Below are 135,000 nucleotides of genomic sequence, written 5' to 3' on the forward strand. Positions count from 1 at the left end.
ATACCGTGCTTGTGTGGCCGTGGCGGTTGCTCCTCTGATAGGGAGCAAGCTGAACTTTCACCCTTTCGTGTTCAGTTTAAGGTAGATTGACGGGAGAGCAACAGCCCGCCACCGTCTGCCACTTCTCCCTTTCACCTCGTTGTCCTGTCTGAGGGAGGGACCGAGACACTATTTGTCTGTCACACCGAGTCTCCTTGTTAGAGAGACAGCAGGGGCTAATAAGATCGGGAACAAATGATCTGCCTCAGATCCCCTCGGAGAATGAACTTTGACCCTTGCATGCCCTGTGGACACGGGAGCCCACTTACCTGCTTCCTGTGGCATACAGACAGTAACAAAACACGTGACAGCGTACATCAGAGAACTCCATGCCCATTTTAACAAGATCCACACAAATGTATCCTCTTTTCTTTTTGGGTTGGTCCCCGGTGCGTGGGAGAATTGTGTAGGATAAAGGCATCAGTACACTGTCAATCAGTCACTAATGGTGTGGAGCAGCGGGAGACCAGGACACCTGCTTCTGCTGGCTGATAATGAATATGATGAAGATGGATAATACTTTGCCCCGTCTGAACCCTGCTTCCAGCTAGGGAGTGATTACTGCAGTAATTGGGATCCATGGTGGCTGCCGCTTGCAGAGGCACTCGTGATGAGTCTGTCTTGGCAGAAATGTAGATAACATTGACATTACTCATCTCCCCACTGGACCCGAGAGCTGGAACTTCACAAATCACCTCTGACAACTTCATAATCAAAGCTGTGAACCCTGCCTCTGGTTTGGAAGTCTTACACTGTATTCACAGTATGGCGCGGTGTGATTATTTTTTACAGACCTTGTCGTGTGCTTTGTGTGTTTTACAGAGACTGCACATAGAAATGATAAGCTGTCAGACACTGGGTTTAGGGTTAAGATGCAGTACAAGACTTCATAGTTCAGGCTTAAAAGTTAAGATGATGATGATCCCACCTCGCCTGGTAAACCACCCGGTAGCGGAATTCAATTTCATTTTCATTCAGCACCAGGCTGCTGCATGAAAATGAAATTGAATTCCGCTACCGGGTGGTTTACCAGGCTAGATCCCACCATGACTTGTGTAGGCTAACCTCACCTCATCAACAGGCCCTGTACGACTGTCAGAATGTCCACTGGCCACTTTTCATTTGTTACTGGCACGCCGGTCAGAGGACAGAGAGACAGAAGGACATGTGGGACATGCAAGGAGAAAATAGGAACGTGAAGGGCATAGACAACAGGAAGTGACAAATAGTTAAGGTGATATTTTGTTATCTGTCGTATTGACTGCACCCTGTGACCGTTAGTGAACACATAAAAATGATGAACTATTGATTCATATGCCACACAAGATGTCTTCAGACTTGATGTCATTGTTTTGGAAGCAGTGACATCAGAGGGCTGAAGTGGAAGAGGTCCATACCTCTGTCACTTTGTTCAGTTGAACTGAGACAATGATGTAGCATTGGAGGAGCGATGGGCGTCCTCTAGGTAGTGTCCTGGTGCAGGGAGGGTTCTGGGAATGTGGCGCGGGGGGGGGGCGCCTCTTAACGACCATCTGCTCAAAGAGGAACGAGCATCACCTTTTTAATGAAGATGGATGTTGGATGGGTCCGACCAGGAGGCTCTAAGCAGGGGTCTAATGACACACTCTCCAATGTGTGGACCTCCTAGGTTGCCCCACGTCTATGAACACCCTCATCGGCCCACGCTACCACATCGACATCTACATCAAAGCTGCCATCAAAGCCCACACACTTACACATGGGAGTCAAACCACTTACCTATAGATGTTAATGATAATATAATTGTATATCACATCAAGCTTTTATTTTGGGGAGTTTAGCCAACATTCTGGACATCAACTGATTCTACTTGACATAACAAGGTGTTATAATGACATGTCATGAAATACAAGATTCATCCTTCTTTACCCACTTAAACCCTATATACTTTGTCCCCCAGGGGTGTATACTAGGCCCCCTCTTGTCTCCCTCTACACTAAATAGCTTCACTGAAAATAGCCAGTCTACAAGCTCACAACGAGTCGCGTTGCGTTCTACTCGTCCTCATTATGCCTCAATGGCCTAAAATGCTAGTGGTCGAACCCTTCAGATTTGATGATTCGAAGTTAGAGTAGAAGGACAGTTCAGATGAGCCCATGTTGATATCACACCCTTGTTCACAGAAGCTTTTTCTTTGGATTACATGTAAGGGAATACTATACTGTACAGTAGGTCTTAGCTGGACAGCGGTCTTGGTCTGTCAGCACTTCATCAACACTCAGTATACTGCAGATCCCAGGTCAGGATAGAAAACAAGAGAGTGAAACCTGATGGCGGATGAGTGATCCATGCATGCAGTGAACTGGACACCTAATTGGTAACACTTTCTATGAAGCCCATGTCTATAATACAGTAAAACCATACTTATAATGCATTATACTTATAATAGCAGTATTACAAATATGACAATTATAATACAATTATGATCCTTGCCAAAGTCTATGAGTGTCCAGCAATTATAAAATTCTATTCAATGTTTATTTCAGACCCAGGGAGATCCATATCACAATTATACATCACAGCACAATAAAATAACAAAAATAAAACATTTTATGCAAATAGCCCAGAGAAGTTAACCTGAGAGAACTGCATGTGGGGTCCGTTATGACAGCGATGAATGAACTGTTGACCCTATAAGTCATCATAAAATTCTTTATAATGTGTTGTGATTATTTTTATAGCATTATGAGAATTTATGAGTGCTTATAATTATACTGTGTTATAATCAGATTATAATGCATTACACCTATGTTTAATGAATTGTAGACACGGGTTTCCTAGGACGAGTTCCTGGACTTTTGATCTGTGACTTATGATCTTCGACTCTATTCTGTATTCTCCCTTTGTATTGAAGCACTGTAAAGTGTTTCTGCAGATTGGCAGACTTACATGCGATGCCGTTGTGTGACAAACTATAAAAGAGACTTTAGAGTTGATGCTCTGATTGAACCTCATCATAGATGCAGTCCCAGAACTGTGCGGTTAATAACATCCAACGAGGAGAGTGGGAGCTTAACACACACATACCCTTTGGCTTTCCCCTGGAGGTTTTCTCAAATTAAAAACAAGCCCATGGCCTAACCGCAGTTTTTAACATGAGAACTGTTGTATCAGCAGTATTTTTTTTAGAGTCACCATGTTCAAATAGACAAGACTGGGGTAGAACACAGGCCCTTCTGATTCCTGCAGTCCATTCATTTACATCAGCTTGTGGTTACTTCTCTGCAAAGATTATTAGACGAATCACAACAGACTAATGGTTGGAATTGAAGGAAGCCCTCCAGCTCCTTCATCTGAGCATTTGGACGGATATTAGAACAAGACAGTCTTCTGCTGGCAGTCCCTAAAGTCTGTGCTTTGATTTGGATTTGTTTAATTGTTTGCAACCGTCACAGAAGGTTAAAAATACAATTGAGGATAAAAACCATAGTAAAGGCATAGACTTATTTCCACTGTGGTCCCCTTTACACAGAATCAAAAAACATAGACATACATAAATAAAACAGAAAATACAAAATGTTTTAAGCAAAAAAAAATCTAATTACAGCAAATACCTTACATACTTTGTTCAAACAGCCTAAAATAAATAAATACAATAAGGTGAGACTATGTGTCAATGAAATACAATAAGGCAATAATGCATTAATGCAATAATGCTGCTTCTTACACCTAAGGGTGGCACTGGATGAAAGGCCATGCGGGGTCACAAAAATCAGTAGGGGCCATGCTCTCAGGATCATGTGTATGCACAGCGAGAGTCATGGCAATCCACCCATTCAATTTAGAGATATCTGGTGCACAACTGGAAATTTCAATCGATGCCATGGGGTCACCAAAACCAGTAAGGGCCATCATTTGGGGAGCATGAAGGTGCACAGCAAATTCCATGGCCATCCATTGGTTGTTTTTGAGATTTCTTGTTGGTGAGTAAATTGTGTGCAAGTGGACATGTGGCCTAATGGTAGCGCTATAGGAAAGTTATAGGCCATCGACTAGGGACCATGAAGGTGCACAGAAAATTCCATTACAAACCAGTCAGTATTTGACATACATTGTTCGGGACCAAAGGGGTGAACAGATAGATGGATAGATGGTAGTAGTGGGGCTAACAGTATGAGAATGAGGAGACTGGAAAAATGACTGTTCCTCTCTCACTATACTGCAGACAAATATTCAATTCTGGAATGGCACTGACTTTACAAAGAATACTGAGCATACAGAGAGTGCATTAAATATTGCCTTTTTACTTAAGAAAGCAGATCAGATTTCATTACTGTAACACCATCGACTATATTACAAGATGAATAATTCTAATGATTGTGGGAAACTCAGCAAGATTAAACACAAGTCCAGATATTGGTGTATGCAATTGCTGTCTATTAATATGCTGAGTGAGAGCATGTGCTGTGCCTTAGTGTAAAAGGGGCTGTTGTAATGAGGGATGATTCCAATAAGTTGATACCTCTAAATCATTACACCCTTCTCTCCTACTGCAGTAAAAGAGTTGACTCAGCTTTCACTAACCTTGTGTTTGACTTGGACTGTCATTAGCAAATATAGAGTAGATTAATTAATTGTAGGATCAGAGGGCATGCATTATCTTAAGTGACTATTGTAATATAACTTCAAGAGAAATCACCAATAATCCCTCATCCTGACACCAGAATGAATGCTTCACTACCTCCAGGAGGGCCTGGCCCTGTCATCAAGAATGGAAATGGATTCACTGAGTGCTAGAGAGCCCTGTTTGAACATTAATTCTGCTGCAAATGGAGCTCTTCAAGAAGAGTTAACACAGCTGCTCTCTCACCTCTTCTTCTCTCCTCTTCAACTCTCTCTCTCTCTCTCTCTCTCTCTCTCTCTCTCTCTCTCTCTCTCTCTCTAGCTCTCTCTAGCTCTCTTATCCATAATACAGTATCTATTCGCCAGTTCATCTAAAGCCCCATTACGTAATGCTGCTGCTACAGTATGTATAGTCACTAGGGTATATAGACGCTTAATAGAGGGGGAAAAAATATCTTCAGGGGCAAAATGGGCATGCCTGTATTTGACCCAGGGGCAATAAACTAAACATTATTATCAAGTATGAACAGAATGGTGAAAGCTGTGCTCCTGGAGTCGGTGTTTGTTGTTTGGAGCGGTGAATGGATGTGTCTGTGTTGCTGTCCTGCCTCCAGCTGTAGCACAATTTAATCCTACTATGCTGTGACATTTGGAAACACACTGTGACTCATGTAGCCAGGGGAAGCAGAGGCCAAATCACAGTGGGCCAGTACAGGACTGCAGCTTGAAGCAGAAAGACCCCCGCATTCACCACAACCATGTAAACAACTAGTTTAAATCTAAATGACCTTCACAAGCACCACATTTTCCCCTTATTTAGATGTTATTTTTCTGCCCCTGAAAATGCATCACCTATGCTATTCGCCTGATTGTAATAATCTCGTTGGTGTAGTAAGACTAACCCCTGCTGGAAAAAAAGAGAACTTTTTCTTTATTTTCTTTTATTCTCCTTTTTTCCCTGATAATGTCACTAATTACAATTATTTTCACATTTTCAGTGAGAAATTAGAAATGTTCAAATTTAATTGACAAAAACTTAAAAGTTGAAATAATAACTAGTTTATTTTATCTATAACTATTATGGAGAGATAAATGGAGTTACTTTAGGTGTTATTACATATCTAAAGCCACTAGAGGTCCCCAAACTATTGAAGATATACTATACTTTTGGAACCTAACCTAATTTACATTACAATTTATATTAAATTACAACATAATGCACAAGCCATACAATTTTAATCCAGCTGTCATTTCTTAGAAGGAATTATGTAAAGAATTGAACATTATGAAAGGACACATTTTGATTTTGGAGTTCTAAAATCTATTACAAAAAGGTAAACTGGACAAGCTATTAGGAACCCTGTAAAGGATTCTGCAACATGTCAAGTCAATGAGAAGTCACAACAGTGATAGACCACTGCAAGGATAACTGACAGGAATGTATATCCAGGGATATGGATATGATCCAGGGAGGGTCCTTGAGGGGTTCCAGGAGGTCCCCAGCTAAAATATCGAAATTTAGGGACCAAATGGATACAGTATTTACAGGTCTGTTTATTTTACTGTTTTATTATTATTATTATTATTATTATTATTATTATTATTATTATTATTATTATTATTACCTATATGCTGCAGCATTGTCTGAAGAAAGCTGAACAAAAATAAGTTTTACTCTTATGTACCTGTACTCAAGATGTAACAATAAAACACAACCTTGAACCTTGAACCTCAGAGAGTGTACAAATACTTTCATGGATATGGGGGTCCGTGGTGATGGACCTAAATGGCATAATATACCAAACTGGACGTCCTTGGGATTAAAAGGTTTGAGAACCACTGCATTAGAGCTTTTCTCCCCCGTGTGCTACAAAGCACTGCTACCTTCCCTAGTCCTAAACAGACTGGTTTCCATGCCAACATGGAGAGAGCAAACACTCCAGCAATGAGGAGAAAAGTGCCTGACAATAAAGTCTGGCCAGGGGTTGAGAGAGGTTAAGGGGGGGCAACGACAAACACTCAGCCTCAGGCACATATAGGGAAGGTACATGTAATGTAATGCAATGCAGTTGTATCAGCTTTATTACTGCAACATTATTGTGTTCATTGATATACATCATCCAGCCTAACAGATATCAAATCAAGAGTGTTTTGCTGGTGTTTTTGCACACATGTGTGTAAAAAACTAGAAATAGTCAATGTAAAAAGTGTTTAGAGAGAGAGAGAGAGAGAGAGAGAGAGAGAGAGAGGGGGGGGGGTTTGACTTTTGTTTTATTTTAGAATGATGTAGTGGCCGTATCTATTTTGCGTTTAGCTTTTCTGCAACTAAGGTAGATGCTTAAGGCTTTGTCTAATTTCTACATCAGGAAAAGTTCTCAGAATGTGCTGATGACATTTGACTTTTGACTCACTTGCTGAATCTTAAATGTGTTGTTTATTGTGAACATTTCGTAGGTCTAATGTTTTTTTGTTGATACCCACATCACATGTATATACATCTGCATTAAACCGGCTACATCTCAGTTAGCTATTAGTTAGATATTACCATGCAGGCATGCACAACAGCTGTGTATATTTACTATCAGCAGCCAGCCAGCAAATAGACTTCTGCATCTGCATCAGCAGCCACTCAGTCACACGTGTGTGCGCATGCCCTGGTGTGCATAGCATAAAACAAGCCTATTAATGGTAATTAGCTACATATAGGCTTCAGTCAGTTCTTGTTATGGTGGTGAGCAGAGTGTAACATTATTATATTAGCTCGATCTGTCAGAATGGGTAGTTTATTCAAGGGCAAACGGGTAATAATCTGAAAAAAAGTACCTGGAATATCTGACCAAAAGAGAGGTCGGACACAGGAGTGCAAACGCCGCGTCATTTAAGAAAGGCGTGACTCCTTCGGACCAGTGTTGCCAGATTCTGCAAAAGAAACAAGCGGCCAGGTCTATGAAAACAACAAGCCCAAAGAAGTTTTTCCCTACATTGGCTATTTGAAAAAAATATTGAACAAAACATATTAATCTGGGGGTTCTTGACATAATAAAATAAAATAAAAATAGGAAACAAGCCCAAATAAGCAACTACACTTTAGAAACAAGCCCGAAAAAAACACAACCCTCAACTACCAGTATTTACAAGCAACTTTGGAGAAAAACAAGCCCAAAGTCGCTTATAATAAGCACACCTGGCAACACTGCTTCGGACTGTGTGCATGCAGTCAATGGTCTCACATGGGATCTCAAACTATCTGACAGACAAAACAACGAGGAGCGTCCCAGACAGAGTAGAGTCTGAGTCAGTGCAACAGTTACACTGGTTCGAAAGGTGCTTTATAAATAAAAAATGTACTGTACAACACCACCACAACATGCATCTTGACATGTCACGTCTATAGGAAAAGTTGTTGCGACCTGGGTAATCGGTGAGTTCAAACCTGTTCATTAGTGACATTTTGGCAATCTTATTATGAATCTTATTAGAACTTATATTAACTGTCATATATATAGGCATAATTGTAAAGATTAAGACACACGGAATGTTTAAGTATTCAATTTGTATGTTAGTACTACAGCACAAATTGTAGAAATAGTTTAATTTATTAAAAAAATGTTTATCCAATGGATTTATTTTTATTTTTATAAATTAAACAATTTCTACAATTTGTAGATAATAACCATTATTATCCATTATTATATTATGCTCTCCTTTACTTTTTGATAGGCTAGCTACTGTAGCTACTAATGAGAGGATAAAATATTAGGTTTAGGTACAGGTAATTTAATTTAATTTAATTTAATTTAATTTAATTTAATTTAATTTAATTTAATTTAATTTAATTTAATTTAATTTAATTTAAATTTAATGTAACTTTTTTATTTATTTTTAACTAATTATCATTTCTGTATATTGTACTTACATTTGGATTCTAATGTGTCTCTCAGGGCTTAACATTGTTTCACATAGGATATAGCCATGAATGGAAAAGGTTGCCAGCTCCTGGTGTCTCCCTGTGGTGGTCCCCCATCATTGTGCATGATGACAGGGCACCAGTCCCCATCCATCAGGATGCCCATGCATAGCACTCTGTCTCCCCAAAGGGCCGACTTTACTTCTTCCACAGGTATGGATGGAGCTAGAGCTAGACCTGCCACAATTATTACATAATTGTCTAATCGCAATTATTTGAGATAATCACAATTATTTTATGCATAATCGTCATAACATAGCAGAAATAGCAGATCTACAAACTTACAACTCGTTTTCGTGACTCGTTGTAAGCTTGTAGATCAGCTATTTCCGCAAAAAAAAAATCTAAATATGTCAGTGATGTCTTTGAATAATTATTCAAATTATTTGTCCTATCTGCCCCGTGGAAGGTTTGATTACGAAGCCTAAAAGCCAAACAGAAATGTAAACGACAGAAGCACAATTAAATCGTTAATCGCAATTATTTGTATGTCAACTTAAATCCTGTAATCGTGACAGCCCTAGCGAGAGGAGGCGCTATCCAGTCCCCTGCCTCTGGGAAACAGCTGGGTGGGAATGCTGTCGTCTTCCCAGCACTGAGCCTCCGCAGGCAGTTGTTGAGTACAGGGAAACAGACACATTTGTCAAGCGCTTCACCTTGCCATCAGCTGTCTACTCTTCAGCCTCCCTCCAACACAGTGACAACAACTGCCATCCAGACAAGACTGGGCTTCTCTGATAGTTGCAAAGGTAATGCTTCAATCGTCAAAGATCATTCAAAACAAAGTTGGATGTCAAGCCCAGGTGTAACCCTAATCAACAGAACAGTATTTTATTACTTAACCACTTTCATCCTGGCGTCCATATTTTGGACATTTTCAAAAGATGTAAAACAATTTCAGAATTGCAACCCCCCCCCCCCCCCCCATTTTTTATAAAAAATAAATATATATTTATATATCCTACTATATAATTGGAGTAACCTCTGTCTGTCTTGGTGGGTCGTCGACCGGGTATGGGCTAGTATATATAGTTAAGATAACAGATGTACCAGCTCACAACACACTGTGAGCTTGTATGTGTGAGCTTGTAGTCGTGAGCTACAAGCTCCCGTTGTGAGCTTGTAGATCTGTTACTTTCTGAATGTTAATTTAACTTTAGTTCTAACTTAATTAATAATCAGAATGTCACTGTGCTGATTTACATGCACATCTTCATACTTCACTTCCTCTCAATGTGGCCCTCCCATGGCCACAGTCTCCTCCCTAAACTACTTGTCCTCTTATTTATAGATAATTAACCAAGCATAAAGTTTGTCCCTAAATTTTCAACAGAGGAGAGAAGCAAAAAGAGGAGAAAAGCTCATTAGTGATTAACAGAGCAGAAAGCTTCTCTGGCCTGCTCAGGTCTGTGCGGGGAATTCAACAGTCTGCAAGCCTCTGGTGAACCACACAAAATCTGTTGCATTTGTGGTTTGTATTATGGCGTGTCCCCATGTCACGTCAGTGTTATGTAACCAGGGTTTCCGTGTAAATCTCCTTTGCCAAAATTGCCCACATCTTGAACTGTTCCCAGTTGTTGATTATATAATCATTGGGACTTGACAAAATATGGAGCTAGTGATCGGTCAAGAAATATTGTTTATATAATTATTTAAATTACTAATATTGTTTAAACTAATCTTCTTCTATGATCAGTTCTAGCTGAAAGGTTAGATCATTGGCAGTGTGAATAAGTAGGCAACCATGTATCAGTTTGTTAGGAAAAATACTCAGCAGTGAGATGCACAGCACAATGTTTTTAAAAGGTCATCACCAATTTTAATTTTGTTATGGTACTGGTTGTGTTACAGTTATTTTTTTAAAGCAGCTTCCATCACCAATACTGCCAGGCTGGTATTTATAGTAGATCTGGTATTTCCTACTACTCTGCCTTAACTGGAAGTTGAAATAGTGAATCTGACAACTTTTTACCTTTGTGTCCAGCAGGTGATTGTACATCAGGGCCTTCCATGAAGGTGTGTGGCCACCCAGCCAGTGCTAACTTAAGGGTGTCCAGTAGTCCCATGGTTGTCCAGAGTATGGGTGCATCATCACGGGGGACAGGCCAAAGTTTTGCATCAGGTCCGCCAGCAACACACACCACCGTACATCCACAAGGTGTTCCTCTACCACACACTGATGCCAGGTGGGTAAGACTTAAGGATGATTTATGCTTAACCAAGTATAAATCAGGCATTATGTTTCTAAGTGCTAATAACAATGCAGCACTCCAACTGCAGTGTATTTGATGCTGTCATTAAACACTGCAACTGCATGTATTTCAGATCCTTGATGTCTAGAGAATCTCTAGCATCCACTACCCTCAGTATAGCTGAAACACAGTCGATGTTGAGTGGCAGACAGGACTGGACCTATGGCTATCGCATCCTTCCTCCACTAGGGCCACCCCAAGGCTATACCCAGGCCAGTGAGGGCGGGGAACATTTCAGCCTTTCCCCAGGCACTGCCATGTCTGGTACAACTGTGTCAGGCGGCACCAGCAACTCCGCCTCCCTGCCTTCCTACCTCTTTACGGGTGATTCTGGTAGCCCCAAACAATCTTCACGTTCGAAGAAGCGAGCCCTCTCTTCGTCCCCTTTGTCAGATGTCATGGGCATCGATTTCAACTCCATCATTCGCACCTCACCTACCTCACTGGTGGCTTACATTAATGGCTCCCGGAGCTCTCCGGCCTCACGCTCCACCAGCTCGCCTGTGCAACCCGAGGTCTACGGTCACTTCCTAGGTGTGAGAGGCCGCTGTATTCCCCAGGCCAACACCCGCAGCCTCGCCAAGTCTTTGATGGCCCTGGCACCACTGACAGAAGCCCAGTCTGGGGCTGAGTGTGACCGCATGCAGAGGCTGGAGGAAGGTGGCGCTCTGGAGAGTCAGATGGCTAACATGGTGGTGGAACATCAGTGTCTCCCAGAGGAAGGGGTAATGGTGGACAAGACCTCAGTGCATCACCATGAGCCTACCAACAACCTGCTGCCCTTGCTACAGTTACAACCAGCACTGTCAACAGTTATACGATCATCACCTCCTCCCCCCCAGGGCCCACCACCGCCCTACCACGCCCACCAAAACATTCACTTCAACAGGCATCACAGACAGAAACAGACCCAATCCCATAACCCTCTTTCCCAAGTTCTCAGGCATGGGGTCAGCGTCTTACCTCAAATTCCATTGCTGGAGGAAGAGGAAGGAGAGCTGGAGGACTATGGAGGGCATGGCTGTAGATGGTTGGACTGCAGTGCTGTCTATGATCAAAAGGAGGAGATGGTAAGGCACATAGAAAAGGTTCATGTGGACCAGCGCAAAGGTGAGGAGTTCACCTGCTTCTGGGCGGGGTGTCCACGCAGATTCAAGGCTTTCAACGCACGGTACAAGCTTCTCATCCACATGAGGGTCCATTCGGGAGAGAAACCCAACAAGTGCACGGTACCATCATTATCCGTTTCCTTTGCTCTGTGTCTTTTCATGCAGTTATCTTACACACAATGTGGATACTCTATATACAAAATAGTAGAGAGATACATGAAGACTTGATTGCAGTTTTGATTGTTTCTTACAAAGACAGCCATTGAGCCTCTAGGTGGCTACAACGGCATCTATGGGCAAGGTTAAAGCTGCAGTGTGCAATACACAGCAGTGCACCTACTGATAAACCAGGGGAATTACAGAAACAAGCCAGCTCTCCTCCTCCCACCAGCACCTCCCTCAGACTCCCCATCCCTTGTCAAAACATGTCTCACATTTTCAGTTTAGTTATCATGTCGAGTGAAGATGTAGTTAGTTTAAATGTATCTACCTAATTATATTGGTTGTTACTTTCACTCGTGGATACAGGTCGCTTTAATAGCTGTTCAGCTGAAGTGCCATGCAGAAGTCATCTTGAGCTGGAAAATCTGCCATAACACAGTAGTGGAGTATGTGAGAGGGGGCGAACAGATTCTAAAGAGCGAGGGGGGTGCCAGGGTGTTTCGACAGATCTGGCAGGAGCTTGGGGAGGCTGAAGCTTAGAATCTGGAAAGATTTTGACAACATGCTTTAGAAGCGGGCAGGGGGTAGGCAACAACAACATGGATGACCAGTGTGTACATATTTGTACAGGGTTATGTCTCAAATGAAACCTTCATGAGGCACATCACACATTGCAACTTAAAAGTAAAAATATGGCCTTGTCCTTTCTCCTAACTATGGCAATGGGCTAATTAGTGGAACTGTGAAACTGACATGGCAGTTAACTCAATTATGTAGTTATTAAATCAGCACAAAGGCAGCCCTAGCACTTCAGATCTGGCAGGGCCCCAGTTGGTTTCCCGTCTCTCCGAGAACCATCCAGCTGCCCCTAGGCCTGTCGGCAGGAGATTGTCTGCCAGGTCATCCTCTGACAAACTTGGCCCTTGTTCTGGGAAGGTGATGCCCCCTAGACTGGCGTTACTCTGGTCTGGTTCTGTAGCCAAAGGCTTTCAGTTAAATTAATCGAAAGCTGTTTATTAATGGGCCTGCCTCTGATGGGGTTTTGGCTTTATTTGTCTGGGAAGGTGATTCACCAGGAAACCAATTCTTCCCAATATTTACAGTATGTAATTATTATTAATATCGTTGTAACTTGCTAGTCTCCAGGTCTTCTTCAGAATAGGTAGGACACTGATTTAATTAATGCAGAAATACCAGTGGTGTAAAGTAACAAAGTACAACTATACTTTACTTGAGTTTATAGCATATTCATTACAACTTTCACTAAATTTTAGTTTAAAATAAGAACATTACATTATCATTGGACAGCTCGTTACTCAAATCAATTCAGAATATATTTAGTCTCTCATCATCATGATATTGGATTATCCAGACCGTTTCATATTCACAATAGGCACTCTCATCAAGACAAGATGCCTGCTGTCCATTGTTGTTTGCTGATGTATGAAATAGGTGTAAATTGGTTTTTTTTATTTTTATGCTATTAAGCAATTTAGCTGGGGACCTCCTGGAACCCCCTCAAGGACCCCTGGGGGTCCCCAGACCCCACTTTAAGAACCACTGGCCTAGGGTGCCAGTACACCCAGAAACGCAACTGCCAAATAAATGTCTTCCATGCCATGAATGACCTGGTTTTGACTTAACAGGATAAGAGCTGGGTTTCCTAAATGCCCATTGACATTAACACACACATAAAGACACTGCCAGACGTATTCAAACCTCAATTCAAACGTAGTTAAACCAGGTAGCAAACCGTGGTGGATACAGACTGGGCCTAATGACTGGGCCTGGAAAAATCTGTCTGAGCCCGAGTTTTTTAAGCTTAGATATTATAATGACCGGTGGATGATGTCAATATGACAATTCACTGTCTCTGATTGTCTTTAATGCTTTGAAAAGTTCAAAGCCATCAGTTGAATTTAGAAAGAAGAAGAAAGTGAAGAAGAGTGTAGACGAAAGTACAGAGATGGCCATGGAAATAAAAAATATAATAATAAACTTGACTTTTAAAGCAAATTGCTCCATCTACGCCTTCCCTCTCAGCTCTCCTACTTACTGTCTTTAAAATAAAGTACAAAGGGATGAGGACTAACCGCTCTCCCTCTTTAAAAACACAGCATGTTCTCCATTGTGTCTACTGGACTAGTACATTTAGTGTTTCTGGTAATGTTATTGACCATTTTGTATTTTGTATTTCCGTGGCAAAAAAAAATTGGAATTGAGGAACATGTCCATCACAAGCTGACATGTTGATGACCTCTGCCGAGGGCGTCACAAACGTAACATGGCCATATATGGAGACGACTTTAAACTAGGTTGCCAGGCTGCAAAGTGGCTGTGGAGGCCTGAACATCTAGTTACCAAAATAATCAATTTATTTACAAAAAGAAGGGATATCCACACACTGAAAAGTAAGCCCCACGGTCTGTGTGACCAAAACAACGTGAATAAATTAATGAAATATTGGGCGTTTACGTCCTTATTTTTGTACCACATAATTTGAGTATTGTTGGTTTTCTGTTCAAATATAGTTGTGGAGTGCCCATGGAAAGTAAACTGATGATCACAGAATATACAAAGAGAGCACTCTTTCTGTTCCTTGAGCTCACTAGGAACACATTTTATTCTTAGATGAGTAAGACCAACCATTCTTCATTCACCAGTCAAATATTAACTGCACTAACACCCTGCAGGCGACCTTTTGTACCAAAATACTAACTTATTAGTTGGACCCAGCTCTGTTGCTATGGCCCTCAATCATTGGATGAGTCTGTTTATCATGAATCATGCACTGACAAGAAAACTATTGAAGTTTTCCACCATCCCTTGCAAAACATAGAATAGATAGAAAGTAGCATTTAGCAGTATTCGTTTGATCTCTATCTTATTTTATTATGGCGTGTGTGTCTGTGTGCGCGTGTTTGTTTGTGTGTGTGTGTGTGTGTGTGTGTGTGTGTGTGTGCGTGTGTGCGTGCGTGCGTGCGTGCGTGCGTGCGTGCGTGCGTGCGTGCGTGCGTGCGTGCATGTGTCCAGGGCTAATCTCGCAAACAACTGATGATTGGACCAATCAGTGCCAAATTTCTTGTGCACGCTACATATAATTCCCTGAATATTTTTCACATATTGTGAAATAGAAATTGAGAACTTTTGTACTGGAATGGAGTCTATGGAGGTCAGATTGGCCTGGAACTATGCTCAAATATGAAAATGACTACTGATGTCATTGTACAGGCATTCTAAATGACTGATGTCATAGACTAGTCACATGACATTCAAGATTCACATGGAATCTTGTTTTTACCTCCAGAAATGAGATATGATAGTGGTTAATTATCTGCAAATGTTCTCCTGATTGAAATCTGGTCACAGTATCCCTGATGAAAAGCCATCGGAATCTCAGAAATCAAGACAAGGAAAACATGTGTAGATAATCAGAGAGAAACACTTATACAGGCAGCTTGAACAGAAAGCACCTAACAGACCATATAATTATCCCAGAGGTAGAGTCCAGCTTTTGTAACGCAGGATTGGCAGGTACGAGAGCTGATGAATGGCAAATGATCCATGAGCCAGTTTCTGAACAATGAGGAAGCTTTGGTTACACATGGTTAAACATGCAGGGCACGCACAGACTTGCACCTGTCATTTCGCAATCTGTTTAATGATGATTGAACAGTTTATTAACACATGCTTGACTCCTATGGTGTTATAGGCTACCATATGTATATCTGTTATATATGAAGACATTCACTCAAAGTCAAGAATTCCACAATAATTGGGAATCACCACATGGCTAATATGATTCCTCTCTCTCTCTCTCTCTCTCTCTCTCTCTCTCTCTCTCTCTCTCTCTCTCTCTCTCTCTCTCTCTCTCTCTCTCTCTCTCTCTCTCTCTCTGTGTACAGTTTCCTGGTGCACAAGTTGACATGTTGTGCTTCTCTGTGATACTTGAGCCTTTGAAATCAGTAAAGTATTGGGATAGTTTGGTTGATGAATTAGGTTGAATATGTGAACCCCATCATATTCTGTATGATTGATTCTTCATTCAAGGGACATTACACAGTAATATTTGTATCTGCTTAATTCCCCTACAATTAAGAACTTGATATTCAAGTCCTGCTGATGCCGCTGAATATGGAGTGACAAGATTTCAAGTTTGCCATTTTAAGCATCATCTACAATTGTCTTGACTGTGGATGCAAATGAAGCTTCAGTCTCTAGAAGGGTTTTGATTGTAAAATACATTTTCAACCCACAGCTGAGCCAACACAGTAGGCCTATATGCACACATGACATTTACCCTGTTCTGCCAAACAACAAATACAGTATGAAAAAAAAGCTACTGTGATTTATTTCAGTCAGATTGTTTTACTCCCACATTTCCTTCACCAAAAGTCATATTTGATTGTCTTTGCTTCAGTTTCTTAATAATATATATTTTTAAGAGCAAACAGAACAAATGAGAATTCTCTGAAAGTGCCACAAGACTGTCATTATGTCTACAGTACTAGTTTATATTGGGATTGAAGACGATTCTTACAGTTTGTTAAAGCTTGATTTTGTATGTTTTGAAACTATATTAGCTCGTGACATTGTAGATGAAAACTAGAACTTATTTTATGGAAGTTATATTGATGTGCTTGTTTTGGACAGTGGAGAGAGAAGAGAGCAAGGGCAGAGAGGAGGACAGGGAGTGATGCTACGTATGCAACACAGGCCTTTGGACAGGAATCTAACCAGAGACACAGGGCTACTGGCTCAGCCACTGCACACGAAACAAAATTTGAAAAGCATCTGAAAGATGAAAAGAAAAAAGTAGATATAGGAATGCATGTGTTGATATGCCCTCCTTTTCATCTACTAAAAAATGACATAAAAGCAGAGAGTAGTTATTAGGAAATGTGCTTGATAAATGACGGTAAAGATGGAAGAGGAAAAGAGAGACGAGATGAGAAAGAACCGACCTCAGAGCAAGACAGTGGGCTGCTGGGCACCAGACTCACTGCTGGCACTGAGTGGATCAGTCATTGTTTACCCAGGGCCATGGGCGCTTGCCAAGATCTGTCAGAGGCTGGCTGTGGCATTGAGCTTCACTGAGTAGCCATGTTTCTGCCTTTTCAGACCAATGTCTCTCACAACATCTAAAAGCCTCTACGCTTTATGAGAGCTTCATGAGAGAGAGAGAGAGAGACAGAAACGGTGAAAGGAGAGAGAGAGCGAGAGAGAGTGCTGACATACAGCCACCCCCTGGCCACTGTTGTGCTCCTGGCAGTATATTTTGGTTTTATGCTGGCTCCCAGTTCTCTTTGTACTTTGATTCTGAATAACTATTTATCATGTTCCCTCTGCCTGTCTATTCATTTTTTTTAAATCTTTTGCTACCCAGTTTAGATAGAGTGTTGCTGATTCTTTTCATTCCACCATGTTTTGGAGTGGTGTACTTCGTGTGCCGAAGAGCTAATAAACAGGCTCGTAATGCTTATTTTTATTGTTAGATATTAGTCGGTCCCTCATTTTATAGTCTCGCGTGGCCAGACTGTTGCCTCCCACAATTTTCAAATGTTTCTGGTCATACAGTCTGGGACTCGGAAGCTCTTATCATGATTAAAATATAAAGCGGATGTGAAGCCTCCTCCCCACTTCCGTTTTGTCTTTACAGCTGCGCAGATATGGAAGTTAAAAAATAAAATGTAAAGATATTTTAAAATATATTTTTGTGAACGGAAGTGCCAGCTCGCTCTCTCGGATTTCGGGAGGTGTAGTTCCAGACTCTATATAGCATTCGGAGATTGTGGAATAGTTGTCTGGCTACGAGAGACTACTCATTTTATGTCATTCATAGAGTCCAGAATTCCTGTACTGTACTGTACTGTACTGTACTGTACTGTACTGTACTGTACTGTACTGTACTGTACTGTACTGTACTGTACTGTACTGTACCAGATCAAGATAGCATTCTTGTGCGTTCTCTAGCATGTAATAATGGTGAACTAACATTTAGATGTGGACCCCCTTTGTTCCTGGACCCCTTGTTGAGAACCACTGCTCTAGAGACCCCCAGAAGAGTGTGTTAAAAAACGTTAAAAATTATTTTAACACTTTCTAGATTTTTCAAAAACATTTCAAAAATAACAGATGTACAAGCTCCCAGCGCGGCACGAAGTGATGCGCTGTGAGCTTGATTATCTGCTTTTTTTGAGAACCGCTGTTCTAAACCAGTGTTCTAAATCCTAAGAGTTTTTTGGAAAACTTATGTTGCTGTATATATAGCTATAATCTAAAATGACACAGATGCTTTCCCGGAAAAATGGGTCAACACAGATGTTCCCAAGAAATAACCTAAGCACGCTAATTGAAACGAAAAGAATGACAAGCATTTCTCATTGGAATTCAAGTAGTAAGATATTAAAGGAAGCTTATTTTTTTGTCTGGGCCTTTTCACGGGTTAATGAAGAGGTAGTGGTATGTAAAGAATCCAGTTCTGGAGGAAGAATAACAAAATGTGTCATGGTCTATGACCTATGACTCTCCTCTACGAAGTTTAGGACATTCCAACCTCCTGTGACCAGAGAGAGGGAGAGAGAAATCCTGGCTGTACAGTAGGAAAGCATGATGATGATTCACATATTTTTTAAATGAGGTCACTGTAGTGGGGTGGTAATGAAAGGTGAGCTGTTCTGCTGACTTGCATACCAAAAACCCTGTGGGTACATGTGTGTATGTGTTTATAACTATAGCTATTCTTCAACTTCAACTTCAAGTTTATCGTCACTTCACAAGTTCGCTGGTGTAGAGGAGAGGGTGGAATTACTTTTCGCACAAGCTCCCAACGTTTTGTAGATACAAAATGCCAGTCATAAGATTAGAGAAAGAAACAAAGGGGGGAAAAGTCAAATAACAGGACAACAATATCACATTAAAAAAGAGAAAAGAAATGAGGCAGCATATCACAGACCCGTGTTCTACTCTATCCTGTAGAGCAGGTTTTTTATTTTATTTTTCAGGCCAAGGACCCCTTTGCTGAGAGAGAGATGAAGCAGGAACCATTTGATTCAATATGTAGTGGGGGTCCCACTACATATTGAATAAAATTGTATCGCTGATTTAACATTTTTCTTACATTTCATTTTGTTACACATTATATTTTCTATACGTTGGATTCATTTAACACTTAAACCGTCAATACTTCGAAAACTTGACCATTGGCTCTGTATTTGGTCTGGTCTTTTTTCCCTCTACACCAAACCACTTGACCGAAAATAGACAATCTATAAGCTCATGGCGCGTTGTGAGCTTTAGATTGTCTATTTTCAGCGAATGTTCCCCCCACAATAGGGATGCTAGGGTTCATGATGTTATTAATGTAAACAAAAAGATTAAGTCATAACTCTGAGGACCCCCAAGGGGTCACGGCCCCCCTGTTGAAGACCCCTGATGTAGAGATCATTTTGTCTGTCTGATTATCATTAATGTATTCAGAATTTGTTTCATGCATTTGTTTGGTTAGACCAGCAGCAGATGTCAAGTACAGGTGATGCTGGATGAAGAATTAGGAAGCAATTTATTTCCGTATGTATAAACACTGCCCCCTGCTGGTTTCACGTACCACCGCCAGAAATGCCTACAATGGTCTGCAGTTTTAAAATACATCTTACTACAGAATGTGAAAAATGAATGATCTTAGCTTTGCTTTTAAACTATATCCTTCCAAAAAAATTGATCCAGACAATAGAAATGTCATCAGGCACACAATTTTGGTCATATGCTCTGAATGTTTTTGTTATTGTTAGTTTATGCAGTTGTACATAGTCAAATTAATACTAAGGTCGTACCACACGACTAGATTAATATTCCCAATTTGGCTCTGGTCTGGGCAGATGGACAAGCAGCAAAGAATGTCTCGTGGCAAGAGGAGGTAAAAGACTCAAAAGCATACTAAAATTCATCTGCCAACTCATCAACAATATTAGTGTGTTAGAGAAATAGTGGGGTAACTACTTTAGGTAATTCTTTGTGTTCTTTTGTACAAGCTACCCACGAATTGCAGTTACATTTAAATAAGAATAGAGGGGTATATATATAATTTAAAAATTATATTTGATACTTTTGGACCTGGTACACGGCTACATGCCTCTCTATGTGGTACTAGGTGTGGACTGTTACAATCTACAAATGCTACTAGAGATGCACGATTAAGCGTTCATTATACAATGCAATATTGGTCAAATTGATATTACCAAAATATATTATCAAATGAATGTGAAGCTGAAAAAGCCTTTTATGATGATTGAAGTCTGCAGATTCAATCTGTGTTTTCTGGGGAAGTTAAAAACGGTCTACCTGTAGAAAAAATAATAATAGATCTGTCATTTTCGCCGAATGTTCGCTCCATGCAGTCCCCAGAATAGGGACGCTAGGGTTCATACAGTACATGTGGTTAACATAAATGTAGTTGAAATACTGCCCATGTGTAGCCTGCAAACACAACAGTTGTTTATGCAGTCTATGAAATAAAAAGTGACATTTTGCGTGTGCATTTGTGTCTTTGCAGTTTGAGGGCTGTAAGAAGGGTTTTTCTCGGCTAGAAAACCTGAAAATCCACCTGCGTAGCCACACTGGGGAGAAGCCTTATGTATGTCAACACCCTGGGTGCCACAAGGCCTTCAGCAACTCCAGTGATAGAGCTAAACACCAGCGCACCCACCTGGACACAGTAAGCACTCATATTTTTGGTGAATTTTAGTCAAATGTGCCAACAAGACTTTTTCAATTATATATATATATTTTTTAAAGATTAAAAAATTGCAAGAAATAGTAGATCTACAAGCTCACAAGGCATCGTAAAGTGACGGCCTTGTGAGCTTGTAATCTGTTATTTGTCATACAAGGAAGTATATGGGGCTTAAATGGTTTATGAAAATGTCCCATCTCTCATTTTTTCATTTTTTTTTTTTACAAATCGAACCCTTCTCTCATGTATATGGATATGTGAACAGTCAGACACTGAAAGAAAATTATATGATGTATTCAAAGCATGTGTGTGTGTGTGTGTGTGTGCGTGTGCGTGTGCGTGTGCGTGTGCGTGTGCGTGTGCGTGTGCGTGTGCGTGTGCGTGTGTGTGTGCGCTCGCGTGTGTGTGTGTGTGTGTGTGTGTGTGCATGTAAACACTGCATGTTCTGCATGTTTTCATATGCCTGTGGTGGTTCAGAAGCCTTATGCATGCCAGGTCCCGGGCTGTGTAAAGCGATACACTGACCCCAGCTCCTTGAGGAAGCATGTGAAATCCCACTCTTCCAAAGAGAGGCAGTTGCGCAAGAAGGTAAGGATTACTCTAACTACAGTATATGTACAGTAGATGTTTATTTATCTGTCCGGTTTGATTCCCGGACAGACGGACCATTTCCTGCATGCCAATCCTCTACTCTCTCTCCGTGTTTCTTGTATCTCCCCACTATAGCCTACCTTTCAATGAAAGGCTCAGAAAATCCCCCAAATATATCTTTTAAAAAACTAACATACATTTATTTTATACAACAATTCAACAACAGTACGGACAATTCTACAATTTTCGAAAAATAGCAGATCTGCAAGCTCACTATGTGTTGCAATGTGATGTTTTGTGAGCTTGTAGATCTGCCATTTTCTCAATTTTTCTCCATTTTCTCAATTGTTGAACATTTTTGCCTATAATGACATTCCAAAATAGGAATGCAAGGTTGAAACTGTTTAAGGGGTGTTTCTGTGGCCCCATCCAAGTGTGATTGATCTCGGTGAGGTTGAACTGCCTCCACCATCTGTTATTGCCACAGTATTTGGTCAGTGTAGCACAATGAAGTTAAGAGATTGTTGTGTGAGAATAAAGTGTGTTAGCTCTTGTTTCAGTGAAGGTTATGTCACCATAGATACAGCCACAGAAGGTGGAGAGATTGTTACTAAAAACAGTAACATTTTACTTAGTCTCCCACTTGCACAGCTTCTTTCAGTAACACGTTCAAAGCGCTTTTCATAAAGCTTTTTCTAACACAGTAATAATTCTATGATGTTCTGAACGCTCTAATGCAATTTAGAACCGTTTCTTACTGTACATGCAAATTGACTCTGTAAGCATCTATTTGTGCTTATGTTTTTTTCATGTCTGCAAAAATACTGGAACAGTTTAGCTTTATGCAGCGCTAGCAAAACACCAGAGAACTGATTTTTGAGCAATCCTTCATGGGCGTCCACTTAGATTTAGTGTTCATTTTGACTTATTACTTTGAAAGTAATAGATTGCTTGACCCAATGCAATGTTAATATCATACTGAAATTTTTATAATCTGAAGGAGCAGGATTTTTTTGGACTAAGTCCCTGGCTCCATCTTTACTTCATCATGGACTGTTTAAAGTCTCTTCTCAATATCAGATCTCTCTTTCATCTTAAAGGCACATAATCCAAATGTAAACAAAAGGGCAGCCACACTACCAAGATTCTATCAAGATTTTAACAACCAAATTGATTGACAGGTCCTTCAGCTTGACTCTGATAAAATTTCCGTCCTTATTTCCTCTCTTCACATTTATTCAGATATAGCCATTTTATAGTTAATTAACTCCACACATGAAATCTGGACACTACATCACAAGGCTGGTCCAGCCATTACAGTCCACAAGTATTGTGAAGGTTAGATCTGTTCAGAACTTTAAAGAGTGAGACCATCCTACATGTCAGAATCAACTTTAGCGTCATTTGCAATTTCAGGAAGAGTTAGAATAGGGAAGGGAGAATAAATAAGAAAGCAACACAAAACTCAGAACAAGTCAAATAACAGGAAGGCACAGTCAAATAATACAGTCCAATATACATAAGGTGCCTGATTAAAACAGCAATGGATAAAGCAATGGATGAATGCAGAAGTGCTCCTTATCCTCATATCCAGCATAAAAATAGAAGCAGTCATTTATTATTACGTGCGTGCGTGCGTGCGTGCGTGCGTGCGTGCGTGTGTGCGTGCGTGCGTGTGTGCGTGCGTGCGTGCGTGCGTGCGTGCGTGCGTGCGTGCGTGCGTGCGTGCGTGCGTGCGTGCGTGCGTGCGTGCGTGCGTGCGTGCGTGCGTGCGTGCGTGCGTGCGTGCGTGCGTGCGTGCGTGCGTGCGTGCTTTTAGACATATCTCTTTTCCTTCCTTTACAATTTTATTGTTTCTCTGTTGTTTTTAAGTGTTGTCCATTGCTGTGAAGCTCTTTGTAATTACTGTTATTATTTTTGTTTATGTGTCATGCTGCTCTCAACAATAACCATGATTTTTATTTATTTTTTATGCTGGGTCTCTAGCTTCGATCCTCTGTTGATGATGTGACCCAGGAAGCACTGACAGACTGCTTGACCATCCATCCCCTGCAACCAAGCCATTCTCCTCTGGAGATGATTGACAGCGCCTTGGACCCATCCCGCAGTGCCTCCCATGAGCCATACTCTGGTACCTACATTATGTTCTCCTGTAGACTCACAGGCTATGTTCAAGATGGCAGCCAAATCAGATTTTTGGCCCATCCAGATTGGAATCAGATTGGTTTTATCAAGTCTGAACAACAGCTAAACAGATTTGAACCACATTCTGAGGTGGTTTGAAATGCCATTCAAATCAGATTTCTAAAGATGTGTCTTGTCTGGACACAAGCCTGATTTATACTTCCTTGTACAATGGGGTCGCTCGCCGGGTTGTGAGCTTGTAGATCGGCTATTTCCAGCAAGCAGCACTGTTGTACGACGGAGTATGAATTAAGAATTACTTACACCTATTAGCTATGTCATTATGTTAATACCACAGCAACCAATACAGATAGGTTGAGAATGTCTGAATACACAAATCCGATCTGGTTACTTGCAAAAAAAATGGATAGCCAGTCCTAAAGATTGTATTTGAGAAACAAATGGCATTTGCAGTCTGAATCCATAAGAACCTAGGGAACTTTTGATTTTAAAACTTGTTAAATATTTACCACCTGTAACCACTCAAGTACATAAACTTGAAAAAATTGTCTGAAGGAGAATCCAGCAGTGTTTTTTCTTTTTTGCTCATCCCTGTTTCTTAGCTGTTCCAGCGAGGCAAGACTCTTCCAGCAGCCCTCACCTGCCTTTGTTGTGTTCCTTACAAGACAGTTACAGGTGCTTAGGATTTTTAGACTATCTTATCATTACATAAAGTTTGAGAGATTTTTGTGTGAATAAAAAAAAGAAAGAAAGAAATGTTTTTATTCAAATCATTTAAAGTATGAAAACTCGTGTCACAAGCTAGATCACACAATCCTGTCATGATACTGTTTTGTGCTTGTTTTGTAGCACCTAATAATTTGTAGTAAGCACCTTATGTTATAATAAATTAACGATTGCTGGTCCCCAACCAGCAGCAGATTAAACATAAAAATTCTGTTGAATTTAAGCATCTTCAATGCCCACTGTCTCCACAAGAGTCAACCGTGTGACCAGTAGGTTTTACTGGTTGAGCCAGTTGTTGTTGTTTTCCATTTTGAATTCCATTGGCACAGTGGCCATGCACACGTGGCCATGACTGATTTAATTCCCTTTTTCTCATTTACTGATCAGCAACAAATAACTACTTAAACAGTGGCTGTCATGGCTTCATGGCTATAAGCTCGTAGTTTGAATAATCCGATTTCTTTTTTTAAAAGTGCAATTTTCTGCCTCTGTGAAAGACTAAAGTTTTTTTTTTGTGGGTGCTGCACCTCCCTCATGAAGAACATGATTGGGAAGAGATTCTACAGGTTGTGAATGGCTTGCAAAACTGTTGCCTGGTCAGCCTGGCGGAAAACATTCCTTCAGCCATACACTTGATGAGGGGGTTTCTGCTGATCTGAGCAGCCAGATGCTCATGGTTCCTCACTGGCTGCAATTGTTCCTGTACCAGTGGAAGGCCAAAGCATTTGCCACAGGATTTCAGGGTTGACAATTGGCCTGTGAAAGCAGGCCTTGCCTTGCCTCATTGGTCTCAAGCGCTAGTATTAGTGGATGCTATAGCCACCGTCTTCCAGAAAGGCAGAGGAATTCAATACGGATGCCATTTAAAGTCTGTCAGTCTGTCAATTATTTCCAGATGTTAAATCAGTTGTAAACTCTGTATTGTCATTTTGTCTTTGCTTTTTTCATGAATTTCTTTCCTCTTTCATCCCCTGTATATTGTCAGCAAAACCTCAGCTCCTTTTATGTCTGTACTGTTGGCAAGTAGCCATATGCAAAGTGTTGAAAAAGCATGAAGCCGTATAAAACAATTTGCTGACATTCTTTCCCCAACTGTTCCCTGTCTGCCCTATCACACTGTTGCTTGCTATTTAAAATACATACAAGAAAACAATAGCCCCTGTGTTTTCCATATTTCAATTGGAAAGCAATTAAATATCACCTACTACTGATGCATGTTTTAGTGTTGTTTCTATGAATATAACACAAAATTGTGTTCACATGTTTTTGCTGATTTAGTTGTGTCCCTTCTATTTATGTTATGATAGATACATCAAATCTATCTTTACTTTACTTGAACTTTACTTGAAAATCAGGATGGTTGATTCGTTGATGAGCAATAAATGTTTTATTTTTTTCATCAAGCAGAGCGTTTATTTTAGTCTGAAATGTTTCAGGTTCATTGATGCATCATCCCACCAGCTCGTCCCTGGGGACCAACATGGACCTTGCTCCTCTACTTACCTCCCCCATTCTCCCACTGCTGCATCCCTACTGAACACCCCACATCTGAGACAAACCAGTCAGCCCTCTGCACAACCGGACCCAGGTACCAAGAGAGGTTCCAGTACTTTAACCTACAGCCCTAGACTGTATAGTGTATACATAAATAGTCGTATGATGAATAGAGAAAATGGCCGATCTACAAGCTCACCGATTTATATAATAATTTGAAAATTACATTTTTGAAAACTTTTTTTGAAAACTTGAAAAAAATAAAAAGAGAATTTTCACCTACAGTATGCCCAAAATAGGGCTGCCAGTTTTAAAGTGGTTAAAGGCTATTTAAACTTTGTGAACAGACATTACGCACATTCAAATGATTTGCTTGACAAAAATGACATAATGACATGACAATATCTTGTTAATGTACTCTATTTACTTTATGGGAAGCAAATTGCCTAGTGAATTGCCTAACATCTGTTTTAGTTGCTTATTAGGCATAATAATCGATTGATAATACATGTGAATTTTGGATCCTTGACATGAAAATGTTTGAAAACCACTGGGTTATAGAACAGATTTCATATCTGAATAGCCTTTTAGCAAACGTGTGGGTTGTTTGACAGTCTGTGCAGCGTTCCTTTCCTTTCCTTTCCTTTCTTTTTCTTTTGTGTAGCAGGTGGTTGATGTTTTTCTTGGTTGTCTCAAGCATGCAGCTCCACTCAGTGCTGCTTTAAATAGATATCACCCTTTTCCCTCCAGACTTGAAATCCGCAGTGAGGTTGACACAGAGATCACAAACGCATAAATCAGCTTTTAGTGTGGTGATAAGGACAAGATTGGAAATGATTCAAACAAGATTTGTTTCATTATTTAGAGGTACGACTCCTTTGTAGAAGGTCTCCCTGAAAGATTACTAGACACATAAGGCAAAGCAATGCTACAAACCTTGTTCAAACTCTGGCTTGTTCATTGAACTAAGTAAGAAAATGTAATATTTGTTTTGTTTTATGTACTCCTATGATCTGTAGAGCTTTCAGAAGAGATCAAGATGCTGTATTGTCCTCCATCATACAGTGGGAGTACAACATGTACCAGTTCACATCACCTGGGGCCAATTCCAGCATTTGATGACTGCCTCCCTAGATCCAGTATCCAGTAATCAGAACGGGGCAAATACCTCACAAAGAGCACTGTCTGGTATTACAGGCGATGAAAACATAGCCTAAAATAACTGTTCTAGGAACTGCACTTTATTTGGATGCATTTCAAAGTAATGTGTGTGTGTGTGTGTGTGTGTGTGTGTGTGTGTGTGTGTGTGTGTGTGTGTGTGTGTGTGTGTGTGTGTGTGTGTGTGTCTGTGTCTGTGTGTGTGTGTGTGTGTGTGTGTGTGTGTGTGTGTGTGTGTGTGTGAGCGCGTGCGTGCGTGTGTGTGTACACAGGCAATTAGGCATGCATGTGTTGGCATGCCTCTATGTGTGTCTCTTCAGAATTTGACTTTCACAGACAATAGGTGTGTGTGGTCAGTGGACCAATGCCTGAGCCAGATCTCCGGCCTACACACTGAATGATCATATCATCTACATTTGTTAGATATATAGGATACTTTCTTTCCCATTTTGTGTGCCAAACCAAATTAAGCCAGCTGATTCCATATTGGGACTTGAAAGTTCCTGCTGCAGGATATATGAAGAAGTACAGCAACATGTTTTTTTTTTGTAGGATCAAACAGGTGCAGAATCTGACATGGCGATGCTACATAATTATCCATACACTATTAAACCTCCTCTTGGTAAATGTCTTAATCCAAACCTTGTCTTTTTAGATCTTAATTATTAAGAGGTTAATCAACAGGAAGTTGATGTTTACTTGGATTCCTACATTTTAACTACAGTTTCTTCATTTTGCATAATATTTTTACTATGCAATCAATGAATGAACATCAGAGATAAATTACTATGCTTTTGTTAGAGCCATATCATCTAACTATAGTGACAAGACAACAATACCATACTTAAATATATACATAGACAACCATCTTGTTACATGCATACATATTGCTTACTATAAGTCAGATTTATATTGTATTTTGCATATATATTTTTAAATAAATAAATAAAAATAAATAAATAAATACATGTTTTACTCTTGTCCAACCTTATGTTTCATTTTGCAACAGATTAGACATAATTTTTTTATCTCTTAATAAGAAGTTGGTTAATGTGGCTGTAACCACAGTTCTATGAGTCAACCGAGCCACGCAAGCTTTATGTGGCATAGCTGTTGCACAGCAACCAGTTATCTGAAACCTCAAAACTGCCCATGTTAGGATGGCAGCGTATTATATAAGGGGGATGAAACCAGGTTCAATGCACAGGCTTTAGGGGCTACAGTGCACCAAGCTGGGGGGGGGGGGGACCAAACATCTGGCCAAAAAGGAAAAAAGACTGGACTATTGCAAGTAATAGCACCAAAATAGTGTCCGGGCACTCCAGCTGAAGTAACGCTAAAAAACGTGCAGAAACGCATTGGTAGCACCCCTCACCCCGCTGGTAAACAACTTTCACCAGCACACCAGCACATTCACAGAAGTGAATGTATTGCACATTGTAAAGCGCTTTGAATAAAGGCGCTATAAATGCACCATAGAAGGTACACACAGTCACATAAAAAACAAAGGGGGGAAAACTAACATGCCGCCATTAAAAGCATCAGGTCATGCAACGTGTAATGTTAAGTATAGACTGAGCTTTCAAAGCAAAGACTGTGATGACAATTATGTAACCTTATTTTTGTGTTTTGTTGTTGTTGTTGTTGTTGTTGTTGTTGTTGTTGTTGCTGTTGTTGTTATTTTTCTCATCTTAAGCAGCCAGCTACTTGAGGTATGATAGAGACACATTACTGGGTATGTGAGGTTTGATGATCACTTTCGCAAATCTAGAGTTTTTCCATTGGGACCCTCTGCTCACACTAACTGTGTGAAATCTGGCGAGGGACTCCAATGTGAACTATCTTCCAGGTTTCAACAAGTAGTCTTGTGCACTTTTATCAGTGACTGCTTGCTTGCACAGCACAAGACATCACCCTTTTGGTTATGTTTGGCTTTAGTGTCTACAAGTGATCTTTAATCGTCTCATTAATTTCAACGGATGTTAAGCCCCAGGAGCATGCTTTTGTCAGTGTAGCAAGTGTTAAAAATAATTCAACATTAAGAAATAAAGTGCCACACTCCAAATGGGTTTTCAATTGTCGCTTAGCAACAGGAGTTATAACAGCAGTTATAACAGCCTCCCAGTATCTCATGGGGGGTCAAATAATGTGATGATGGATAGACTGTGATAAAAGATGAAAGTTTTAACTTCAGTGTTTTCGAGTCTAAGAAAACAAAACTGTAGTCAATGCTGTATCTATTTAAGTTAATTTGTCATTTATTTGACAGCGTCAATGCACATTAATTAGGCTAACATTAATTAAAATGTAAATGCACCAGCGTTAGGCAGAATTGGGTCTGGATGATAGGGTTGTTGTTTGTAGTTCTGCTAAGTGGTGTCTTCTCCCATTTTGCTCATTTCTGTGTTAAAAGTCAGGCCATGACATCGATGGATGTCCTTTGATAAGAGCAGACAAAGGGCAATAATGAGATGTTCATTATGTTGATGTCCATCTTTACACTTTGCATTAGTGAAGGTGACTCTTCCGTATCCGCAATGTTTGATGCTGGTGCCAAAACGGTTTGGTACCAGCTTTGTAATTTGGACGAGATGTTGTGCCAGTTCAGAGCATCAGAGGAGCTCCACAGCAGCCAGGGGTGCACATTTGTGGCCCAGGTATTCAAGGCGGTATGTCAGCGACCAGGGAACCAGAAAACCAGGATTAACCCTCTCTATCCCAAGAGCGACATGCTTAATCCGACCCTGGCCACCCAGCTTGTCATTTTTATAGACCAACGACAATGAGATTGAGACCTCCACTTGCCTTTGGTCCTGTGGGAAAACAGAACCGCAGTGCAGGAGTCTACTACTGTTGCACAGTGGTTCTTTTCGCGAGAGAGCTCCAGACTCTGGTGGACCTCATGTTTGGGCCATCCCCTGAGACAGAACTAAGGGGGAGGCTGGGCTGGATTACTCCACACAGCTGAAACTTCATACTAAATGGACTCGACCATGTACTGTGTTTTTTACTTAAGTTTATGTTATTGTTCTGTTTATTGTGTTATTATTTACCATGCATCAGGAATGTGTTACGGTAATTGTTTTAAGTTGTATTTAATGTCAATTCATTTTATCTTGTTATGTGTGTATTTGGGGAGAAACCCTCACTGATAGCTGCAGTTGCAGGAGCACCTTATTCCCTCTCTGCCTCCGCCTCAATAAAAACATTATTCCTATTCTGAGTAGTTTGCAGTATGCTGCATTTCCAATAGTCATTCAATTGTTTTGCCCTTTTATTTTGAGCCAATCCTTAGTGGTAACTCTGGCAGGGGTATGCTTTTCATGGCCTTTGTCTGCCCTTCAAAGTCACCTCAATCCTGGCAAGTCTCACCAGACCACTCACTTTAGGTAGGCCTATTGTACAGTATACATACTGTATGGTAGGGATTGAGGGTTACTCACTTTTGGGGAGTTAGGCTATATTCAAAATGTTATACATTATATACATATTGATTACTTAAAAAAAATATATATATAAAGTTATGCTGCAATATAAAATGTCTATGCCAAGCAATTCATTATATTACTTTTGTATTAAATGGAATAGAGAAGAATGCCACAATAATTGTATTATTAAGCAGCCAACTTACTTAATTACTTACTTACTACTTACTAATTAAACTGCATACATTTTGATGTCTAAGGTTGCAGCACCCTCTATCGGTGCAGGATATTACAATTTTAAACTGTCATTCAGTCAGTAGCCTACTGGAAAGGCACTGATGAGCACAGAGAATGCAGAATGACTCATGAGGAGAGAGCGGGATGGAGTCCTCGCTAGACACTACCCAGCTTCTGTTCATTTCCGAACGATAAGAGACAGTAGTATACCCCAAACTATGAGGCGCTGATTTGGACTTGACAAATTATACTATTATTTTACATTTTAGTCTGTCCATGCATAACTAAATAAATAAATAATCAAGCAATCCAATCGTTAACATTTTTCACTTGTATTGATCCTTTGTATACAATTTATTCTCACCCCATATCTCTGGAATAACTGTAATGATCAGAAACAAATCTTCCTAAATTGTTCCAAAGATATGTGAATCATATTTTAATCTTTTCGATGAGTTACCAGGCTGTGCACCTTCATGCACCCCAGAAGATGAACTCTACTGATTTTGGTGACCTCATGATCTCCCATTTAGTGCGTGCCACCCTTTAGTCCAGAATTTGGCATACAATATATCTCAAAATCTATTTGGAAGAAGCCAACTAATTTTGCTTCCTTCAGTGAATATACAATATACTGCCTACTATATATTGTATGCTGGTATGCCCCCCCCCCCCCCTAATTTCCCATCCCCACTAGAGTGCAGGTGAAGCAACACAACCTCTTCATGGCTTTCAGACTGATTGATTGATTGATGTAGGCTACTTTATTTAATAAGACATGAGAAACATTACATGGAAGTATACAATTCACAATACAAGGTCTACTAAATTGGATAACTCATAAAGCACTAAGCTTTACGAGTAGTCTTGTTTTTTTGTTTTGTTATCTTTTAGTTCTCTACTATTTTTCTGTGAACTGATTTATTACTCTATATTTATTGAATGTATTTCATTTACCAGTGTCCTGTTTATAGTCTTGTCTAGTTTGCTGTTATATGTGAACCTGAATATATTTGTACTTTTTGTATGCAATAATAAAAAAATAAATAAAAAAGAAGGCTTGACGCTGATTCATTCATGTATTTATTTATGATTATTTTATGCAGCCCTGCTGTCTGTGGGTTGTGTGTCATCCGTGGTGGTTGTTGTGTCAGGTCTCCACCCACTGCCATCGGCAGGCAACAGAGGTTGCGCGCAGTGTTGCCATGTCCGCTTATTATAAGCGACTTTAGGCTTGTTTTTCTGTAAAGTTGCTTGCAATAATTATTGGTAGTTGCGGGTCGCGTTTTTTTGGGCTTGTTTCTAAAGTGTAGTTGCTTAATTTGGGGTTGTTTAGACCAGTGATTCTAAAACATTTTCAAGTCAAGGACCCCCAAATGAATATGTATTTGTCTTTTCTATGAATCGAGTACAAAGGACCCCAATGGAAACAAGCCATAGGCTTTCTTGGGTTTAAAATCCTCTTAGCAGACCTTGTATTGAACTGTACTTTCCTGTGCTTTTTTTTGCAAACTGCTAATAAAGTATTCAATCAATCAATCAATGTGAGCTTCTTTTGGGCTTGTTTTCCTAGACCTGGGTTGCTTACTTCTCTCGCGAATTTTGGCAACACCTGGCGGCCGCTCGGTGAGTTTTCTAGCAACTGTTGCCCGGTGAGGCAGCGCCATAGTCACCGTAGTCCTGGCGACTGTAACCCACCAACAACAACAACCTCCTCCCGTTCCATCATTACCACCTCCTCCTCCACCATCCTCATCCTCATCAACCAGCCCTCAGCCAGGTTTGGATCATCATAACCTCTTGCTTTTTTTACATTCGATTTGCACACTAGGTCAACCTCTCGCGTGGGGGATTCTCTCGATTCAGGGTGACGGAAAATGCGTAAGTTTTTGCCCTGTTAACCGAAGCAAGACTGGGGGGGCGAATGAGCTAGTTGGGTTAGCTTGGATTGCTAAGCTAAGTGGCTAAGAGCTGGCAGGCTAGCGACCATATATAGGTGGGGGTGTTTCTTTGTACAGGCTAGCCATGGCTAACGTTAGCCACATCTCCACAATAGTAAATGGTCTAATGCAGTAGCGTTTGTGTGCATTCTCGGGATTTTCTGACCAAAAGGCACTGCAGATAATGGTTGATTATTTGGTTAGATGAGGGCTCGCATTAAATTAAAACTGGATGGTGTTGTTGACTTGCACTGGTCTATAGTGCTAGCCAAGCCAATTGATGCAAGCAAGCAGAGCTTCAGATGGAGAAGCAGGTGCCTGTTGTGGCTACAGCTAATATTGCCTTGTGTTACAATGGGTGTGTTGGTGTCTCGTTTTTAGCGCTTGTTACGCAAGTAATGAAAGTTTTGGGGGATTCGGTCAGCCTTTTTGATTGAACGATCACGTTCGGGTCAACAATAGAAAGTGGTCTTACAGCAGACGTTAGCCTCCCCATCTGATCCAAGATGTGCGGATAGCCATGTCCATTACTTTCCCTTTTGTCTTATGAAGCAGGACAGCTTGCTAGCTATACCCCCATTCACCGTTTTTATGGCATTACATATTGCCAACATAAGGCATACTTACATGCAGCAGACTGCTCCAAAAACACTCACACCGGGCTGGTTAACTTGTTAGAATACGTAATAATTGATTTAATATCGTATGTATTATGTTATTATTCATTATTGTGATGGCTAAATTATGAAACCGAGTGTTGCTAATGTACTGTATGGTTTTTAACAGCTGCAACACTGGGATTGCCCAGGATACATTTAATTGCCTAAATCTATTTAGTGTTGTTATATTTTCTTATGCATGCGACAGATGCACAAGGCTTTTCTTTCCTCGCAAATTAATTTATACACTAATGCAAAGCTCTAAAGATTTGATATATGGCACCAATTGGTTGAACGTTTGTGAAGCTCATTTCAGTCAGGGAGGAAAATGACATTTCAACCGTGATATTGTTTTTATAGTTGAGCATTCCTGAATCCCATTAATGGAAAATTGGCAATAGATGGATTGATATTGCTGCCTCTTAACTGCATTGAAGAGCCAAAGCCCTCAGGTTTCTTAATGTTGCATCATAATGGTTCTGTGGTCCACTGGGTCTCCTGTGCAGTTGCAGGCTTCTATTCCCATTAGGGGAGAGGAGAGAACAGGTGTGTCTTTAAGAGGTGGTGTAGGGGACAGAGACAGGTGCACAGTGAGCTTTGTGGGAACTCTCAGGCACCTAGAGCCTGGTTTCATCATGAGCTAATCAAGTGCAACAACTATTAAACAAATGAAGAAGCTTCTCTGCCATTATCCAGAGTCCAGACAATGACTTTTTCACTTTTAATTCCTTTTGCAGTAGGATTATTATTGCTCCAATATTAGTTCAGTTTTATAATAAGCCCTTTACATTTTTCAGCAAATTAAACTCTGGCTTGCATACATCTCTGAAAGGCTTTGAAAGCGTGTGTGTGTGTGTGTGTGCGCACACACTCGTGTGTGCATTGCAATGGCATAACCTAAATTAACAAGACATACTAGTATTTCACTATGCAGAGCAGGAAGGTGTCGACTTGAGTTTGCTGTATGTAGAGAGAGAGTTATTTAAATTTAATATTCAAGATTCGCCTTTCTGTCGTGAGTTGTATAGCCTCGGTACCCAGGCGTTTTTTTGTTTTGTTATGAGTTGCAGCCACAGGTCTAGCTTAGGTTCTCTGTTTGGGTCTTAAGACCATTGGTTAGAGGTGGATTATGTAGTGCGATAAAGGGTAGTTCCCTAAATCATTTGGAATTATAAATTAGGCCTGTGCTGCTGGCAGCTGTGCTTTCTGAAGCAACCATTTACACACAGCCTAATAAAAAAACTGTCACTGCCCACATGCTTTCTTTTTGTGCACACTGCAGAGCACATCGAAATAGGGCTTCAACTATTGATTATCTTAGAGATTATTATATTGATCACTTCATTGATTAATTGAGAAGTGTTTTTTAAATGTTGTGTTTTTTAAATAATATATAATAATACCAATCAATGAATCAACAGACTTTGTTTTCCTCTTTCTAACTGAAATGATCATGTCATGCAAAAATATTACCACAAGCATCGCAACACGTTCCAATATGATTAAAATCAATATTTTTTTAAATAATCGATTAAATATATTTGAGTTACTGTTACACCCCTAGAGTACATAGGAAAATTGTTTATAATATGGACAACCTGTTTGTGTGTTTCATCTGTACCCCCCCACACACACACACACACACACACACACACACACACACACACTGCAGGATGTTAGGAACTGCTAGTTATCAGCTCAGGTTACCACTTACCTGAGGTCAGGTAGTTCAGAAATAGTACCACACCACCTGCTCCCAGGATCCTGTTCCATTTCCAATCACTTAAAAGAGAGGCAGGCTGATTAATTAAATTATTCATTCATCCATTTTCATGGCTTAGTTGGCAGAAAACAACATGCTTGGTTAGTTTATGAGCTTCATCCTGCCAGCCATGATGTGTATTGTTGATGAAATGGGACACCTCAAGGTGTACGCGTGTTGAGTAAAACCTTGCATACCTCACGTGTGCTTAAGGCCCAATACAACTACTGTGGTAGAATTGTTGTGCAGTGATGCTATATAGTCATTAGGGGCCGTTCACGGTAGGGCCAGACTGATATATCGGTCGGTCCCAGACATTGATAATAAGTCTCTCCAAAAATCGGGATTGGCATTGGACCCAAAAATCTGGCATTGTTCGGGCTCTAGTCTAGGGATGGGACGATAATTACATGTCACCGTTATTGTGGCAAAAATAATTGTGATTTAATGATTTTATCACGATAAATGATAATAACGATTATCGTCCCATCCTTACTCTAGTCCACAGTCCACACCAAGTACTATAACGATAACTATATTATTCACCACTGTTATTATAGTTGCGGTGTGGATGCTATCCGCTTGAGTTAGCATGATTTTTTAAACTATTTGTATTGTTATAATTATAGTGCTTGATGAACATAAAATAGTGACTTTGAGAGCTGTGTCTCCGTACAATGTAATCAATGAGGAGACATCATCAGAAGGTAACTACATAACCCAAACCTCTACCAATGTGTCCTTGTGCTTTAATGCTTAATCTATGCTTTTGTCATGTGTTACGTGCCAAAAATAGTAGATGTACAAGCTCACCATGTGTTTCAATGTGACACATTGTGATCTTGTGATATTATATGTGATATTGTGATGCAAACGACACTGGCACGCAACAAAGTATAATTCACGCTTTACTACATTTCTCTTTCCAGTATAACTGTACTGGCATTGGAGATAATTGTTACAATACTCTGTGGAGGAGAGCTATTCTTGGATTTTTCAATCATGTACTCACGAGGCTAGTGAGTGTTTTGTTGTTGTTTTTTTCTACATAAAAAGCAACATATCTTGCTTTTCTCACACTCTAAAATACATCTCCCCTCTGGGTTTCCTTCTTTACGAAGTAAAATCCAGTGTTAATTTAACTGTAAAATTGGACATCCATTTGCCACTGCACCTGGTCATACTTCGGTCTTGTTTATATAAAAAAAATAAAAAGTAATTATGTTTACCCAGCATCTATGTTGCTCGTAAATTTGACAATCCAGGAATTCATGTTGGTTTGTTCTGCTTTCTCGCTAATTTTAATTTGCTTTGGTTGTGTCAACCAAATACCTAAATGAGATATTAATAAGGTCCAATCGTCACCAAAAAGTGATTGAGGAGAGGAAATGCAAGGCAAAATGTTGCCCTCTCTCTGGCTTTTGTTCCTCTGTGTCTCTGAGCATTTGTTCAGTGGAGCACCGTGTTTAAGTGGGCCACAAGGGAGTGCCGAGTGCCTCAGTGGTTGTGTGTTTTGGGGCGGGGAGGGGTGGGGTGGGGGGTATGTTATGATGCAGTGGCTTATTTTTGTATACCCAGGAAGTCACTCTTTTCTTCCATTGGACCTGGGTTCATGGATTAAGTTGGTTCTGATGAAGCCATGCACTTAACCACTTTCAATTTGGCGTTCCTATGTTGGGCATGTCATCATTATGAAAATAAATTCAAATCAAAACTTTTGAAAATAGCAAATATTAGCTCTACAAACTCTGCAAGTATATAGTACTTAAGTGGTTAAAGCTGTCAAACCAGGTAGAATAAGAAAGTGTCCAGACAGACACCACAGTCTCCTGTTCTCTGTTCATTTTTATCATAAGAATATGGTAAGGCAGCCCATCCACTAATTATTTTCTGGGATTGTAATTTATGGAAATTAGAAAACACAAATAAATTGGAGTAATGAATATCAGTGCTTGTATTTCCTGATTATGCTGCTGTCCTGCACATTAAGATGCCTTTGCAACCAGAGTGATCAGACATGTCTTTGTAGTCTGACTCTGATTTTAAGGGGTTATGCAGGCTAGGTCTGTTTGGAATGAGAGAACTGGGTTCAACAAAACATCTTTATGATATTGAAGATTAAGATAGGAGGCAGGCTGTCCCTGGTGAGATTCAGAGCTGTTATGAGACCCAGGTTAATTAACCAAGAGAGGTTTGGTCATGGAAACTGCGATGGGGAGGGGAGGGGACACTTAACTTTGCGGAGAAGGAGAGGTAGGTGCGGGGGTTATGCATTATTAGCTCAAAACATCATTCTTATAGCATCATAGCTGATGTCTCAAAATGAAATCACTGATAGATAACACAGCCTGCTGAGGTGCAAAGTAAACAAGCTAAGGTAATTTTGTAGTAACAAGAAGTTTTTACATAATGTTGGCAATTACCGTCATAAATAAAAGACACAAATGAATGTGAAAACATTGCATGTGAGCTTAAAATAAAATTCAGATGACTATTCATCTAAAAGGGGTGACTTTGGCAGAGTGAACCGAAAAAAAGAGAAGCTATTTGGGGTTTGAGGTTAAATATTAACTTGTTTTATAGCTGTGAACATGGAAACAAGAGCGTGTGCCACTGATGCATAAGGCTCTCAGTACATTGAGTACCAAGGCAGAAATGCGTGCTGGGATAGCATTACTCTATAGCAGCTTTAGTGACATTGAGTTGGGGAAAGCAGACAAGTCTTTGAGGAAACACCATGTTGTTTATTATAGCAGCATTATGTGTTCATTGAGGCATTACGGCTGTTTCCTGTCTTGACCTAACCAAATCATAGAGGCTATTAATTATGACTCTGTATTCCCCATAGAATAATTAAAGAGGTTTTGTAAAAGAACTGCATCACTCCCAAACAAAGAAAACAAGTGGTGCTTCCAGGTCACCTACTGTATACACGATCAGTTTCAAACATCAGCTGTAAAGATACAATCAAATCGATACAGAGACTCTGCTTTTGAAAGCTCAATTTGGCCTACAGTATATTGATTGTCTTTTGATATATTGGAGCATCCATAACATAATCTCATTAGAATTAAAATGTAGGTGGACAGGCAGGAAACTTGTACTGTATAGTATGTTCATGAATAATTACCTCATATGGGGGGGTAAAAATATATATTTTAAAAAACTAATAAACGGGTAAAAAAAGAATGTATATGTAGTACAGTCAGAAGAATATAAAACGCATCCAGGTGCTGTTGATGTCTAATAGGAAAGATGAGCACATCTCTGGCCTTGCTAAATCACCCATCCACAATACCTTTTGCAACTGAGACAAATGTATACCGCCAAGCACTGGGATATTAGTGAAAAATAAAATGAAACATTCTAAACTTAGACAGTGTACTTTTACCAATAATTGACTTACTGTGTTGTTTCAGGCCATCATTTAACCCATTAAGACCGGGAGAAGCATCTGTGTAATTTTTTGATTTGAGCTAAAAAGCATTATTTTACACTATAGCTATTCAAAGATAGCAGATGAGCTTGTAGATCTGCGAGAAATCGTAAAAATGTGTGCAAATCTTTGAATATATATTTTTTCCATTTGTAACTCAAATCTTTGCTTCTGGGGGGGTCCCTGGAACAAAATGTTTTGAGATGGGGGTCCGTTGCCAAATACATATCATTTTGGGGGTCCTTGACATGAAAAAGTTTGAGAACCACTGAACATAGGTTTTTTTCAAAGAACTGTTAGGATTTAGAAGACATTTTGCAGAATCGGCCTCAGGTCTAAATGGGTTAAAGCTAGTGTATTTTCTTTGTCATTCAGGCGCCATGCAGACACCTGAGGCAGGCGCTGACTCCACCTCCACTGTCCCCCTCCAGACCACTGTGCCTGTCCAGTCTACTGGCTCCACCCAGCAGGTGCCTGTGCAGCAGCAGGTAGTGTGTGTGTGTGTGTGTGTGTGTGCATAAATGTATTTTATTTCATGTGTTAGCAGTTTTGTGTGCCGTCCAAACTTGAATACTAGTTGGGGCTGGGTGATATGACTTCAGATCAATATCACGGTTAAACTTTTCACAAGTTCACAACACAGTGCAAACCTTTTTCTCGATTATTCGATTAATTAACCTACATGAGCAAGATCAAGGTTCAAGGTTGTACATTATTTGTCACATCTTGTGCACAGGTACATAAGAATAAACCTTTTTTTTCTTTTATTAAGATTAAGTCGCTTGCTGGTTCTAAATATCGGTTTTGATATATTTTTGGTTAATTGCCCAACCCTAATACTAGTTCTTAATGAATTGAATACACAGGACCACAATGGAAACGAGCCCCTAGGGCTTTTTGTGTTATCCTTTTAAACAATCATTGTAAACCGTACCTCTGTACAGTTTGCAAACTGTTAATAAAGTATTTAATCAATCAATCAATCAATCAATGCTTTCCCTTTAGCAGACCCAGACTGTTCAACAGGTTCAGCATGTGTACCCAACACAAGTGCAGTATGTGGAGGAGAACAGTGGCGTCTACACCAACGGCACTATGTGAGTCAGTCTGTTAGCCTAGCTAGGCTCTCTGGACCACACTGTTATCACAATGTCTCTCTTTTCTAAACATCATTTTGTACCCTTCATGCCTCCCACACATGACAGAGGTGGGAGTGGGTCGAGGGATTTGGGGTTTGTGTGTGTGGTTGTGCTCGGTCACCTGAAGATGATCAGTCATCTGAGGATGATCAGAAGTATCTGTTAAGTGCTGCTAAGTCGCAAGCTGTGCCTGGCCTCCTCTCCTGGGAGTGGGGAATGGAGCTACATACACACACACCACTGACAAACTATGTTTGTCCCAGTGAGAGAGAGAGAGAGAGAGAGAGAGAGACACACACACACACACACACACACACACACACACACACACACACACACACACACACACACACACACACACACACACACACACACACACACACACACACACACACACACACACACACACACACACACACACACACACACACACTATCTGACCTCAGCCGCAGGTAGAAAGGTTCATGAAGGGGCACTGCCAGACAAAACTGGATGGCTGAGAGCCGGGACATACAAACCTCACACACATTTAAACAACATGCTCATAGGCAACTAAAACAGTGGTGCATTGTTGAAATGGTCCAAATGGACCGTATGTGGTAATCCTTACCCATTGTGTACTAAACAGGTTTAAAAACAACTAGCAGTTTTTTGTAATGTTATGATTTATTGGAATTATAAATATTTAATTTAATATTTAGATCATTTCCCACAATATACTTTTGTAATTTACATTACATTACACTTAATTTATAATTTACACCTGATTAAAAGAAAATACTTGAAAAAAGTTGCATACGGTCACTTCAGAAGTACGCATGGACACGGATGTACACATGGGCACAGCTTAAAATGACCTTTGCCCCAGGAAATCATTGAACCATGGAAAACAAAAGAGAGTAAACTGCACCTATAACCCCAGGGAAATTAAATGCACACACACAAAGTCCTCTTTTATGTGGGCCTGCTTGTCTGCTGTAAATGGAAAATGTAGCGACAGTATCTACTGTAGCTTTCGAGATACGTAGAATAGTCCAGATCACAGTGGGCACTGCAGGATGTGGTTAAGAGATGGCTGGGATACCCGACCTGTCACTTGAGTTCCCTCTGGAAAGTCCCCGTAGTGAGGAATCCCAGAGTGGAGAGTACTTGGACAGGTAAAGGTATGGCAGGGTTACGTCACATTGGCGCACATCTAACAAAACGTTTCTTGGGAAATAAAAGCGACTTATAAGCCACTCACCAATGTCACCATCATGACTAAAAGACTCATTCCTGTCTTTGAAAACCTGTTATTTTTTGAATGCACAGTTGACGGCGTCTTACAATAAAGCACAAGCAGGAACGGTCAAATTTGAAACACAATTTCATGTCTTTCATTGAAAACACATGGGTGCGGATATTGAATTAATTACTCAATGCCATGCCAAAATGTCACAAAAGGAGCGCAGTACACGGCTCTCTGCAGTTTAGAGGATGTGCTCTGCCATGCCTACAGTAAGGCAAGGCAAGTTTATTTGTATAGCACATTCCAACAAGTGCTTTACATAAAACATTAAGCTTTAAAACATGAAGACACAGCACAACATAACAAGCAGGAAATACTAGTACTTCCGTCTAGTCTGATATACTGTACATTGTAATGAATTCCCACATCTAAGTAAGCTTTTATGAATATGTATTTGATAGTTAAACCTTTAAACCAATTTTAAGATTTAAGAGGCAGAAAACAACAAAAATGCATAGTGTTAATTCAGCAAGTCTAGCCTATATTTAAGATGTGTAGAAAGTTGTTGCCGTGTCTCATTTCATTTTCCGTTGCTGGGAACATTGCCCAGCTATGTTGGCCAGTCTATTATGGCCTTAATACAGACACCACAGGTGACTTGCATTGTCATGGAAACTATACGTTCACTAACGGCAAAAACCTGCATTCCAAGAGGCCAGAAAATAGCACAGCTAATTTGCACAAAGTAGCAATCAAAGTGCCATTTAAACTCGACAAGTCAAGTAGAGCCCGACTGATGCCGGAGTCGTAGACCACAGATTATTAATATTTTGTATTAAAAATGTAATAAATATTGTGCAAAATCTTGAAATCAGTCAAGCAAAGAAATCTATAAAAATAAACAAATACCTTTTTGATAGATAAAAAATTATCACAAACTGATTTTTTTATTTATTTAACCACTATTCAACCTATTCAAAATGTTTTGCAAAAGAACCAATCTACAGGCTCACAACATGCATTGTGAGAGTGTAGATCTGTAATTCGTTCAAAGAATTGCATATAATGACTTGATGAATTTTGTAGCTGACTTTAACAATAGCTAGGGGAACCGGTATGGTGGTCATCGCCACGGGGTGTCGGTAAGAAGTTAAGAACACATGAGATGAATAGTCCTAGTTAGGATGCTGTTAGGGTGGGGGTAGATGTGTGTGTGTGTGGTCTAAATGCGAAAAAACTAATAATGGCAATGGAAAATAAGTGCTTTAGTACACAATGAATCAATTAACAGAATGAATAAAAATCATTAAATGGATAAACAGAACATTCACTACAACCAATGTTACTGTTAGCAAAAAATGCATATTTATGCAGTGTCCACAGAAAACCCTTAATAATCCAACTAAACACAGTAACATAATACAGTCAAAATAGGGACTTCCGGTTGAAAGTGGTACAAAATCAGGACACATCGCATAATCGCAGATACCGACGTCAAATGGAACATTGACACATATGGGCTGTAAAGGCAAGAGGTCCGGGAACATTATCCTAACTTGAGGTCTTTCTTTTGAACAGAAGGACCTACTCGTATTCAGAGCCCCAGCTGTACAGCCAGAACAGCGGGGGAAGCTACTTCGACACACAGGGTAGCTCGTCACAGGTGTCCACTGTGGTGACATCTCATGGCATGACCAATAATGGAGGAGGGGGCAACGGAGGCATGGGCATGGGCCTGGTGGCGGGGCAGGTAATCAGCAGCAGCTACCTAGGCCTGTCACAATTATTACATAATCGCCTAATCGCAATGAATTGAGATAATCACAATTATGTTTGCATAATCGTCATAATCGTTTCCATAATGATAAATGTTTATACATTTGCCAATATTTTCAAAAGGTTGCGGGAATAGCAGATCTACAAGCACGCCTCGTTGTGAGCTTGTAGATCGTCTTTCTACTATTTTTATTTTGAAATGATAAAGTTATTCAAGATGTCAGTTATTTCTCATACATGTATATATCTCATAACTACCCTGTGGAATTTTTGCTTACGAAGCTCAAACGAACATAAATTGTATTTATTATGTTCTGATGTTCAATGCCAAAGACAATTAAATTGTTAATCGCAATTATTTGTATAACAATTAATCGTCAAATAAAATATTATCGTGATGACCCTAGGCCTACCTCATGGACAACTCTGTCCCCCACCCGGCCCCCCAGACCACACGAGCGTCCCCGGCCACTGTGAGTACGGTAAATGCCTTTCTGCCTTATTCTCTTTCACCTCATTGACATCATTTACTATTTGTTCATTATAGGCGTGCAACAGTTAATTGAACTAATCAGTTTTATTATTTTAATAAAATAATTTGTAAATGATGAGGTCCCAGAATATCAGGGATATGGTGATCCGGTGAGTTGGCGGGGAGTATAAAAGGCGCAGCGTTGAATAACAGCATTCAATAAAAATGTATTATCATTTATTTCAGTCTCGAGAGTGTGCTAATAATCTTTGACAAACATTTAGGGTGATTTAATCGATTATAAAAATAGAAACATATTTGAAAATGTATAATTTTTTTGCTGGTGAAAGTCTGCTTTTATAACAGTTTCTCTCCTTTATTGCTAAGATTTTCCTGTAAAATTAGCATTATTTTGTTGAAATCAAAGAGGGTATCGTTCTGCTATGCTTGGGTTTAGCTGTGCTTGCTTTGGGGTCTGTCCTAGATTGTGCTTATTTTTTCTAGTGGTTAGCAGTGATGTATTTCTACAGCAACTGCTTATTTTTATTTTTCTTCCTTTTGTTTTCGTTTCCCTCTTTTTCCATTTTGTTATCCTTTGCTTGGTCTATCAGATTGAAATGGCGATTGAGACGCTCCAAAAGTCGGAGGGTTTATCCGGTCAGAGAAGCTCGCTGCTCAACAGCCATGTAAGTCGCCATATGAGTGCTTCACCTTGCCTTGTCTTAACCTTGCTAAGCTTGCTATCTCCTTGTCTCACCTCGATGTCCTTCTTTTAGCTTTTATGGTTCCTGCTGCATTTTTTCTCCCTTTGTTTAAATCACTGTTATTATTTGTTGAAATGTGTTGCTGTTCTAGGAGGGGTGCTTCTTTTGGGCTGCAGAAGATAGCAAAAGGGCTATTGGATTTGGGGTAGAATGGATTAACCACATATTAGGCGAACATTCGGTGAAAATAGCAGGTCTCACAACAGTCTGTGAGCTTGTAGATTGGCTATTATGCAGCAGGGAAAGAGGAGGGGGACAAATAAAGACCCCTGGTGAACCTCCAGTCAATTAAGTATATAGGATTTAACCACTTGAACCCCAGCATCCCTATTCTGGGGGGGAACATTCGCCCAAAATAGCAGGTCTACAAGCTCACAATGTGGCTATTTTTGGCAAAGAGATTTGGTGTAGAAGACAGACAAAAGCGGTCCAAGTATAGTTGTAACTCGGGTCCGCTTCACTAAGACTAGAGGGTTTAAGTAGTTAATAATCTCTTACAGCTTCAGTGGCTGCTGGACAACTACGAGACAGCTGAGGGAGTGAGTCTGCCACGGTCCACTCTGTACTGCCACTACCTGCGCCACTGCCAGGAGCAGAAACTAGACCCTGTCAACGCAGCCTCCTTCGGTAAACTCATCCGTTCCATCTTCATGGGGCTCCGTACACGCCGCCTTGGCACAAGGTAATAGACACACCTAAACATCTGTTCTGTAAAAAGTTGTTTTCATCTGTTCTTCTCTTCTATCCCTTCTCCTATTGATGCAATCTTCCCATCCTTGTGATATTTTTTCTTTTACACAGCTCACATTTCTGTTTACCCCAGCTGTTAGATAGATACTGTAGATAGACTTTTATTGAAATCAAGTTGTCATGGCATGACGTGCCGCAGTTACAGACGGATACAGGAGGAAAAAAACAATTAAGAATTAAAAGAAATAGAGTAAAGAGGTAGTTGTGTTAGATGTGGGGTGAGTGTCTGTGGAGGATAATGTCATCTTATAGTGAGATCTCACCTCTGCCTGTGCCTGCAGAGGGAACTCCAAATACCATTATTATGGTATCCGGGTGAAACCAGACTCCCCTCTCAGCAGACTACAGGAGGACATCCAGTACATGGCCCTCAGACAGCAACCTGTTCAGCAGAAACAAAGGTACGCATAAAACACACACACACACACACACACACACACACACACACACACACACACACACACACACACACACACACACAGACACAGACACACACACACAGACACAGACACAGACACAGACACAGACACACACACACACAGACACAGAGAGAGTAATCCAGACAAAATTCTCAGTGTTCATTTAAACTCTCTGAGTCTTCAAACATGTGTACACTCTCAGAGTTACAGACCCGTGTAAGGGTCCACATTTGATTCCTAAATATCAATCATTTAGCTGGGGACCCCCTCAACAACCCTGGGGGTGCCCCCCCCCGGACGCCCACGTTGAGAAGCGGTGTACTAAGAGTGTGGGTGGTGTGGTTTCAGGTTCAAACCGGTGCAGAAGGTCCTCCCCAGTGGCTCTGGGGAGAACTACTCAGGTGAAGGCCAGAATCCTTCCAGCGCAGCGGAACAGGTCATTATCGCACAGAGCCAGCACCACCAGCAGTTCCTAGGTCAGTAGCTTTTCTCTTTTTCTGTGTGTACCAGACTCTCATGCTTCCCGTTTGTCTTTCTGTTCTCCATTTTGACAGAGACCCCTCTGTATATGTCTTTGACTTTGTAATAAAGGTTAATGAGTTTTTATTAGAGCCAATCAATTTGAAAAACTTTAAGGTTTACTTTGTGCTGTACCCGACCCGTTATCAGAGTAACTGGCGGCCAGTCTATGACGTCAGTCCTCTGTGAGGCCAGTAACCCTAACACTTTAAGAGTTAAGCCATGTAGCATGATGTCAATCATCTCATAAACTGCGGATAGACAGACTTGTGGAATTTGTAGATGTTGACATCTCTTTGTAAGATCTGTCGCACTTAACACATCCACCGCCAGAGGTTAATCTCATAATGTACTCACCAGTGCCAAGGTGTTTTTGTTGTTTTTTTGTTTTTTTCATGTCGCCATAGATCTTGTTAAAATCCTTAAGATTGAGCCGTGAACGGTCTGTTTACATCCGCGAGATCTCCCTGTATCTCCCAGTGAAGATCGCGTGTCAAACGGGGCATCCATGTTTGAGTTAGAGCGGATTACGTTAAACAGTGAAATGCGAGGAGAAAAAACTACAGGAAGAGAATTGAGTTTCAGTTTCGTCTGTAGAATGGGAGCGGGCGTGATCGTCGAAACCGGATCCCAAATAATTCTATTTCCTGTCATCAAACCGGAAACGGAAGTGGATCAAAAAAATTCCGAAAGTGCACCCGGACCGCGCATGCGCGAAAAGACCGCAGCCCGTAGGACTACGGGCTCGGCGCTTAACCGTTGGATTTAACGGCCCGTAGAACTACGGGCCCGGCGGTAAAGGTGTTAATGGGTGTCCCTTAGATTATCCTCCGTTACTAGGTTACTAGATGTACTATATGAGTAGGTAGTTGTGCATATACTGCATTTGGCAAGATCGAAGGTTCAGTTAATTTATTTATTTATATATTGTTACTGTAAAGGGCTGTGCACATGTAGACACATGTGTAGGATGAAATATCTATTTGCAATAAAAGAGCACTGTCCGCAAAATTAGATTCATCAGGTACATCAAGATAAATGCTGTCCGTGTGTTTAATGTAGGGATTTTCCTGTATTGTAGCCTAAACACGCAGCTATCCTGCTTTTAACACCTTTACCGCCGGGCCCGTAGTTCTACGGGCCGTTAAATCCAACGGTTAAGCGCCGAGCCCGTAGTCCTACGGGCTGCGGTCTTTTCGCGCATGCGCGGTCCGGGTGCACTTTCGGAATTTTTTTGATCCACTTCCGTTTCCGGTTTGATGACAGGAAATAGAATTATTTGGGATCCGGTTTCGACGATCACGCCCGCTCCCATTCTACAGACGAAACTGAAACTCAATTCTCTTCCTGTAGTTTTTTCTCCTCGCATTTCACTGTTTAACGTAATCCGCTCTAACTACAGTCATGGAAGTCCGTTTGACATGCGGTCTTCACTGGGAGATACAGGGAGATCTCGCGGATGTAAACAGACCGTTCACGGCTCAATCTTAAGGATTTTAACAAGATCTATGGCGACATGAAAAAAACAAAAAAACAACAAAAACACCTTGGCACTGGTGAGTACATTATGAGATTAACCTCTGGCGGTGGATGTGTTAAGGGGTAAACAAAAAAGATGTTAGCTGGTTAAAAGTAATAACAAATTCTGCCCTAATTCTACAACAAAAAAAAAAAGTGAAAACTAAATGACCACCAGAGTAGAAACGCTAGATTCTCTGATGTAAAATTTACCTGGCAGTAAATATCCTGGCAGAATAATTCTGCCCTATCTGGAGCTTTGTCATGGCTTTTTGGTTAAGAATTGTCTATTACAGTGCTCATGGCAATATAAAGTATAGACTATATGTATTTCTGGCTGTGGTTGTCTGCTTGAGAGAGTGGTTGTGTTGGCCATGCTCTAAATAAGGGAATTTCTGGATCATCACAGTCTCATTCTTTATTTCTATATTTTGCTTCACTACAGTATGTCTATGCTGCTGTGTTTGTTTCATCTGACTTGGATTTTATGAACCATCAATCATTGCACTAATACCAGGAAATATTGAGGAGGACTGTGTCACCATGACTGACTGGATCAATAGAGGTCATTTTACCCTGAGCTCACACATCAACAGGATAAAACCCAGACTGGTTTCATCCAAACGCTCATGGACTTATGAGAAAAGACCAACGTGTTGTTTCTAAAGACTTACTGATAAATAATACTTGTCTGAAAAATAATCTCAGAAATACTCTGGCTGGACTGAAAGCAGATTGAACTCTATATGACCCTATGGAAAGTAGTCAGACAAAAGGAGAAAAACCAGGATCAATAGTGGTTAGATTTCTGTGATGTAAGGACAGATTCTTTTTTTATGTCCTTGAGAAAGACTTCAGAAACTCTCTCCAGCTGAAATTGAAGCGATTGAAATTGAAGCCACCAATGAGAGAGAGTGACCGTGGTCATATAAGAGCCAATCTAATTATTTAAGCAAGTGGATTGCCAGCAGTACTCACTATAACGGTGGACACTCTCAACCACAAATTTCCTTTTGGTGATGCTTAAGCCTTATTTCCATGTCATTAATTTGAAAAGAAGCTTAACTGTTCTACAAACCTCCACTCCAAACATTTAAATGCTAAAAGCTAAAACTTAGTTCATCTTTAGTATTACCGGCTGTCCATTAATCATGAATTCTCCTATTATGTCTTGTTACTATGTCTTGTTGAAAAGTAGAAAATGAGTTGGTGAAAAATTACTGTATTTGTTACACTATGATTTCAAGTTGTAATTATCTTCTTACGATTAATTCTATCAATTACTTTTTCACTTCATTGAATAACTGAGAAGTAATAAAAATAATAATAATAATTTAAAAGTATATATATCTCTCAATGAATAAACAGAAAACAATTCTAATAGATTTTTTATAATTGACTAAATCAATTAATCTGATTAACCACTTAAGCACTATTTTATACTTTGTTGTACAACGGTGCATTAAAAAATAGCCCATCTACAACCTCACACGTTGTGAGTTTGTAGATCAGCTATTTTGCAAATATATTTCGCTATTTCTGCTTTGATAATATGCATTACGCTTTCCTCTAAATATGCAGGAGTTTTAAGATGAATCTCATTGTTACCCCTCAACAGATGCATCACGAGCGCTGCCTGACTTTGTGGAGCTGGATCTGGGAGAGGGCAAAGCAGACAGCATCAGCCCAGAGGACGTGAAAGCCCTTCAGTGTCTTTACAGAGAGCACTGTGAGGTTAGAGAACCACTTACTTTACCATGTAACAGTACCTCCACAGGAATTGTTGTGGTTTGTTGACACAGAGCCTATAGGACACTTCATAACTTAACATGGCGTCCACAGGCTATTGGGATATCATCGGTATCCTGAGTGAATAATAATGAGCACGTGCTCATCGGAGAACAGTTCCAGACTAAAACTATAGGACGCAGACGGTACATTATATTGACCATCCCAGATAATTATTCTGGAGAAAGGGAGGCAACATGAAATCAATCTTGTGTACCTGTAAGCGTCCACGTTTGCCTGCTTGCTTTGACCATGATTCAGGCTTAAGAGTACAGGGTTAACAGGCAGTTCTCATTGCTGGTGAGGGTGACATAGATCTAGGATGGGTGATTTATTAGGGTGATGTCTGATGGCAAGAAGCTAATCGGGTACCAAAGAGTCCTGGACCTGTTCTTGATTGAGCTGCATTGTCTCCACGAAGAGGAGAAACATGATGTTAAATCGGTGGTGTGAGGGGGCTACCAGGCATGCCATCTTCAATCTGGAATCCTCCAGTTCCTTCATTGAAGACAGCTAACAGCCATTCACCCTGAGCAGTGAGAAAAACACATTAAATCTTATCCTTGGATTGGAAGGGATCAGCGGAGAATCGGACTGAAGGACATTGCGCTTCCTTGTTGGCTATAGGAAAACATCCTGTTCAGGCATCTTGAATAAAACAGTGGATGTTGTTGACAACTCCAGGGTTTGATGAATAGGAGGGCTTTTGTCAATGTCAATTGGGCAGGTCTATTGGGCTCCAATCCAGGCTATTGGTGGAACACCATGACATGACGCTGCCCTTATGGGTCCATTAGATTCTCTCAGAGTTAAATGGTCTGCAATTCATACCAAATTGGGGATCATTTAAATAAAAAAAAGAAAAGAGAACCACTGCACTATTGCATCATTTTAGTTTGCGCAGAGTCCAGTCCATTTAGGCTATGTCTAGACTATGATTTGGCCTTTAGGCTATAACATTGTAACATCATGTTTGTCCTAGTGATGACAACATGCCTCATTACTTTTAGCTGTTTACACTGTCCAAAGATTTGTCTCCATACAGTCTGTCCCTCTGGTTGCACCGTAATGATGTAATGACAGTCCTTTATTATATCCCTGCCCCTCAATGTCCCATGACGTTTCATACCCAGACTCGACCCCAAAACAATGTCATGACCCCAGCCCCAGACAAACAGAATGATTGGAGGTAGGGCGTACCTCCTGGCAGAGATTTGTAACTTGGGATAAACAAATTGGGATAAAAACAATTATGAAAGAAAAGAGAAATTAGTCAAATCATCTGGCTGATCTTAGTGGAGCTCATCACTGTTGACATTTTTGTTTCAGGCTATCCTCGACGTGGTTGTCAACCTCCAGTTCAGTCTCATCGAGAAGCTGTGGCAGACATTCTGGCGTTATTCACCCTCTGACTCAGTAGAGGGCACCACCATTGAAGAAAACAGGTCAGCTCCATGGATAACTGGTGGCCATTTATCAAAATTCTTATGACAGTCAGGTTTCTTATTCTGAAAAATATAATACATTCATTTGTGAAATAATATAATCGCTGTCGGGCAAAAACCTTTTATCGCCATATTTCATGGGGGAAAAAATCATGCTCTAGTCTATTTTATACGACCATGTTGCCCAAAAGTTGGGGGGGGGGAATCTGTCTACCATGTATTGTAACATGTTGTGAGCTTGTAGATCTGCGCTATTTCCAAAGTTTCAAAGTTTGCCCAAAATAGGGATGGCAGGCTAAGTTTTTCGGTGAGTTTTATAGTACGGTAAATATTTACCAATGAAAAGTATTAAAAAGAGCTTGTGACCGATTGATCGATTGGGTCTATTTTTCCATTTCTTGAAAAGTAACAGTTTTGTACATCCAAGGTTTCCACCTGACAGCTATGATAATGTATGATAGGCGATGTATGTAACGTTGGTTTCTTGATTGCACAGCAATGTGAGTGAGATTGAAGATCGACTACCCTGCTCACAGCTACTGGAGCTGTGCAGGAACGAGGCTGTGCTAAAATGGATGAGCACATGTGACCATCTGATGTACCAGGCCCTTGTGGAGATCCTCATCCCTGATGTCCTCAGACCCATTCCCAGTAAAGTCTCATTCACACATGGTTCCACATCAATGTTGCTTGTCAAATATTAAAGTTATTATCAGCGAGCGTCACAGTCGTGACAAAGGCCTCTATCTAAGGCTGTGGCGTGTTCCATTTTGAATATGTCTTTGCATTGTTTTGTTCTTATTCACTGTTTTGTATTAGGTGCCTTGACTCAAGCCATCCGCAACTTTGCCAAAAGCCTGGAAGGTTGGCTGAACAATGCCATGAATGCCATTCCACAGAGAATGATTCAGACCAAGGTACACATACTGTACACAACCACAGTGCATCTTTTCTTTTCACCATCGTTTCTGTCTTGAAAGATAATTTCTCTTCCCAAAAGATGAATTTGATGGTAACCGATTAACATTTTGGTTTCTATGCCCCATGCTCAGGTTGCTGCTGTTAGTGCCTTTGCGCAAACACTGCGCAGATACACATCTCTGAACCACCTGGCTCAGGCAGCACGCGCTGTGTTGCAGAACACCTCACAGATCAACCAGATGTTGAGTGACCTCAACCGTGTGGACTTTGCTAATGTCCAGGTCTGAACCTTTCTATAAATCATCTGTCCACTAAGTCTTCCATCTCAAAGGACAGCGTATGTACTGTAGACTATTAGCCCCCACTAGGATGGTGTTGTTGTTTTTTCCTCTAGCACCACCCTTGGGAAAAAATATCGACTTGGGCTAAAGGCTGAATTGCCATTAAACTTGCAGAGCACAATCATGCTTCCCGGAGGACGAACAATACTCATTTTGCTGACACCATGGCCTGTTCTTTAGCGCCACCCGTAAGCCAAAATGTCCCACTTATGCGAGTATTTACAATTTTCAGTACTTTTTTAACTTCTACTCCACTACATCTCAGAGGCAAATATTGTACTTTTACGCCACTATAATTAAACTTTAGCTACTACTTACTTTGTAGATTTTGATTATTATTACAAAACATACATTAATAACCACTTCAGTCCTATATACATTTCGGCCTTTTAAAAATAGCCGATCTACAAGCTCACAATGCGTCTCGACAATGCAACGCATTGTGAGCTTGTAGATCTGCTATTTTCAAAAGATTTGCATACATTTGAAAACTTGTGAAATGGGACATTCTGCAGAATGAGTACTTTCTACTTTTGGTACTTTAGTACATTTTGATACCGATACTTTTTGTACTTTTACTCAAGTATATTTTGAATTCCGGACTTTTACTTGTAACAGAGTACTTCTACATTGCAGTATTGATACTTTTACTTAAGTAAAACATTTTAGTACTTTTTCCACCACTGTATATATCAGCCTCAATCCTTTTTTTTCCAGTTTTGAGCTGTTTTCATTCTCCTCTCCAATGTCAATAGGAGCAAGCATCGTGGGTGTGCCAGTGTGAGGAGGGTGTGGTGCAACGCTTGGAGCAGGACTTCAAGGCCACACTACAACAGCAGAGCTCCCTGGAGCAGTGGGCTGCCTGGTTGGACAACGTGGTCACTCAGGTCCTCAGGCCATATGAACACCGGCCCAGCTTTCCCACTGCAGCTCGACAGTTCCTGCTCAAGTGGTCCTTCTATAGGTCTGCTTTCTGACTGACTGACTGTGCACACGTGACATGTACAATTTTGTGCTTGTGATTAGTTTTTTTGCATAGATCACTGGTTCTCAACGTGGGGTCCGGGGCCCACCAGGGTTCCAGTGGACCCTTATGGGTCTGTAACTCAGAGAGTGTACACTCTCTGAGTTACATTAACATCAAACCGGGAACGCATCTGTGTAACCACTTAATCCATATGTTATACTTTGGCTGTTCAAAAATAGAAGATCTACAAGCTCATAGCACGGCACAGAGTGCCGCGCTACGAGCTTGTAGATCTGCTATTTTTGAAAAATCTGAAATTGAACATTTGTGCAAATCTTTATTTTTTGAAACAACATTTTAACTCAACTCTTTGCTTCTAAAGGTCCCTGGAACAACATTTAAAAAATATATATATATATTATATTCAACGATTTCCACATATTTTCATGGTTTTCCAAAGAAATCTAAAAATGACAGATGCTTTTGGGGCTTATAATGGGTTAATACTTGGGCTTAATGAATTGATACTGACAATTTGACATTGTAGATTGGGGTCCCACAGATATCATATTGTATCATATTGTATCAAACGGGGAGCCTGATGCTTATCCTCTGGCGGTCCTTGAAATTAAAAAAAGAAAGCTAATCACTGGGAATCACTGGCGTAGATGAAGTGAGGTGATGATGTTGTGTTTTTTTTCTCAGCTCCATGGTGATCAGAGACCTGACCCTGCGCAGTGCCGCCAGCTTCGGGTCCTTCCACCTCATCCGCCTGCTGTACGACGAGTACATGTTCTACCTGGTGGAGCATCGCGTGGCTCAGGCCACCGGAGAGACGCCCATTGGAGTCATGGGGGAGGTATGCCTCTGGCATGATGCTCTTTTACGGCGTGGCTCCTATGAGGTGAACCTGTCTAGAAGAGTGTCTGTTTGTTTGTCTGTCTGTGTGTGTGTCTGGAGCTAATCTCGCAAACCACTAGATCGATGAGTGCCAAATATCTTGTGCACACCGGTACCAGTGCTGTAAATCCCCAAATATTGTCTCTATAGTTTCTATCCAGTGTATTAACAGCAATTTCTGGCTTTCAAGTATTAAATGAGATTTTCCTGTTTTCTTTGCAAGACTATTGTTAACGTACAAGAAATGTAATAGCCGTAATGTCAACACCATTTGTTATTTGTTTCTTTTTGTCATCTAGTTTGATAGCCTCAACACCCTGTCTCCGGCTAATCTTGACAAAGGTATGTGGCTGAGTTTAATTGTTTTGTCATGTCAGCTGAGTGCGTGTGCCTTTTTTTTTTCATTTCATTTCATTGCAAAGACAAAGATGGGATGATCTGAGAATGAATTGACCTTGAAGGGAAGAAAAACCGTAGCGTAAAAACCAAGTTCAGACAGTGTTGGAAAAGATGACCACGTTTGAGAATGGCTCTGTGTCAGTGTTCATGTCTATGCATCTTGTATAGATGAGATCAGTGAGATTAGGGTTGTAACTATTGATTATTTTCGTAGTGATTAATTACTCTTTCAATTACTCTTTCAATTAATCAGATAATCAAGAAGTGTGTTTTTTTAAAAGATAGATATTTTTGGGGGATTTTGGGGCTTTATTGGCCAAAAAGAGAGATGGGGAGAGACATGCAGCAAAGATCGTCGGGAACGGGACACAAACCCGCGATGCGCTGTCAGGCTACATTGGAACCTAGGTGCCAAGAAGTGTTTTTATATAATTTATATAGAACAAATCGCTGCGTAGATCTGCTATTTTTTAAACTGCTGCACCCCTAAGTGAGATGGATAAGTGACCTGGACGTGTCCTGTATTGTATAGATGACATCAGTGACCTGGATAGCGACCTGGAGGACGACCTAGAGGAAATCGGAGAGCCTCCTGCCAAACGGGAGAAGACGGAGGTGATCCAGGTGATCCAGATGGTCGCTCCGGAGGAAGTCTCCCATCCTGTGGTGGGGGTGGTCCAACAGAGTGTCCTCCACTCCCTGCCCCAGCCCCCCCAGGACCACGCCGAGCACATCCTGACCCCCTCAGCCGGAACCCCAACCATCCGCCACTGCAGCGCCACAGGCAACACATATGCCTCCGTCTGAGGGTATGGCCAACCCCTCGATGGCCTGTCTTTTCTCTCACTCTCTACATATCGTTCTCTCTGTGTGTCTTAGATATTTCCCTCACTTTCTTGTGCGCTTTGTCTGTCTGCACTGGCGTGGCTGGTCACAGTCTCCTCTGCCTCTTCACCCTCATCTGTGGAGGAGTGTTGAAATAACGATACTTGGGATAAGCTGTGCCGTCAGTATCATCTGACCGCTAAAGCTTCTCCCAAGAGTCTGTGCTCTGTTAAGCTGATTTATACTTGGTTGCGTGGCGCCACACGCAACAAAGTATATCAAGCCCTTTACAATGCAACAGTCAGAGGAGGGAACCTGAGGGAATGGGTGCAATTTGACCCATATGATGCTGTCTGAACAGGCGTATGTCACTGGCTCTATCTATCTATTTATACAAGTGGGTTTTATGTTGATGTTGTCATTTTTAGATGCTCTGTAGTGTAGTAGCCTGAATGTGATGAGATTTTGACTTTTCTTTTTTTTTTTTTTTTTACCGGGCATGGACCAAAAACAAAACAACAAGAGGAAGCTGGCGATGGGAGCCATCTTTGGCCTATACAGCTAGGCTTTCCTGTCCTACAGTGCCGCGTTGCAAGAGCAGAAGGAATGTCAGGGATTTTATGTACCTCGGCTTTATCATAGTGCCTTATCCTAAATGCAGCTGTCCATGTAATCCTGACTGTGTGGTTCAGAGACCACAGGGCCTCTTTGTTATCCCCAGCCACAGTTTTAGCTCCCTGGTAACTTGTGGCTAGATTTGGGCTGGTTCATCAATGTGGAGGCTTTGGGGATACAGGCTCAGAGACGCCTGTTGATCTCTCTGGATCAGTTCTGTTAAGCTTATATAAGGTTAGTGCTTATATTAAAGTGGCTACAGTCAACTTTGTGAAATTTTGATTTTGGTGAGCCCTTGAGTTTCTTAATGTCATTATTTGTTTGTTGCCTTTTTGTTTTCTCTCAAGGCCCAGCCATAGGACAAGTACATTTGTTTACAAAGCTGAGTACAGAAGAGGTCAATTAAAATTGCCATACTTTTTTACTGTATATTCTTTTATTGATGCACTTCCTTTGTGCTGTAAATCAATCGATCTCACATTTCCTGTGAGTTTGTATCTTCATGCAGATGATATTGCGTAGTGAAGGCAAAGTTTCTACATTCCCTAGAACCTAGGGAACCGAGTTGAATGGCGATGGTGTCATTCTCCCATAGCCATTACATCATAAATTTATGAAATACATTCCATTTTTAATGATGATCTGTCAAAGCAAAAATGTTGACTGTAGCTGCTTTAAGCTCCTGAATCATGGTCCTTAGCCTTTCTCTTTCTCTCACTCTGTCAACTTGAGGGCTATTCTTGCATTAGCCTCTGCTATTGGGTGAGGTGTGTTTTTCGCCTGTGTGTTTGTGCACATGGGTGCATGGGTGTGCACATGTACCTGCATGAGTGTGGTGATGTGTGTCTTTTGTTTACGAGCGTGTGCCCTGTGCATGAATGTGTGTTGGAACACATCCATCAATCACCCTACCTCAAACCAGTGGTGCCAGCCCCGTGACTCGTGCAGTGCAGTCACCAAACCTTATTGCACACACCACTGTACTGCATAAATCTCAACATCCCACACACCATACAGGAGATATAATGTACATTGCTTATGTCACCTCATTTCTAATACACATTTTCATTACCGTTTTTAGTCCACACATTATTCATCCCGTGGCTGTTTAATGGTCATCTTTGTACAGTGGACCAAAAGTAGATATTTTCTGATATTCAAAGATAGTGTATATACAATGAGAGACTACATCAATTTGATTCTTTTCACGTGGCTGAATCTGATTGTCTATCTGTGATTGTTTCTTTTGGTAGCTTTTCTGTAATTGCTTTATAGACTGTGAAACAGGAAGGGGACTTTGGGACATGACATCACTGGAGACTAAATCTGTACTTGAACTGTTTATTTAATATTCATTTATGTTGTGGAGAATTTAAAAGATTAATACTTCTCAAATGAGGAACTTTTGTTATTACTGAAATATTGTTTTCTTGTTTCATTTTATGTTTTACATTCTTGAGGAGACGCGTTCTACCAATTCTGCATAGTGTATTTATTTATTGATGGTTAATGAGTCCTACCACTGACAAATAGACAGACTTAATGTACAGACAGACTGGAGAGTTTACAGAAGATTGAGATTATGTTTTAACCACTGAGCCACTTAACCATGGAATATCCGGTCTACAACCTCACGACGCATTGTGAGCTTGTAGATCTGCTATTTTGGAAACATTTACGAAATTGTTCCAATTTTATATTTTTATTTGCGCCTATGATGATCCCAAAATTGGGATGTAAGGGTTAAAGTGGTTAAGGTTTCAAGCCAGAAGGCCTGAAACCATATTGTTTTTCTTTTGTCTATCATTATTATGATTATTTTATATTTCCTCAGCTTTTCACAAATTCTGATAAATGCTAGAGAGACATGAAACTTTCAGGAATTGTAAATCTGATTTGCAAACTCAGACATGCCCAAATCCACTATTTTAAATTAATCTATAATTAAATGTCGAATATTCTAACATTTGAAAGGTGATACAAGTATCTCCTACACCGTAACTGCGATTGAGACGAAACTTGGTATGCATATTCAGGCATATATGCACTACTACAACACAACAACTGGCCCATTAAGCTTTGCCAATAATATGTTCCTGAAATTTAGGATGTTTTGCAAAACACATTTTTAACAGTTTGATTGATATGAAACGTTGTAGAAATGTTAAAGGCTGCTTGATAAGCATGTTTGCAAGAGCAGTACAGTAGTATTGGATTCAGCAAATGCATTAAAGAATTGTTACACATGCTATTGGGCCAGGTGTTACTCGGAATCTCATTTCTGGTGGGCATGGCCTGTGACTTTTTAGCTTGCAACTCAGCGTGTGATTGGACGATCCCTATGAAACCTGCTGAGCTCACCCCGACGCCCTATTTTGAACGTTCAAGCATTTTTCAAGCAAGTTGATCAATTTGAGGCCGAATGGTGACTACTGTATATTAACTAAATGTTCATACTCTAATTGTTTTTATATGTCAGCCAGTGAAAACAGTTGAAACTCAATTCAACGTTCTGAATACTCCATTATGATACAGTAATCAAGAGGATGCCATTTGATAATGGATCCTTTCATAGTTCACGATTCATAAAAGGAAATGTTGTGAATGTTTCTCATTCACTTCCATTGTATGGCATGCTCATCAACTATATTACATTTTCTTTCATTTTTTTTGTATATATATATATATATATATATATATATATATATATATATATATATACACACACACACACATTTTATTTTATATTTTTTGTTTTATAGTGTTATTTTATGAGAAATATGTTCTTTATCAGGCTTGTCATAAATGTCATAAAATGTCGTACACATTTTAATAAATTATTTGCACCATATCCAAGTCACATTTATCCATTAACAGGATGTGCTGTAACTATCCTGTATGATACTAACCTAGGATGAGTGCCTACATAGAAACCTGTCTCCTGAATGTTTGGCAGGTGTGAATTGGTTGTATTATCACAGGTATAACAGTGAGTTATGAAGTGGGCATCTCCATCACGTATTACAAATATGATGTTGAATATGGCATTACAACTACATCCTGCTCGCATACAATGGCTCGGTCACCAATCAAGAAACTACATTGCACCGACAGTTGCAAGCTACAGCTACAGCTGACTATCTGTTCCAAAATGTAGAATCATATTAATCAATGACCATATGACAAATATGATAATGAATGTTTAAACATAACGTCTATAGGGAGCTTACAAAATTTGGTTTAAACCTTTTGACAACCACTTTCTCCACACAAATGAATACTATATGATTGGTTAAAAATACGTTGAAGTCTAATTTGTCAAAATAGGTTTTCTTGCGAATCACTTGCAGACTTTTTGAAGAGGGGTTCTTTAACTCATTGTCTTTACAGTAGCTGGTAGTTGTTGGCCTAATGACAGCTGCCACTGGCAAGTTTGATGAACAAAGGGAGAACTCTGAACCAATAAAAAAGTTGGTATAAATCACAAACAAAAATTATCTGCCCTCTTTCTAAGAGCTTGCATTAACTCAAGTAATCATTACAAAGAAACATGGGTTCTCCCTTTTTATTGAAAATGTAAGAAATGGTAGTAAGTACCTTTTCATAAAAAGATTACACTTTTGCCTATGGCAGTTTTAAATTAATGAATCTTTGTCACATGAGTAAATGCTATATATGTGTTATTCTGTGCCTGAAGTGCAAACTGTTTAGAACATTTTCATTTAACCTTAATTATGTGCTTTGGGATAATACATGCACATCTACTACTGTATGTGCTGCTAGAATCTATTTTTCTAGTGTTTTCTGTGGTGTTTTTTGATTATTTAGAATATGTGCCAGACATTGAAACTCCTTTCTGCATCTCAAAGCCTGGCTAATAAACACTGGACTTAATCTAATGCTGCCAACACAAATTGTACTTGTATTCCTCATGATGTTTTTAAAAATTTTAAATAGTCTTTTGTAACAGCTGCCCATTTCCAACCAGACATATTACAAAGATAAGCTATTCCTTAACCACTTACGCCCTAACTTGAGGGCCCCATATACTTTATTGTACGAAGAATAGCGAAACCAGCCGATCCACAAGCTTACAACGTGCCACGATGTGAGGCTTTGAGAGATTGTAGATCTGCTGTTTTTGCGGTTTCTTGAAGATTTCCAAACAATTTCACCTATAATGACATGCCAGGTTGAAAGTGGTTAACTTCTTACAGAAGATAAAGCTAGGAAATGCCTCTCCACCTGGATAATGTGGCGGCTTCACTGACCCATAATAGACTCCAGTGCCTTTGAATTCACCTTGGCCAGAGCAGATTGCTTTGGTGACTATTGGTCTCTGGTGAGCTCCAGATAGTGGCTGTACAGAGCATACATTTCAATGCTGAAGTGCTGCTACTAAGAGGATACCTGGGTTGAGGATTTGTAAAGATCTCTCTTCAGGCTGGACTCAAGATCCTCTAATCAATGTGACCACACACACTACTAGTTTACACATGATTGATTTTTACCTCCAGATGGATTGAGGTTCTACTGTATAAAGCCTGATTAATACGTCCATCGCATGACCGTGTCGTGTGTAGAAAATAACCAACCTACAAGCTCACATCATGCGTGACGCTTTGTATTGCTTGTAGGTTCTGCTATTTTCAGCACGCGACACCATCGTGCGACGGAGCATAAATTGGGCTCAAATCTTAAATCCCTTAATGAACAAGGAGCGTTAAATGATTTCTAATAACACTACATTCATGATATCATAATCGTGCTTTCTTTATCTTTACTCAAAATGATATTTTCTGAATGCTGTGGTCAGTTTGAGATTTCTGTTTGGATGTTTTAAGTGCCATTTGATTGTCTACTGAGTTGTGGCCATCTGTAGCACGCTCTAATGCAAGCACAAGCATTTGGCAGTGGCATTTGGGGAAGGTTTTTAGTTTAATTCACCCTAGACTAAAACCATTGTATATAAACTAAAATGGAAAAGTATATTTATTTGTGTCTTAACTATTTGGTTTGTTATTTTAGTGATGGATTACATCAGATATGTTGGCAAAAGTGCTTTTGTGATTTCCCTCTTTTTTGATGATGTATAGTATCTAATATATATATACACATTTCATGTGACTTTCTTTTTGTGTGCTGTTTCAAGTTCTTAGTATGCTGTATCTTTTCAAATTGGCAAGAGAAAACCAATGCGTGTAGGGTGATTTGTATTGTGTATTTTACATAAAAATGAGGAAAACTGGGGAACTTTTATATTTATAAAGACATTATCATTTAGTGTGTCGTATTGATGAATATAGAAACTATTAAAGACACATGTAGTTTGGTTTTCTGAATATTTCAGACTTCAGCTCAGGCTAGCTTATTAGTGTTGTTTTCTTAAAATTTGTGGCTTGTCTTTCCAGTAATAAACTTTTTTTCTTGTTGAAAAGAAATGTTTCTCATAATGACTGTGTTAAATTATACATGGATATATGGAGCACACTATCCAACACTAGAGTCCTAGGGCAGGTGCAGGGGGGGGGGGGCTGAGCACCTGCCCCTTTTCCTGCCCAAAGTGCCCTTTCAAAACAAAAAAGTGAAAAAAGCTCTGCCCAACACCCGTGGCCCTTATCAAGAACATTTGACAAATAATTTCACTATCAATAATTATCATTAAAATGAGCTGGCTGCCAGAGTCAGTTTTAGTTTAACTTAATGCAGTGATGTCAAGTGCCCTCCCACCTCCTTAATCTTGCAGCTGCATTCAGTGCAATGCAAACAACTTGAGACAGGCACTCGGCAGGTTTTACGCCCCCATCAATAAATTGTTGCTTTTACACTTCACCTTTTGTGCAGATTAGCTATAATTAATTAAGTTAATTTCATGAGCTTTTGTTAGCTTGGTTTGTACAGAGTGAGGCAAATTGTTTCTCCCCCATTTCCATTCATGTGTGATAATTAAGTAAACTGCAAACCTGGTTTGGTTTGACCTCATCTTAAAGTTAACATGTTAGGCTGTTTGCGGTAGAGATTCAGGAGGCAGATATAGGGGGATAATAACTGAAATTTTGAGTTGTGGAAAATCTTGCTTCCATTATGCATTACATTTCTGGTGTGAAATGGCAGGAGGGACCCCCAAAAAAAGAAATATTGGCACACGCAAATCAATGTACCCTTTTATGTGCCCCAGTGGTCCCTACATAGTGTAAACCAACTAACTTTTATTCAAACATTGACCAACATCAAACTTGTTATGTCTAACACGAGTCCTACATTGCAGGTAAACCAACTAATTTTATTCAAACATATTCATAAATAATGACCAACATCATTCAAACTCAGTATATATTTAGAAAGTATAACATACATTGTATAATTAAGATATAGACTAAGCACTTGATTTCCTTAAATCTTTACAGAACTTTCTTTTAAGTTTGAAATGTTATGATCCATTTGGTTCATCATTGAAAAGGTGGCAAAAAAAAAAAGTATAAAATACTTTTAACAGAAGCAATTAAGTTGACAGTAAAGACCCAAATATGAATATGTTCGGAACGAGAGGAGGAGCACAGTGATATCATTCTGCTGGATAAAAAGTAAACCCCCACCACATAATACTTACAAGACTGCAATCTGATAATTTGCAACTGGCATCAATATGGCTTTCAATTCCTCTTCCCGTTTCTGGAATCCACCACAACTTGAACAATTCAACTGAATCATTCAAACCATACTCATAAAAACGTTGAATGGATAACAGTGACTCAGTGAGGCATCTCACCAAGGACACTGGCAAGATAATCTTAACACTACCAGATAACATAGGTATAATAGACAACCACAGAAAACTATGACAACATATTGGAAGAAAAAAATGAATCTAAAAAACAAGTCAGTCGATAATGCATTATTATATCACTAATACACTAAATGGGGAAATGTTTTCAATTATAACAAATTAATATTTTGCCAAAATCACATAATACTGTATGTATCTTAACAGCCTTGGCTGGATGATAAATGAAACGGTTCCTCGTGGTATTGGAAGACAAGCTGAGGTCGTTTAGAATTGGGCATCTGAAATGCTCATCCATTCACTTAACAGTTAACATTTTATGGAACTATTCAAGACAAAGAACAAATAAAAGCTGACAGCCTTGACAAATTATTTAATGGTAATATAAAGTAGCTGCAGTACAATTTTACAATAAAACGGAGATTACATGATTTTACATGAAGAAAACAAACACTTCCACAAAGTCATCCCCAATGAGTGAGGATTAATATCCACCCCATGTTCCTGTCCAACATCCAAATCCCCCATGCAGTCCAATGGTTGCAGTGCTCTTTAAGAACTCCCGTCCTGCAGGTGGCGAGCTCAGGGTACATCGTTTTAATATTTTCAGTTGCCTTGTACCTCAATCAAGAGGTTGCGGGTCAGCTATGGGCATGGTATGCAGAACTTCATCCAGGAGCTGCAGAGCTCGGTGTAAATGGATTTCAATCCAGCATGGGGTCTCTTTGATGCTTTGCCGTGGGTAGTCCGGTCCCCAGCCCTTCACAAAGCTCATCCGCAGGATACACAGCCTACGCAGGTCGTCCACACCGATACCTGCAGCCGCAGACAAACCTAGAACAAAATGACAGTATGTGTGAAGTGTAGCACTGCAGGGACAACTCTCAAGTTAAAGGTAGTGAGGTAAGTGATATTTTTTGATTAAAACACAAAGCTTTATGTTAAAAGGTTAAAGCTCTATATTCTGATATTAATCATTGCTATAGAGTGTTTGTTCAGTCACAGGGGTCTCTCTGTCTCTCCAGCTCTTTAATAAACAGAAAATTCAGCCAATCAGGGGAGAGTACCCATTTATCAGCTAGTGATCCAGTTCCAATTTCACTTGTTTTATCTGTATCCTGACGGAGTTCTCTATTCTGATTGGATACAATTGGTATTCCGACCTGAAAATGAATTTTCTGTTTAATAAAGAGCTGGAGAGATGAGTGCTATCAGAATATAGAGCTATTTAACACTTATTTTAGCCAAAGAAAATCCCTTACCCTACCTTTGTGGCACTGGTGTAGTAGAGAAAATATATAAATATGTGCAAGCAACAATCACACGCCCATTATTACAGTTGAGACTTCAGACATTCATACACATTTAGTCATCCCTATTTTGGTCAAATCTTTCTAAATTAATCAAAAATGTAGATCTACAAGTTTATTATGTGTCACATCGTGCCGCATTGTAGGCTTGTAGATCGGGTATCTTTGCCAATTGTCATATGACAAAATATATGTGGCTAAAGTTGTTCATGTGAATGGCATTAACAGTCAAAAGTGCCATCACTTAGCACAACGTTTTAATTACATTTTGTTTAACCATTATAAATGATGCTTGACATACCATATATGTACACAGAGGTTTAAAACACAACTTTTGTAATCTCAAGACAGTCACTTAAAACAAGTTTCTGATCATCCAAATCTGTAAATAAAGTTTCCACCTTAAAAAATAAAACCCCCACTAATAACCTTTATTTACATATATATATATATATATATATATATATATTATTTTTTGTTGTTGCTGAAATGTTTGAATTTGAAAATGTTGGAATTATAGGGCTTAAGTGGTTATGGGACACTCACTGATAGCTGGGGCAATGCCTCCCACAGAGCCAGGCCCAGGAATGTTCCCAGCCACTGCTGCTGCCTGGGCTGCAGCTGCTGCCTGGGCTGTTGCTGCCTGCTGCTGCATCTGCCTGTGGCACTGACGCAAGTCAAAGACCTAGAATACAAGAAAAAAAGAGGCTCAGGATTGAGACAAAGACGGAACAAGAACTGATGACGGTACTGTCGCTACACATGGTCATTACGAAGGCTTGAGCAGTTAGTAGTACACCACTGACTAGTAGGGGAGAGAGAGGGTCCTACAAATCCACAAGCAGGGCTTCCCGCACATAGACTTTACTTTTTGTGTAGGCCAGGAGGATTTCTGGATGCCCAGAAAAGTTTGTTTTAATTTTTATTTATGTTTAACAGCAAGTTTGTCATAATTTTCTTGTACTGCATTTCAGCAGAGATGAATACATTTTTAATTTAATTATGTAGATCTTGGGATGTGAAAGTGGAACAGTGTGGATCTCAGACTTCATGTGGCCAGCCTGTGATCCATTATATAATTTAAGTGAAATATTTCAAGTATAAAACTTAATGTGAAAGAAATTAGTGGCGGTAATAAATACCGTTAGTTAGTCTGGCATTGTGCACAAGACATTTGGCACTCATTTGGTACAGTGGTTTGCGAGACGGATCATTTTCTAGGTCGTTAATCTGCAAGTCTCGGATAGTATTGTTTGACTTTTTTTCTGGATAAAAGGAGGAGTTTATCAATCTCACCTTAATGTAAGCGCTGGGATAGATCTTGTGAACCGCATCACCAGGGGCACGTCCAGCTTCTCGATCCAAGTAGTAACTCTGCACAAACACTGCATGATCACTCAGGCAGCGAACCCAAACATCTCCCTCTCCTTTACACTCCAGCTGCACACCTTTACCAATGTGAAGCCTGGGAAGAAATAAAAGACAATAGAGTCTAATGAAAAAACTCTGCTGTATTTGTATTGCTTTGTCAACGTTTCCATCAATTCAGTTCTTCATCAGGACATATACTCATATGTAGTCTGTTATTTCCTTTGCTGCCATTTGTTGGTATGGAAACCTTGGTGTTAAACAGAAAAATGCCTTTAACAGGGTTGTGAGGGGGCTAGCAAGATTGTGGGGGTACAATTCAGCTGTCTGAGTCATATACTATAAGACCAGCAGGTGCTTAAGAAAGCGTCATCTATTAGAGCGGACAGCTCTCATCCCCTAAATCCTGAATATGAATTCTTGCCTTCCGGCCAAAAGGTTAAAGACCCCTGCAACTAAAAACAATAGGTACAAATTCTCATATGTACCTACTTCCATTCGTGCCATCAATAATGGAAGCAGGAGGAGGTAGCTATTATTATCTGGATCTTGTGATCATGTCTATGTCTCTGTCTCCGTCTATGCGTGGTGTATGTATGTTTACTGTGCTTTGAAGTTTTTTATTATTTGCTGTAACCTAAATTGCCCAGTTTGGGACGTAATACACTTGAACTTGAACTTGATATACCTGCCTCGACATAGCCTGGGAAGACAAACATGGCAGTGAAGGAAGCAAAACACATAGCATTGATATACTGTATAGTATATTAACATTCTTAAGAAGACAAATACACATATATCAGACCCTTCCAACAGAATGAGACTGAGTACCTGGCTCTCTCAATATTCTCTGTCCTGTGGACATTGCTCAGCTGGCCCAAGCAGAATCGATCCCCTCCCGAAGGGTCCACATAGCCATCCACTGTCACTACTGGGCAGGTGGCGGGTACCTTGAATGTCTCTCCTACCTGGACATCCATCTCAAAGTAAGCAATGGAGCACCAGTAATCAGGAGCTACAGCAAAGAAACAAACCTCTTTAGAATCAATGGCCTTGACAAAAGCAGCAAAATTCCAGTTGTTTGGTTTGTTAACAGGATGTGTGTGTATTATGTGGGCTCAGTCAGTAGCGTTCTTACCTGGGTGATTCGATATAGGAGGCTGGAATGCAAGCTCATTGACAACTGGCCCTGAAAAATCCAAAAACATATTCATGAACGATGGCATTGAATTTGTCATATCTGCAGTGGAAAACAAAGCTAGTCAAGTTGAGGTGAGTCGAGTCGGGCCGGTTCTATGCAATGGAAAAGCACCATTCAGGTTTGTTTTGAGAGGCATCCGACTTCAAATCACCATCATGAATAGGCAGACATATCTCAATAATGGAAAAATTATATCCATTAACCGTTTTGAGGAATGAAATCATAACAAAGTAAGCGTTAAAATGCCACATGTCAAAAAGACTGGTATATGGTTGTTAAGGCTTGCTGTGTGAGGACTATACAGTTGACCTTTTGGTGGAAATGTCAGATAAGGACACTCACAGTAATGTCCTGCGGGAGGCATGGGTTGGTGGTGCTGAAGATGCCCATTCTGGTGCTGCGGCACAGAGGGGACGAAACTGCTATTTCTGCTCCAGTTGGGGTTGGAATCTGAAATTATAGAATTATAGAGTTAAAAGATTCTACACTTGCAAGCTTTAAAATAATATTTTTCTCCGATTGTAGAGACCACGTGTTGTAGAGTGATTCCTCATAGGCCTAAATCGTGCTGTATCTTACTTGAGGGCCCGGCAGTGATGCTGGAAAAAGCCAAGTTAGAGGCTGAGCTGCTGCCTTCCGGTGGGGGAAGCAGAGTTGGGGTGCCGAAGCTCTCCTGGAGACCTGGCCTTGATGGGGGATGCTGGATGGTCTGCAGGTGACTCTCAGCGCTGGAGTGAGATTGCTGGTTGTCAAAGTCATATTCATCCTTAACCAGTTGTAGGGGCCCTAGCAGGACAAAAAGTGCAGGTTAGGTGCCTATTCCATAGAATTACCATGGTGAATAATAAGGCCTGACCAGGTACTTCCTTACCTGAGCCTGAAAGGGTCAGTCCTGAGAGGTCTGTGAATATAAGAAAAGGTTGTTAATAATGTGTTACTCTTAGTTCTAAGTATCTCTGTTCTTCTTTTACCTGTATCTCCTATTGTTCATGCTTACTGCAGTGCTATGATGACACCTGAAATTCCCCACAGGGCTAAATCTCTCTATTGATCTATGTCCTCTATTGATCAATACAAATAATCAGAGCCCAACATGATAAGACAAAAACGATGATTTCCTACTCACCAATTCCTGGTGAAACAACTCTCTCGTAGTGGTATGGGTTGACGCAGACATTGTCACATTTCAGGTCAAAGGCAAACTGGCAGTATTTCACTTGCTTTAACTCGTTCTTGTGTAGATCAGGCCATCGCCAAAGTCGAGCATAGACAACGTGGGGAAAGCCTTTGCGCCCAGCAATCTAACAGTGCAGACAGCAATATCTCAGTGTCAAAGTATATTCATGACATTTGATTGATTTGCCCAAACTCTTTTCTTTAGAATGTAAAATATTTAGTTCATTTAATTCAGATAATTAAATTAAAGTTAAATGTGCACGTAATATAACACTAAAGCAGTTTTTTTTCTGTCAACTGGTATACCTGTAGTCGTCCATCCAGGGTGCGCTGAATGCACACACACTTGCTAGGATGAGCTCCATTGGTAGTGATGGCTGTAATCAGGGAATCCAACTCATCTTTTTTCTCCTTCAGTTTCTTGACGAGGCTTTCAATGGCTCGCTTGGCAAAGCTTTCACTCTCTCCCCCCTGTCTGTGGCACATCAGGCTGTGCACAATGCTCAAGCAGGCATCATTACTTGTGGGGGTGTTTGTGATGGACATAATAGCTCCTTAAAAGTTACAATCCTAGGGAGAACCTTCACTTGTATGCCCTGGCCCTTTTCCAGGTGAGATGAAACTAGGGTAATTATGATATTACCCTAGGCTTCGCAATCTGAAACAGAGGAAAAGCAGTTACCTATGACAGTGGTTCTCAAAGTGGCGTCCGGGGACCCCCAGGGGTCATTGTTGAGGCTGTCCCCAGCAAAATGAGCAAATTAGCTAATATCAGTAATCAGTATGGTAATTTGAACACGAGAATGTGCTTACATTCAATTAAAAACTTTTACGACTTCACAGTAAATCCTCAAATCAACACATTAAACCCTGTTACAAAGTTTTAAAAAATGCACATTTTGCCTTTACATTCAGATTCTTGCTATAAATGTTGTTATAATAATTGTTGGACAGTGGCTGATGGATAATACTGTATTTTACCAGTCACACTATTTTATTTTAAATGTCCAAATCTTTTGTGGTTGATGGAGAAGAGAAGACAATCTCAGCAATTGGCTGTCAACACTAAATGTTACTCCGCTGCTTTTAGCATCCCATAATTTTTTGTAGTCGCAAATTTATGTTTTGTTTTTCTCATTTGGCTCAATTGTGTGAAAACTAGCTTATCTCAAATAAATGGACACAATCGATTCAAAAGTACATCGGTGCAATCAGGAGCGTTTTGATCACAGCTGTGCTTTGTGGGATGCACGTAAGTTTGATATGATTCATAACATACATCATGACTTTAAAACATGCACATGGCCCAAATTAAAGGCAAATGTACTGTACATGTACTAACATGTTGGCTGTTTCATGTAGCCTATCCGTTACACCATGTCATCATGGCTCGCATTGATGTTAAAAGACTATAAATGAAACGAGTTAATCACGTCAGTTTGAGACAAGACTTACACAAACGCCTCCAGGGTAATGTTTAGAGTCAGTAGCAGAAGATTGGTTGTATATTTATACCACAGTGAATAAATAAATAAAAATAGCTATCACTCGATAGCTTTAGCTAGCTAGCATAATAAGCTAACAACAAGAAAGACAGCAACTTCTCCAGCCTACAGATATAGTCTTCCTCATTAGGCTACCACGTGCCAGATGTCTTACTAATTCAATTAAACACAAAACACATTCTAATGTTCGATGGAATAGGTTATTCTGCAAAATGCGACACTATAACTACGCAGATTATAGCTGCTGGCCACGAAGATAAACAAAACACCCTCTACTCCTAGGCTGCCAGTGTTGCCAGATCAAGTGAGAGAAATAATCAACCGTGTCTAGGAAAACAAGCCCAAAAGAAGCAATTAATAGGCCATAGATCGGCTATTTGAAAATAGCCGATCTACAAGATCACAACGTGTCGCATCGCGACGCGTTGTGAGCTTGTAGATCTGCTATTTTCAAAATGTTTGGGATATTTTTTTTGAAACATTCTAACACCACAAACGCTCCCTGGCACGAAACATTGTCATGAAAATATTTGAGAACCACTGGTTTAAATGATAATTTAAAAAAAATGGAAGCAAGCCTAAATAAGTAACACTTAAGAAACAAGCTAAAAAAAAACCCGCAACTACCTTTACAAACAACTTTACAGAAAAAGAAGCCCAAAGTCGCTTATAATAAGCCGACATGGCAACACTGGCCACTGATCTGAGGGATGGTTTATAATTCGCCGTACTATGGCAGTACACACTGTCATACGACGGAGCAGAAATCGAGAAATTTAATTCCAAGCTCTTTTTGTAGTGTTTTTGTGGTCTGTGTTTAATAAGAATGCATTTTGAAATGTTTTATTTGCTCATTAACAAATACTTGCCAACAATTAGTCTAATTAGGAATTATGTTAGAATAAGCCACTGTACTGAAATTCAAATGCATATCTATTGTAAAACAATGTATTATTTTAAAGAAGGACTTCACCCATTTTTTACCTATCTTCATATGATTGGTCCCCTCACTAATAGTATGTGTTGTAGATACATCTTGGTCACTTGTTCTTATGGTTTTGTTACTTTAATTGATTTGTTTTTCTTGACCACAAATGTTTAGATGGCATGTTGTTTAGACATTATGCTATAGGTTCATTGTTTACCTGGAATCTTAGTTTCTTTGAGGCACTACATTGCACTGCGCTCTATTTATATGTGACTATTTACCTTGTTGTTTATTGTCTAGAGTTCATGCTTACATTCCAATCTCACACTTTTTGCAGGAGCATGCGAGCCTTCCTCCAGACGAGACGACGAACTGACGTCGAGCGCACGGGAGGCAAGAGGAAACCACCACCTAATATTAAGGACTCGAAGAAATACCAAGGAGAAAGGCCAGTGCCACCACCCGAGGACCCACCCAAGGACTCGAAGGAAGACCAGAAGGAAGACCACGGTGAAAGGCCAGTGCCACCACCAGCCAAACGCCTTGAGTGAGTACATCTTTAGTACATATAGAAGGAGTTAGGGGTCTATACTTGGCCCCTCCTAATTTCCCTCTGCACTAAATCTCTTGGCTGAAAATAGCTGATCTACAAGTTCACAACACAACGCATTGTGAGCATGTAGAACTGCTATTTCCGCTGAATGCTTGCCCCAAACGCTAGGGCTCATGTCAGTGGTTAAACTGCAAGCAGAGACATGGAAAAAGGTTTGTGAGTTTGTCTGTACGAAATAGTAAAAACACAGTTGAATTGGTTGGTATGCGTGTATTATTATTACCACCACTAACATCCACTCAAAACAATGTCAGAAGTTTATTTAAATCAGTTGAGGAAGGAAATCAGCTCAAGTTACAAATCACTAAATTTTCTCACACAGGAGGCCAAAGATGACAGCCCCCCTAGAGAGGACGTGCATCGTCATCGATGCTAACAAGGGTGGTGGAGGAAGGTGAGTTGGTTTCCGGTTCTGAGTGAAGATAATGGCATGGCAACATGGTCTCGTTAGAAAACATACAATGGATACTTAATCCATACTATGATGTATTATATATGTATTATATCTGCAAGGATACAAACTTATGTTACTAGTAACTATGTTACTTATGGCAAGATATAAATTACTCTATGTACATTTTATTCATGTGGTTATAATTAGCAAGATATTTACGTTGATATTCACCAACACCTGTGTTTCTTCTCCATGTGCAGAGACAATCTTCTGCCTCCATCAGCACCAAGAGACCTGGACCCTGGCAAGGATGAAAGTTGACTGCCAAGCACCTTTAAGTAAGTACACCTTTACTAATAGAGAATTAAGCCATTTAATAAATACATCAGTTACATTGCTTAGTTTAGTTACACCATCCATCCATCTATGAAGAAGTTCTTTACTATTGAGAGGATCTGATGCTTGATCTCATTAACATCCAAGAGTTGAGCTAAACTATAGGCTACACTCCCATTCAACAAACATTTAACCACTTAAGCCCTTTATACTTTGACCCAAGTCCCCCAGTGCTCTATACTAGGTCCTCTCCTTTTTCCCCCTCTACACCAAGTCTCTTCGCCAAAAATAGCCAATAGCTCACAACGCCTTGCATCGAGACTCATTGTGAGCTTGTAGATCTGCTATTTGCCCTGAATGTTCATCCCAGAATAGGGACAGTAGGGTTCAAGTGGTTAAACTGCAAGCAGACATGAAAAAAGTCAACAACAACAATGCAATAGACTTTGATTTACCACTATACCACTATAATAGACATTTAGATACAAATCTTATGTTTTATACATCCAACTCTCTTCAATGTACAATTAAATACACACATTATTATATTTTACAAAAGCCACAGAGTATATGCCTTTATTGTGAACATAAAAAGTAAATGCTAACTTGACCAAAGTAGCCCAAAGAAGTGTGTCATTACCGGTACATTTAATTTCATGCAAGTCAATATGACTATATATGATGTAATGTAGTTATTTACTACATCGACCACCAGGGGACACTATGTACCTAACCACACACACACACACACACACACACACACACACACACACACACACACACACACACACACACACACACACACACACACACACACACACACACACACACACACACACACACACACACACACACACACACACACACACACACACACACACACACACACACACACACACACACACAATTCAATTCAAAGGGCTTTATTGGCATGAGAAAACATACGTTTACATTGCCAAAGCAGAAAGCACAATACAACAAGTAAGACGCGCGAACGCGGTAAGCGAACGCCAAAAAATTAAAAAAAATAATGAAATAAAATATTTTAAAAAAAAGTAACCAATAAAAAAAAAAAATAATAATCAAAAAAAAATCTGCGTTAAAAGGAGCATCTTAGAAAAATACAAATTCCCAAAAAATAAACTTTTAATGTTTTTGAACAATTCAACAAAGTGTTTGAAGTGCCTGTTTCACCCACTTCCGGGGGGCGGAGCCAAAATCCGAGCCCGAAGTATTTGTTCGTAGACCCCCACTTAGGGGGGGTAGAAAAAGTTTCGGAGCGATTCGGGCACTTTTCATTTAACATGGGGTTTCAATGGGGAGTTTTTAGGAGCCTTCTCCGGGGCGTGGCTTCCGGGGGAAGGGGCGGGCTTAAACGCAACCTTGACAGTCAGTTTTCAAAGACCTTTCATTTGATGTATGGTACGTCTAAATTGGACATTTACTTATCTCAGAGGAGCTGCACACAGGCAGTGCACACAGAGATACAGACAGACAGAGACACAACCCAAGCAGAGTTACATAGTAAGCTCCACTTGGTTCGCAACAATACAGCAATACAATCAAAACAAAAAATATGTACATTTGAAAGTCAGAATCTTCAATAGATCAATTTCTATGTACCAAGATCACTGGGTGCAGGTATAGTGCAGGAATATACACAATGATTAGTCTTTAGGGTGGTTGTGTTCCGTTTGATATCCTTCTCCTATCACAGCAACTCACGAATCACACACACACCCACACCACCACTGCCACCACCCCAACCTTGATGACCACAATCTTTGTGATAGTCCTGTATAGTAGCAAAGTAGATAAATATAATACTGTACTGAGATACATGCCAATAAATGAGTGTGCAGTGCCAACACAAGCACTGCACTGAAAGGAGCTGAACCTCAGGACGTTGAGTACTCTCTTTGAGTACTCTCCCTCAGGATGAGATAGGATCACTTTCCAACATGGACATACTGGAAGGTCAACACCTTGTAGGAAAATATTTTAGTGTATGAGAGATTTGCCTATATATCTTTGTTCTTCATATGAAAGACACACAAAGTTCTAGTGCAGGTTTCAGGTTTGTCTGTACTGATTTTCATTTTATGTATACCACAGAATGTCAGTTATTATTCAAAGAAGAAAGATTGGTGAATATTCGGTGAAAATAGCAGACCAACACTTCACATTTGAGCTTGTGGATTGGCTATTTTCACTATTTGATGTTCTGTAGCCTACAATGAAGTAGCCTATATAGGGTTTAAGTGGTTATCGTGATTTTCTGCATTCCACCACTCTGTCCCATGCCCTGCGATTTCTAATTGGGCCCTGGGTATAACTGCATGTAATAATGGTTATTAATTAGTAATGAATTATTTAGTTATTAGTCTCTTATCTATTGATCTATCTATTTATTACTGTATCTTATCCACAAAGTGAAATATTCAATAGCTCATCCATGCAGAAGAAATAGTCTTTCTTTCTCATCTCTGAGTTGACAGTGGCATTTTATGGTGTAAATCAGTGGTTCTCAACCAGTGGTCCAGGGACCACCAGTGGTCTTTGAGGGGGTTCCAGGTGGTCTCCAGCTAAATGATGGAGAGTTGGGGTAACCAAATGGAGGACCCTTATAGATATTTTACTCTTGAGAGTGTAAAATGAAACCAAATGGACCCTTACCCTTGTTAAACATCTGCATTACTTAATGAAAGAATTGTTATTTTGATCAACGTTTGCCTGTTCTCTCTCCTTATGGTAGCCTACCACATAAATACAGCATGGAATTATGGACAAAATCGTATCCAACGATAACAAAATATTCTAAGTCTTGGGTCTGAGAGTCTAAATCTCATCAAACGGTGGTCCATGGCTCAAATGCTGAATAAATAATGGACCTTGATATGAAAAGGGTTGAAAACCACTGGTGTAAATGGCCTGAAGATGTTGCAAATGCATCATTTTGATAGAAGTAAAATGCTTTCCTCCATGGACAAAATATTTCCTATGTTGTATTGTCTCCCCCTAGTGGTTATTTTGACAACTAATCCATCCTATAGCAATAGTATTATTTATCAATCTGTTACTTTTGATTGATTGAATATTTTATTAGGCAAAAATGTAAAACAGCACAGTTACATTTAAAATACTTTGTCTAACAGGTCCGTTCATAAAAGTCCTTGCGGACTTGTTTCCAATGAGGGCCTTGGTATTCAATTCATAGGCATATATAGTGGCACCACAGTTAAAATATCATTACAAAATAAACAGCAAAAAAAATAAAAAATAATAACACTATGTACAACAAAAATAAAAAAAAAAGAGGGGGAAAAAAATATGTACAATACAGTCACCCAAGGGAATGAAACGTGTTGATTGTCATGATGATTGAAGACCAGTCTGGACCCTCTGACTTCTTGGCTAACTAGGTTTCTCAGTGATGACCGCACAGACCCCACCTCTAGCATGTTTTGTAGTTTTAATTTTTCACAGTAGAAACATGGAAGATAGAAACTAAGGTAAAATAATAATAATAGTAATAAAAATACTTATTATTATTATTAGGGTAATAATAATAATAATAATAATAATAATAATAATAATAATAATAATGATAATAATCATATCAGAAAATATTGTAAGAAAAACAGGAAAAAACAATCCTCCTCAGACAATGTGTGCATGCTTGTGCGCGCATGTGTGCATGCGTGCGTGCGTGCGTGCTTGCGTGTGAGTGCGTGCGTGCGCTCAATTCAACTTTGAAGAGAAAAAGGACAATAAATGAATGGATACACTACTACAGCATAGAGTTTTGTTATACAGTATATTAATGTTGAAGACAATGAGCAAGCTGTCAAATCGTATTTACTGTGAGAATCAATTTGTAAGCCTAATTTTGGATGTATATTGTGAAATTGCTGAAAATCTGATTTCAGTTCTTGAAGATATGTTTGGGAGCAAAGTGGTGGACAGATTGACAGACTTACAGATGGATAGACACTAGTGATGTGCGGGTCGGGTTTTTTCATGACCCGCCCCGCCCCAACCCGCGACGGAACCCAACCCGCCTCAACCAATAAATCTATGGCTCAACCCGCCCGCGACCCGCGGTGGGAATATATCCCAAAGTCGCTTTAAATGTCTACAGTAGCACAACATTGTCATGGGCTAAATAAACGAGCATGTTGTTCAAAATAGTTTTTTTTTTTTTTTTTTCGTGTGAGAGCGGCTGACCCGCTCACCCGCAGCCCGCATAATTGCCTCTGAAATCCTGACTCGACCCACCCGCGGCGCGGGTTACGGGTCGGCCCGCTCATCACTAATAGACACACAGACAGATGGCCTGATTGAAGGACGAATGGCCACATAGACGGACCGGCCTTTTATGTGAAAATATTGATATTCCAGACAGGGTGAAGTGTACAATTTATTGAAGAAGATTTGTGCAGAAAAATAGAATAACAGCAGCATAGCCCCAGACAGTCTATTAATCTTGCTACCACAGGCCAATGTTATCACCCTTAATGCACCGGCTGGAAGATGACCCTTTCCTGTAACACCACCATTAGGCCAAAATGTCCACTTGCCCACGAGAGATCTCAAAATCTACGGGTCAGATTCCCATGAAATTTGCTGAGATTGGTAACACCATGGCTCTTATACAGTCTAATGCCATGCTTAGTCAAAACCTTGCTTTAATCCAGCCTTTTCCCCCATGCGGCAGACATACTTCAAAGTTAATTTGGTGGGAAACCATGGGTGATAGGGGTCAATTCTGTGGGCAGCCCCTCCCTTCTGTTGGTCAAGAGTGAGTTTTTTTTATACATAAACTTGTTGCCATGGTGTTACCTTTTCATCTTCAACACATCTGTCATTACATTGGTGCAAGAAGTGTGCTGTTATTGAAGAATTACTACCTCACCTACGAGTGAAGAGCAAGCCGGTGCCAGTGGTAGGCTGCCAAATAAGATCCTCGCCACTGGGTGACGGTACCGGAATACGCTGCCAAAGATTAACCTTGAATGGAACACAAGCTGTAGCTTCTCCCCAAACGCGTGCCTCTACTCTCCCATGTAGCTCTCCCTTCCTTGCAACCATGGTCATGGTTCTAATGGATCTCAAAGGAGTTGTTCACCAAAAATATGACTTGTTTTCTATCAATTACACACCCCATGAAGCATTGAATTCATGGAGATTTTTGAGCGGTGTAGCCGCTCCTATAAGTGGGGTTGGGGTCGCTGTACTGTGATTGACTGATAAGTATTCATGCCCTTTGCTCAGTACTGTGATTGGCTAGCGAGACGCATGATGAAATTCATAACCTGTACTGTGATTGGCTGATAAGTATTCAGACCCTTTGCTCAGTACTGTGATTGGCTAGCATGATGAAATTCATAACCTATAAATAGCACCACGCACTTCAAAAAAATATATTTTTTTTAAGTGAGCTTCCATCACTGTGATATACACCGCTCATTTCACACTGGGTGTGATTTTTTTTGTTTTTGTCGCATTCCTAAGCCAATAATTTTATTACTGGCGGAAAGATGCTAATGTTTCTGGGAAGAGACCTTTGAGTCTCCTACCGGAGAGACCGCCGGTCATCAAATTATTGGCTTAGGAATGTGACAAAAACAAAAAGATCTCCATGAATTCAAGTCTTCATAGGGTGTGTAATTGATAGAAAATAAGTACTTTTTTGGGTGAACTACTCCTTTAAATCTTCTTCCGTGATGGTGGAAAGACCCTCCCTCCCTAATTCTGACTACAGAGACAAATCTTTGATCATAAACCAAAAAAAAACTCATAACTTATTACTCATGTCCTTCACTCATCGTTGAACAATCTGCCATATCGCCTCTGCTTTTGCTCTAATACATTTGTCTATAGGAGGGAATTAATTAGTGTATTCTCCTGTGATTTTCATAGAACTCTGTGAATCTGAACCTTTCATTCCTTGCTATGTTGCTTGTAATAGTGGCCATCTATTAAAATATATGCCTCTGCTCCACATATCTGAGATTTTCTAGATAGTGAGAGCTGAATACAAATGTGACATAATGTGGGCTTTTATTAATAAGTAGTAAAATGTGCGGCATTGTTGATAACAAATCCAGGGATGAAATATGTAGTATATATATATATATAGACTGGTGAAAGACACAACTTTAATACACATACTCTGTATTTATGACATCAAGTCATGGATTGGTATGCATTTCACATAGAATACAAGAAAACCACAGACTTTATAAATTACTACTTTATTTAAAGTCTAATACTACATAACAGTATACTTGGAATGGGTAGATTATAATGTATTCACAGCACTGTAATAATGATAGTCAAGCCATGTTATTTGTGCGTAAAGACTGATTGCCTCTATAACCAGAGAACAGAGAAATAACAGCCTGTAAGTAATTTATGACCATAATCCATTTATTAATCCTATGAGGCAAGAGGCATTGGATTAATCACTCTCAATTTGTCTCTTTTTCTCCATGTTTTTATGTGTGGCTATTTTCAAATAGGCACTGAAATGCAAGAACCAAGAAATATGAGAAATACTCCTTACATAAAAAAGAAAATTAACATAAACTGTATATAACTGGATATTTATAGGACATAATATTTTGGTGGAGCACATGTTGCCGAACCATGTGATCATATACAATAACGCCCCCGGTTAATTTAACTCTATCTTGTATGGGTCTGTTTTGACGCTATTTAACACTGGATTTTTGTGTCTTTGATTCCTGCTGGATATCTGTGTATTGTGTCACCCTTCTGTTCTGTCCTTAGTTTCCCATCTATCTACATTGTTCATCTAAGCAAAAGCGCATAAAATATATCAAATGGCTCCAAATGAATGGGATATATTCCATACGGCAAGCTTTTTATTCTGTGTACATAGACTCAAATAAAAGTAAACTATAATTCTTTATGTCGTGTTTACAGACAGAAATTCAATAAAGGTCTTTCAGTGCAATTCTAAAGGTCCAATGTCCAATGGATACTTTGATCAGCTGGCAGTGTTAGTTGTCATTTTAGCTCTTTAGCTCTCTACCTGCATAATAATCGTTTCTCCTGTTCTAATCTTTCTTAATGTATCTTCTATAATATTCTGTAATATTTGTACTTCCTGCTCACAACTCCTCTCAAATACGAATCACGCTCCTGCCACAGTCATGTTCCAAGAATGATATATGATAACGGTACTGAAAGACTAACTAAACTAAAAGAAAACAGTAGGAATTCCTCAGCAAGAGGACCTGAATGAGCATTATAAAAACTGAGCATTTTTAAACGTGTCAAATATAAAACAAATGAAATCAGGACTGCATATTAGCTGATAATAAACAAAAAGGAATGGCCTAACTGGGAACAAACATGAAACACATCATCTCTCTATAGTTCTCAAAACCTTGCACACTTTATGAAACAACTTGTGTTTATCATGTTTTAAACGTTTTCACGTTTCAGTTTAATGCAGAGTGATTATAACTGGATAACTGGCGGGTTTTGTGGATCTGGTTATCAAAGTCTGCCAAGCTGCAGATATAACATGGATAACTTCAGACTTTAAGTATAAGGCAAACAATGTTAATATTGGCCTATATATTACCGGAACAATTTTCTAGCACAATATGCATATTGTGTTGTTAAATAAATATAGATACATATATTAATATTAATCAACATTTTCTCCTTCTGGATATCTTTAGATTTGTTTTATTTGAAATACAAGTCTGTCATATTTGAATTTGAAAAGTAAGACAGTTTAGACTCAGCAAATTAATCTGTGAGTGACCTCCAATGAAATGAGGATCTTACTGAGTAAGGAGGTTCCACAACGTTACTTACTCCATAGCTGTTATCTACTTCCCACTGTTGACAGCAGACGTTAGGTGATGATGTGACATGATTTTTTTTTCCATTTGTTCTGTTGCTATGGCCTTGATAAGGGTCTGGAGTGTGCCTATGTTAGAAAAAGGAAGTGGGAGGGATCCAATGGCAGCAAGTAACCTAACGGCTGGTTTGCGTTGGAGACCAGGAATCTGACACCACCCTCTCTCAACTGTTGCCCACTTGGAGTGGCGTCTCATCCTGAGTGATGGTCTACAAGACTCCAGGCTCCCGACACCTTGTTATCACCATGGCATGGACGGGTACAGAGGGTGGCTCGCCTGGCATGTGACGATAGGAAGATGAGGGTTGACTTGTGAGGGGAACATGAATTGGTGGGGAGCATTGTGATTATCCCATATTTATACGCTTGTACATCTGTTATTTTCGGCACTGACTTATAAATGAAGCAGGACACTATTGATACAAATATAATGGATGTGGTAAATTGTGTTGTCTGGCATCTTTACTTTCCTTTTTCAGGGAAACTCCCATTTTTAGGTTTAGCATTCACAAGAGGTGGGAGGTGAAGCTATTAATGCATAGAGTAAAGATTGCATCTGTACTGGAATTGGATGATTTAGAGGTTCCTTTCAACAGCAACAAAAATGAAATTGACTGTTTCCTTGTGTTATAATCCTGTCCCGAAGGAATACCTACAGTGAAAGACATTGTCCAACTGCATACAAGCCTAACTTTCTTTTTCATGGATACATGGATGCATACATGGATTAAGAGTAGATATACATGGATTAACAGTAAATAACAACATATTTTGATAGGTTCTCATTTTGCTATTACTTTTGCAAAAGCAAGATATTTCAAGCAGAATATTATATATTACATTAGTTGGCAGTTGCCAGACCTTACCTCACCCCTATTTACATTGGACATTGCATAAGGATGTAGCCTAGACAGTACTATATCCATTCTCCAATGTGCAGATGTCCAATCAGTCATTCTTTACTATCTGGTTTGTAATTCAAGATTTAATATATACTGTAAATATCACAACATTTAAGCAATTCTCATCCTACTACTATGAGCTATTAATAACATTAAGAAATGATTCATCACATTCACACTATAAAGTTCATTTGTCTAAATTGCATTTAGTTAATTTTTAAGTTCTACAGAATCATTGCTTTATAATGTAGCATCTTAAGCAGCCGTTAGCAAAATGCAATGGAGATATACTTACTATACAACCACAAATTTACAGCTCAATGCAGTTTCATGTCTCATTTCCTGTATGATAGAATCCTGACCCACATTTTTTATACATGACTTTACCTTAAATACTTGGTTGATAGATAGATAGATTGTTTGATTTAGATTAGACTGTACAAATGATGAAGGACAGGATTATGGTGTTGATTGGTATGCTATTAGTATTACAATTGTCTTCTCAGGTGGAGTTGTTTGAAATACCAGTAATTCTCTCAGTGTTCATCAGTCCACAGTCTCTAACTCTGCAGTATCAGTGTTACGACTATCGACAGCCACATTCTGCTACCACCATACCCTCATACTTATGGTTGAAAGTGATCACTCCGTTATCACGAAAAAGGAGTGAGATGGGCTCCAGTTTAGTGGGGACACAGCAGGCACGCGAAGCTCTCTTGGGACTCTTAACACTCAGCAAAGTCTGGACTATGGCATGTTTGGTAGGTGAGACCTCGGAAGTCATAGGAGGGTTGCACACACCATTGCACTCATAAGCGTCATAACCCTGAGGCTGGATGACCCATAAATCCCAGCCAATATCTTTAAAATCCACCCAGAGTGGGGTCCTCTTGCATGGCTCACTCTTAACATTGCGACGGATGCGGGGAGGTGTGTCAAAGATAAGGTTGGATTGCATTTGTGTGAGAGACTGTTTGCCCATCTCCTTTTGGCTAGCATGGCCATTGTTGTGATTATCATGACCCCAGAAGGTCTGTTGGTTCTGCTCTAGATTTTCAGGAAGGTCATTCTCATGTTCAATCATCTGGCCGAGTTCTCGCTCATCCTGCTTATGGTCTCTGCTCTGATCATCTGAGAATACAATCATCACAGCATTGTGTTTCCCCTCCAAGAGTCTGTAAATATCAACGTGAACCAACTGTCCATCTGTAATCTCTAATGGGGTCCCATCCTCTTCTGATCCACAGTTAGCAATGTGAACCTCCAATCTGTATGCTGTACAGCCTGATCTTTGCCAGAGTTTGATCACATGAGTCAGGTCAAATGAGATCCAGCTGTTATCTCTGACACGGATGTGCTTTGTCACCAGTTCCTCCAAGTCCTTCATCTCCACCACCTCTTCCTTATCCGTTCTTCTCCTTCTTTCTGTCCCCACCTCATTTGTCCAAAGAATACCCTCATGTATCTTGTAGATAGTAACCTTGCAGTCAAGGCCAGCATATGGTCTTTGGGTCTTCTTGAGTGTAGTGTAAAGGCGGAGCTCAGCTATTGCTATGTGTTCGTGGTGGGGGATGGAGATGTTGAATAGCAAGGGGTGTATCCTCACTCCCCTGACCGTCATACTGTAGGGGGAGGAATCTGAAATTAAAATATCAATAAGGGTGTCTCAGTTGGATTTTTATATTCGTTTGGGGAAAGGATAAGCCCATATATGTTCATCAGTTTGGCTTTTTGGAGGTACACATGTGCAATTATCAGTGCAAGGCATGGTCAAACTACAATGTCTTTACAATTGATTAAAGTGCAGTTTTGTAAAACTTGCAACTTATATACAGTAGAAATGCAATGCAAGACATGGCTCCCATTTCTTTGTCCATAAAATGTCAGTAAACCATTCCCTTAAAATATCAGTCACAATTCCAAGTTATTGACAGCTTATTTCTGATGTTACATATCATTTCCATCAACGGTAAACTTCCTGTACAAGTCAAATTATACATTCAGACAAAAAAAATAAGTTTGTACCTTCATTCTTGAAGCTGCGTACAATGTTGGCAGAGGGCACGGCAGTGCGGTCATGGGCAAAACGGTTGTAAAGTTCCAGCATGTACTCCGGTGGTTCCTTACGGGCAGAGTGGCTCCCAGGTCGGACTCGGGGCCCTTGTTCTGTGAGATTTAGTGTGGACAGAAACTGTCTCAAGAGGTCCTGTGTATCCAAGTCATCATTCTGTCCCAACAAAGTGTTGTCAAGAGCAACATCACTGACAGAAGATGCCCTGTGATGGCTCTCAGTAGACATGATGGGACTGCTCTGACTCAGATCAGTCGACAACAGAAGTAGGACACTCAGAGTGCAGATATGCCAAAGTCTGGAGAAAACTGAAGCAGTCATGGTTAAGCCCAAGGACAGGATCCAAAGATTGAGTATCAAGTATGGAGATATGGCTGGATCCTCAGAAGAGGACACATGCAAATCGTTCCACCCTATCCAGGGTAGATTCTTTCCTTGAGGGACAACAGGTTGGCGTTTGGGGGCAGAGAGAAAACAGCTTTGTCCTTGTTGATCTTGTGATTGGGTGCAGAGGGCAGGGCTGTGTTGTCCAATGTGCTGTGCTGACATGTTGGGAGATCTCACTAAGGCCCTGCTCGGCCCACCTCTCTCTCTTTTCCAGAGACTTACAGTACACTATGGCTACCCACAACTTCTCCTCATCTTCTGTCTTCTTTCATATGTTCCTTTGATGGGGTACAGTGACATGCCACAAGTGAAAATAACTCTTAATTTCTAAATTCCCTACTGAAGGTATTTAGCCAGGAAAATGTGCGTAAAAATTTAAAATATAACTATGGGGCCAAGAAATAATAAAAACAATGTTGATTTGATTATATGAAATGCATTGGAAACATTGTAATATTACATGTCTATGTACTTGTACACATTTATAGCGGTCATTGTCAATATGTTTGGACTCATACCACGGGAGCTCCACAAGAGGTCAGAGTAGTCTTAATATCTACAGCTTGTCTTGAAATGGCCAGTATATTACAGCCCTCCCATATCACCAACTAGTGAGTTTAGCAGTGTCAGGGATTACACATGTGTAGGGAAAATTAGGGATTGGCATAACAACTGAAAGTGTGTGTGTGTGTGTGTGTGGAGGGGGGGGGGTCATGAAAGATAAAACAAAACAAGAATTAGAAACTATGGATTTCATTTATTTCCATTTTCCATTCAATATCGCAATGCAAAAAGAGGACCACTGCAAAGCAAAACTGTGGCAATTATGGCACTACTGAATGTAGGATAGCCTAACGATGTTAGCTAATACACTGCTTTTTGCTTACAAGGTAATAACATTCACAGCTGTTAATAAATAACATGAGTATTACAATAAATATTACAATATAAATACCTTCATTTAGAATAATAACAATCTTTTATTACACATTTACAATGCCATCTGCCTCAATTTATTCATAAAACAAAACCAAGCCACCTGCTGAAAAGAAAACATTGCAATCTAATAAGGTAAATTGTCAAGAAAATTGTCAATTCCAATTAGCCTGGATGTGTATGATGAGTAGGCTATAAGTCTACATCTCCATTGGAGAATGATTTTTAATATCTTTGATTCCAAGTTATCTTACATTTCTTCAGCCCAAGACTTAGGTCAGCATTCATCACAAGGACACAAACTCATAGTTTAAGAAAGTATGTATTATATAAATCCACTCATTCTTATGTAGGTCTAAAAAATTTACATACATTACATTGTTTTCAGTTAGCATACTGTATACTACTTTAATATATTTAAGATGTAAATAGGGCCAGTGACAGTCCTACATGATTCATTATGATTTTCAGAAGAATATCACCATCTTGGTTAATATCTATTCAAATTACCCCCAGATAATCTTCACATTCATGTTCGATAGCGATATTTCCTGCAAACAAAACAGAGCAATTTGAGACAAAAGCATTTCCCCTCATCATGTGCAACAGTGGTGAAATGCCTGAAATTCATACACCAACAGTGGAATGTGGATGTGATCTTGCCTGACCCTGCTGTCAACGTTAGACCCAGGAGTCAAGTGGTGGAGGTTTGCTTTCCACCAAGCCCACTGCAGGCCTCCCAGCTCTGATGAAGTGCTTTCTCTCAGGGATAGCCTGGATAAATAACACACAAAAACAGGGAAGCGTTCCATTTTGTCGCTGTCGGGCAGAAACCTTTTTATCTCTGATTTGATATGTAATCTTTTTATGTTTTTTTCATAAATCAATGTCCCATTTTATACTATACATCGTATGACAATGTCCAGCAAAAGTAGAAGAAAATAGCATATCTGCAAGCACACATCTACATCTATATAGCAATGTAGATCTGCTATTCTTGCTGTTTTTATTGTTCTGCCAATGACATCACATGCCCCAAACAGGTACCCCAGGTTGAAAGTGGTTAAGTCTGTCTGGGGGGGGGGGGGGGGGGTAATTTACGATTCTGTCCCTATCGGGACGTAACTCCAACGGTGCTGAGTCGGCTGAAGTGGACTTTGCAACGTTCTGCACGGCAACTCGCTCGCCTGCGGCGGTGCCTCTCGTGGCTCAAGTCCACTTCAGACTGGAAGTCTATTGCTTTTCGTTGCATGCCACGGAGTTACCTGGCATTTCAGGGTTTCAGGCGATATTTAAGGTTGTGAGGCAGTGCCCCGCTCGCCACAGAAGCGGGCGTGGTTATAGACGTGGCTCCGAGGCCAAGGGGGCGTTTGCTAAGTTACCGCTCGTAATAGGTTTGGACCGACAGCGACAATTTGTGTGATAACTTCTTGAGCTACTAATCATGCAGGTCGAAACTTTAAAGCCAATTTTATTATTGTTACGATTGAAACAGGTTTTTCAAATACAGTCAGCCACCGTAATAAAAAAAGAAAAGTATATTAAAAATCTGAAGATTACCTGGATAGGTTCTCTCTCCATCATGTGCCCTTTTCCATCCCCACTCTGTTGTTCTAAGGTGGAGTAGCCATCTGGGAAATTAGAAAATATTAACAAAGAGTGCAATCACTGAGCAGAAACTCAGACAATACAAGACATAGAAATGTTTTCATAAATGAATACCCTATTGTATACTTCATTGTATAACAGCATCATGCAAAATGAGCAAAAATAGATGATCTACAAGTTCACAATGCGTTTTTTGAGCTTGTTGATTGGCTATTTTTGATTTCTTTTTTTTTAAATGACTATAATGACATGCCCAAAATAGGGACACCAAGTTGAAAGTGGTTAAGTCTGTCTGTAGGTTTATGAATATCATCCAATGTAAATAATTAACAAGGACTCGTGACTAAATAATAACTATACATTGGATCCATTGGAACATAGGTTATTTTTTCCATTTCCTGAAAAGTAACAGTTTTGGACATTCAACATTTACACCCGACAGTGACGATAGCAATGCCGTTTCATAGTGGCACACAACCCCAACACATTGTCATCACATGCTCCAGACAGACAGAAAATAGAGAGAGATACTGTAGGGCAGAGATTTGTGCTCTACTGAGCACACCTTTCTAGTTTGTTTTTCTTTGGAGATGAATATCTCAACCTGGTACAAAATTCATGCTTAACCATAAACAGCAAACTTTGCCTGAAGTGGCAGCTACTCACTCAAAGTGAAATCCAAGAGAGCTAAAGGGCAATGCAACATTCTTTTTAACGCAAAATAGAGCGCTGTCATGCTCGCCCCAAAGTTCATACATCATTCATACTGTTTTCCTTTCTCCAAAAAATTGGTGGATATGAAACATTTCACTCTTTAAAACTCAGCGCAGAGGCACAGACCACGGCTGGATGATTCACTTTGATTGTTCCATGTGGGAGTATGATTCCATGTGAAAGTATGGTTCCATGTGGAAGTATGGTTCCATGTCATGTGGGGAGTATGGTTCCATGTGGAAGTATAGTTCCATGTCATGTGGGAGTATGGTTCCATGTGGAAGTATGGTTCCAAGTCATGTGGGAGTATGGTTCCATATGGGAGTATGGTTCCATGTGGAAGTATGGTTCCAAGTCATGTGGGAGTATGGTTCCATGTGGGAGTATGGTTCCATGTCATGTGGGAGTATGGTTCCATGTCATGTGGGAGTATGGTTCCATGTCATGTGGGAGTATGGTTCCATGTAGGAGTATGGTTCCATGTGGGAGTATGGTTCCATGTGGAAGTATGGTTCCAAGTCATGTGGGAGTATGGTTCCATGTCATGTGGGAGTATGGTTCCATGTCATGTGGGAGTATGGTTCCATGTCATGTGGGAGTATGGTTCCATGTCATGTGGGAGTATGGTTCCATGTCATGTGGGAGTATGGTTCCATGTCATGTGGGAGTATGGTTCCATGTCATGTAGGAGTATGGTTCCATGTCATGTGGGAGTATGGTTCCATGTAGGAGTATGGTTCCATGCCAGTGTTGGGAGTATAGTTCCATTGATTCCATTTGAGATTATGGTTCCATGTGGGAGTATGGTTCATGTGGGATTATGGTTCCATGTGGGATGATGGTTCCATGTGGGATGATGGTTCCATGTGGGATTATGGTTCCATGTGGGATTATGATTCCATGTTGGATTATGATTCCATGCGGGATGCACTCCCACCCCTGAGAGATTACAGGGCATGTGTGTCCACTAACCTTGATACTTGTTAGAAGTTTATTTCCCCTTACTGTATCTCTAGTCATCATAGTAACATTCACATCATTCTAACATTCTATGAATAAATAAACTGGATAATAGATTGCAACTCTTTCCTTTAATAATAATATAATAAAAGAATAATAATATAAATCCTGGTGGTTTGTGTGGCAGCATAACCTTAAATCCACAACAACAATGGTTTATAGTTGGTCTGTGATTCAAGACTCAATTGAGTCCACTGCTTTGTCACAACATGATGAATATTTCAGTGCTGTAATTTGTTTACCTTGGTTTTTCTCCATGAGAGGCAGGGTGATGTCATCATTGCCTTGTTTACCACTCTTTGATTTTTTAGTTGCTCCTGTAGTTGGCTGTGGGGTTACATCATAAACAACTTTAACATTATACTTGGTGTTTGTGGTTCTTCTCAAAGTGGGGTCTGGGGACCCCCAGGAGTCATTGGGGGGGTTCCAGGGGGTCCCCAGTAAACTTTGTTAATATAGCATGACATTTTTTTTTCAATTTAACCACTTTAACCCTTCTAGAGTTCGGGCGGCCCTATGTTGCACATATGTCATAGCAATATGGGAACCCAGCGCCAAATGAAAAGGAAAAACAGCGCCCTCTGCTGTTTTTGACTATCTCAGTTGGCTCTGGGAGGAAGTTGACGTAGCACCCGTGCGCAAGGAAACCGGGGTTTTGGTCTGCCTTCAGCGCATCACTTCCGGTGGTGCGACTATGTTTTCATTCCCACTAACAATATTTCTACACGGAATACTAACACCACTTCTCCCAGAGAACATGGATCGTTTTGGTTATAAGCCCACTTGTTTCTATGATGAAAGAGCCAAGTTAAAATGTGAATATCTTTCCGTGGTTTTGTCTGCTCCGCGGACGCTATTGTTAAATGAGTTTCGGTTTGTTTCGAGCGGGGAAGGATCGTAAATCCCGCCCACTACATTTGATTGGGTAAAGCGCGGCCTGCTTCCTGATCTGAAGGCACGGCCACTTGTAGGCCAGTGCGTACGCGATATGACGAACCCCCCCGACAGATTCAAACGCAGAGCAGAATCTGTTCTTGAGAGATTAATGTCAGTGACGGGGGCCTTGTCAGAGTACACGTTGTACCCGTCTGTCTGTGTCCCTTTTATGCCCATATATGGAGATCTCTGTATCTGTCTGTCTACCTGTGTCCCTTATGCCCATAACGATATGAAGATCTCTGTATCCTTGTCCTTTTTATGCCCATATATGGAGACCCTGTCTGTGTCCCTTTTGTGCCCATTCATGGAGATCTCTGTATCTGTCTGTCTATCTGTGTCCCTTTTATGCCCATATATGGAGATCTCTGTATCTGTTAGTGTTTGACCCTTGTATGCCTGTATATGGAGATCCCTGATGTCATCAGTATATGCCCATACAGGATATGGGCTTATCGGTTGGATCGGCGGCTCCGAACAGCCTATCCGAACGACTCGATGGTGGGTACCACACTCCCTCGCCGAGTTTGAAGTCGGTCGTAGTGCCAGCCGGCCCTCCCATTAGCCAATTTTAATATATAGGTTATACATCGGGTATTTGAAAATAGCCTATCTAAGCTTGTAGATCTGCTATTTTCAAAAGATCTTGGAATAAATGTGAATAGATTTGGACTTACTTTGAAGTGGCTCTTGTTCCAACCTGCCTTACAAAGACTACTCCTCAGGTCCTTGTAGGCCCATATTGTCTGAAGCACATGGGATGCTGCCTTGGTCTCACGCACAGATTGGCTAGAAAAAGTAGACGTATACATATGAGATCAGAAAACAATGATAATAATAATATTAATACATTTGAAACAAGAATGTCTCCAATGATCTATTAGAGGTGAACAATGGAATGTTTGGCCACTATGGCGCTACTGAGGAAATCAAAACTGCATGGACTAATCCCGCGTCGTATCCAGGGGCAGTTGGTGCCCTTGATCAAGGACCCCATCCGGATGCACAATGCGTAGAGCTCATACTACGTGTTAGAAGGTCTGTCACAATTATTACATAATCGCCTGCTCGCAATTGTTTAAGATAATCGTCAGAATCGTTTCAGTTCATCTGTATAAATTCATCTGTTGAAAAATGGTCATTCATGCATATTCAAAATGAACAGAAATATCAGATCTACAAGCTCACAACTTGTCGCATCGACGCGTTGTGAGCTTGTAGATAAGCTTGTAGATAGAATAGAATTGTCCACACTCCCTAGCTTCTAGATACATTTGTAGATAAGCTTGTAGATACAATGATATATGTCCTGTTTGGCCATAGTACATTATTCATTTTGATTATTGGCATTGGTCATTGTCAGTCATTTGTTCTTGTAATTGTTATGTTATAATGATTTTCCAATGTTCAATGCCTAAAACAAAAATCAATCGTTAATCGCAATTATTTGTATGACAAATGTATTCATCCAAGATTTCATGAGCGTGACAGCCCTCTGTGTTACCAGCTGGGCTGCAACTGCCCCTGTCTACATCAGACAAGCTGAGTAGGGGGACGATGAATACAGACAGCGAAGAGCCAGTAGGACAGTGGGTGTCTTTTGTCTTTCTCCGCCAGTCACAAAAAATACCGGAAAGATAAATGGAAAGGCCAACACTCCCAGTCAATGAAGACCAGTCGGTGCAAATAGTTCTTCCTTCCAAACTTTCCAAAAAAGATTCATTCCAAGCCGATCATAACGTTTTGAGACAGCTTTCTGACGGACAGTCAAATCGAACGGGGTGACCATACCACATAACACACACCCCAATTATATTGTCAGAGGTAGCCTAATTCAGTGAAATTTGGATGTAAACAAAACCATGTTTGTAAAATTGGAAAGTTCCATTGTTCACCTTTAAAATGATTGGTTTTGAATCTCTTCAAGTTGGAAGACACAAACCTTGTCTTGTTGATGGCTACCAATTTCTGAACAGTGTGGCCCTGTATGAGAGCTCGTGCGTTCTCTGGGCTATCAGAAATTATCTCATGGATTGTGTTCAAAATAGACACCACTGTATCTGACTCAAGATTCTTTGCTGGGTGTTGCTGGCCACATGGCAGGTTATTGACCAGGTCCCTCATAGCATAGCTCCCTATAATGAGACAAAAACAACATTATAAAGTGTGTGTGTGTGTGTGTGTGTGTGTGTGTGTGTGTGTGTGTGTGTGTGTGTGTGTGTGTGTGTGTGTGTGTGTGTGTGTGTGTGTGTGTGTGTGTGTGTGTGTGTGTGTGTGTGTGTGTGTGTGTGTGTGAGTGTGTGTGTGTGTGTGTGTGTGTGCGCGTGTGTGTGTGTCTGTGTGTCCGCGCGCGCGCGTGCAGGCGGCCGTGTATGTGTATGGATGTTAAATAGGAAAGAGCTACATCCCCATACCTATTAAGTCTTTATTCCGTCGATCTATGGCCAAGTTGCGAAGTGCAATAGCCACAGCCCGCACCACTTTGTCAGCATCGGAACGCAGCAACTCCACCAAGACAGGAAGACCTTTCTCCTTTCTTACTGTTGCGCGGATAAAGCTGGACCACTATGAGCCGAAACATAGAAAAAGATTGTCAATTTATACTCATATGAAGGTGTCCTACAACAAAGTATGACACAAAACAGTCCCCCAGGGCTCTATAGTAGATTCTCTAGTATTTCCCTCTACACCAAATTTCCTCGCCGGAAAATAGCCCATCTACAAGCTCACAACGACCGCGCCCTGTTGTGAGCTTGTATTTTCAGCAAATGTTTCCCAAAGAATAGGGATGTTAGGGTTCAAGGTGGTTAATCAGGCTTAACATGATGGTTTACAAAAGGGACAAACTCAATTACCATACTGTGCAAAATAAGCATTAATACATGCAACAAATAAAATGCGACCTTGCATCAGTCAAAATAACGCACGCACGCACGCACGCACGCACGCACGCACGCACGCACGCACGCACGCACGCACGCACGCACGCACGCACGCACGCACGCACGCACGCACGCACGCACGCACGCACGCACGCACGCACGCACGCACGCACACACACACACACACACACACACACACACACACACACACACACACACACACACACACACACACACACACACACACACACACACACACACACACACACACACACACAGCAGTGTAGCATCTGTTACATCTCACTCACAGCCCAGTGTCCTGCAGCGAGGTTCTGCAGAGCCCCAGCAGCTGCTTCCAGGGTGTTGTGGTTCTGACTGCGAGTGAGGAGAGAAAGGTACAGCCTCACCACCTCTGGTTGGTACAGTAGCTCCAGTCCTTTAAAGACAAAGAAGGGGGTGTGTGTGTGTGTGTGTGTGTGTGTGTGTGTGTGTGTGTGTGTGTGTGTGTGTGTGTGTGTGTGTGTGTGTGTGTGTGTGTGTGTGTGTGTGTGTGTGTGTGTGTGTGTGTGTGTGTGTGTGTGTGTGTGTGTGTGTGTGTGTGTGATAGAGTGTGAGGAGAGGGAGAGGGAGAGAGGGTCGTGAAATAAGCTAAAATCATCTTAACATATTGTTAGAATACTCAGAATACTCCCACACCAGATTGACAAAAGATATGTACCCCCAGATCAACACTGTTCTGCCTGTTATACTTGATGGATGCACTGCAAATTATATTATGTTTTTGGCTGGACCAGCAGCCAAGCCTAATAGACTCAAGTCGCTGGCTGACTGACTGACTGACTGACTGACTGACTGACTGACTGACTGTATGACTGACTAACCTGATTAATCGTCCCTCCAGGTTGTGGGATGTAGTCTATCCTCGGTTGGCCTAATAACAACCATAGCCCATTGGAGATCAATCGTCCCTTCAGGCTATGGGATGTAGTGAATGGATTATGATGAGTCACGTGTGACCCTCCTAACCTAGAGTCGGATCCGCAGGCGCAGACTACCTGAGATAAGAGCTCAGAGGCGGATAGAAGTGCTGCAGACAGTTGACAGTCTGTTTGAGGTGGTTCTAAAACCGATTGAGGTCCCTCTCAGTCGGCCTGGCACTGGCACAACAACCGTGAGGTGCGTGCTTTGCCCAGCAGGCGTGCAGAATTTGGAATAACACCTGGCCGGATAGCCGGATATTAGAGCATCTCCAGCCGTCTTTTTAATACCCTTTTTGTTTGCGCGATGCTTCTCCTTTTAGATCAGCCACTAGGAATAAGGAGCTTTGCATTCAATCGCGTCAAGCATTTGTCAATGAACACAAAACATAGAGTCTGTCACTATAACTGCTTTTATGTGTATATGCACTTGTCAGACACCCGGCATACAGTATGGCACAATTTGCTCTGAATGGTTTTCTGCTTCATTCCCTCAAGAGAGTTTATTAGTAACTAGAAAGGTGCGCTCCACTTGTATTTCTTGTTGGAATGGGCAGCATCTACTAGTATACCAGGGCATTCTATTTCAGTAGGCTACAAATGTCACTTTCGGTGAGATTCTCTCTCTCTCTCTCTCTCTCTCTCTCTCTCTCTCTCTCTCTCTCTCTCTCTCTCTCTCTCTCTCTCTCTCTCTCTCTCTCTCTCTCAGTTCAATTCAATGTGAAGGCAAAGGGGCTTTATTGGCATAGGAAGTATTAGTATGTGTACAAATGCATGTGGGAAACCTATTGCCAAAGAGAGTGTGAGATAAAAGCAAACAAATAATAGGAAATATAGCCGTACTATAAAGAAATATGTAACCAGAGCTGTGTAACATGGCAACTTTGCAATCAAGTTACAAAGTTACAAATACAAACCAAAACATTGAGCTTTAGCCGTTGGAAAATATACAGTATATAAACAACAGATGATTGACAGTCAGAATAGTGGTTGTATTCCATTGGATGTCCTTTTCCTGTCACAACAGCTCATAAATCTAGTTTCTGTTTTCACATTGCTGTACTTCACCCAACAGATATGGGTCTGGCGTATTTGTGTTGTGGGCCGCGTGATGCACACATACTTGTGTGTCACAATGTATTTGTTTGTGTGGGGGGGTGTGGGGGGGTGCATGAACGCGTGCGAGCATCATAGTTATTGCATTGTGTTGGTCGATTTAGTTAATCTCATTGTGCTGGTCGATTTGTGTGTGTGTGTGTGTCTATCCTGAGTACTCCGGAGGGATGGTAGGTGGGGGTAATGCATGCACAAAAATATGTGTCATTCACGGATTCGAAAAATATTCGGGGAGTGTCTTCCTTGGTGTACTGAAATCCTGCACAAAAAGTTTGCTGATTGGTCAAGCGGTTTGCAAGATTAGTTCTGGACTCACGCACACATTCACACACTCACAAACGGACAGGGGCGAAAACATAATCTCCGCCTGGCCTTTGCGCTCTGGCAGAGATAATGAGGCTGTTTGTATACTGTACTGTATGTCTTTCTGTCAAATCTGTCCACCAGAGGATGGTGTGCTAAGATGAATAGAATTCACTTCTGTACTAAAGGGTCAAATACAATGACCTACAGTACAGTGGAAAAGATAGGCCAGAACTCCAGTTCCCATGAGCCTGTTCATCTGACCCTTTTGCACCTGTTCCCACTCCAACACACCTGCTCACATTTAAATAGACTGAATGAATCATTCTACCTGTCTACCCCTTTTCATTTATAGCCACACATTCTCAATCCTGGTATTCCTCAGTTTTGCACTGAAATAAATGTGGATGCATCTACAGTATGCGTTTTGTTTGCCTATACATTATTTTATTGTTTTGGCCCATAGTGACATGCCCAAGATATGGATGTCAAGTTCAAAGAGGTTAAGTGGAATGAGAAAGGATGCCTCTGCTTTTTATTCTGTTCTGACAGCATAATTCAACCGATTAGAAGATTGTTTGTCACTGCAACTCACCTTCACACATTGTACAGCCATATTGTACCACTTTCCACTTTTCACTGTGAAAATTACTGTGGCAGTCAACAAAATACAACATTTCTGCTTCAGGCCATGACGGATTATAGAGAAGAAAATGTTACTAGTTGTTGACACGCTGGGCCAATCTCTTTCAATAATGCAACACTCCTCAAGGAAAATATGTACTGACAGCTGGTTTAAATTAAATAGGCACTTTTTTTTGCCATTTTCATTGCAACATTTGCTATAGAAAATTTAATAGCACTGTGGAGTGCGGTTTGCCATCGGCTGTAAGCAGAGAGCCACATGGTGGTGCTCTGGTGCAGCAATTAAGGTAATCGGGCTGATTGGCTGTCAGGCTTTAAAAAATGGTCATATTTTCAAATATGGCCCCCTTTGGAAAAAGCTGTGCACAGCACATGAAAATTTGGGTTCAAGATTCTTTTAATGGCATATTTTAAGTCAAATGAACTAATCAAGTTTTCATTACCTTTCATTGGTTCTGTACGCTTTGGTAAATCCAATGTACCATATTTTCTGTCCATAAATCCATTTTTCCAACCTGTACAGTACAGTCACAAGTCACAAGCAGAAGCATGTGCACACATGCACAGACACACATGCATGCACACACGCGCAAACACAGACACACACACACACGCACGCGCGCAGACACGCACACGCACACACACACACACACACACACACACACACACACACACACACACACACACACACACACACACACACACACCAATGTTCACAATAATACATGAATATACATGAATACTGTATGTCTCTGTATATTCGATACAATGCAAACAAATGTAAAAACTGTGAAGACAATGTGTATTTGGAACCAATAAGCAGACTGACCTTGACTGAACCAATCCTCTGATGAATAGTGAAAGCACAAACAAAAGTTAAAGGTTAGATTGTGCTGCTGCAGCATATAGCATACAGTATCTCCTCATGGATAAACAAATTGTAAGCCTGATTTATGCTTCCTCATACGGTGGTGTTGTGCACAGAAAGTAGCTGATCTACAAGCTCACAACATGTTGTGAGCTTGTAGATCGGCTATTTTTGGCACGTGACAGAGTATAATGTGGATGACTGTTGTTGCATAAGCATGCGTTGTCACGTATATCAGGCTCGGAGCTACATTTTGTAATTGGCCAGACCGGCACACTAAAGCATGTGGTTTAGCAATCGTTATTGAACAGATAAGATGCTAATGTGGAAAGTAAATTAACTCATTCACTTATCATTATCATGTTCTACCCACCTTTGGTTCGTTTCCCTCCAAAACAGTCGGCCTCGTTCTTTTTTTTCTGATGCCCTCCTGACTTTGGCAAATGATTGGAGAAGGGCTCTTGAAATCGCTCTGCCCCTGGTATTTCTTTGTGAACATGATAGGATAGATTTCGCAGGATGCACACACAGTTCTCTACTGACTGAAAGACATTAAGAATGACATCACATTTTGATTAAATCAAGACCACAGAAGGTTTCATAAGTACAGGATACAGGCACATCCTAATTCACTTAATGATAATCACAGAAAGTCAAACAAAACTGTTGACAGACAGACCAAATTGTGTTTTATGCAAGCAATATGCTCCATATAGATGCATAGACATATGAACTGAAAGCAACTCGGCTAATGGGTTTCAGCAGTGTTCATTGACAATAACTATGAAACAAATACACCAATGTAAACAAATATTGTGACAGATTTTTTTTTAAAGGTAAGAAGGTATATCAGATGAACTACTAGACAGTAGACTTGCAGGTTTGAATCTGATGCGTGTACTCACTTTGGTTATGGGATATGTATTACAACGACCTATCAATCAATCATGCAATGTAATATTTATGCTGAGTGCGTACAGTATACCTATACATCACTGGATAATGCATTTTAGAATTGGAATGCTTCTCAAAAGGAAAAGGGGTGTCTTTTTTCTTTTTGGGTGCCAAGTCAGATGATATCTATTGTATTGCCTTAATAGCTTCAATTTCCAGGATTTCTTTTCTCCTGCCTTTCTGTGCCAACATAAATTAAATATCGTGCTCCCACATCATGACATCTCATCAATGGCTAAAATCAATTATTGAACATTTTTGAAAAATCTTGAAAATGTGAGAACTGCTGATTTAGAAGGCATTTGTAGAATCGGCCTCGGGTCTTAATGGATTAGATAAAGATGAATATAGTGTGTTTGTGCCTCAGTAACCTTGTTGTCAGTCTCCTTGTTGATCACAGCTGAGTGAAGAGCATGAAGGAGAGCATCCACCAGACCCTCACACTGCCTCAGCCTCTGTCGAGCTTCTGCCCCATCTGAGCTCACATTCCTGGGGAAACGAGTTCTGTTAGCAAGCTGAGAGAACAGGAAGATGTATTATTAATGTATTAATAGATAATGATAATAATGATAATGATATTGATAATGATAATTATTATTATTACAATTATCATTATCTGTTGAGACATATCTTGAGGCACTTCACAAGTAAAAAGACAAAATAATTCGAAGAAAAATATGATAGAAAGAATAAGAAATATGTCAAGAATAAAAGGGGAGAAATGAAGGGGGGCTCTAAAGGTTTAAAAGAAGGCTTGTGGGTAAAAAGTTAAAGAGTTTTGACATGAAACTAAGTAAAACACAGAATAAAATACTATAATAGTAAAATTAAATTATGTATAAAGAGAATTAAAACAAGCCACTATAAAACATAAAGCTTAGAGGAAGGCTTGCTGATGAAAGAGGGTTTTAATACAATCTGACACTAAAAAAGACAGACTTTGCAGTTCTATTGTGTTGTGTTTCTTGGTTACCTCAGACATCCAGAAGTGTTCTTAAAGACAGTGGTCCACTCAGTGTCCTGGAGTCTACAGTGTTCAGTAGGATCTCTCCTCCAGCCTGACTGTGGTATGACCACTTCATCAGTCAGTGTCTGAAGACCATGGTTGATGACACTCATTTTCAGAGGCTCGTGAGAAGAAAGATTCCACAGTGTCCCTGTAAAGAAATGTCTTTTTTAATGCTCCAGGGGCGGTCCCTGGTGAAGTGACAGTATCTGTCGCTCAGTCTGATGCTATGGCCTTCTCCTCTTTATTGGCTCGACGCCTTATCTTGTTCAATTGGAAATCAGCCATTCCTCCATCGCATCGACGCTGGGTCGGGGATGTGATGGCTCACATCTAAAACTTGAGAAGCTTAAATATTCTACCAGGGGTTCTGTCCAGAAATTTTACAAGGTTTGGCAGCCATTTTTGGATTATTTTGATCAAAAATTCCCGGCTGGGGACACTTAGGTATAGGACGGTGAATTAATAATTCGACAACTCTTGTATGGCAAGTGACAATCTGTATGAGAACGACGTGTTTTTAGTTTTATTTTTGGGTTTTATTTTTGAATATTTGTATTACTGTCTATTTACTTATTGTTAATGTATGGTTATGTTCCGTCTTGTGATGTATGTATGTATGTATGTATGTATGTATTGTTGGTGTTGAAAAATCAATAAAAACAATTCAATAATAATAATGCTCCAGGGGCACTGTGGTGACCCTCATTTACAGTGACAACAAGCGAACAATAATTATACTAACCACAACAGCAACGATATCTGTAGAACAAAATGTGCATGTGTATGTGTGTGTGTGGATAGGAACACAGCAAACGACATCCGTACCTGTGACCAACTCTCTGACCTCCATGCTGCTGGACTTCCTAAGCAGTCGCACCAAGGCCGGGATGCCTTCACAGACCTTGATGGCCACTTTGTTGTTGTGGTCTTTGCCGTACGAGATGTTGCGTAAGGCACCGCAGGCCTTGCGGTGGACCTCGGGCTTGGGGTGGTCCAGCAACTCCACCAGTATTGGCACCCCCATCAGCTGCCTGACCTCCTGTTTGATGCGATCGTTCTCGTAACACAGGTGCTGCAGGTAGGCGGCTGCGTTGGACTTGACCGGGTCCATGGGGTGGCTGAGCATAGATATCACCTCCCGCAGATTGGGGTCTCGCCACCGGGGGTCTCTGCGCATACTGTCCAGGCTGACCATGCTGCTGCGTTTGTGGGGGAACTGTAGGGTCTGGGCCCGGGACACGGTCTGGTAGAACGGGTTTGCATTGGCATCCACCTGGGGCATGATGCCGTCTTCATAGCCACCTCTGCAGAAACAGAGAGAGAAGTGTGTGTCAGAGAGACAGACAGTGAAGAGAGAGAAAATGTGGGTAAATGTGTGTGTGTGTGCGTGAGGGTGGAGTCAAGGGAGATTAATGTCGACATTAGCACAAACCCTCTGTTCAAGCAAGTAGCAGTATCATTTAATGTATGCGATGTTAGTCATTTAAGACTTTAAATTAAATATCTCAATTAAAGACGCAGGCCCAGTGAATGAAACTGTATCCCAAAGTGGGCAATATCCTTTGTGAACAGTCTTGTCACTTTACTGTATATGGGTTGAGGAAAGAGCGTCTGGCATGCAGTAACAAGTGAAACCTCCTTATTTATCGACTTTGCGGCAGGCTGCCACCTTTGATTGATGGCACCTGCTCCTAAACTTCAGCCCATCTGTCTCTCCTGCCCACTAGGCTGGCTGCATGGGACAAACTAAAGATGTCTGTTGGCCCAACAGACATCTCTAGTGTTGGGCCACAGTACAGCTATGGAGCATAAGCCTGATACATACTTCGTCGTATGATGGTGTCCCGCTTCGTAAATAGCCTATCTAAAAGCTCAAAGCATGTTGCATCCGTGACACTTTATGTCGGCTATTTCTGGCGCGCGACACCGCCATACAGTGGAGTATAAAGTAATCATAATATTTATAATTATCACTGCGGGTCCTGTGCGGCAAAATGTTGATAGAATATTAATGTGTATGTTATTTGGATGACTTAATTGCTACTGAAGAAAATTGATTCAGGAGATTTTTTCTTTTTTCTTTTTAACAATTCACACACTGACACACATGCTTACCCGTGCACATGCATGCATACACACATATGCACACACGAATACACAACAAACACATATACTACCATGCTCCCATGTCCTGTAATTTCACTTTCTTCTTTAGAGCTGTTTTAATTTCAAATCATTCCCTCCTTGTTTTAATGTATTGTAATTCGTTGGAGGTGATAAACTGTACAGAGTTTTTATTCTGTAACTGTATTATACCGTATAAATCTGACTATGCAAATAAAAATGTATGACTAATTGAAAGAAATATTTCCTCACAGCCTTCTCATCTCTAATCTCAATGCATGACTGTGAGGATGGTGATTGTAAGGACTGAACATTTCTGCACAGATGATGCCTCCAGTGCTCAGACAGCTTCCTACACACATCAAAAATCAATGGTCTGTAAAGTGCAAACCATTAGCCTTTGTTAAAGGTAACCCCATTATAGGGAGAGCCTATTAATATTTCAGTGACAGTGACACAAATTGAATGTCCTTAACTGCTTTAATGAGAATCAAATGCTTGACCAAAACACCTACCACAGAGAAGTTAACATGGCCATTGTATTGTCATTTTAGATTTTAGTGTTAGCTATTCAAATATAGCAGATATACAAGCTCACAGCACGTCACTTGGTGCCACGCTGCGAGCTTGTACATCTGCTATTTTTGAAAATGTTTGAAAAATCTTGAAAGTGTGAGAACTACTGATTTAGAAGGCATTTGTTCAATCGTCCCCAGGTCTTAATGGGTTACAGATATAAGACAAATATCTGTCTATATGATAATTAATCTTTGAGTAATGTAAAAAATTGAACATTATGGCTATTGCTCTATTGGCTGTTTTACCATGGGTGTGGGTATGTAATTACCTGGTGCGGGACGGTTCCCTGAGGAGCTCCAATGTGGTGATGGGTCTGAACTGGTGGATGCCCCCCAGTGTTGCGTAACCGGCAGCCAGGTGGTCGGTCTTGCCATCCTGGGCATCTATGCCTCGCTCCCCATGGTCATCACCTTCAGCCTGGCTGCTGAGGCCCATGGGACCATAGTTGTCCCTGGGAGGAAGGGGCAGGGTGAAGTGACTCCCAGGCTGGAAGTTTCTTGAGGGCCAGTAGCTAGGGAGACCACTTCGGGACAGGCTTCCATACCCTGCACATGTGTCCCCTCCAAGGCCAGCAAAGCTCTCAGAAACGTTGTAGTGGCTGCTCTGGCCCTCGGTGTTCACAGACTGGGCCTCAACTGGCCAAGTGAGTGTAGTGACAGTGGTTGTTATTGTAGGTGCAAGGGACTCGGCGGTTTGGCTGTTTGCTGCAGACGTGGACTGCTCGGCTGGGATTTCTGGAACAAATTGAGAGGGTGGCTGACATATGTCAGGTGCGTCAGGTGTGTCAGGTGCGTCGGGTGAATCAGGTGAATCAGGTGTGTCAGGTGTGTCAGGTGTTTCAGGTGTTTCAGGCATGTCAGACATCTCGAGGTTGAGCGGCCCAGCAGAGTCTGGAGTTTCTACCTGCTCGCACTCCTGCTCGACTGCTTTGGAGTCCTAGAATGAGTAATAAATCACAGGTACACAGCAAAACTGTTAATTGGAATGTAAAACATTTCTCATAAGCGTCCATATCCCATTGCTGTGTACTAGACAGACAGACAGACAGACAGACAGACAGACAGACAGACAGACAGACAGACAGACAGGTAGGTTATGAATTGATCCCTACTGTACCTCCCTAACAATTGTGGAAAGAATGGGAAGGCAACAGTAGTCCGGGGCAGAGAAGAAACGACACACGTGTTATAACACTGTCCCGCACGCCGCATTTGTGTATAACATTTCAGTAGCCCGTATTAGACTGAGCTCCTTTAATATTAGTCAAAAAACGTCTTAGTCTATTTAAAAAATCCTTTATTTTGCAGTTGCAGCAAAAATATAATATCATCACAGTATAGACACACAGACACATATTAGAATTTATGGTATACACAATTACATGTCTCATAATTTAATCCCTGTCCCCTCTAATATGAAAACAATTACTTAAAGCCATAAAAACCTTTCTCTTATAAAAAATGCTTGCACTGTAACTTTACTCTCTTATCTTTCCGTTTTATTTCTACCTTTTTATTTTTTATTTTAAAGATATTTTTGGGGGCTTTTTCTGCCTTTATTGATAGGAACAGTAGACTGACAGGAAATGGGAAGAGAGATGGGGGGGTTACGCCAACCGTCCGGGACATACCTTTTTAAATATATTCAAATGTCCTTTTGCATTGTGTTAATTTAGCTTCGTGTCTTGAATAGGTATTTCCTACCTATTAAGGAGATGTTTCCTGTAATAAGGGATAGGTGTTTCATATAAGGGCCACTGCCTTTTATAGGTATTTTTATAGGTATTTTTAATAATAATTTCTTCTTCACTGTAATTGTATTCTCTTATTTTCTGTTTTATTTTAACCATTTTTTTGTCCTTTTTACTTGAATTCAAAATGTGCTTCTTTTGCTCGTTTTATGTAAAGCACATTGAGTTTTCCTGTTGTTGAAATATTCTATACAAATAAACTTGACTTGCCTACTGTAATACTAGCCTGATAAACCATCCCGGTGCGTGAATTCACATTATCATGTGTCTTCTGCAGACCGTGATAATGTGAATTCACGCGACCGAGATGGATACTGTAATACACCCATAAATGAAGTCTTTAATTATACAAGTCTCTAAAATTATACAATACTTTCATGATTAAGAAAGCATCCCTGAGAGAAAAAAGTTGAGGAAAGTTCAATGGTGCAACAAACCAGCAGGCAGCTCACTGTTGTCTGAACTAGGCATACACAAAGGTGACATAGATGTTTCTGATGTTTTGTACACACCAATTTAGCAAAAAGACCCTTATAGGAAAACCACTAGAGTCGTTGGTATGAATTTGGTGTCAGTCTCTTGAACAGGAACATCTACAGTTTCTATTATAGATCTATACAGATCTATCGAGATCTGTATAGATCTCTTCAGCTGAGGCTCCCAGAACCTGAGCATCATTCCCTCGTGAGGGCCAACTACCTGTTGCCGGTTCATCCTGTCTGCTGGTTGGCTTATTTATGATTTTAGATGAGTTAGATTTTGACACCACTGGTTTATCTTTAGCTGGGGAGGACTTAGCTTTCGCATCAGGCTCCTTGACTCGCACGTCATCCGATACGTTGCTATTGCTAGCTCCTGCCACCTCCTCCCATGTTTCCTCCTGATCGGAGTCTTCCTCAGTTTGAGAGTCAGTGACTGAAGAACCTCCCTCGGGCTGCTCTGCATCAGGAGGGCACTCCATCTTCTCCAAATTCATCACGTCCTCGCTAAAGGGCAGATTATCTGCAAGCTCCTTGGGCAGCTCCTCCCTCACTCTATTGGTCCTCATATGGAGAACATTGGCCCTGTCCAGTCTGCTGTGCCGTCTTGGGCTATGCTGAGGGGCATCCCCGACCTCTAGCCTGTAGTGTTCCACATCTTTCAGCTGGGGGGGCTGGGACTGTTCCACAGCCAGGGAAGGGGGATCCATTTGATGTTGGCGCAGTGGTGCAGTGATGCCATACTTGAAGGCTGCCCGGACAACGCCATACAGAAACACCAGGATGGAGAGTACAACAGTGAGGAGAACAGGAATCTGCAGTGTCACGGGTAGGTCCTTGAGGAGCGCCCTCAGAAACTCACTGATCCCCTGGCCAACATGCTTCAGAGGCTCTGTGATGAAGGTGGTGATGGTGACCGATATGGCCTTGGTAGGGGGTACCAACAGGATTGGGTTGACCATGAGAACTTCATAGTATTTCTTACAGGGGTCATCTTGAAGAGTCCATGTACTTCTGAACCACTCCTGCAGGCTATCGCTCCAGTCAATCTTCTTTATCCCAGTGCATTTGTCATTGACACTGTCCATTTTCACAATGTTGTTTTGGTGCTCAGCAAAAGCAATCTTGTAGAGGTAGAACCAGTTCCAGATGATACTGATAAAGAAGCAGATAGCAAACATTCTCTTGAATTGGACAAACCAGGAGACCCCCGACCACAGCTGAGTGCAAATGGTGGCGACTATGACCAGCACACACAGGGATACCCTCAAGACAGTGTCTATCTCCACACCAAAGGTGTCCTCAAAATGCCACTTCCAGGATTTGTAGTCATGCGGTTTGAGATCAACCAATATGTGGCTGATAGCATCGTCCAGCGCCCCTGTTATCCAGCTCTCCTCACCCTCTAGAAGCTTCTGAATCTCCACCACATCTTGCGGGGACAGTCTCACTTTGGCGTCATAAAAGATGTTCCTAGGGTCACTGGGCACACCAATTCTGTCTATTTCCACCAGGAGCCTGGTGAGAAATCGTTTGAACACTGGCGTGCATGTGGGCTGTTTTTGAAGAAATGCCATCTTCTTTTTCTGATCTTCAACTTGTCTTTGCAACACTTCCACTTTGTGGTTACAAACTGGCAGCTCATCTTCATTGGAGTCCTGAATGTATTCTCTTCTTTTTATTAGCCCGCTCGGATAGTTTGATGGCTCTATGGGTTTTCTCATGGTTTTGGTGGTGGGATCGTAGTTGATCATATCATATGGGTCAATCCAGTCGTCCTGTTGTCCCATCGCAGCATGCAGTGACAGGCTGCATACCAGCAGCACAATGAGCTGTATGCTGGCACAGGGAGACATTATTCCCAAGCTAACCAGCTAGCTGGCTATGTAGTTTGCAGACAACCCGGGATCCTTTTGTGTGGTGTTTGACTATGCAAGCCACATTTCAAGGAGCATCACTGAACAACAAACACCTCCTGCAGGGTCCTAAACCTCACTAACTTCCTGCTTGGAGTTCTGGCGGGGATGCTCTTGTCATCCCAGTGATGTCACGATGAGTCAACCGTGTCCATGTATGGAGGTCCAGCAGGTCAGCCATGCCCAAATATGGAGTTCATGATGTCAGACATAGATGAGTCAGACAGGTCCATATGGAATTGCAGGTCGGCGAGACCCAAATATGGAGTCCTTGATGTCATACTTAGTCTCCAAGTATTCTGACTAGCAACAATGGTAACCATAACAACCTGAACTCACCCAAACATATTGAGTAACCATGACGACCTAATATCAACACATCTGGATACTTAGGAAGCCTTTTTAACACTGACTATGTCTACTCTGGAACTATGCAAGTCGGGAATGTATGCCCCGCCTGGTTATGCAATACCCATTGTGCCTGTTGTCAGAGTACCTGTTGTACTTGTCTGTCTGTCTGTCTGTGTCCCTTTTATGCCCATATATGGAGATCTCTGTATCTGTCTGTCCATGTCCCTTTTATGCCATTTATGGAGAGCCCTGATGTCAACATTATATGCCCGTATGCATGCCCAATTGCATAATTATATATATATATCGGTTGGATCAGTGATTCTTTACAACCACCTATACGAACGTCTCGATGCCGGGCACCGCACTCCCTCAAGTCCGGCATGCGGCAATTTTGAAGTCGGTCAGTCCCATATATGCGATGACCATATACTGTATGGGCAACTCGGTCGCATCTGTGTTTTTTCACACCTGGATCTCCATATATGCGTATATATGGGCATACGACGCCAGGATTCTCAACTCCCTTGAATCGTCGGCGACACGTGCAGCGACTTTGAAGTCGGTCGGACGGTTCTCAAGATACGTGCACTAAACTCAAATGCTGTAGTACCCATCCGAGACAGTTGTTGGTTTACTTAGAGAGAGAAAACATGCTTTTGTTATCTACATGTTTAACCTCCATTAAATCATAAAGGCCACTGAACTCATGTGTCCTAGAAATCATCTGTCATCCTCATTCTATCATATTCAAGGCTTTGTACTCCACCAGTAAATAATTAATTGTTTTCGCCTGCCTATGAATAATGAGTTCAGTTGAATATGAGTTTAGATTGGACCCTGATGAGACAAGCTGAGGTCCAGCTATTGTTGAGTAGAGTAGAGTAAATTGGACTAAATTCAGTGGTCTGGTTGAGTAAAAATATTTTGACATTAACTCTTTCACAGCATTGCTTGTTGTTGTGATTTCCATAAAAATAAAAAAAACAACAACAGCCAAGTGATTTAAATCAGTTGTATGAAATACAGTATAATGATGTTTCACATTCTGCCCACGTGGCACTCTCTGGCAATCAGTTTAAGTAAAAATAAAAATAAATAAAACGTCTTGTTACCGATGGGACTTAGTACTTAGTACTCTATTCTGTTGAAGAGCAATTTATCTTTAATGGATGTTTGATATTAAAAGCATATAATGGCTCATAAATCCTGGCAAGAAGAAATAAGCCCTACAAAATACATTACTGTTATCTCTTTAGACATAAAGCACAGACACTGTTGTGCATGCATCAGGAAATAGATAAGATAATAATAAGATAAGCCAATATTTGCTGTTTCCATTTGGGCTGAAAACAGAAGGTTGTACGTACGGCCAGGGGTGTATAGAATCTGAATGTGTTTTATAATGTGTTTAATGTAAGTTGCCTAAAATAAATTTCGAGACACACACCATGGTAAAGAGATTAGGGGGAGGGGCGGGGTTAGGGGGATCCTACTTCGTCAGTCTTGTAAAACATTACAAGAGTGACAGGAAGCACATTGTCCTCAGTGAGATTCGGACTAGTTGGGCTTGAAAGTCTAGTAACTAATGCAGCATGCTATCAAGCTTGCTGGTGGAAACCTTAAAAATGTTATTTGAACCTGACCCGCCCCCTTTTTGGCAGAAAGGGGAGAGGGTTCCCTTCCTGCCATTCAGCCAATCAGAAGCAAGAGAAAAGAATTATGCCAAGAGCGTACAAGCTATGCATTCAATCTGATAAAGTCTCAAACCTCTGTGTCTGTCTGCTGTGGTGTGTCTGTCTCTGTTGAGCTGTCATTGGCAGAGGTCACCATGGAGATGTTGGAGGTGGGCGTGTCCAGATCTTCATTGGTGGATGGGTGGTCCTGAGCTGTCTCTTTAGAATCTTGGGGTAAAGGCAGTGGCAAGGGGCAGGGCCCCTCCGAGCCATGCTCCTAAATCACACACGCACGTGCACGCACACGCACGCACACACACACACACACACACACACACACACACACACACACACACACACACACACACACACACACACACACACACACACACACACACACCTAAATAAGCACATTTACATACAGTATACTGAAATGATAAAGATCAATACGGCTATATGAAAGTAGATTAAATAAGATAACAATTTGGTGAAATTAAGGACAATTAAATGGAATAAATCTAAAAAACAATCTAATTTCAATTAAAGGAACACTTATCTCATTTGTACTATTTCTGTCTACTCGCTCTGTGTCTCATAGGTGGGCTGCGGACGGTTCTGAAACCTGCCTACCAATGACATCATCTGTAGTCATTTCGAGCATGATTTAAAGCTTTAACTTTTTTTACTTAAGCAAGAACAAATATTAATGTTGTGTTCTATTTCAGAATGTCAACTTTCCATTAGCTTGGAATCCACACCGATGATGTCATTGGTAGGCAATCACTCTCAAACAAACTTGAAGGTCAGAAAATGCTCTTGCATTTTTATTCTACTTCTACCACCATGTTCTGCCAAGAATTTGCCTCCTCTTGTTTCAAGATTTGCTCTTCAAATGACACAAATTGTATTCTAAATGGTTTTAAAAGTAGTTCACCCATTCTAAAGAGGTGCACCTCCAAAAATACTTTTCAGCCATGGATAAATAATTTGTTATAATCATTATTCATCATAAAGCAGAACGAAAATGGAAGGACACTCGTAATGTCAATGAAAAAACAAAATGTAGCTATTAAAAATGCTTGAGCAAAGTATTTAGCTGAGAGTATTCATACAAAAACAGCATAACACCAAAGTACTCTTTGATATTATTGGCCACACAGATGCCCACAATGTGATTGAGACCTCCACAGAGATATGTGAGGAGTTTCTATCTTTATTTTCCAATAAAGTCATCACAATAAGAAATTGAATTACCCCACTGTCTCTTGTAACACCCGAACCTCCTAGCAATTTTGCCCTGCTCTCCAAATGTATTTCACCCTGTCTCGAATGGTGGTTTTGAAGGAGTCACACCTTAAATAAGTTCTGCTGTTAGTTTGTCCTTTTATTGTCTCCGGCAGGCGAAAGGCAAAGTGGGATATTATGTTTTTGCCCATGTGTTTCTGTTTGTCTGTCCGGGGCTAGGAAGTAAATGCAAATATTTTGTGTACGATATTTTAATATATTGAATTCTATCATCTCAGGTTCACTGTCCCACCGTCCCTCCATACGCCATGCAAGTGATGAAAAAGGCTCAGCAATGCCTCTACTGCCTCTGGCGCCTGAAGACATTCAGGGTCATTTTTCAACAGCACCATTGAGAGCACCATTGAGAGCATCCTTACGAGCAGCACTAAATGGTATGGGAACTGCACATGCCCTCGACCGCAAGGCACTACAGAGGGTGATGCGGACAGCCCGTCACATCCTCAGAGGTGAGCTTCACTCCCTACAGTGAACACTCAAATGTCAATAGAAACATGTGTAACTAGAAAATGTGCTCCTCGGAGCACAAGTCTCCGCCAGCAGACCTTGGCCTTCTGCGCCTTTGCGTCTTCATCAGGTTTCAGATGCTCATTTGCTGCTTCTTTAGTTTGCATAATGGGAGTTAGTTACATTGTGTGATCTCAGCCTCCTATTTATATATTTATATTACATATTGTGATGTCACGTAAAACTGACCAATGTTAGGTGTTCTCAGAGGAACACACACACGCACGGACGGGTGATTTGTACTGCAAGGTACTGTTGGTAGAATGTGCGTGGTTTTTGGTGTTCTGCAGGGGCGACTGAATATGTAGTGTTTGCATCTAAAGAATGTTCTTCTTGAAGCAATGTGTCATATGGGAGTGGTCGTAATTGACTGGTTTGTTCAAATACTTGTCTGTCTTCTTCATCTTCATTGTTGTCTTGAACAGTTTCAGCAGTTGATTGGTGTGTTTGATCTATGTCAGTTTTCTCTAGTGCTACATAATGTATTTGATCAAGGTGGCCAATTGTTACAGTATTAAGACTTCGGCCTTGTTGTTGTGGGATCAATTCAACTCTATAGTCCTCTTCTGTGTTACTGTTGTAGATGAGTATGCTTTCTTAGCTTTGGCCTTCTGCGCCTTTGCTTGACCAATGTTAGGTGTTCTCAAAGGGACACACACACGCACGGACGGGTGATTTGGACTGTAAGGTACTGTTCCAATCAAGACTGATTGGTCCTGTCTTACCTCACTTCAAAAAGTGTAGTCACTTTTTGAAGTGTAGTCACTTTTTGAAGTGACACACCTATTTATAGGATTCTATGTCGTCATGCGTCCCTCTAGCCAATCAAAGGCATTGGTGTCAACATATTGACACGTGTCACGTGGAGCTTGACCAATGTTAGCTTGGCTAACAATGTTTGCTCACACACGGCGGGACGAAGCGAAAACATATTCTCCACCTACGGCGGAGACAACAAAGGCTGAGCAGATCATCAAGTACAGTCATTGTCCCAGCCACAAACTGTTCACTGCTGTAGCCACGGCCAGGCAAACAATACCTGTGTATCAGAAGCCATTCCATCAGACTTCAGAACATTTTAATATATTGTACCTGCTGCTTTTGTATGCTATATGCTACGTGTTTTCCACCTGCACAAGAAGCACTTCTGCCTTCCCAAGTGCTTTTTTTTTTCATCGTGCGCCTTCTGTATATTGGACTTGTATGTTTGATTTGACTGTGCCCTCCTGTTCACACATTGTCCACCTATCATCATATGATTGGTCCTCACTAATCCTGATAATAATAATAAAATAATATCAAAATGACTTGGTTCCCACTCCTTTGGGGTACTTTTGTCACTGTATATTTACACATACTTGAAATTTGTCTGTATTTACCCATCCTACAAGGAGCAGTGAGCGCTATTAATATAGTGCTCATGGGGAGTAGTTACGTACAGTAAGTATCTTGCTCAGGGACCCTTCGATACATAGGCCGGGGCCAGGGCACGAACCGGGGCACTTCTGTTTCCCAGATGGCCTCTATACCCACTCAGCTATGGCCACCCAAGATGGCATCATTTATGTCTACTCAGTCTTCTATGTCTCGGAGGAGGGCTGCGGACAGTTCAAAAACCTGCCTGCCAGTGACATCAACAGTAGTTTGGCAATTTCAAACAAGATTTCAAACTTTTTTTTAAACATTTATGAATGCAAGAACAATGGCTTCTATTTTAGCATAGCTTTCCAGGAAGAGAAAGATTGTATTTCCCATTAGCTTGGAATCCCCATCAATGATGTCATTGGTAGACAGGTTTCTGAACTGTCCATAGCCCAATGAGAGGCAGAGCAGTGAGTAGAATGATATTGTGCAATTTTATAATCTAATTGCTCATTATGACATGGCACAGGACCAATTAGATAAATATAAGGTTGAAAATGGGTGATGTGCTCCTTTTAATTCTCTATTCTCTCTTTCCCTATGCTAACTCTTCCTTTAACTGAAAATGTTGAGAAACTTGCACAAAAAAAAGAATTTCACCACCCTGGCCTATATGACAATAACGTTTCTGCCGACGATTGATTGACGAACCCACTATGGAGAATAATACACAAGAACGGTCGTGTAACTGTATAAATGTCCCCGCCCGATTTGTCGTTAAGTCACTGTAGCACGCTGGGTGCTACTGTGGGTTCTTGCCAACACGATTGATGAGACCGTTTTGTAATTAAAGCTTCTCGTGCTTTATTGACTACACACATGCACATGAACAACAACACAGAATTATATCGGTGCGCCAAGTCTATATAGCCCAGCTTTGCTGGGTCTGCTGCTTGCTATGCATTTAAATCAAAGTCCTTTATAACATTGCACCATTGAGCTCTCTCTCTCTATCTCTCTTTCTCTCTCTCTGCTGGCTTCTCTGCTGGCTTCTCTCTGGCATTGTGTGCGTGGACCTGAACCTAGGTCCAGCATGCTACAATGAACAGGTACAATAGGAAACACCTGACCATCAATTAACCACTGCTCCCTTGAGTCACTCCCCCTCACCCCATTTCCACCCACAGAAGGGGGGAGGCTTTCTTGGTGTATGTGAGGGGTCAGTATGGGGGAACTTTCAGGTAAGAACTGCTTGGTAAGGAAGATGGGGGGTACACACCATACCCCCTGTATCTGTTACTTAAGCCTTTGCCCATTTTGCCCATTTATTGGCCACTCAGTGCTGGACAACAAGTTCCATTCTGTACGTCTCAGCTGGTGGTCAGAGTGAGACATACCAGATGCTAGTCCTTGTATGTTTTTGCGCTTCTGTTTTGCTTTGGTAGGTTCTTCAGTATGTCAGCTGTAGGGTGTCTATGATTCTACTTGATACTTAAGTTCAGTATAGGTCACTTAATTGTTAGTCATATTATAGATGTTTCTTTCCATTGTTATGCTGATGAGGCAGCCACGCATCTTATAGGATCTTATTTTGCATTACATTGATATGATTGCGACAATATCTAGATATCTAGAAGTACAGTACTACACTGGTGGCATATCTAGCATTGTGGATGGGCCCAGTAGAGATTAGGATAAATCTATCCACTGATTGAAAATGGTACTGTGCTACACTGTGAGGGTAAATGGTCACCTTAAGGCTTTATACTGGCTTTTTGTTTTGTTTTGCAGCTATTTTGACATACCATGTTTAGGCAGCCAGAGCACCATTTCTAAATGGCAGAACTTACTCGTAACTCTTCAAGAAGCAAATATGCTATACACAGTTGTGTGACAACGTATAAATTAGGTTTAAGACTTAGGAGAAAATTGGCTCTTTGTTGTTTTTTTACCCCTATTTCTCCCCAATTTTAAAGTTATGCCAATTGATTCCTCCCCACACACAATTTGTGTGTTATCCTACTGACTCACTTACCAGTGGGGAGCCCCCACCGGGAAGATGTAGAGCCTTTGTCCTACTCAACACTCCCTGCTGACAGGTGCCGCCTCAAATCGTAGGAATTACATGCAGTGACAAATATCACCCTCCCCACCCGGCTTCCCTCCCCCAAACACTGGGCAATTGTGTTCATAGACAACTCGACCGGATGCACCACGGTAGATTCGAACCCACAAACTCTGTGGTGGTGGGTAGGCACTTTGGCACTGCGCCACCCGAGCGCTGCCATGTAGTTCTGAATGTGCTTTGACATGGCTCATGAGCATCACTTAGCTGTAACAAGGCTTGATTTTGTTTTTGTTAGATGATCTTTTCAGTGGATTTGATCATGTTCCCTCAGACAAACAGTATTGTCAGAACTAGAAGAATGTCATATTCCATTAACTTACTGAGTTGTCAAACTGCTTCCCCACAAATTATCCACCAGTAAATGTATTTTTAGACTTTGATCTAAACTACATATAGTAAATAAGTTATTCTTTGGGTAAATGTATCATTTATTGTATTCTACCACAGGGAATTTCCCACATATTCAGTATGAATGTTCTAATCTGTTCTATTAATGTTGTTAAATTAACTCTAAATTCCCATTTTGAAGGCAGCCGCATCAAACACTGCAGTCATTGCAATTCTTGTAATTTAGTAAGTCTGGAGCCAAAGCGAATCCGGCTCATTAGTGCAAGAGCTTGATCACACAAAATCTTGGTTTTTCAACCAGGCCCCATTTCCATGCAATGAAATGTGGAGAGAGAGGGAGAGAGGACGAAAGGAACACACAGAACACATCGAGAGAATCCTAACTTGAGCACCTGGGTAAATGATTGGAACCATAGTGATGTAGTGGTAAGTCTTGTCAGATACTAGGCAGCATTTATAATATTCTTCAGGACGACCACAGCTTAATTAAGGGATTGGAGAACCATAGTAAGTTGGCTAAGAAACTGTTTTGCTGTTGGCTGGGATAGTGAGTCTAGCTCAAGCTCCAGGGAAGCCCAGGGCCTTATTTGAATAACGCACAACTCATTCACTCACTTAAGAGTGAACAGGTACTGTACATCTAGCTGTATATCTCTCCATTGACAGGCTGAGGCTCTCTGCTGCTTCATCTGCAACACCAAACACCCCCACTCTCATGCTGCTGCTTTAGATTTACAAATTGTGTTGCTGTAATCACTGACCCCCAACATCTATACATTATAGATGTTGGGGGTCAGTGGTGCAGAAGACAGAATTAATACTACCTGGTCTAGTCGACTCTCCTATCAAGACCAATAGCGGTGCTTTATTTTGAAAGACACAGTCTGATGGTATATGGAGTGAGCTCAGATTTAGTGAATTAGTGCCCATCTCAAGGACATGAAATCACACTTAATGCTGGACGCACAATGCTCCCCATTGTAGGGGTAAGACAGAGCTGGAAGGTAAATCCGTTTTAGTCCAAGTTTAGAATAAATTAGCATTATATCACTCAATATATGTGTTTCAAGCAGTGTGACTGAAACAGTGATGGCTCTATATCCATAGGATGCTAAAACATGAAGTCATGCCTCTGAAGTCAGAATACATTATTCACTAATCTGTCACAACAGACCGCAACCCCCCCCAACCCCCCCACCCCCCACCATCATCAGGGTATTGAATCGATACAGTAGGTGTCAATCTAGAAAATATCCTGTGCATTGCTACTAAAAATGACATCGAAATGAAAGACACTTCTCATTTCAGACATTTACGCTGTAGGATTGCCTCTACACATACGGTAATTATATATATACAGAATCGAATATACAGCACAGAGCAATTGATCTATTTATTTTTCTATTTAGCCTTTATTTTCAATATGGCCTGACAAAATGCATTACAAACACATCCTGTGTAAGACCCTTTCCCAAAGTTCCAACTGAGAACCCGGACCCTCCTTTCTCTTTTTGCCATTACTGTATGTTATAGAAGCCTCTGATCCTCAAACAGTTAAATACTGCATGGTCAGATTTAATGTCCCTCTGACACACCAAGGCTATATGGTGAGCGGTGTGTGTTAGAGAATATGCAGCACATTAACCTGTCTCACAGCCACTGCTTATAATGCAACCAATGATCAACACCCTCCTTAAAAGCTTATGGTTTTTAGACAGACACACACACACACACACACACACACACACACACACACACACACACACACACACACACACACACACACACACACACACACACACACACACACAGACATCCAGGCAAACACACACAGACATCCACGCAAACACACACACACACACACACACACATTCACACATTCACACACACACACACACTCAGACATCCACGCAAACACACACACGCATACATGTGCGCGTAAGGGATGTTATATGTACGTCCCTGCGCACACACACACAAGGAGATTGCACCGAACAGTGGTGAGAGAAGAGCAGTGCTGTGCCTTCATGCAGCATGACAGAGGTGGAATGCAAAGAGCTGCTGAGGGCTAGAGCTTTCTGTAGGGCAAAAAAAAAAGCAAATATTAGAGGCATTCAAAGGTAAAAGAAAACACATTCTTACCTCTTTCACTTCAGCAGGCATTGCTAAATCTGCTCTGGTTATTATAGCCCCTCACACAGGTGACAAACAGGAATATTAGTCCCCTCTGAGGTGCGAAAACTGCGTCTGTTTTTCCCCCCTCTCCCTTGGCTGGTTTCTTCCTTCACTTTCCCTCCGAGTGTCAAGGCTGTTCAAACGTGAGCGGCCATCCCTTCCACCCAGCGACCACTAACGCACATCAGCACACTCTCCCCGCTCCTCTCTCTCTCTCACTCTCTCTCTCCCCTTCCCTCTCTCTTTCTGTCTTCCCCTCCCTCTCTCTCTCTCTCTCTCTCTCTCTCTCTCTCTCTCTCTCTCTCTCTCTCTCCCCTCTCTCCCTCTCCCCCCTCTCTCTCATGCACACATAGTACACACACCATTCACACAGGCACACGTGCACATTCCCTCACACGTCCACCATCCACACAGTGAGCTGGGATGAATGCAGTACTTTGCCATCCTGAAAGAGATGCTGAATCAACAACTAAAATCAGGCAGCCTCATCACAACACTCAACCCTCTGATCTGTGTTGTCATAGCAACAGCAGCAGTTAATGTGCGTGCGCGTGCACGTGTGTCAGAGAGAGAGAGAGAGAGAGAGAGAGAGAGAGAGAGAGAGAGAGAGAGAGAGAGAGAGAGAGAGAGAGAGAGAGAGAGAGAGAGAGAGAGAGAGAGAGAGAGAGAGAGAGAGAGAGAGAGAGCGAGCGCTATTAGCGGGATGCTGAATCAAACTATCCAGTCGGTTTGGTACTGTACATAAGTGAGGAACCCTGCAAATCCTTGCACTGTCCCTATTTTCTGGCGCTTAGATCCGTTCCCTCTTAAATCTTAATTCAACTGTGGAAAGATTGACCTGCAAGGGTCCATTTTGCACCCTCTGAGTTTCCTTAACACTCCGGATTTTACGGTGCAGACTGAGAAAGGGGAACGTGCTCGTATACACTCTCCAGTTCCCTGTGGGCTCAGAAATAGATGCAGCTGGAGCATTGAGAAGCCCACACTTAGTTTAGTTCTGTCACCCACATTCAGGACAACAGGAGACTTAAGGAAAGAGGGATGGAAAAGTACAGAAATAGAGAGATATACTGCATGAAGTACCAAGACAATTTATCATAGGCTACTGCACACAAACATATTTGGCCATCAAATGGTACCAGGAAAAAATAATGTTATTCCCTGCGAGACACTCATCTTTGTCTTCATGAGACCTATTTACACAAGAGGCTGACGCAAGGCACGGCTAATGCCACTTATGTTTAATTTATACTCCATCGTACAACAGTGTTGCATGCCGGAAATAGCAGATCTACAACCACACAAAGTATAAATCAGACTTAATGAGTGTTTGTAAAACAGACAAGCAAGAGTAATGAGATATGGAATGATTATTCTCCAAGCATGTCTAAATCCCTCATCTGCCCTATAGAACCCATCCCAAAACTACTGGAAGAAATATTTCATGTCCTAGTTTGCCTCAAAGCATGCGTAACTTCTCGAAATGGTAGTTATATTCTTGTGCTCAAATGATCCCCACATACAGTACACAGCATACACATGAGTCACACATACCATGACACACACATACTGTATGTACCATGAGTAGACATTTCTAAGAACCAGTTGAACACTGATGCTAAATGGTACTGACTTGGTTGCACAAAAACTAGAACATAAATAGTAAGATAGCAGTCTTCATCAGATCCAGGTTCTGAAGAAGACATAAGGGTCAGTATCATGCCAGTATCATGTCAGTATCATGTCAGTATCATGTCATGTCAGTATCATGTCAGTATCACGTCAGTATCATGTCAGTATCATGGTCAGTATCATGTCAGTATCATGGTTATTCGTGGTCAGTATCATGTCAGTATCATGGTCAGTATCATATCAGAATGTCAATATCACAGTCAGTATCATGGTCATCATGTCAGTATCATGGTCAGTATCATGTCAGTATCACGGCCAGCATCATGTCTGTATCACGACAGTATGCATGTCAGTATCACGGTCCGTATCATGTCTGTATCATGACAGTATATGCATGTCAGCGTCACGGTCTGTGTCATGTCAGTATCATGGTCAGTATCACAGTCAGTATCATGTCAGTATCATGTCAGTATCATGTCTGTGTCATGTCAGTATCATAACAATATCACGGTTAGTATCATGTCAGTATCATGTCTGTATCATGACAGTATGCATTGTCAGTATCACGGTCAGTATCATGTCTGTATCATGACAGTGCATGTCAGCATCACGGTCTGTGTCATGTCAGTATCGTGGTCAGTATCACAGTCAGTATCATGTCAGTAGGGGGAGGAGTTACTTAGTCCAGCGGCACTACTGACCCTGTTTTGACTGTTTTTTTTACTGGATTGTAGCTTTTGCAACTAAATGTACATAATAGTTCACAGATAAAGTATTAGAATGATGTATGTTATGATTGATTCACAGCTAAATACAAGTGACTAGGTTAAACATTTTGAAAATACAAAAGAATCCTTACCTCCAGAGTTGCAAAAGGAAACAGAATGATAACATTTTATCTTGCATTTTATTGGGTGAAAACAGAGAGAAACAACCGACCCCACCACAGAACCACTGACCCCACACTCCTACATTCTACCTCAGCTCCCTCAATAGCAGCCATTCCCTGCAGTATTTATGCTGAGGCAAAGGTGTACAGGTACACACAAAACGCACAGGCCTCCTTCCTGTTATTTTTGTACTGTTTTCCTTTCTTCTCTATTCTCTCTTAACATATTACCTACAGTATAAGTCTTCCTGTAACTTTGTTGAGAGCTTGTGCAATAAAATTGTTTTTTTAATGTTTTTTTATTTTTACTTTTACATTTGTAATCATGTGATTTGCAATAAAGTTGATTCTGATTCTCATAACTTTATCTGAATAATATAAATCTTTTTGCTACTATATGTGAAGAAGTTTGTGACATGCCTGTCAAAAGCCCTGTATACATAATATTGTAAATGAAATGATCTAACTGCATTCAAATAATAGATTGGAGAAACTGCTAAAAGCTGTAATTTGCAACATAAAGTCAATGATTCTCAGATAATGCTGTTGCCCCATGTTGTAGGCTAGTCAGAACTGTCTCACACCATTAGAACCGATAAGGTCAGGCTGTTTTTCTGCAGTGTTTATAAATAGTATGCATAAAATAAACAACTATACTGCAGGTCAGTACGGCATTCTGTATGCTGATGAATTCAAAAGTGCCTGCATGGTGACATTTTCTCCCAACTATAGGCGTCAGCTTTAGGCGGCAACACTGCTGTCTTGAAAATAGTGAGGGCTTTGTGTTATAGTTGCAGCATCTGAATATTGAATAACCTCTAAGACTGACATATGGGATATATAATGAGGGGAATCTATAATCCAAACTGTGTGCACGTAAAAAAAAAAAAAACGGAACATGAATGTACAATGTTTCACATCATAGACTATGTGGGCAGCCACCCACACACACACACACACACACACACACACACACACACACACACACGCACGCACGCATGCACGCACGCACGTGCACACGCACACAGAAAGATCCATGTTACATTTCACTGCCGCACAGTAGTAATTGTGTGTAGTAATTGTGTGTAGTAATTGTGATTAATAACTCCACATTCTTTCATGCTCAGCATGGAATTTTACATCAATGCCCACATAGACTCGCTCACACAGCGGATCAGTCGAGTCAATGCAGGCCTTTCATCCATTGCCCCCACCCCTCTGTTGCCCACCAGCTCTGTTCTGTTAGAACCAGTGGTGGAAAGTAACTAGGTACGTTTACTCAAGTACTGTACTTAAGTACAATTTTTAGATATTTTTACTTTCTTCAGTATTTCAAATTTTCAATACTTTTACTTCCACTACATCTCAGAGGCAAATATTGTACTTTTTACCCCCACTACAATTATTTGACAGCTTTATTTACTAGTTACTTTGCAGATTTGGATTATTATTACAAAACATTACCTCCTCTTCAGCCTCCTGTAGATCGGCTATTTTCAAATGGCCAAAACATATATAGATGTTTTGGCCATTTGAAAATAGCCGATCTACAAGCTCACAATATGTCGCTATTTTCAAAAGATTTGTATACATTTTGAACTTGGGAAATGGGACATTCTGCACAATGAGTACTTTTACTTTTGGTACTTTAAGCACATTTTGATACCAATACTTTTGTACTTTTACTTAAGTAATTTTTTTATTCCGGACTTTTACTTGCTTTTCTACATTGTGATATTGATACTTTTACTTAAGTAAATAATGTGAGTACTTCTTCCACCACTGGTTACCCACCAGCTCTGTTCTGTAGAACTGAAGTTAAAGCTACACAAGATACTGTATAAGCCTGATGTATACATAGCTGCATGATGGTGTCCCGCGCCAAACATAGCCTATCGTGTTGCTCACAACGCCACACGTTGTGAACTTGTCGATCTGCTATTTTTCCGTGGAGGGCACGGCAAATGAGTGGACAGGACAATATACGAGAAATTCTATGAACAGTAAAGTTATGTTACTGTATGTTGTATGCATGTCGGTATGTCAGGTTGAAGGAAGCTAATATTTGAAACATAATGGATGATTCTGGAAAACTCACATCAGCCCATATTCAAATTGAGGACCAATCTGTTTCCTGCTGGGAATTCCAGAAAAGGTCACCACCAAGGCAAGCTACAACACGTAAAGCTTGCTCTTTCGCCTTCACATCAGTTTATTCTAGAATGATATGAATCCATGGAATGTATGGATGAGAAGATGGTGTTCTATATTCAGGCAGTAAGACAGCATGATGTCCATGTTAATTCACTGGCCCCTGGAAACTAGCCAGCCAGCCTGAGAGTCTGTTCCCAGACTACTAATGACAAAGCATGTCATCCTGACTTTGAAACTGACATACTTACCAGGGTTCGATTTACTGTGTGTGTGTGTGTGTGTGTGTGTGTGTGTGTGTGTGTGTGTGTGTGTGTGTGTGCGTGTGCGTGTGCGTGTGCGTGTGCGTGTGCGTGTGCGTGCGTGTGCGTGCGTGCGTGCGTGCGTGCGTGCGTGCGTGCGTGCGTGCGTGCGTGCGTGCGCCTCTACTTTCGATATGCTCCCCTCTGGTCAATTCATTTGTATCGCTGGTGGGGATCATGTTTAATCCCTGCCTCTGGTCAGACTAAATTAAATACATGGATTTCCTTTTGGGAAATGTAGACTGTCTGACATGTTTAATATTTATGTTTGATGATGTCACATTTAAAAAAAAAATGTGCAAATTGGTCCAAAAATAGTAATTGAAATGAAAAATAGTAAGAATAGCAAATGTGCAAGCTCACAACATCGCAATGCAATGTAGACCTTGTATGCCCCCTTCTGTTTTGGGTTTTGATTCGTTTTTCTATCAAACTCTGCATACTACTACTGTAGTATGGCGGTTGGCCAGCCATGGTTGGCCAGCTTCATATAGGAACAGCAGTACTGTAGCTGCCAATCAGGATCATCTGCATCAAAAAGAAGCAGTGCCACATTAGAAGAATGTAAGTTCTAACAGTATAATAGATAATACATGACACACATCTCCCAGGATTGTGATAAATAATGGATGTAAAACACGCCGCCCTCCAAGGGAGCAAGGAGACAGGGCGTTATTTATACAGATCCTCCATGTCAAGTGTCACCACAGCAAGTGCTTAATCATAAGCACAGAGCCTGGAGAGGAAATGAAATGCATCAATGGCACTGCAGCTGAAAATGACAGTCACCCAATCACCCATCTGTGCACAACATCAGGAGAATCATAGACAGATTTTTTTAGGATGAAGATCTAGTTTGATAGCGCGCTCAGCCATGTCCTCAGAAATCATCCTACTTTGAATAATTGTTCAACCTTTTTAAACCCTATACTTAGTTGACCGTGTCCTCCAGTGCTCTATGCTAGGTCCGTTCCTTTCCCCCACCTCTACACCAAATCTCTTCGCCGAGCGTATAGATCAGAAAAGGGATGCTATGGGTTCGTGTGGCTAATATGCAATGTCTCTCAAGAGGAGACACGAGACACTGTATATTCTTTATTCCACAGACAAATACAGCAACCTATTGAGCCGGCTAATATTGGCTTAACTAGGCCATTCTAAGATCTACTGTGCAGAGAACATTCAAGGTGATCAGGCCTTTTATCATCCGGGCCTGTATTGTGTCTAACTGGGATTAGACTAGTACAGTTCAATTAGATATTTGTATTTGCTATGCAGAAATTGTGTACACGCAGCACGGTATAAGATGGAGGATAGTTCAGATAGCACAATCTGCATATCACAGTGGAGCTATGCACTCCTCTAGCTTAACCAACTGCAATCCCTCTCCACAGCAGCTTCCCTCATTACCATTTTACTCCAGGCTAGGGAAAGAGAGAGAGAGAGAGGCAGAGAGAGAGAGGCAGAGAGGCAGACAGACAGACCGAGGCAGTGGCAGAGACAGACAGACAGACAGACAGACAGACAGACAGTGAGCCACAGACACACAGACAGAGAGAGAGAGAGAGACAGACAGACAGACAGACAGACAGACAGACAGACAGACAGACAGACAGACAGACAGACACACAGACAGAGAGAGAGAGACAGACAGACAGACAGACAGACAGACAGACAGACAGACAGACAGACAGACAGACACACAGACAGAGAGAGAGAGAGACAGACAGACAGACAGACAGACAGACAGACAGACAGACAGACAGACAGACAGACAGACAGACAGACAGACAGACAGACAGACAGACAGACAGACAGAGGCAGAGACAGAAAGAGAGATGAAAGACAGAATGGAAGGGTGTGAGTAAAAATCTGTATCACTACATAAAGAATAAAATAACCATTACCAGGCCGTACTGTAGCTATAAAACCATGGCTCACACTACTGGAGATCAATATTTGATCAATGTCTTTGAGAGTAAGTACATTTTTAAACTTCAGTCAGTTCACATTTACTACATAATGTATATCGAAAAGGGAAAATTCCTAATTTGTATTAATTTGAGCCCAGTACAACTAAGTAAGTCGTCAACCTGCAGTTAAAGAGATGAAAAGGCGTTTCTGCCGCCTTTTCTGCCTGGTTTGACACTATGCGGACTGAAGGTGGACTAGTACTACTGACACTATACGGACTGAAGGTGGACTAGTACTACAAGAACTTTTGTAAAGGTTGCTCTTCTGCACATTCTATATTTAGCTGAGGACTATACAAAACGGAGGAACGAAGGACAGAACATTTCTTTGACTGTTATTTGTAAACTAATAATTGGGGGAAAGGTCAAACGCTACCCGTTCTATTTCGCTGTGTATTTTTGCAAATTAGAGCCCAGTCTGTGCTTGCAATTGATGTTTCCCATGCTGCAGCACACTCTCGTAGCATTGTCACACTGTGGCTATGGCAACAATCACTGAGAGAAAAACACTGCACTCCAGCACTGTTGCTTCACACAAGCCACTTTACAGCTCAGAAAAATAATGATTTCACCAACCAAACCAAACAGAAATGTTAATGTGCTGATTAGAAACCTAATGCTTGGCTAATGAATTATTGTTAATTGGTTCATCTAAACCAGTGGTGGAAATAGATTGTGCCAGGGGCCCCCATATAAGATTTGTGTCACATTTCTATTTGTTTTGAAAAGAGCAGATCTGCAAGCTCACTCACAGCGCATCGCGATGTGACGCATTGTGAGCTTGTAGATCGGCTAATTTCAAATAGTTCATGTAGCCTAACTGATTTTGATGCCACATTGACTAGGTCCCCCTGGAACCCCCTCAAGGAACCCTGGGGGTCCCCCAGACCCCACTTTGAGAACCACTGATCGAAACCTTATCATTCGTGTCTAAGATTCCATTTCTGATTCATGTACATGCATGGGACCATTTATAGACACATTCTGACTGAACTTGTTGGAGGTGGAGGCCTTTGTTGATCTTTTGATCTTCCACAACACATCAATTAGGAGAAAGATGCATTATTATTTTTAAAAGACCAAAGCTGGTCTCCTATGCAATAAAAAAAAGAACTGGATGAAAGGATTAGGTATCTCCATGTACTGGGTTATTGAATATCTAAATGCAGAAGCATATTTTCACAGCCAATGATATTTGTCTGAAGTCATGAATCGTACAGTATATGGATTTTTCTTTTTCTTCTGTTGTCTCCTGTTTACATAAACTCCTAAATAATGTACAAACAAATACAAAAAACTGAAATACAGTACAGTATTATCTATGTCGATATGATGTGGATCTAATGTGTTCTTGGGAGGATTTCCAGTTGAGGGACTGGATCAAATTGATGCCAGTCATTAATATGCATTTGTAGGCACGCATTAAGATTCCAAGATTGATCAAGCCTTAAACAATTAAATGGTCCAAAGAGAAACCTGGTGCTGGGTAGGACATCTTACTTATTGGTTGATAAGTAGGCAGGGCTACTCGTCAATAGCTCTCTTGGCTGACTTAAAATTAATGGATTGAAATGAATGGAAAAATAATTTGCAACCACTATATTGGAGTTTGTACCTGTACAATAGGTCATAAAATAAATACTATAGTATTATGGTTCCCTATGATATGCTATGAATTAGGCTGATTTGGACATAACAAAAATATCTGATATCTGTCTTGACACTTTCTTTCAACAATTGTCACTAGAGGGCGTCATATACAAATATAGTACAAAACAGACCATTGGAAAAAATACACTAGATCAGGGTTTCTCAACCTTTTTGGGCCAGTGTCCCCTCTCCAATATCCAGGTCCCTTACCGCCCCCCACACACAATTAAAATGTAAGCTTTATTTTCATTGTTTATTGTGTTTATGCTTATAAAATCTCCAAATATCCGATTTTACATTAAACTGGACTGTTACAGTAGTATGTTACCATGCTAACATGTTACCAGCCCTCTCACAGGAATGTCAGGCCCTGTCACATGGCTTTCAGGCCCTGAGACAAGGCCTGACATCCCTGTCACAAAATGCTGTGAGAAGGGCCTGACATCCCTATGACAGGGCTGTGACAGGTCCTGACACCCCTGTGACATGGCCTGACATGTGTGTTTGAAATGTAGTGGAGTGAAAGTTATAAGCATCCAATAATAAAAACACTGAAGTACAAATACTTAAAAATTACTTAAGTAGGCTACAATACTCAAGTAAATGTGCTTAGTTACTGTCCACCACTGATATATCAGGTCTGTGATATTATAGAAGTCAGGGCAACTGTAATGATGCCACACACTTTAATCCTGACAACAGTTCCATTGTGCTTATCTACTTGAATAAAACATAATCTTTGGATTTGAAATACTTGCTCCAGTGTGAGAGGATGTCACCTACCTGACACAACCAAAATGGTGTAATCGTAATTGTAATCTTAATCTCTTGGAATGGAATTTCATGGGGACTATTTGTTTATGTGTTTCTGTATTCTGGTGGTATTCTGGTGTTATACATTGATGGCATGGGACTTGAATCTGCAAACTGTCTGTAGCAGAGGCAACCCATCAAGCACACCACACCATTGGGCCCTCAGCAGGTGTATCTCATACCTGCCAACTCTCCGGTTTCACCCGATACATATGTTCTCATCCCATTGAATGGGGCCATTATCACCGTTCTCATGCCATAGCTATGGTCCAGTTTACTGAACAAACAATGAGTACTATCATAATATAGAGCTATTTAACACTGTTACTGAACAAACACTCCATAGTAATGAGTTGGCTACTATCACAACATTGAATCACCCATAGAATGGCTGATAACAGCCTACCGGAGCCTCCTGGTAGGCCAGTAGGGACCTACTGGACCATAGCTATGGCATGAGAACGGTGATAATGGCCCCATTCAATGGGATGAGAACATATGTATCGGGTGCCGGTTTTCACCAGGAGACTCCTGTTATTTGACCATTTCTCCTGGACAACTCCTGTTCTTCCATTTCTCCTATTTTTCTCCCTTTTTGTGTGACCCGGTGATATGCAGCCACGGCCATTCATGTTCATTTAGTTCCTTGAGTTTTTGATATAAATCACAATGGCAGTATTTGATTGTTCTTTTTGTTGGAAGGTGTGAGTGGGGTCTCTCTCTCTCTCTCTCTCTCTTTGATTCTGGCACACACACCCTCTTTCTGAGAGAATGGGAATGTTACTCTTTTACTGTCGCTTTATGTATATTATGTCTGGATAAACTCCAGACATAATGGAGCATTGGAGCCTTTTGCAAAGGCTAAAATGTAATAGCATGTTATGTAAACAGATGCCAGGTCATTGGTCAGATGGGGCTTATTACACGAAAGAAGAATTAAATAAGCCTGGATTTAAGTCAAATCCAGGTTTGACAAAGTCTGGTCCGTACAGCCTGGTTTATTCCGTTCCATGAACGCCAAGCCAGGCTGAAAAGGAGCGACTTTGTCGAGCTAGACCTTGTCAAGCCAGGCTATGTCGAGCCAGGATGGTAAAGCCAGGCTTCACGTATTCCTATAAAAGACCATGAAAGTCGATTGCAGAATCCTTGAACTTGACCAATCATGGAGCCCAAAACCAGAGCGGCGTTCTTCTCTTTGGCTGAACAGCAGCACTGCAGCAGCTCATGGAACAGTGGCGTTCCCAGGAATTACATTTAGGGCAGGCGAGATCCCCCCCCCCCCCCCCCCCCCTTCGTATGGGGGGGGGGGGTACTCGGGGGAAAATCTCGGGGGAAACAAGTTAACAACAACACTATACTGACTACAAAACTGAAAAACGTTAATAAAAACAATATGCAAGTATAATCAATCAATCAATTCTTCAGTGGTGGTCTCTTCATGTTGTAGTTTAGTAATAGCTCAAGCTGCTCTCAGAGCCCCTTTTATGCCAGGTGAGTACAGGTGATGGCCCAGACCCCCACCCCTGGCACAGTGGCACTCCTGGTACCCCATGAAGACAAAGGCATACATTTGCATCAGGTGAGGGTCGCTCTGCTGAAAGGATACGGTAGTAATTAGCTGCGTGCCCGCGTGAATGGACGAGGAGGCGGGCTAATGGTCCATGGCCACTATTCTGTTTGGATTTTTTTCAGTCTTTTACTTCATTTTCTAGGGGAGGCGAGATTTTAGTTCCTGCCACTGATAGCGTCACAATCATTTTTAACCACTTAGCTTTGGCTATTCAAAAATAGCAGATCTACAAGCTCATATGAGCTTGTAGATCTGCTATTTTTGAAGAATCTTGAAAATGTGTGCATATCTTTGATATTTATATACATTTTTAATTTTTAACTAAAATCTTAAAATCTTTGCTTCTGGGGGTCCCTGGCACAAAAAAATCAGATGGGGGTCCGCGGCCAAATGTATATCAATTTAGGGGTCCTTCCTTGGCATGAAAAAGGTTGAAAACCACTGGTCTAAATGGCAGTGGTTCACAAACTTTTTAGCTCAAGAGTCTTGAGGCTTGGGTCCCGGCTCCCGGGGAGACATCAAATTTCTCTTTTGGGTGTTGAGTCCCAAGACTCAAGACCCAAAAGAGTCTTGAGTCAAGACAGAGGCTCCCACAGAGACATCAAATTTCTCTTTTGGGCCTTAAGTCCCAAGACTCAAGGCCCAAAAGAGAAATTTGATGTCTCCGTGGGAGCCTCTGTCTTGACTCAAGACCCAAAAGAGAAATTTGATGTCTCCCCGGAATCATACGAGGAAGTAAAATGTATAATAAGCAAGAAAGGAAACATGGCCGCAATAAATGGATCCAGGGAGAAAGTGTGGCAAAGTATTGCCGACAAATTAAATGCACAAGTCGTCCAAAAATATATACAATTTATAAACAAGTCCATAAATATATAATTCAGTTAGGCTTAAACATGAGGAATGTATAGTGAATATTGGAATTATCACCTACTAATCTACAATGCCTATTATTTGCGCCATGCATCCATTATGGGAAATTTGGACTGCTCCACTCCTTGTAATAATAATAATAATTATTATTGCGAACGCGGAAGGAGCCAAGTGGAGCTTACTATGAAACCCTGCTCGGCTTGTGTGTGTGTGTGTGTGTGTGTGTGTGTGTGTGTGTGTGTCCGTCTGTCTGTGTGCGTGCACTGTGCACTCTGGCCCCCAGAAGGCGCCAGTGCAGAATTTAGACTGCTCTGATTAAAATGCACAACAGCCTGCAAAACACACACACACACACACACACACACACACACACACACACACACAGTCAATGTTCTCTCCCCATCACGGTGAAATAACACGGATTACAAGTCCGTAAATACAAAATATTTTCGAGCTGCGTTCGCTTCCAGCGTTCGCGCGTCTTACTTGTAATAATAAAAATAATATATAGACATGCAGCAAAGGTCATCGGGATTCGAACATGGTGTCACACTGGCATTGCAGGTTAGGGTGCCTGGACCACCACGCCGCAACCCAGGCCTGAATAACATAAATAACAGCTGTTGTTTCTCCCATAGTTTCATCTTGATTGATTGATTGATTGATTGATGTACTTTATTATTATTATTTATCCCAAATAATGAACCCTCATAATGAACCCTGATCATGAGTGGATGTATTTGCAGATTCAATCATTCTGTCAAGGTGAGAAGCTTTAACTTCAAACATTTAAATCATAAGAAATGCCTGGGGGTGCAAGAGAAAAGCTGAGGTTCCACAACCAGAAAGTTGTGGGTTTGAATCTTGGTCCCGGTGAATATTTATTTTTGGTCAAAGTAAAAAGTTCAATATTATATTGCACATTTTATTGCAAGAGTGTTTGAAAATAGCAGATCTACAAAGCGACGCGTTGTGAGCTTGTAGATAATAGGCGATGCATATACAGTATGCAGGTAGGTTGCTTATAATTGTGGTCTTGTTTTCCTTGTTTGTATGCGAGAGCTGGCGAAAACTTCTGGGAACTCAGATTATGTTTTCCTAGACCTGGTTGCTTATTTCTGTCACAAAATATGGCAACACTGACGTCTGAGTCAGACGACGTCATATGACGTTCCACTGTAACCGTCAAAAAGACATCCATACAACAACGCCGACACGCCGTTCATACGACGTTTATACGACGTCCAGGTCAGACCTCAGTAACCACCAAAAAACCCCAAAACCAACCAGTCATCTTATACAACGCCGAAACGCCGTGCCTACGACGTCTACACGACATCCAGGTCAGACCTCAGTAATTGGTCTCATGTTGTTGCCACGACACCTGCTGGCTGAAAAAAAATCAATGCATTGTTTTATGTCAAGGACCCCCGAATTAATCTAATGTATTTGGCCGTGGGTGTGGACCCCCATACAAGATTTGTGTTTTTAAAATGTTTCTAAACTATTTAAATACAACACTGTTTGAGAAACTAGTTGAAAACTCTATAGCCACCAAATGTTTCCAAAGTGACAATAACAGCCACTGTACTTGGTTGCAAAAAACTAGTGTAGTTCTGGTTGATTAAAACTGCTATAGTTTTGGTCATAAAACTAAGAAATTAGTTAGTGGATGTATTTGGAGATTCAGTCAACCTGTCAAGGTGAGAGGTGTTAATTTCACATATCTAAATTATTAGAGATGCCTGGTGGTGCAAGAGAAAAGCTGAGGTTCCACAACCAGAAGATTGTGGGTTTGAATCTTGGTCCCGGTGAATATTTATTTTTGGTCTTTGGTATGCCTTTTGCGCTCCAAGTTCAATGCACTTTTGCGTTCTACTCAATTGAAGGTTTTCAGCCTTTATTTTAAAAAGTAAAAATTATAATGACCATATTCTTCTACCATCAGATAGAGCTCATAGAGACCTTTAAAATGATACAGTACTGTATATAAATGTCACAAAAGCCCTTTGTGCCCCAAGCCCTCGTTATGGTCACACACGCTGATGAACATTGTAAGATAAATCAATAGGGGGGAAAAGACGGATAGAATTTACAAATGAACAAATCATTTTATTCATACAAACACATACAAAATATTACTAAATAGGGGATTTTCTTTATCAAGACAAAAAACAAATACACATCGTTTCGCAAAAGCAATATTAAAAGAAACAAACAAACAAACAAACAAACAAACAAACAAACGATAAGGTCATCTGTATTCACCACACTGCTCCTCTGCTCTAACTGAGGTTATAGATATTTGTCTGCAAGAGGAGGAACAGCTATCCTGAGAATCACCCTTTTAAATGGCCTATTTTGTAACACAGTCTGAAATCACACATACTATTTAGTAGGCCAAATTACTTTTTAGTATGTCCAAAAGTTTAGTAGCTACTAAATAGTACATGAGATACACACTAAATTCAGGAGCCCCGTCCAAAATCACATACTAACATACCATTTAGCATGCCACATGACTTTTAGTGTGTCTGAAGTGAAGCCCTACTGCTCAGTAGATACTAAACAGTAAGCTGAAAATAGCCTACTGTGTAGTATGTAGTATGTTAGTAGTATTTTCGGACCCAACCCCAGTCTTCATTCAACACAGAGAAAGTTCATGTGCAAGATCCATTTACAAAAATGGCCTCTGTCACTGCACATAGATGTTTCTCACACAGCCTTGCATGCAGGAACAAACCTATTTACACTCTGTTGGGACCCTCTGAGTATCTCAGTTAGGGCTGGGTGATGAAATATCACAATATCTTTACCCGAATACCTCAAGATCAATATAGTGATGATGTTTAAATTATTTAGATTTTTTTTTAATGCTTTCAATCTAGAGAGAGCAATCTAGATCTTTTCAGACAATTTATGAAAATATAAATAGGGCGTAAGTGATTAAAACCAGGAAAAGGCAACGCAAGTCATATCACAATATTATGATATCCAAAATCCCAGAGGATATCTAGTCTCAGGTCACAATATCAATATAATATCGATTTATTGCCCAGCCCTAATCACAGCCTAACACTGCACACTGTAGTAGTGTCATTTTCACAAACATCATAACATAGAATATTTCTCATTTCAGATCTCCCACAGGAGTGGAGTCCTTCCCTTCTGAGTTGTAGGTGAGAGAGGATCGTTTTGCGATGCCGTAGTAGGAGATGGCTGATGAGGTGGAGGTGGAGGTGGAGGGGATGCGGGGTAGGGTGGACGTGGACATGGGGAGCGCTTGAGTCTGTCTGTCTGAACCACCGAAAGCCGGGGAGGAGGACCTGGCCTTGCTTTGCAAGCTGCCGCTGCTGCTACTCTGCAGTGGGGAGTTCGACGTCTTGGGGCCGCGAGGAAGAGAAGAGGCGGAACAACTGGAGAGCGGCGAACTCCTTATCCCGTATCCAAGGATGCCGGTGCTCATCATGAATTCCCGGGAGCCGTAAGCTGGGGGAGTCGGTCCACGAGAACCCACGGGACGGATGCCGTCTGGCGGCAGGCTGCGCCTAATAGGGATGTCATAAACGCCTGCATGATCCGAGCCGTAGATGGCCTGCGACCTGGCTTGCATACGCAGCATCCTCTCCCTCTCCTCTAGTTCCCTCCTCTCCTGGATGGACGCCATGATGTTTTTTGTCAAAGTGTCATAGCGAGCAGCAGGAGACTTCTGAGGAGTCAGGCCCTGTGGACCGAGTTCTCGGGAGGTCAAGCTCTGCGTCTGGATATTTCGCAATGTTAGACCCGGTGGGGTGTGGGCTCGTGAGGTTATGCCCTGCGGTGAAAAATCCCTGGGAATCAACCCTGGAAAAGACGGAGAATGGTCCCTCTGGATGAGACCCTGAAAAGAGGGTGAGTTGTCTCTAGAGGCGAGGCCCTGCAGAGAGGGTGAAGGGTCTCTGGGTTGAGGAGACTGTCTGCTGACCCCCATAAACACTGGACTATAGGCATGCGGGGATGATCGCTGCATTACAGTCCCATCTGGGCCCAGGGTCATGAAGTGGGTGTGGTAGGCCACTGAAGGTACCCCCCTCTGTGCCAGGAGATGAGGGTCTCCAGGGTTAATGAGGCTGTCATAGGACACGCTGTTGCTGCGGTTGGCCAGCACATTGGATGAAGGGAACATGCTTGGCATGGGAGTGCACACTAGACCCTCAGAATGCATAGTCGGCAACTGGGACTTGTTGCCATGGTGATAGCCATGTTTTAGTGAGAGGGAGCGTGAATTGAGGGTGAGAGAATTTACATGTAGTGGGCTGGAGATAGGGTTGGCCTGGAAAGGTTGCTGCACTAGCAGGTTGTCGTACTGGTTGACTCTCCCAGGGCTGTGTTTGGGTTCAGAGGTGAGGGCAGCACCTCTACTGTTCCCTTGTTGGTCTGATATCTTCGCCAGCTGTACAAAACACAAGCATTACATAATAGTCAGATGCCAACAAAACAATCCCAAAATCTGATCACAAGAATCACATTAGAACCAAACTGATGCCAGATTTTTGGGTCCGATGCCAATCCTGATTTTGGAGAGTCCGACCAATATTTTGACCAATATCTTGTACAAAAAACTAAAGTTCAAAATGTTGATATCAATTTTAAAAAACTTTCTATCTTATAAGCAAGCAAATATATTAAAATAAACACAAATAACTTTAAAACATTTAAATTAAGGTACAGTATATTAAGCTTCAGTATATGAAAATAACATTTAACTTCAATTACAGTATACAATAAATAAGAAAACTAATACATAAATACACACATAAACCCCACTTTGTTTTATTTAACCATTTAACCAGCCCTATTAAAATATTCAATAATCATCTACAATCTCACACGCTTGTTTACAAAAATGGTGGTTGGTTAAAAATATATATGTAAAAAATCTTGACAAATCGACTGCATAATTGCAGATACCAATGTCATTAAAAAAAAGTCAAATAATGGCTGACATATCGACCAAACCAATATATCAGTCAGACTCTAGCCACAATATAAGTACAAATTAGTAAAAAAAAAGATTGACACCTGTTCTGGAGGAATGGGGGATGACCCTCTGGATATTGCCTCAAGGACAGGTCGGAGCTGTGGCACAGTCGGAATAGACACAGGTATGATGGTTTTGGTATGGTGTCCCAAATCTGAAAAAGAAGTCACAAGTCACTTGTCACCCATGACAATAATATGACAACACATATGTTTATTGGAATAAATATTATTGCCACTGAATAAATTATAAGAAATTAGGTATCCTTAAGATTATATGTATGCATGCATGTACGCCATGCATGAATATTGGTAGATTCGGCTGTGTCTCTAGTTCTCTGAACTTCATGGTCATATCACCAGATTACAGGTGTAAAATAGTCTGTGAAATAATCTTCGGTGCAATCTCTCCAACACTGTAGTTACAGGAAGAGTTAGAATAAGGTAAGAGAGCGTAGAGAAGTCACACAGCACAAAAATAACAGGAAGGCACAGTCAAATCAAAGATACAAAGTCCAGTATCAGAATAGCAGTGACATGTTTACCATCCACGGCTGCTAGACGACTTTTCAGCAGTCCATGGTCTGGTTTGGGTGGCAGCGGTGGTGGGTTGTTCCGTCGTTTGATGTCTGGGACCTCAAGAGTGCCAGCCGAGGAACGCTGGCACAAGAAGAGACAGACACATCAGAGAACTTGTCCTGACCTTAAAATGCTGTGGCTCGGCATATGTGAGGAAATAGCAACCATGGCCCCGATAAAATAATATTTCGTGTAGACGTGTACTGTATGCATACTTTATGCTGGAGATCATGACTCTGGATGCCGTTGTCCCTGACTTTCACTGGTCTCTCTCTGCCAGTATGTGGTCTCAGGAATGGTGGTTGAATATGAACGGTTGTTTTCTTATAGGGCCTTGCTGTATATCTGGGGGGGTGTGGGAACAGAAAGAGCTTAGTAACAGTACGTTATTTGAGAGTATCATAAGATGCTGTATGAAATGTCTCTTACACTGGAGAGATGGGACTGCAAACCAGATATTCCAAATTGCTACAGCAACCTCGCGTAAAAGGATTTACCCCTCCTTGAAACTTCCCAGTTACCTGTGAGAACATGAGCAGGATGAGATAAATACGACTGTTGTGACAAAAATATCTGGAAAAAATATCTGAGAGACTGAAAAACAGTGGTGGAAAGTAACTAAGTACAACATTTACTTAAGTACTGTACATAAGTACAATTTTGAGGTATTTGTACTTTACTTGAGTATTTCCAATTTCTAATACTTTTACTTCTACTCCACTACATCTCAGAGGCAAATATTGTACTTTTACTCCACTACAATTATTTGAAAACTTTAGTAACTAGTTACTTTGCAGATATAAATTATTACGTTATAAAACATACATTAACCACTTTGGCCCTATTTTATACCTAGGCTATTTGAAAATAGCCGCTCTACAAGCTTGCAACGCGTTGTGAGCTTATATATCTGCTATTTTTCAAAAAATGTAGTACTTTTACTTTTGGTACATTTTGATGTCAATACTTTTGTACTTTTGCTCAAGTAAATTTTGAATTCCGGACATTTACTTGCAACGGAGTACTTCTACATTGCAGTATTGATACTTTTACTTAAGTAAAACATTTGATAGTAGGGGGTACTAAGCACAAAAAATGGCCAAATCGTTACGCGGCGGATAAAAGCATGAAATTTGATACAGATGTCCCTTGGGTCATCCTAAAACATCCTAGAAGGGGTGCCCAAAAAAATCTTAAACAGGAAGTGACTTATGGACAAAATTCAAAATGGCCACCTAAACTGTTGACCGTTGACTCAAAAGACACCAAAAGAATCTCCAAAAAGCATAAAATTTGGCACATATGTCCCTTGGGTCATCCTAAGACATCCTAGAAGGGGTGCCCAAAGGAATCTGAAACAGGAAGTGAGTTATTGACTAAATTGAAAATGGCCGCCTAGTGTTGTCGATTGACTCAAAAGACAACTAAAGAATCTCATAAAAGCATACAATTTGGCACACATGTCTTTTTGGTCACCCTAAGACATCCTAGAAGGGGTGCCCAAAGAAATCTTAAGCAGGAACTGAGTTATTGACAAAATTGAAAATGGCCGCCTACAGTGTTATCTATTGACTCAAAAGACAACTAAAGAATCTCATAAAAGCATACAATTTGGCATACATGTCCCTTGGGTCATCCCAAGACATCCCAGAAGGGGTGCCCAAAAAAATCTTAAACAGGAAGTGAGTCATTGACAAAATTGAAAATGACCGCCTACAGTGTTGTCGATTGACTCAAAAGACAACTAAAGAATCTCATAATGGCATACATGTCCCTTGGGTCATCCTAAGACATCCTAGAAAGGGTGCCTGAAATTATCTGAAACAGGAAGTGAGTTATTGACTAAATTGAAAATGGCTGTGTACAGTCTTGACAGATGATGCAAAAGACAGTCTCTCAATGGAAAACACTCCTCCCACACGGGCTGCACTACTACAATATTCAAATCGTGCAGCCAATCTAGCATTTGGTCCAGAAGCCTGAAAGCTATGCAATCTCTACCATCTCCTGACAAATAAATTAAAGTCGCTGATTCGTGGACACCTTTATGGACACTCTTGCCAGAGGCTGCTTAAGTTTGTAGAGAACTCAAGTGTGGCTGCAAAGCTGAGCCCTTCTGTTCGAGAAAGTGTAGATGCCGGGATGCTGGGTTACCTTGCAGAGCATTATGCCAATGTGCTGGTAATTGCGAAATGGCACACATGAATGTAGTTACTAAACACTAATCACAAAAAAACAGTAATGATCAAGAAGAAAATACATGAGAAGATAGAGTGTAAAACAAGCAAGAAGATGTAGAGTGCAAAATAAATAAGATGCAGAGAGTAAAATAAGAATATGCAGAGTAAGATAAGATGCAGAGTAAAATAAATGAGAATATGCAGAGAGTTAGATAAATAAAGAAGATTCAAAGAGTACAATAAAAAAATTATGCAGAAAGTAAAATAAATAAGTGATGTAGAAATGAAAACAGAAGGTAGACTACAAAATACGGCAAGTTATGCACTGCATAACCTGTCGTATTGAGTCTGCATAATATGCAGACTGCCATGGTCAACTGTTTAAACAGCCATTTAGAATTTCTTCAACATGGTCCCTTCCTAAAAAGTTTAATAAACAAGCAAACAAATAAATAACCCCTTCTAGGATATATTAAGAAGCACTCAATGTACGTACCAAATTATACACTTTTATGACGTCCCCTTATGTTTTCTTTTGTGTCAACTGCTTTTAGGCGGTCACTTCCTGTTTAAAACCTTTTTGGGCACCCCTTGTAGGATGCGTTCAGATCACCCAAGGGACATTTGTACCACATTTCATGCTTTTATGAGATTCTGTAGGTATCTTGCATCATCTTTCAACACTGTAGGCGGCCATTTTCAATTTAGTCAATAACTCACTTCCTGTTTCAGATTATTTTTGGCACCCCTTCTAGGATGTGTTAGGATGACCCAAGGGACATATGTGCCAAATTGTATACTTTTTGGAGATTCTATAGGCTTTTTGAGTCAATCGCCAACACTGTAGGCGGCCATTTTCAATTTAGTCAATAACTCACTTCCTGTTGAAGACTTTTTTGGGCACCCCTTCTAGGATGTCTTAGGATGACCCAAGGGACATGTGTGACACATTTTATACTTTTTGGAGATTCTTTAGTTGTCTTTTGAGTCAATCGACAACACTAGGCGGCCATTTTCAATTTGGTCAATAACTCACTTCCTGTTTCAGATTTTTTTGGGCTCCCCTTCTAGGATGTCTTAGGATGACCCAAAGGACATGTGTGCCACATTTTATGCTTTTTGGAGATTATTTTGGTGTCTTTTGAGTCAACGGTCAACAGTTTAGGTGGCCATTTTGGATTTTGTCCATAACTCACTTCCTGTTTAAGATTTTTTTGGGCACCCCTTCTAGGATGTTTTAGGATGACCCAAGGGACATCTGTATCAAATTTCATGCTTTTATCCGCCGCGTAACGATTTTTCACTTAGTACCCCCTACTATGAGTACTTTTCCCACCACTGCTGAAAATCTTTACTTTTAGCGAAATGGTAAGTGTACTTTTAGCGAAATGGTAAGTGTGGCATGTTTCGCTAACCACAGCAATACAATACACAAAAGATAAAATATAAATAATACTGGATTGTTATAAAAAAAACTAAAAACAAGATAAAGTATGATAATTTAAAAAAAGGTTAAAAGTACTGGCAGTCTACCCTTCTGTGCATAAAGTATCAAACCCCTTAAAATCTTGCTACCACAACTCTCAGCACTAACTTACATGAAGTCTACCAACTTAATATGATTGCAAAAATGAGAGTGTGCAAACATAATGGCCTTAAAGTGATGTTGAACTTTGGTAGAAGCTTGGATTGAATATTATCTACAGTGCCTGGGCAAGATAAAAGTCCAAATATTCTCAATCATCTTTAACTGTTACTTCATCAATGTATTTAAAGTTGTCATTGCATTCAACCTCATTATGGTGAAAAAGTTCTCGAAATCACACTTCTAGTACATAAACTAATGCAAACGGCTAATTATCATTGATGCAATGCGATGTGAGAGTGCAGTCTGGCCAACACTAACTCTGGACTCTGCCCTCCACACCTTCCTGTCTGGCATCAGGGTCTTGAGCTCTGCAGTGTGGTTAGCTCCGCTGTCACGCTGCAGTGTATCTACATAGGTGGTGTGCCTCTTTCCTTTTCTGGCTTTGCCCTGGGTTGGCTCCCACAGTGTTCGTTTGCTTGCCATCAGTTCTGGGTGCCTGACGCAGTCTCCAGCTAGTCTCATCCTCCCTCAACCTCCTAATTATCATCACTGATAACAAGATAACCTATTGATTCTTGTAGCACCAGATAGCTTCCATCAAGGTTAATATAGCAAGAATGCCCTTTTTTGTATTTTTCATATTCCATCCTGATTGGCTAAGATTGGCATAAAAAATTTGCAGGTGTGGCTCGTTTTGAACAAAATGCCTCAAATCATGAACGCAGCGTCCGATTCCTGTGAAACTTTACATTGGTCTGTTATAGCGCCACCAGGAGGACGATTTTTGGATATTGCACATTTTGAACATATTGTGTCTGTGCAATAAATTCATACAATGCCTGGTCTGACGGCGGCTCCGAGGAGCAAATATTTCAAGTTTACATTCATTTATGCGCTAAAAGTGTGATTCCTATAGGTAATTAAAAACATAGTTCTTCCAACGCCTAATATAACTTTGCTGAGTGATGTCTCAAGATTAGATATGTTACAGTATATTTGCCTACTGGAAATAGA

General features: G+C 40.8%; 6 protein-coding genes and 1 pseudogene across 12 annotated transcripts in view; 2 read left to right on the plus strand and 5 right to left on the minus strand.

The window, feature by feature from the left end:
• Positions 1 to 8,613: 8,613 nt before the first annotated feature.
• On the plus strand, positions 8,614 to 26,968 carry glis3 (GLIS family zinc finger 3; the record flags this gene model as incomplete). Its single annotated transcript, XM_080420245.1, has 10 exons — positions 8,614 to 8,761; positions 9,127 to 9,357; positions 10,596 to 10,794; positions 10,934 to 12,089; positions 20,683 to 20,844; positions 21,340 to 21,450; positions 23,440 to 23,584; positions 24,201 to 24,273; positions 25,761 to 25,912; positions 26,838 to 26,968. 10 exons carry the CDS (start codon positions 8,614 to 8,616, stop codon positions 26,966 to 26,968), a joined length of 2,508 nt encoding a protein of 835 aa, XP_080276371.1.
• A 5,344-nt stretch (positions 26,969 to 32,312) lies between these two features.
• Positions 32,313 to 57,906, plus strand: rfx3 (regulatory factor X, 3 (influences HLA class II expression)). 6 transcript variants are annotated; one of them, XM_080419589.1, is made up of 18 exons: positions 32,313 to 32,418; positions 38,811 to 38,923; positions 39,441 to 39,532; positions 42,381 to 42,552; positions 42,986 to 43,060; positions 43,662 to 43,736; positions 44,315 to 44,496; positions 44,846 to 44,965; positions 45,332 to 45,459; positions 48,639 to 48,754; positions 50,138 to 50,253; positions 50,750 to 50,904; positions 51,073 to 51,170; positions 51,306 to 51,455; positions 52,271 to 52,479; positions 53,188 to 53,341; positions 53,682 to 53,724; positions 54,314 to 57,906. In XM_080419589.1, exons 2-18 carry the CDS (start codon positions 38,816 to 38,818, stop codon positions 54,586 to 54,588), a joined length of 2,268 nt encoding a protein of 755 aa, XP_080275715.1. In that variant the 5' UTR covers positions 32,313 to 32,418; positions 38,811 to 38,815; the 3' UTR covers positions 54,589 to 57,906. The 6 variants fall into 6 exon arrangements, with proteins under 6 accessions (XP_080275715.1, XP_080275717.1, XP_080275716.1 ...); XM_080419591.1 differs by having other exon boundaries at positions 42,986 to 43,051; XM_080419590.1 differs by having other exon boundaries at positions 39,444 to 39,532.
• A 4,456-nt stretch (positions 57,907 to 62,362) lies between these two features.
• On the minus strand, positions 62,363 to 68,856 carry LOC308078540 (mothers against decapentaplegic homolog 4-like; annotated as a pseudogene). Its single transcript, XR_013935041.1, has 10 exons — positions 68,516 to 68,856; positions 67,367 to 67,718; positions 67,011 to 67,185; positions 66,756 to 66,785; positions 66,227 to 66,670; positions 65,822 to 65,872; positions 65,515 to 65,698; positions 64,612 to 64,780; positions 63,862 to 64,000; positions 62,363 to 62,839 (listed from the first exon to the last, which is right to left on the minus strand). The product of XR_013935041.1 is annotated as a mothers against decapentaplegic homolog 4-like (transcript).
• An 11,371-nt stretch (positions 68,857 to 80,227) lies between these two features.
• On the minus strand, positions 80,228 to 81,940 carry LOC308078905 (bone morphogenetic protein 10-like; the record flags this gene model as incomplete). The annotated part of the gene is made up of 2 exons (XM_080420246.1): positions 80,228 to 81,279; positions 81,667 to 81,940. 2 exons carry the CDS (start codon positions 81,938 to 81,940, stop codon positions 80,228 to 80,230), a joined length of 1,326 nt encoding a protein of 441 aa, XP_080276372.1.
• A 1,757-nt stretch (positions 81,941 to 83,697) lies between these two features.
• Positions 83,698 to 105,594, minus strand: arvcfa (ARVCF delta catenin family member a; the record flags this gene model as incomplete). The annotated part of the gene is made up of 16 exons (XM_080420247.1): positions 83,698 to 83,809; positions 84,596 to 84,666; positions 86,620 to 86,704; positions 87,991 to 88,102; positions 89,256 to 89,448; positions 89,728 to 89,878; positions 90,504 to 90,631; positions 93,680 to 93,751; positions 94,066 to 94,083; positions 94,478 to 94,646; positions 95,430 to 95,547; positions 96,032 to 96,215; positions 96,893 to 97,371; positions 99,039 to 99,706; positions 105,037 to 105,170; positions 105,573 to 105,594. 16 exons carry the CDS (start codon positions 105,592 to 105,594, stop codon positions 83,717 to 83,719), a joined length of 2,697 nt encoding a protein of 898 aa, XP_080276373.1. The 3' UTR covers positions 83,698 to 83,716.
• On the minus strand, positions 101,134 to 102,855 carry LOC308078214 (chloride channel CLIC-like protein 1; the record flags this gene model as incomplete). The annotated part of the gene is made up of 1 exon (XM_080419338.1): positions 101,134 to 102,855. One exon carries the CDS (start codon positions 102,853 to 102,855, stop codon positions 101,134 to 101,136), a length of 1,722 nt encoding a protein of 573 aa, XP_080275464.1.
• A 21,297-nt stretch (positions 105,595 to 126,891) lies between the features above and the next one.
• zdhhc8a (zDHHC palmitoyltransferase 8a) overlaps positions 126,892 to 135,000 on the minus strand; it is a 23,318-nt gene continuing 15,209 nt past the window's right edge. Inside the window, exons 6-10 of the mRNA XM_080419702.1 lie at positions 130,648 to 130,739; positions 130,434 to 130,563; positions 130,185 to 130,299; positions 129,682 to 129,794; positions 126,892 to 129,052 (exon numbers count right to left, since the gene is read on the minus strand). Of these exons, the coding sequence (XP_080275828.1) occupies positions 127,751 to 129,052; positions 129,682 to 129,794; positions 130,185 to 130,299; positions 130,434 to 130,563; positions 130,648 to 130,739 (1,752 nt within the window). The 3' untranslated portion in view covers positions 126,892 to 127,750. The remainder of the gene's footprint in view (positions 129,053 to 129,681; positions 129,795 to 130,184; positions 130,300 to 130,433; positions 130,564 to 130,647; positions 130,740 to 135,000) is intronic.

This window comes from Gymnoscopelus braueri (genome assembly GCF_963280865.1).
Source record: "Gymnoscopelus braueri genome assembly, chromosome: 22".
Classification (NCBI taxonomy): Eukaryota; Metazoa; Chordata; class Actinopteri; order Myctophiformes; family Myctophidae; genus Gymnoscopelus; species Gymnoscopelus braueri.

What these genes read in the sequence shown, in the direction of transcription:
- rfx3 (XM_080419589.1), top strand. Translation starts at nt 38,816, where the DNA reads ATGCAGACACCTGAGGCAGGCGCTGACTCCACCTCCACTGTCCCCCTC. An exon ending in CCCCGGCCACTGTGAGTACG is followed by an intron (nt 43,061 to 43,661) that starts GTAAATGCCTTT and finishes TTGGTCTATCAG; the next exon opens with ATTGAAATGGCGATTGAGAC. An exon ending in AGAGAATGATTCAGACCAAG is followed by an intron (nt 51,171 to 51,305) that starts GTACACATACTG and finishes CCCCATGCTCAG; the next exon opens with GTTGCTGCTGTTAGTGCCTT.